Here is a 138635-nt window from a genome sequence, read left to right as displayed (position 1 = left end):
AAATTTCCTTGTCACCTCCTTGATAAACTTGGGGTATGTCGACCCGCACTCCCAGAGCATGTGCGCTAGAGTGGAGGTCTGCCCGCAGGAGGGGCAGGCGTCGTTGCGATACACGTCCGGGCAAGCCTCGTGGAGAACGGACAGACACGGATACGTGCTGGTCTGCAGAAGTCTAAGCCAAACGGCTTAGACTTCTGCAGCAAAACTGTGAATGGCGAGACTGCGCGAAACTGTGAACTCAAACACAGGCTACACTCAAAGCACAACGAAAGCGGCAAACATGGTCGGCCATCGTCGAAAATCTGACCAGGGGGTCAAGCGCGTCGGCTTTTATACATCAGTCGTCGAACGTTACAGAGTAACCGCTATGACCCGCGTGTCTTCCACAAAGTTCTACACCATTCGCGTCTGAATGAACACACCAATGAACGCGTCCGTTGAGACACTCCGTGCGCTTGTGAAGTGTTCGTGTATCTATGTGCCCACCGATATTTCGTTCTTGTTTTTTTTTAATTCTAGCCAGAGTAATGCATTTGATATTTTGAAACAGCTGGCTCTAAGAACTCGTGCCTTCTCATTTCAAGCGTCTAGTATAAAATAAAAAATAAGGATCTTTTATGAGGCCGTGACACTAGCCTGGTATAATTTCTCATAAGTGACCATGTTTATGCAGGTAAACTCACATGATATAATATCCTTTAGCAAATTATTCATATGATTCCTTCTTTTTCTCCCTTGGTAAACTTTGAAGGACGCTTAAGCTTCGCTATTAAGAGTAGAACGCGATAGCATTCAAAGATCCCTGTCTGCTTCTCACGCTTCCCCGCAACTGCAGCGTGTGTAACCGTAATTTTTACCGGCAAACGCTCGCGGTGAACGCTATGCACGAAGGCGGGCTTTCTTGTAGAAAAGCGGCCTCTTGCATGAGCCGTGATGCGCCGTTCAAGGAAGCGAGCGCGCCGTTCCGTGGACTCTGAGATTCTTGCGCGTCGGCGTGCTCAAATGGCGGACGCCGTCTCTGGTCCGTGCATTGTAGAAACGCTGAAAAAAGGAGTTTGCTTGAGTTCTCGCGTGACATAATTATGTTTTCTCGTATATTCAAATTAGAATCCGAGAGCTATCGTGTCTGTAGGTTGTGTGTGTGTCGTAGCTTACGATTTTTCTACGTATATTAGCTTGAGAAATTCAATTAGTTCAGTGAATTCTTGGCGTCTTATGAGCAGCCTGGGTATGTGTGGCTCGAATTTTTTTTTCCGTAGCGGCGAACGACGACAACAGATTTTTTTGGCCACGGACTCCTTAACGCTTTCGCGTTAAAAGGCGCGCGTCGCTGATGGGCACACTTACGGTGTGAGTGGGATTGGAGAGTCCTGGCCTGGAATTGTGCCGTCGAGTCTGCAACGCTGCTGCTGTCACCAGCGGACGCCGGCGGTGTACCCAGGGACAATGTCGGCTCGCATGCTATGGACAGCGTGCGGACATTTCTTCGGCGCGGTCACTGTTGCATGTACCATCTTGTTCGCGAAGCACGGGTTGATGTTAGACTATGCAACATGTTTCGCAGGAATATGTGGTGATATAAGGGTGGGGGGATGTGCGGATGCGCGACTGTCACGCGTTCCCTGAGATCTTGTTTTCCCGCATGGCTCCATCTCCTGCAGTGCGGCTTCGCCGCGTGGCCTGGCGCCCACGGTTGTCGGAGTGGTTGAAGCGCAGTACGAGAGATGGCGCGAGTGTTGCGCTGCGGCGGGGTTACTTGGGCGCAAGGGAGAACACGCTTGCTCTTGGGCGGCGGACCGGCGAGTGCGGCGGACGTCCCGCGCGTGCGTCGATTCATGCCTCTGCGATACCGTCTCGCGTGGCCGCCTTCGAACGCGCCACCGTTCGCGTGACAGTACGCGCGAACGACCAGGCGTTGGGATTCAGCATGGGGCGAACATATTAGCTCGTTATCCGGTCGCGGTGAGTCGGACTTCCAGATTTGTCGCGCGCCCATCGGCATGTTTTGTGGACATCAACTCGGCTAGCAGGCATTGATCTATGAAAGGTGCAATAAATGCCCTTGTGATTGTTTGCACTATACTGTGTTGTTGTTCCTTTGTCCCAAGAGTGGGTGTGAGAACCCCACAATCTTTACTGCTCGTGACTTGATATAAATGCAGGCTTATGCCTCAGTACCGAAGGCGAAAGTCAGCTGACCCGTATCGACACCGAAAAGAACCGCGAGCCGTGGCTTCGCGTACCACGACCAAGCGCCATCTTTATTTGCTTCTCATGCGGGCGGGCGCTCTCCGGGTTCTAGGCGTCGCTCAAGGGAGGGTGCTACGTATACACGTCGAACGGAAAACTAGGCCCGTACTCATTAAAGGAAGTTGTACAAGTCTGACCTGTTTCCAAGGTTGGGTAGTCGTGACGTTTGAGATATTAGCCAAGATGTCCGCAGCATTGGGAGCGTTCCGTTGGAAGTGGCGAACGAAAAGAACTCGGTGAATTCAGCCCGTCATTTTTTTCCCTGCCAGAGGCAAAGCTTTAGAGGCCGTCATCTGCGCCATTCGGAAAGTCGAAAGCGCAGTGACTGCGCTGAAAGTAGCCGTTGGCGAATATAAAGAACTGTATTCAGTCTGCAGCAATGTGTAGTGGTGTGGGAAAAAAATGAAATTTAGTCATTCTAGTTAGCTGTATACAGCAACTATGCGCTGCAGAAGGATCGCAGTTAAGAAGACCACACAAACGTCATTTGTTATATCTGACACCGCTTTATTATTCGCTGCAGGAAAAAGAAAGCAATACCTTACACAAGGATTACAGGTTATTATGAAGACGATGCGAGCGGTCCAGCCGCCAATCCCCTCTTCACTTTCAGTAGAAAAGAGCAGACACGCCATAATAGAGCAAAGCTGGCAGGGATTTAAATTTAGATTAGCATCCGCCAATTGGGAACCGGAGCAGAATTAATTAAGCATTGCTCTGGGACGACGTTACGATCATGAACGCGCGCACACACAAAAATAATGGCTGTCGTTTGGGAATACTCGTATTAGGTCATAGAAACGCTGGACCTGGCCGAAACTATATGCCATAGACTGTAGAGAATGTAATCACAGTAGGTATTCTGGGTCTGTCTAAGACAACGGGCAAAAATTCTAAAACAAACCATGAAGCTTTCAGCTTCCATTCTTTCAAAAGCCCCTCACCAGGCGCCACCGGAAATTTCGATTGTACGTTAGAAGTTGTACCACCCTATAGAGAGCGTCATGCTGCAAAAGATTTTGGAAAATGATTCATTAGTAGGCGAGATGAAAGCAAACTAAATGTAGTAAAGCAATGAGGCGAGAACGCGAATTACCCTCTCCACGATACTCTCTCCCATTGCGTTGCCCGAGAAACCGCAAGCGAAGCTGTTTTCCTATAGCTGCCTTTTCCCGCATCGCAGCCAAAAGTACACCTCAGCTTCTTTTTTTTCCTTTTTTTTACGCGGCGACCTCTGTTTCACGTAAACTCCATGGCCTCCGCTTTCTTTGTTTTCTCTCCCTTGTGTTTTCTTTTTTTCTTTTTTCACGTGGAGCATTAGCAGGAATCCCCGAGTTCGTGCTGCTGCCGCTGGTTATTTGTGCAGTGGAGACGCCGTAGATGTGGCCCGAAAGGCCACACGTACGACGTCACTTCGTAGGAAGGCCAAGTAGCCGACTCGAGAAGATGTGTTCTCTTTGGTTGAATTTGCAGTTGCTTTCGGTGGCATGCGTTGCTGTAATAAATGTGCACACACAATCTGCATCGCGTGATCTACGCCTCACGTGTATGTGCCACAATTTCCCAACCCTGTGAGAGGCCTTTTATTGAATAAATCGACGACAATAACATTCGACTGTCGATCCTGAAAGTTCAGAAGAAGCACATCGTTGGATTCAAGAGAAAGCAACAGCTAGGGGTCGAAATCACATTCGACGTCTTCATTTCAAATTCAGAAATTCTATCTTGTGCAGCCGCTGAGCAGATGTTTTCAATTATTTTGGAGATAAAGCTAAACTAACCGACTGTCGGAAGCATTGATTTGATTGAAGGCATCGACATTTCGCAAGAAGCTTGACAAAAATTGATAAATTAGAATTTCAGAAGCAAGTTTACAACTATAGCACTTCGCTAAGTGCGATAGGTATATAGATACTATCACATTTCTACAAGCTGCGCCTATTGACTGAACCAAGTAAATAAAATATATTAGTAAACAGCTTACATGAAATCGATATCATGCTTACATGGGCTTCGGGAAATTCGTGCCAAAAATTATTGACACGTTTCAGTGCGATCAAAGGTATATATTATCCACTTTTGAAATCCTAACTGATACTGTTCACTAATGTAGTTTTTGATTCCTCCCGAATCAATAGAATTAAAAGTTTACAGGGCATCTTTTTAGAGTTTTTTCTTTCACCACCATAAACTTTTGCAAGTTGGAAACCTAAAATTAAGCATTTGCTCCCAGCAGTCAGTCGATTCTGATTTTCTCTTTCATGTGTAACAAACATTAAAATGTGGCTTGCTTTCTTCATTTACACTTATACAGGACGAATCCCGGCCACGGCGGCCGCATTTCGATGGGGGCGAAATGCGAAAACACCCGTGTGCTTAGATTTAGGTGCACGTTAAAGAACCCCAGGTGGTCGAAATTTCCGGAGTCCTCCACTACGGCGTGCCTCATAATCAGAAAGTGGTTTTGGCACGTAAAACCCCATAATTTAATTTTAACACTTATACAGGAAGAAGCTTCTGCGCTGAAGCTCCCTCTTGTGCGCAAGTGCGAATTCCATGTCATTAAATTTGTGAGTGCTATAAGTGACACGGCTGTATGTCATATACAAGTAAAATGATATAAATACTATGTTCAGCGAAACCTTGAACGTGGGGAAAATAGCATGAAGATTAGCACTACCAAGAACACTTATAATACATAAACGAAATGTGCTTGATGACAGCAAAACATATTTTTCAAAAGAGGACACACATGATCGACGTAAAAACACGGACGGCAGCCTATAGTTCCAACAACATTGTAATGAATCGGCGAAAATTTATGCTGGCTCTCAGAGCTGGCACACAGGTGGATTTGAACAAAAGTTCGAATGCAAAAATATGATAACTAGCTATGAGAGCCGGTAATTCAGCCAAAGGCACTCGTTAAACAACAAACTCTTATCACTCCTCACTAACGCTTCGACGTTTGCAATAAAAACTGCTAGCTCTAACACGACCTCTACAGAAAGGCTTCATTAGGGACAATCGTAAACAAGCGGTAATCATATATTTCGCCACAAAGCATCAACACAACCTACCGACGAATGATGACATCGAGGATGACTAGATATTGTTTCGATTGATTCAATCATTATTCAAAGAAAGAAAGTATGACACAGAAATACAGCCAGGTAGATGACGTTACCAGCTTCTTTCAACACATCGAAAGTGTAACAACTTTTGCAACGAGGATTAGTATCCCATCCACACGACGGGAGAAGTCTTGATTTCCGTGCCGGATGGAGTACCATTTGACTACACGTCACTGATTGCTGTTGGCAGCATCTAGTCCACGACGTACGCGGACGGAAAATGCTGAGGCATGCCTGACATGCGGATATCAGCAGTCAAACTCCGCTAATTTGTCCTAGAATTCCTTGTAAGTCTGGCAACAGGTGCTGTTGCGTTGCCAGAAAGACCATTTTTGAGGAGACGAATACTCATCATCATCCAATTTGGACAAAACAACATACATCGCTGTCAACAGCCCTTTCTTAGCGACATCCATGTAGACGCTACTCTCAAACCAGTCTACCGCTAGCATTCGCGAAGAGTGTGGGGTAGGTAATAAAAATATGTGTCCAGCTCCGCTGTCTGCTCGCCAGGGCCGTCGTACGGATGCTCTTCGAAGTCGGCCGATCTACGGAACTACTGTCTGCGGAACAGTCTGTTGTGCGGGCACAGGATGATATGGGAAGACGTAAATTTATAACATGGTCGTCGGACAACGTCTACATAAAAGACTGGGTCAGGTGCAGGCCGACGAGGTGTGACGCTAACACAGCCCTTCTGCGCGATGGCGTCACGTTACGCCACTCAGGCGGGAAAAAAGTCACGCAGCAAAATTGCATGACATTTGACCGATTGGAAGTAGGGCGATCGTGGCATTAACTGTTAGCCGTCACACTTTCGACGAAGCTGGCGTGCGAGACAGATACTATTTAAAAAAATGGTAATGTTCCAGCAATCTCAAACCGGCGCCCCACAGGCGTTACGCTTATGGTCTGGGCGCCTGAGTGCCGCCTCTGAACGGCAGTGAAGTGTGCTAAGCACGACTATGAAAACAGCGTAAGTCGCTAAATGCATCGACTGTGAATAGCCAAGGCGACGGCTTTGCGAAAACGAGCTCACTTCTTCGTATGAAAAGAAAGTATGAAAGATGAGGGTGGTAAAGTAGCTGTGAGGGTAGTTGGGTGCCGACGCATTGCCTTAGTCGAGGCACTCTGGCCATTTCGTTGGAATTTCGCTCCTGCCCCACAGTATTTCATTGCACGCATGTTTCTCTTTAGTATTTCGTCGGGCAGCCACGTACGTCGGCCGGAGAACAGTGGTAACCGCGGCCCTACAATTTCACGTCCTGCGTCACAGGTCGAAACTCGACGCCCTCTCGAGAGTTGAGCTTCCTCGACCTCTGCTTCTGTCTCCGGTAGACGAAGAAAGCTGCCAGCAGCCCGACGATGATGAGCACCAGCAGCACGACGAGCGTGGTGGTTCCCCAGGTGGCCGCCTTGAAGTGGGTCGCCTCGCGCGCGTTGTGGTACGATGCCCAACTGGTGCGGTTCAGCTCCAGGTGCAGGTCGGGCACGAAGTAGTTCCAGAAGTCCATCTCCTGAGGACGGTACGGCACGCTGTCGGACAGGCCTCCAGGGTACGTCAGCGACATGTTGGTGTACTGGCGCAAAGCAGGGTTGATGGGCTGCAGAATTCCACCGGGGGCCCTGCGTGGCGGGCATTGTTCGTTAACGAAGCGCAAATCGAGCCGGCATTGAGAGCAGAGCGCGTAAATGCCGCGGCAGGGTGTACCACGATGGCGCTGCTCAGTAATTTAAATAAATTTTGGGGTTTGACGCGCGAAAACCATGATCCGATTTTGAGGCACGCCATTGTTGGGGAGCTCCGGATAAATTTTGACTATCTGGTGTTCTTTAATGGGTACCTGATGCACGGTACACGAGCGTTCTGAAGTATGAAGGTTTGCATTGCCGTAAACCTAGTGAGTTTACTGATTAGCACTATGGTGCTGACGGTGATTATACAGTAGGCGTAAAGTGAGAGCCGTGAAACATGTTTTTAGGATGTAATTAGTTCTCTGCTTCACCGGGATAACTAACACCAGGATAGCATCCTAAACCTGAAGCAGGTCAGTCGGTAAACAAAGAGTATTTCATAATGGGACATTGCGATTGCGCACGCTGCACGTTGAGCGTTGCAAACAACACGCCTGTCAAAATCATTAAGGCTAAACCACGAAATCTGATTCAATTTCTGACCCAGGATAACTGAGCGAAAGGGCAACATTTGACAAAATGAGCGGCCAGAAAATGTAGCTTCATAAATTTTTTAAACAAGGTTTTCTCAGTTAGAGTGTGTTATGTTGCCAGGTCTCGATTTAACAAAGATTTCATTATGGGCTAATAAATGCCGCACGTGTTTGTAATTATGTATTACAACATGTTAAAACAAAGCTTGTTGGCAGAGTGAATGTTAAGGATTTGTCACGAGAAAAGTTGGATGAACATCCCAATGACCAGGGTGCGCCTAGTTAATACGAATTAAAATGCTTTTATTGCAACTTTACATTGTCTTTTGTCGAAATATATTGCTAGAGCCGACTGTATGTACAGACTGTGTTTGTCATTTCTTTCGAAGCATTCCTTGAAAAAGTATTTCCAACCAAACAAGCCTCACAATTATGAATAACCCTAGTTCGGTAATATTTTAGCGAGGCTATTCATGCAACCGCGAAACAATGGTGTTAAAAATATATTTATCACCTAATAATAGAAAATAGAGTAAGGAACAAGGAAAGAAAGAAAAACAAGAAGCCTTGCTCTGTTCCTAAACGCCGTAATTATTTTCCCATCCTTTCCAGTGCCGCGTATTTTCAAGACGGATCATCGCCTAACTCGGGTTAATACGGTGGCACGTCACGTTCAAACCACTCGACCCTGCATGCGCCAAAGACACGACTGAACTCACTGTCCGTTGATGAAAGCCATGAAGAAAGTAGTCATGTAGCCAACAATGAGAGGGTCCCGCACGGTATCCGTCGTCAGCGCCAACCCTTCAGTGTTGACTGTGTAGAGCATGTCGTCCATGTATGTCGCCCCTGGGTGTGGAAATCGAGATGTCACCAGCGTTAATCACATATGTGAGCCTGGTAAGAATCTTGTCATCCACCAATACTGCAGATGAGCTGAATAATTTACGCCGCCGGAATAGTTAGGCCACACTTGTGAAGCAAACAGTATTGTAACTTTGAGTGCGATGAAATAATGAACGCAGGACCGGCGCTAAACTCTTCATACTGTGGTCTGCATACCTAACAGTCGTCTGTAATTAAGCTTCCTTGCTGAATCTTGCGTCAGAAAGCATACCCTCTTCTTGCATTAGCTAACTGCGGTAATGTAGGACTTTTTCAGCAGCCTTCATGAATACGCGCCCACATGCAGACGGAAAGTTGTCAGGGCCGGAATCATTTATCTACCACGACGCGCACACGACGTACACACAGCAACAACTTCACGGTAACGTGCGCAAATGAAATAGAAGTGTGCCTAAATGTATTATCAGGGTGAATTAAGGGTGCTTAACTGATGTTGCAGTTGTAGGTAGGCGCCGAGCCACAAGCCGCGTCAATTCCATCCTGGAATCCCCGCCCTCCTGACACTCCCCCTTTGCATCGCAGCGCGTTCTAGCTTTTCCCGGAGAAGGTGAAGCGATGTAAAACGCTCGAGAGGACTTCGACGTTACCGTAGTTTGAATGATTCATTCGTCGAGTGTGTTTACGGTTCAAACGCAACACTGCGGCCATGAGGAACACGTTTGGGGCGGCTTCAGATTAATTCCAGCAGCCTGGGGTCCTTTAACCTGCCCCTACATGTAAGCACAGCGAGCGTTTTTGCAATTCGCCTCCATCGAAATCCTGCCGCAGCAACCGGGATTTAAACCCTCGACCTCGTGCTAAGCAGCACAACACCACAGCCACTCAGCCCCCAACGGGGGTTATTTTCGTGGTGCTGATTGGGGCTGGTGCTCCTGGTAATGTATGGCGTTTCGGTGATGATTGCTGGAACGCCCTAGTCGGGTAAAGTATCTAAAGAAATGTCAACCTATAATCAAATAGATATGTTAAATAAAACGCCGCTCTTGTCCTCTAGCTTTCTAGACCACTGTCAACGTGCTTGACCATATGGCATATGCAAGCGTAAGAAAAAGGAGGAGTGAGAAAGAAGGTAGGTTGTGCCTCACCGTAAAGCTCTCTGGAGCCCATCTGGAGGTTAGCGAAAGTCCTTGGAGCATTAGGTATTCCGAATATGTACAAGAAAGCAGGGTTTGGAGACGTATACGAGGTACTCTGTAGAAGCCGCAGGTGACCCGACAGAGCCATTTCGATGGGAGCACCAACAAGAAAGTCCGTGAGCATCTGTTTGACAGAAAATAAATTGTAAAAAGAAAAGTTAATCCGATTCCGGTTGGTGAAAGGACCAGTAATTAACAAGCAGGTAGTAGTAGTCGTAGTAGTAGTATTAGTAGCAGTAGTAGTAGTAAGAGTAGCAGTATAGTAGTAGTAGTAGTAAGTGTTTTATTTGCAGTAAGCAATATACAAAGCTCACTGCAGGGGCAGGGGCCAAAGGTAATCAAGCCGGACAAATGTCTCTAAATCTATAACCTACATGAACAGAGTGAGAGAATAATGGTAAACAATGTCCATTATAGCCAGCTTCCCAATAACACCGGTACATCGTCTGATCAGATTATTTTATAACACATTACTGTGGCTTTTGTCAGCACATAATCGCCTGCTTCAACATCACCATCACCACCACCACCACCACAAGCAAAGTGGATACAATTTGTGGATTGAAAGTACAATAGGGGATTAAGAGTGGAACAAAGTGGAACAAAGTGGACAAAGTGGACAAAGTGGACGATTTCTGGTCTAAGGCACATTCTCTTTTTTCAACAAAAATGTTGCGTCACATATTACGATACGTTGCGTCCATGTTTGTGGCACAAGAAAGGCTGTTTCGGTCATAAGAAATTCATAGGAAGAGATTTGCGCGTATGTTGTTGTGTATATCATTTTTTTCTAGTCTTCTTTGAGCTGCAAGCACGAATAGACAAATACTAGTTGAACTTAAGATGGAGTTTTAGCTCAAAGACGCCTATACAAGTACATGGGAAAGGAGAAATCTTTTTTCTCGGCAGCTACTGCACTAAATTTGATGAAGTAGGCTGCATTTCAAAGAAGTTAAAATTTGGTGACTATTGCAAGCGGAATTTTTATTTAGGCTCTCAACTTTTTTATAAAGGTTGTCGAAAATTGGAAGCGTTTTTCAAAACGAGACTAACAAATTTTGAACTGTGGAACTTAGTATTGAAATATGATATCTCCCTTATATACATCGCATCTAATAGTACATCTAAAGCGGACAAAATTGATGTATTTTGCATGGCTCATAAGTACACAACTAATGTGTGCGTAGGAGTTTTGCAATACCCTTGTAAACATACTAGCAAATTCTCGTAAGAAATATATTAATGCATCAAATTTGTCTGTTCTGGATGTTATAACGGATGCACTCTACAGAACTACGATATCTCTTCCTGGTGCAGAGTTACGGATGTGTAAACTCTTTGTCTCTATTTCCTTTTTTCAAACATGAATGTTCAGCAATTTCTACAAAAACATATAAGTCCTAAATTAGAATTCCGCTTCCAAAGGTCACTCGAATTAAATTTTTAGCGAATGCAACACATTTCATTGAAATCTGGTTAGGTTGTATCTCAAGAAAAAGCATATCTGAGTTTTACGTATATATGAATAGGCGACATCAGAGTTGACAACGAGTTAAAGTTAATGCAATGCTGTGCACTAACTGAGGCACAGTATTGCAAATGCGGCGATTGTCTCCTGGTGAAATGCTATGATTACCCGGCATCCTGTCAGAATAGCAACGAAGAGAATACTTTCCGAGATGTTTCGTACAGTGAAATCTTTTGAATTCCAGGACGTTACGGTGTCTGCCGGTCAATACGTGCTGAGCCTGAATCAAATGCTTTTGTAGAAAGCACTGAGAAGAAAGAAAGCGGGACGAAACTACGTACGTTGATGGTACTGATCGCGTTCCGCGTGGCGTTGGAAAGATTGCTGCGTGGCCTGTAATACTGGAACCTCACGGCTGCCGTGACGCCAACACGTGAGTCCTCATCGTCGAAGAATTCGTTCAGGTAAGTTTGCACTATGTGGTCGACGCTTTTTGGATTCTCCACTCGGTTTATCCTCTCTGAAAGGTAAAATGCGATGCCATGTGTGCACAGATAGTAAACAAATACGTGCATTCAAAACGCTTGATTACACATTACACTGGCCAGGTTCAGTATGCCCAGACCCCGTGAAAATTCGGAGGCCGAAATTAAGCCTATCCCAAGGGTGAAATAAGTCACAATCATGATTTCATCAAATGAGAAAAACTAAACAAAACATATGTTGCTCTCACCAAAGTAGCGAAGCGATCCGGCGTTCTTCGTGTATCCGTATATCGTTGGCTTCGGCGTGAACCGACCTTGGCAGAACATCATCCGGGGGTAGTTTGGCAGGAACGCATTCTTAGTGACGTTCGCGTCCACGATAGGCCAAAATCTTATCTGGAGAGAGCAAAAAGGAGGAGGCAGGACGGTCATGATGAACGAACTTCAAGTTCCAGCAATTTTCATGAAAACAATTGGAACATGGATGAGAAGGACCTGTGCTATCCATCTTCGTAACTGTTACCCACCATCACCAGCATTTATTGTGCTCCCATTCCATCGGCTACACGAATTCACGTCAATTGCAAGGAAATGGAACAAGTAGAAAGAAAAGGTATAGAAGATCAAGCATGTTGAAAAAGTCATTCCCTAAATGCACTACGTCCATGCTGAAGACTAATATACTTTTTTAATTGGCGAATTTATTCCACAAGTGCAGAATATGCACCAAAATTTATGAGAGGGACGGCAGTTGTCGATACACAAGCATTTAAACGATGTTTAGGGCAAAACAGCCGGACCAATTTTAATGCGGTCGCGTTAGGAGAGTGAAAAGGAGAAAAAGCGCATGCGTGTGAATTGTGTGGGAAACCGCTCTCGTGATTGTGGTTTGCTTCAAACCACGAAGAAGATGGACGTGCGCCGAGTGAACTACTAAACAACACTTTGCATTGTGGCGACGGCAGTTTAAATCATGTATCCGGGACCTCAAAGATTTGCGACGTAATGCTAATACATTTCGCTCGCCTTCACCACTAAATTACCACTAAAATTTTTGTTATATCCTGTTTTTTTCTTATTTTTCTTTTTTACGGCAACAGTGTAGTTGTTTGTAGATCGTACATTGTAGGAGCTGGATCGCAGCATGGCCATAATATGTGCTGTTCCGTGTAAGAATTCGATGGTCAAAACATTTCAGGCTTGCCTCTCAGGCCTGCCTCTTGGCTCCCATGTCGGTCATTTCGAACGTTTCTCTTTGCTCACTTTTCCTTACTTCCGTCCTTTCGCGTCGCTTTTTTTACATTCTAAAGAAATGACATGCGTGTCTGGGCATGGTTTAGCGTGTGACTTTGACCCGCCGTGGTTGCTTAGTACGTGTGGTGTTGGGCTGCTATGCACGAAGTCGCGGCGGCCGCATTTCGATCGGGGCGAAATGCGTAAACACCCGTGTACTACTTAGATTTAGGTGCACGTTAAAGAACCCCACGTGGTTGAAATTTCCGTAGTCCCCCACTACGGCGTGCCTCATAATCAAAAAGTGGTTTTTGCACGTAAAACCCCATAATTTTTTTTTTAGTGTGCGTGACTTCCCCATTGTTCCCCATTGCAGGCACAGCTACACACACAACAGAGCGTTGGGCGCATAATGGTCGTCCGCACCTGTTCGTGATGCGCCTTGTCGACGAGCTTGACGGCGTCGATGGCCCTGAGACAGGCGATGAGCGATGCGCCGTCCTCCTGGCCGCAGCCCACGGCGCGTCCCAATTGACGGGTGTTCCTCCACGCGTTGGTGATCGTCGCTTCCGGGCTGGCGGCCGAGCCACCCGACATTATGGCCCGAGAAAACAGAGCTACGAAAGAAAGAAAAAGCGGGAAATTTTAGCACTGCCGGCCAGGACAAAAATCCCGCGAAGGAAGTAGGCTACAGAGAACATTTTCTTTCGTAATTTATGGCGTCTTAGTTCTGGATATAACGCAGAAATCACGTAAAACGCATAGGCAACACATTGCCCGGTGGGGAGGGTGGGGAGGGGGTGAGTGCAAGGAGAGGGTAGTGCCACCAAACTTCCCAAACTACGTCCTTCCCTCCGTGGTCCCCATGGGAAACATACAATTATGCACTGTTCGCAAGAGGGCTCCTGAGCGTTGCACATTTGTCCAAAAAACTGTGGCATCTCAGAAGCAGAAACAAACAGAACGCCGACCGAAGTTCTGTTGTCACAAGGGTTGACATTTCAATTTCCACACGGAACATTCTTCACTCTCGGTCATTGTAGAAATGAAAACGAAGTGCAAACAAAGCACATGTGACATTTCCCTAGAGGGGTGTACCAGCCTGTTCTAGGCCAATCCCACTTAGTCGGTTTGTGCCAGTCTTTGAGGCCATCGTGATCGTGATCGTCGTCACCATCGTCGTCATCTACAGTGCGGATATAGAAAAATAGCACATCGGCAGGTTGGCATGCATCTTGCACACAGCTAGTCAAAATTGTGTTCTTTGATTACTACCAACTAAAACCCAATCCATGATTGTCCCTGTATATGCGCTCATATGGGACGGCTTCAAGCCTTCTTGATTTATCGCAGGTCATTTTCATTCTTGGAATATTTGGCTGCATTAAAGAACCTCTGAACGTGATCATTGTTCCCCACGAGTAGTTTTGACGCGAAAACACGATGCTTGCCTCAATGAGAGCCATCCACTACTATATCTGCCATGCAAATTTCGCTGATGTTTCCCTCTAGAAATGTATGGTTTTGACAATGATTAATGTGCTGGCAGAAGGCGGGACCGTAAAATTCCATAAAATAATTAAACTATGCATCGCTGATGCATTCAAACGACCAATCGACCAACCACCCTAGCTCACTGACTCGGGCACTCTCTCATGCGCCATCCTATATAATGTCACGTGGTAGTGATGGTGAAGAAAGCAGCAATACGGTGGAATACAAACTAGCTTTTATTGGGCGAACCTGTGCCCACCAAAACAGGCTAGACTTATAGCGTAACGATAGCGGCGAACACGGTCGGCGATCGTCGGAAATCTGATCAGCGGGTCAAGCGCGTCGGCTTTTATACAGCAGTCGTCGAATGTTCCAGACTAATCGTCTGTTCCAGACCCGCGTGCCTTCCACAAAGTTCTACGCCATTCACGTCAGGTGATGAAATCAGATAACACAAGGTTCGGCGACAACAGACAGCGGATAAAAGCATCGATAACTTTCCAGAAACTTCGGATACATGCAGGCGTGTCCCAAGCTGTGCGATTACATTTGTTAGGCGGCGAAACGTGGTTGCCCGATAAAGATAAGTGCACGTGTCAATAAGGTTTTTCTGTCTGTCTGTCTGTCTGTCTGCCTGTTTGTTTGTTTGTTTGTTTGTTTGTTTGTTTGTTTGTTTGTTTGTTTGTTTGTTTGTTTGTTTGTTTGTTTGTTCAGCGCATCACACTAGGGCTCACTTACCCGACGACGCAGCATTGAGAATGTGGAACGACACGGACATTGCTCCGGCGCCAAAGCCCATGAGTGTCACCTTCTCCGGGATCCCTCCGAAGGCAGCGATGTTGGACTTGACAAACCGCAACGCCATTTGCTGATCCCAGAGTCCCATGTTTCCCTTCCCGTTCTCGTCTTCTGTGCTCAGGAAACCTAGAAATGACGAATAAGAAGGGCTTACTGTCTGATCTGCTCAGGCACTCACCCGCGGGTTTCCTGCGCTCAACGCTGAAGGATTGACCAACACTGGTCGAACGAGGGGTGCAGCTGGACCGAGTGTAAATCTTATTTGTTTAATCACTGTGTGATCACTTCAAGCCTTCACCTTCATGTGCACCTTTGTCTTGCTTGGAACGCGGATGAATATAGTGGCACATACAGAGTGCTGCAGATAGTTAAAAAAAAACTCTTTCGCCTCCCTTTTCATTTCTCCCTGAACAGAGCAGCAAGCTAAGAATGTCTGCCTGAAGACGTCCTAGGTCGCTATGATGCATACATTCTGTTCGGTGGATTCTATTTATTTCTCATCGTCTACCATTCAAGACATGGTTGATCCGAGTGGTGACGCGGGCGGAGCGCCTCTCGCACCCTGACGAAGCGTGAAAAGTAATATCATTGGCATAGAATCATCACGCAGGTCCCGTTCCAGATGTCGGTTTCCTAAATAAAAACTCCACTTCCTTTTTCACCGCGTAGCTATATTTTCGCCCATATTGTGGGGATAGTGAATAAAAAAAGCTTTATGACGGCACTTATCTGGCTCCCACATCGCCGCAATCTCGCTGCACCATTTCACCTGTCATGTGCGTCACTATGCTATAATATTCTAAAAAATTCCTAAAGAGCTTTCCCAAACACATTTCCCAAAGTCTTAAATTTATTCCTGCTTTGCAACACTTGCGCTCATCATAAACCTCAAAATTTCTCAGTCTCATCAGTTCGCTAGTAGCCTGCCTTTTTTAGAACGCGTCGGTCTTTGCATTGTAACCATTTTCGTGTTCTACTGAACCACTATTTTTCTGTTCTACACGTTACATAACTGTCTGACCTCAATTGTTATTCCTCGTGCCTTAAGCTAGATAAACTTTTTTTTATCACGTTCTTTCATGACCCGCACTAGTCTTTTTATTATATATTCGTACGGGTTTTACATGGAGTACCATGTGGTTATATGTTGTTTGAGAAAGTGGTCAGTCTACATTCTTTATTTACAGGACTTTTCACATATTTCACTCTCGGCGAATTTTGTCCACACATGCTTCAAACGTTGTTCTCCTTTTTCTGATACTTCCGCTTGCGGCATAAGAGAGAAAACAAATAAAGTACAATGATAGCCAAAGATAGTTCTGAATCGCCGTCTCCCAAAGGAGTCCAAAGAACTGAACTAAACAAAATTACAAGATAGTGAAGTCCTCTGCATTACGAAACGTCGCACGAATATGCCATTTCTTTCCTGCATTACTTCGGACTTCAATTCCTTCGTGACCTCTCAACGTCGCTTTTGACATCGTGTTATTGAGTGCTGTTACATTAAAATGCTACAGCGCGAAGCAACACGGGTAAGTAAATGTCAGGAATAGAATAACACAAGTTGAAACACTTTTTCTTTCTTCATCTGCGTTTCTTTCAGCTTTTCTTTTCCAGTATGAACAAGCACCAACTGACCTGCCTGTGAATTCTACAGCACCAGTCATTAAACTGGATCCCTCTATGGGTCATTTACTCAATGAGGAAAAGAAAGTGCAAAGCACGGGATAAAGCGACGAGCGGAGCAAAAACGTCAAAGAATGAACGCCACCTTCAGCACACGGAAACGCTGTGGTGGCACCTTACAGGCTTACCGAAAACACCGAGTCTGTAGTTGACGACCACGAAGATGTTTCTTGATCCAAAGTCGTAGCCTGGTTTGATTTCGTCTTTGCCACCGCTTTTGAAGTCGGGCCCCGGAAGAAAAACCACAACTGCAAGCTTTGTGGCCTGAAATTTATATTGCAGAGAAACATAAGTCACTTTGCTTGGTAGAACTGGCAAGATACCTTGATTATATGATCATCAGTGGGTTGCTGACAGTCCAGTAAGTAATATTGTTTCTCTACAGTGTCAAACAGTCCATGCAGTTCGGCACGTAGTTGATAGAGTGACAAAGAACTATGACGAAGAAGTGAAAAGAGCCCTTCCGTGGAATTGGCAATTAGCTAAGTCACTGGCAAAAGCGGCACTTTACACGGCACTAGCACCAATGAACACGCGGCGGCCGTTGAACGTGCTGAAGTGGAATAGTGTACGACTGTCTCTTGTTTCTCAGAAACCACATACAGCGCAATTGATTCTTCATGAAGTAGGCCCTCATGTTGAGTGATCCTTGTATTAAAGCTAGATTTCAAGGACTACCGAAACATTAGCGCAGCAAATGGGCCTTGGTAAAGCACCTACAAATCTTTCCTGTGCAACACATCAAGCGTGTGACGTATCTGTCTTGCTATACTGTGGCCACGACAATGGGGATATTCGTCATCTGCTCCCCGAGTGTTCTGGGCATGCCAAGCCCGTACGGCGTCTCGAGCGGCAACGTCACGAGATTGATCAAAATCGACTTTTTCTAACTTGCCAAACTGACGGTCCCATGGTCATCGAAGGTAGTACAGCGGAAAGCATTAATGTGCTTGAGCGTTTCTTTTTCTTTTTTTGAAAAGGAGGCAGGGAGGGGAGGAGGGGGGTGGAGGACAGACATACTCAAAACGTACTAGGCACTTCACTGGTGCATATTACATATCTGTTGCAGCGCCTAAATATACGCAGGCAAGAACAAGAAACAAAGCACGAGCTCTGACTCTCAAGTGAAGATTTCATTGAAAATAAAGAAAGTATAGGCTAATTGCAAAACACGAAAACAAAATATAAGGAAGCCGCGGTCAGATACATGAAGGCGAATAACTTCATCCTGCAGTTCGTCCGAAAAACGTCGCAGCGTTCGTTTCTCGCCTTCGTCTGCGTCTTTTCGCGCTGCAACAAATATGTTACCGAATCAACTCACTCAGCTTTCGAACCTGCTCAATTTTACATAATGCATTGTGCCCCTAATGAATGTGCTCTCTGGCACTGCACGCAGCGCTGAATATATCGTCGTGTACAGCAGAGCCCACTTTCACTTTCTGTACCTGTATGCACGTATTATCTCATATGTGTGTCATCCTCGCCTGTGTGTGCTCTCTACAGCACAGCCCGTTTTCACCGTTTTATCTGTCAACGCATATTATCTCACCTGCATGTTACGCTTATCTGTGCGCCTATACATATTGCACCACATCGCAGCCTCATCCCTTTGGGACTCAGCTCATCCCGTTCTTGGACATTTCACATCATCATAAGTTCCTTTATATCTCGGACTACATCGTGATTTCGTTTTCTTTAGCTGTCTTTGCGCTGATATTCTCAACCCGTAACGTTTTACTTTTTTCTTGAAGCTTACCCCAACGGCATAGTTGCTTGAGTATAAGCGTGGAGGTCCCTCTCATGTGTACCCGCCGTGGTAGCTCAGTGACTATGGTGTTGGGCTGCTGAGCACGAGGTCGCGGGATCGAATCCTGGCCGCGGCGGCCGCATTTCGATGGGGGCGAAATGCGAAAACACCCATGTACTTAGATTTAGGTGCACGTTAAAGAACCCCAGGTGGTCTAAATTTCCGGAGTCCTCCACTACGGCGTGCCTCATAATCAGAAAGTGGTTTCGGCACGTAAAACCCCATAATTAAATTTTTTGTTTCCCTCTCGTGTATCGAGTGCAGTAAAGGCTTAGCGAACATATCGCGCTAGAGAGAGTACCTATAACGATCTGTATAATCCGTTCGCAGGTTGGCAGCTTTCTCTAGTAGCACTCGTTTCTGGGCAGTGTCGTGACAGGCGGTGAACTTGCGCTGTAGAAAGCCTGAAGCAGCACACCACCTATACTGTCATTTTCTTTCTCTTCCTCGCCAATATCAAAAGAAGGCGCCGTCACCGTCGTAATGGGCCCTGAACCTCGCTCTTTTCCTTTCATTTCAATAAAAGAAAAGGGAACCCAGCGCCTTTAAAGAAAAGAAAGTCTTTCGCCGAAAGCAAACTTTTCGAGCTGGCATTTTACTTTTTGAAACGTGTTTGATGGGGGCAACTATTCGTGAACAAATCGCATGGTCGCGTGCCGCGACACAAATTTTCAGTATTGTGTGTGTGTAGGGGGGTGGGGGGGGTGTATTCTGTAAGAGTCCACCTAATGAACTGTCAATTTCGGCTGCTGCTTATTGGCTCTTTGCTCATACAGCTGCATCCAATCAGCAACGGCCGAAATGGACAGTCCACAATGCGGAATCTTACAGAATACCCCCCTGATCCCTTGGTTTCGGTAGCTTTCCGCAAGTTGTGGCGCCTTCATACCGTGGACAAGCTGAGGTCGGCGAGAAACGCCTTTGTCGGAAGCTATCGGTCACTGTTCTGCGCAACTGCCCATGCCGTGATATCCGGGCTGCCACCTCTTAAGATAAGCGCAGCAATGCAGCCCGGACAGCTCTCGCCCCGCTCTTGTCCCTCGTGTATATATATATCTATATATATATATATATAAGTGTGCCGTCAGAGAGATATTTGCATAAATGCTTTCGGACCACAAGAGGGGGGGGGGGGGGGGCATCAAAAGCAAATACAGAACAAAAGCAAACCATCGAAGGCGATATTCTCAGTAAATAGACGAGCGGAGATATATCGACAGCGCGAAATGGCTGCCACGCCAAACGTATCATCTCCTAGGCAGATAACAAAAAGGGTTCAAGCCGTTAACGATAACGAAAGAAGGATCCCCTTCGCGGAAAAGCGACTCCTGAAGGTGTGCCAAGACGACGCATACGATTCAAGCGTAAATTGACGAAAGCTGTCTCTATGTACAATCGCTGTCTCTACAGGCCAATGTCGTATGTCTAGAAGTACCAATCCAGGACATTCTTCTAGAATCTATCGGCTTCTAGAAAGTTTAAGCAAAAACGAATACTTCAACTACAACAAAAAAAGAAAGAAAAAAGTGTGTGTGTGTGTGGGGGGGGGGGTATAACAGTAACGAACTGTTCGTAAAGAGTTATCAAAGAATAAATCACAATTTTATGCATGACCGTCGCAGATGTTCTATTTCTAACAACCTGAAGAAGGACACAAATTAGGGCGGCAAATTTAACAACCTCTACGCATGATTTGTCGTAAAACATCAATGGCAAGTATAACAAATGCCGCAACAGTGAAACTTCTTGGCCTCACACAGTACCATAGAAATGGGACGTGAGCAGAATTAAAAATATTTCTGATTACACTTTGTCTTTCTTCTCATTGCTGCGTTTTCAACAGTGTCCTAAGTTACTCCCCATCGCTGACGCAACGCGCTAGCACGGGAATAGATACTTCCGGAATGTCACAAGGCGTTTAAAGACTGCCCTCCCTATTGGAGAATCCTACATGCTCTGAACCATATTGTTGCTTGTTCCAATATTGTTGACATAGGCAGCTGCATGGGCACATTGCACCTGTTTTTTTTTCGTAATTGGAACGTTCCTGTAGCTGTTTTGCGTGGAATCGTTTGGTAACATGCATGCACAGTAGTTCAGCAGAAAGCATTGTGGCTAGCAGCAACGTTATATAAATATAAATCTCCACAGGATACACAGAAAGATGACGAAATAGCATGGAAGGTATGGTCAGTTGGCTACCCTACACTTAAGAAGGAGTAACGGGGAGTGAAAGAGCGGTAAAGAGAAAATACAGGGGTTCATGTCAATTAAGTGCAGTAGACGAGGCGGAGCGCGCGTGTGCAAAGTCGGTCGCTCAAGCCAGTTTGCAAGCAGTTCGCCAGTATGTGATAGTGTGGTCTTGGGTTTTGTGAGGATGCGGTTGGAAGTATTTGTTCCCGGCTACTGGATTTCACTTCTCAAAGAACACTGCAATACGATCGAGCCGCCTACAACTCGCCTCAAAGCTGAGGAATGTAAGTGTTGAAATGAGAAAGAGCGCATGGTAAGACAGGCGCAAGATCGATTAAGAAATGCTCAAACATGTACAAGAATAAGCAGTGTTAGTAAAGCAATAGACTTTGTTAGCTGGTGGACATTCATGATTGTATTGCGCTTAGTATGTCCCTGACGGAAGAACTAAAGAACGAAGATAAAAGACTAAATAGTGGACATGCGTACGTACGCATTTTTTTTTCTTTTATCCTCGTTCTTTAGTTCTTCTATAAGTGTAACTCTAAGTGCAATACAATCATGAGTGTTAGTAAATGAGACGCGCATACACAATTGATGCTTTGAAGTTTTGTCAGAAGTAAAAAGAAGCCTCAGAATGCACATAACACATTGCTTTCGACGTGTGGGAAGGCAACGGTCAAAAACTGGCAAAAATGAATTCAGTGTGCTGCATTTTTCCAAAATATTGCCAGCGTAAAGTATGCACCTGTGTAACCAACTGGCGCGCAAGTAAACACGACTGTAACGTGGTGCCATGTTTGTCAAGAAGGAATGAAGAACGAGGATATGGCGTGCATAGCTGCGTTCTAGTACGGTATCATCTAAACAAAAGCACGCGAAACGCGGTAATAAAGGTCGTTAAAATTTCAGATTACGTTGACGAGGACTGAGGCAGATTGCTTGGCCACGCAATAGGTCTAAGCGAAAAGTACGTCGTAAAGAACGCGACGGGGAGGCAAGCTGAAGGCAATAACAGACAAGGTCGTTCATAAAAGAAAACAGTGGAAGGGATTTTGCGAAAATGGAGGATTTGGGCAAGGAATCAATAACACAAACGGTAAACTAATAACGATAGAAGGAACATATCAAGAACGACAGCTTCGAATGAAAGGTTAGGCAGAAACCATCAGCGGATGATTCTCAAATAAAGCGATAGCGTCCCGGTAAACATGCGGAGGTGCGCTTCTGGGGTCACTTATTTCTTAGCAGTGTTGATTAATACTACGAGGCATGTGGGTGTTGTGAGTTTTCAATGCCTCCAGTATCTGCTAGCGTTAATAGCCCCATTAAGAACTTTGCGAGGACACATTTAATGCTCTGGTATGAGAATCGACCCACCTCAAGTCATCACTTTTGATTGCACTGCCTCCATCACCGGCCCAGTTTGCTAGGCCAAACAGCCGTTCAAGAAAAGTGCGAGAAAGAGCCCAAGAAGTCCTCACTTAAAAGGGCACAGAGTTGACGGAACAGTTTCTTTCGTCTCAGACTGCTACATAAATTTTTTTTATTAATGTGCGTTTTGATAGTTGCGCACGGGCACAGCTCAGTATACTTACAGGAGTGGCGAAATACGTGGCGGGCACGTAGATGTCCAGGTACAGGCAGTCCTCGTCCCCGACAATACGCTCCGACGGGAAGCTCGTCCATTGCAGGCAACGTGAATTCTCGTACACTTGTAGATTCTCGTTGAACGAGGAGCGCTGGTCCAGCGGTTCGGGGCGCTGCGCAGAAGAAAAGCAGCGCGAGGTAGTGAAGGACAAGTGCGGAAGTCGAGACCTCGTGGGTACTGCGCCAACACTGTAACATGCAGGTTGTTGCTAGTTTACCCTGCATAACCTTTAATGTTATAGTGCAAAGTACAACGCTAAGAAACCGCTTGACACCTTTCACTTAACGCATTTCGTAAGTGCACGGTCAAGGGACCTTGCTATGCATGCATGGCTAAACACGATTCTTTCAGTAGAAGACATTCATCATTGTTGGACCCGTACAAACAGTTCTTTACAACTGTTTTTAAAATGAAATGGTTGGTTTGCATAGTGGCTGCCACAAGAAAGGCAAATCCCCTACGCCAATTTCATGTATTATCCGTCTACCAGCTCAAGCTGTGACATTCACCATAGTGTGTGAATATCAGGTTTGCAACAAGGTCACAAAATTAACTGGCTTCCTTCAATGGGTTAGTACTGGGTATAAACCATTGAACTGAATATCGGGCTTGCCGCTTGCCATGAGCTAGAACCTCTTGCCTAACTACATGCCGTTGAGGGCCACACATTTTCGTTCAAATTACCGAATTCAGCTTCAATGCCTGTGACAATTATTACAACCCACTTGCTTACACTCAAGAGGCGCAAAAATAAAACATAAATGTGTGGCTCGTCGTTATAAAACCACGTCGAAAAGCAACTATACCAATTGAATTTTAAAAAATTTGCGCAAACCATGTCGTCGCAGAATCTTTTCCGTCTTCATGTGTTCTTGCACAGCACGTCATTTGAGATTGACTGCGTTGATAACATGTATCATACCAGCACAAAGTTCGATGTGTAAGTACTTTTTGTAAACCTGTGCTCGACCAGTGTGTTTCCTTCATCGGTTTCAACTGGAGATGCTGCATTTCTTTCCGCACTGCGGCAGCTGAGAAAGAAATATTTTGAATCGCTCGGAAACTTCATCTAAATTACGCAGTTTTCGCATCTAGGAGTTTCGTAGAGTTGCAGCCCAAATGATACAATTTGTTCCAACTAAGAGCTATACAACAATTACTCATCCCACTTGTAAGGATATTTCTTAAATAAATGACTAGCTACCCGCGCCGTGCTTGCTTAGAGGCTTTGACGTTACGCAACCTTATCCCGGTGATGGCAGCAGCGTTTCAATGGGCGGAATGTGAAAACGCCTGTGTAGTGGGCATTGGGTGCACGTTAAAGAACCCCGCGTGGTCAAAATTAGCCCGAAGTCTCCCACTACGGCGTGCCTCATAATGTGATCGCAGTTTTGGCACGCAAAAACCAAAAATTTTATTTAATGACCAGTTTCGAATGCGAAGACTGAAAACTATTGTTCATTTTTTTTATTGCGCAAGAATGACGCAGGACGTTAAGGCTCTTGCGCGCCACAACAAACCTTGACTATGTGGTGCCTGCTGACTTGTAAAAGCACCAACGCAAACTGCGACGACCTTATTCTTTTTTACCTACTGACGGTCCAGCTATAACCTCACCAACGTTTACTTAATCCTATGGCTTGTAATGCAAAGTTCGAAGTAAGAAGTGTCAATGCACTAGCTTTGAACACCGCATCATCAACATCAACATCATCATCATCATCATCATGTTTTGTGACCACTGCAGGACGAAGGCCATCTCCAATTACCCCTGTCCTGCGCCAACCGATTCCAACTAGCACCAGCGAATTACCTAATTCCATCGCCCCACCTAGTCTTCTGCCGTCCTCGACTGCGTTTCCCTTCTCTTGGTACCCATTCTTTAACCCTAATGGTACAACCAGTTATCTAACCGGCGCATTACATTTCCTCTTGATGTCAATTAGAATATTGTCTATACCCGTTTGCTCTGTGATCGAAACCACTCTCTTTCTGTCTCTTAACGTTATGCCAATTAAGCAATCTTCGTTCCATCGCTCTTTGTGCGGTCCTTAACTTGTTCTGAAGCTTCATTGTCAGTCTCCAAGTCTCTGCCCCATATGTCAGCACTGGTAAAATGCACTGATTGTACACCTCCCTTTTCAATAATAATGGTCAGTTTCAAATCAGGAGCTGAAAATGTCTGCCGTATGCGATTCAACCCGTTCTTATTCTCCTATGAATTTTCTTCTCATGACCAGGTTTCCCTGTGATTAATTAACCTAGGTAAACGTACTCCTTCACAGGCTCTAGAGACTAACTGGCGATCTTGAACTCTTGTTCCCTTGCCCGGCTATTCATCATTATCTTTGTTCACTGCGTATTAATCTTCAACCTCACTCTTATACTCTATCTGTTAAGGTCCTCAATCATTTGTTGTAACTCGTCTGAACTTTTGCTGGATAGAATGTCAGCGGCAAACCGAAGGTTGCTGAGATATTTGTCGTCAATTCTTACTCCTAAGCCTTTCCTGTTTAATAGCTTGAATAGCATTGGAGATTAATTTTGTCTGCCTGTCTGACCCCTTTCTTTATAGGTATCTTCCTGCTTTTCTTATGTAGAATTAAGGTAGCTGAGGATCCTTTATAGATATTTTCCAAGGTATCTACATAAGCGTTCTGTACTCCTTGATTACGTAATGCATCTATGACTGCTGGTATCTCTACTGAATTAAATGCCTTTTCGTAATCTATGAAAGCCATATAGAGAAGCTTATTGTACTCCACGGATTTCTCCATAACCTGATTAATGACATGGATGTGAGCTATTATAGAGTGTCCCTTTCTAAAGTCAGCCTCTTCCCTTGGTTGACTTAAGTCCAGTGTTGCCCTTATTCTATTGGATATTATTTTGGCAAATATTTTATTTAATACTGGGAGTAAGCTAATGGGCCTGTAATTTTTCAATTCTTTAACGTCTCCCTTTTTGTGGCTTAGTATAATATCTGCATTCTTCCAGTTTTCTGGAACCATTGCAGTGGATAGACACTTCGTATAAAGAGCCACCAGTTTTCCAAGCATTATACCTGCTTCATCTTTGATTAAGTCGACTTTTATTCCATCTTCTCCTGCCGCTCTTCCTCGTTTCGTGTCTTGCAAGGCCATTCTGACCTCATCGCTAGTTATAGGAGGAGTTTCTGTATCCTGTTTATTACTGTTCCTAGGGGAGGTATCCTGACTCCTCTGGGTACTGCACAGGTAAGTATAGAATTCTTCCGCTTCTTTTACTATATCTTCGAGATTGCTGATGATACTACCCTGCTTATCTTACAGTGCATACATTTTGGTTTGTCCTATGCCAAGTTTCTTTCTCACTGATTTCAGGCTGCGTTCATTTTTTTACGGCTTCTTCAGTCTTTATCACGTTATAGTTTTGAGTATTACTTATTTTCTCCTTGTTGATCAGACCCGCCGTGGTTGCTCAGTGGCTATGGTGTTGGGCTGCTGAGCACGAGGTCGCGGGATCAAATCCCGGCCATGGCGGCCGCATTTCGATGGGGGCGAGATGCGAAAACACCCGTGTGCTTAGATTTAGGTGCACGTTAAAGAACCCCAGGTGGTCAAAATTTCCGGAGTCCTCCACTACGGCGTGCCTCATAATCAGAAAGTGGTTTTGGCACGTAAAACCCCAAATATTATTATTGTTGATCAGTTTTGACAGTTCCGCGAATTCTATCTTATCTCTTGAGTTGGACACCTTCATTCTTTGTCGTTTCTGTATTAGGTCCTTTTTTACTTGGGAGAGCTTGCCTACTGGTTGCCTAGGTGCTTACCTCCCACTTCAATTGTTGCCTCTGAAGCCAGCCCAGTTACGGTTTCATTCATTGTCTCTATGTCATCTTCATCTCTATGTTCTAAGGCTGCACATTTGTTTGAAAGTACGAGCCTGAATTTGTCTGCTTTTACCATTTCTGCCTCTAGGTTTGCCTGTTTCTTCGTGACCAATTTTACCCTTTCTCTCTTCAAATTGAGGTCAATCCTAGCCCTCACTAACCTATTATCACTGCACTTTACCCTAACTATCACTTCTACATCCTGCACTATGCTGGGATCAGCAGAAAGTATCAAATCCAATTTCATTTCTTGTTCCACCGTATCGGTTGTGTTCAAATAATCTAACTGAAATCTCCTATGGCTGCAGAAGATGGGATACGGGAAAACTGAATAGCGTATTTTTGTCAAAACAAAAAGGCTGACGCCGACAGAAAGCTGTCGTTTAATATAAGTTCAACAAGCTTTAGACTCCATATACGGGAATCTCACTCACGAAACATTGTATTATAAGAGGCTGGTTAGTATACGCTCGTCATGGCTTCGTCAAATCGATCGCTTGGTGATATGCCGTCTTTCCGGCTGTTAAATTCATTCAAGATAACGAACCATACCGCTAACCACAACAGGCGGGGTTATTATAAGTTTAAGACGCTTCGGCTTCCGTTGGTTATCGGTGCGAGCAGTTAAGTATACACACTTGCGAACGCGTATAGTTAGCTTTATGGAAGCCTTAATGGGCAAGTCTCCAACATCAAGAACTATGAGAAGTCGAAAATGAAAACAGACTACGCGCAACACTGCAAAAAAAAACGGCAGAGCTTCGACGTCACAAAAAGAAAAAAAAAAGAACTCCGAACAGGAAAGCTGTCTGCGGCGTTCCTTAATAGCAGCGTCCATTTGTGCTAATAAAAGTGCGCAACGTAACCCAGCGGAAATCGCACGGGTCATTCTCACGCTTCTTAATTGCCACAGTTCGACGGGGCACCTTTGACGCGGCTTTGGGGAGAATACCGCGCGTGCCTTTCAAGGGACCTTGCGTTGTCATAAAGGAAGCAGAGTCGCTTGCTTTACGAGCGCTGTTCACGCAGTTAGAGTGTAACTGATAACAGAGGACGAGTTAGGCAACTGCAGCTGTCGGGCTAGCTTCAACGGATAGCACGTGCTGCCTACAGGTATACACGAGTGACCACAACACAGCGCGTGCGCAAATGCGCGGGAAAAAAGGAAGCCTTTCTCTCGGTGAAATTGCAAGCAGAGTCATCTGCTCCACGTGGCCGCGTTCTATAAGAGTTGAATCATGAAGATGACAGCAAGACGCGTGCCACGTAAAATGGGCAGTAAACGAAGAATAAAGCTGAATGCGAGCTTCCCGCCTGTCCCTTATTACGAAGCCTGCCAAGGTATTGGGCCCTCGAACATGTCTTGTCACTCTCTCCTCTTCTCTGGGTCTACCCGCTGCAGAGGGGAGTGAAATGAGGGTTGTTTGGGGTTTGTACACTGCGCGGACATTAGTTTCATTCATATAACTTAAGCCTGCTTTTGCTGCAGACAGCAGTTATTACCCAACAAGTGAACAGATCGCGTATGCTTGCTCATGTGCATTATATCATTCGTTCTTTCATCTCGCTTTCAACCCGTCGCGGTTGCTTTGGCTAGAACGACAGAAAGCTGAGCTAGTTGGTAAGGATTCATTATGCAAAAAAGAAGTGAGGCGTGCAGACAGCACATAAGTGTAGAGAAGTGGACAACACGAACGCCGACTATCAACTGAAGGAAGCACTGAGGCGAAAAAAGAAAGAAGGCACAAAACTCATCTGCGCATGCTCAGGAATGATAACACCACGTGTCAGTCAGTCAGACCGGCGCGTGTACCCGACTGACACGTGGTGTTACCAATCCTGAACATGCGTAGATGAGTTTTATGTCTTCTTTCTTTTTTCGCCACAGTGCTCCCTTCAGTTGATAGTCGGCGTTCGTATTGTCCACTTCTCTACTCTTGTGTCCTGTCTGCGCGCCTCACTTCTTCTTTGCATAATGCTTTGGCTATGCTGTTGCGCTGCTCAACACGAAGTCGCGCGATCGAATCCCGGCCACAGCGGCCGCATTTCGATGGGGGTGAAATGTAAAAACACCCCGTGTACTTAGATTTAAGTGCACTTTAAAGAAACCCCAGGTGGTCCAAATTATTGCGGCGTCTCCCACTACGGCGTGCCCCATTTACGTATCGTAGTTGTGACACGTAATACCACATAATATTATTTTAAATCTCGCTTTCACTCAAGTACCGGCGACGTGACGTAAAGGAAGACTGCATATTTGTGTGACCCTGCAGAATAAAAAACCCCACTCCAGCGAAGCTGTTTCTTTCGAGCAGTTGCAAAAAATGTTTCATTTGCCTGTAATAAAATTCCACGCTTTGAAACGTTGCCCCTATATGAGTGGTCCGTTTGAGACCTTCCAGCACATGCATACGCTCTTGCTTTGCAAGAATATAATACTCTCCCTCCCCCCCGCCCCTTTATTTCCACAACATGTGATCGTGTTGCTGCATACAGTTTCCCCAGGGCTGCGCGTGAAATTCTGCTTTATTCCTCAAATGCAATGATAACGCTCCGGATAGCCTACATACGTATTTTACTGCTAAGGCCTATAATTTGCCCACACACTTTGAACTTTGTTAAAGCCTTATCTGCGCTCTGCTTCTACTTACAAATAAATATAAACAATTTGCCTTGTGTAGTTCATTGAGGACACCGTAGAACCTTACTACAAACCCCGTTATTGGAAAAATATGTGAGAATACATGAGAGTTCAGCAATTATTTGCAGCGCTCCTTATCTGTCTAGGTTTCATCACGTATCGCACTGAACTTGACACCCGTTTGCAGTTCACAAAAACTTGGTGCAAAAAGGGGTTATCTCGGGTTATTGAGAAGCACAGCTGACAACAGCAGTACGACACTGTCGAACTCTTTCTGAAATTTTTAGTTAAGGTAGTATTTATTTCACACCCATCTAACTTCGCACAAATGTTTGCCATAGCATTTCCCCCATTCTCGCTAAGTTTTACTTGGTGGCATTTGTTGTTCTGCCAGGGAAACGGGCTGAATTCTGAGCGCTCGTGAAACACTCTTAATGCTCCGGAGTGCTTGCATACGTAACTTGCTGCAAAAACCACAGTGCCCCCACCCACGTTGAAATTTGCCTACACATTATCCATCACCTGGCCCTTACTTTCAACAAACAGAAATAAGCTATCTCTGTCAGTTCACTGAGGACAGCAGGCGAACGGCACATCAGGCATGGAAATATCGCAAAAACTAATATTGATTAATTATTTGTACCGCCAATATTTGAGGCAGTAACGTTAAAATTTCGCAACTCGTTGCACAGAAGATGCCCCTCGTATCCCTTGACTTTCAAGATGGTGTAACGGAGGGTCATTTCCAGGCATTGAGAAAAGTATGTCTAATTACGGCAGCTTGACATTTGTAAGCACATATTTTAGAAATGTCTTGCAAAAGCTGTATTTGATCCACGCGCATTAAACTTGGCACATACATTTTCCATAGTAGTCCGCCTATTGTTGCTAACTTTGATTTTTCTGGCATTTGTAGTCATGCAACGACTGCTTGAGAAATTTTGTGCCGCTCGTAAGAGTCAATTATAGATGTTCTGGAGCGCTCGATTACGCCATTTATTGCAAGCGCTGCAATCAACCCACATATTTCGAACTGTGTGTACGCATTAGCCATAACCTGCCCCCTTATTTTCATAAAACTTAAACAAGTTTGTTTCTCGAATTTAACGTGGATGCCAGAGAAAAAAACTGTATGAGTGAGTGAGTGAGTGAGTGAGTGAGTGAGTGAGTGAGTGAGTGAGTGAGTGAGTGAGTGAGTGAGTGAGTGAGTGAGTGAGTGAGTGAGTGAGTGAGTGAGTGAGTGAGTGAGTGAGTGAGTGAGTGAGTGAGTGAGTGAGTGAGTGAGTGAGTGAGTGAGTGAGTGAGTGAGTGAGTGAGTGAGTGAGTGAGTGAGCGAGCGAGCGAGCGAGCTCTCATTCCCAGACACGACAAAGGAAGACGTCGCGCTCTATAATAACCTCTCTGGTAATTATATCAAATACCAGAACCAAAGTGACCCGCCGTGGCTGCTCAGTGGCTATGGTGTTGGGCTGCTGAGCACGAGGTCGCGGGATCGAATCCTGGCCACGGCGGCCGCATTTCGATGGGGGCGAAATGCGAAAACACCCGTGTACTTAGATTTAGATGCACGTTACAGAACCTCAGGTGGTCGAAATTTCCGGAGTCCTCCACTACGGCGTGCCTCATAATCAGAAAGTGGTTTTGGCACCCAAAGCCCCATAATTTTTATATTTTTATATAAAATTAACTTTATTTTTATATAATTTTATATATATATATATATATATATATATATATATATATATATATATATATATATATATATATATATATATATATATATATATATATAATTTTACATAATTTTTATATTTTTTATAGTATTCATTGTCGAAGAAAACATAATCATGAGTTTGGCGATTCCTGACTCTGAACAAATGCTTGCATGCTCCCGATGTTGAAAACAACCCCAATAATTATCACGAACATTAAAAAATTAGATCTTCCTCTCTTCGTTAACGCCAGCAAGAAAAAGACGGTGAGGCCTGAACTGCAACAAGGTTAAATCTTGGGCGAGCCTTTCTTAAACCTCCGAGTGGGAACGCTCGTCACCAAGGCATGTGAGCATGTCAGCGGTCAACCCCTTCCAGGGAAGCAAGAGATAAGGTGCGCGTGTACCTGCCGTATAAGCAACGACCCCACACGCGCCATTCTGGCACGCGACATGGACTAACGAAGCCAGGGCAGCACAGCGCTGACCACATGGGCGATAAGAGTCGAAGGAACGGAGGCTGAGCGAGAGAGAACAGGCGAGGAGAAAGAGGGCAGGAGAAGAGACCTCTTGTTCTACCGCTACGGCACTCGCGAATCAAACGAAAAAGAAAGAACGCATAAAGATAGGCCCAATCTCAGTGCAGCCACAAAATAAAAAGAAGAAGAGATAAAGATACGCCCAATCTCAGTGCGGCCACGTTCGCACGCGCGGGAACAAAGTGAGAGTGCCGTCCAGCCCTGCACAATCTCCAAAGAGCCCTGCTCTGCGGGGCGGGAGCTCAATTACGCAAACATCGGCCTCGGCTCGCATGCACGTATCGCAGACGCAGCGCCATGCGCAGCCTACAAAAGCAGCGGGGAGCCCTTCGGAGCAGTGAAGTGCCGGCGGGACCCGTACTTGGAGAGGATGCGGAGGGTCATATGCTGCATCGCTGCGTATACCAAAGCCCGCATTCACTGTGCTTCACAATTACACGACGCTGGTCTGGAATCCAAGTCATACCGAAGCAGCGGACGGCTCCCTTACACGCATGCGGCGCGGTGACCCGTGCGTTATCGCGATAGCGTTCCTGATTGGATGACGCCACCTGAAACTATTACTGCAGTACAATATTAGTGCGAAACAGAAAAGAGAACCCCATCCTTAGCGCGATGTAATGGCGTTGCAGACACGCGACAATGGGACATCACGTTTCCGTGCCAACTAGCGCAGGTTTCGAATCTACCACACCTACGTACATCGTTATATCGGGGCTCAGAATCATGCGAATGTAACCACAACGATCTTGTTACTGGGCCTTGCATTGCTGAGCAATTGTTTGTTACTTTTAAGAAAAACAATTCGCTTTTCGTGAATGAGAACACACTGAACAAAATAAGGGACGATTCCGATACATAGAGAAGCACTCGCCTTCGCCCCTTATCCTTGAATTCTGCGGGCAGGTAAGGTTAACTGGCGTCCAACTGCAGATATCAGAAAATGCATGCTTCTGGCTACTCCATTTGGTTTTGGCTACTGCATTCTCCAGCAACACCACGGTCAAGCAAGAGAAGTTGTTCTTCGTGTTCGACAGCGCAGGGCCACGTAGACTGCAGACAATGCTCGTGCGCCGTGGAGGACGAGCGGAAAACTGTGATCAAGCATTTTCTTGGACCCACAAGAGACGTGGAACAAACAAGGAAGCGCGTCTCAAGTTCAGTGGAAGTAAAAATCAACAGACTTAGGCCGTAGTCTGCCTTCATCAGTCTGCAAAAGCTTGCTGAACGCTGAAGCGTTTGTTGAAGCCGGCTTCTCCGCAACAATTGAACCTAGGTGGGGAAGCTCGTTTTCACGGTTGCGTTTAACTTGATTTAGCCACTTGTTCTTGGTTTTAAGGTCGGCACTCAACCAAATGCACCAAAGGGTAAGATGCACGTGCCATGAGGATCTAATCCCTTGTGAATTAACTTACGGTAAACGTACCGTACGCCATCTTGCCAATGATCCATGACATTTGACAGCGCGACCTTGGACAACGGATGGCGAAAGAGGCAACAAACGGAGACAAGTGTTTAATTTTCGCCTCTTTCGCCGTCTTTTGTCCAAGTTAGCACCGTCAAATGTCACAGAGCAACACCTACTAGCCCGGTCGCATACCTTATTACCGTTGATGACAGCAACGTCCAGCTACACGCTTGTCACGCGGATAGTTTCGATGCTCATGGAAGTTAACAGGCGTCGAAATTTATGAGCGCGATTTAAACAGAAAGCACGATTGCGCATATGAATACCAAAATCAGGCCTACGGGAACTAACCGAGGAGCCACTCTCTGTTTACACTGATATTGATCTGCGTTGATTCGAACAAGCTTAAAATTGCCGGTTTGTCATGGGTATAATCCATGTGAGAAATAGCTTGAGCCACCAGTCGACAAACGAAGCAGGCGGTACAGCACTGTTATAAATTACAGATTGCAGCAATGAACACGGAACTTTTTTTATAAAAATTGTGGGCGTTCTCATTGGTCATCATATCGAGGGTTAATCGCAGCAGCTTCCTTCGGAGCAGCTTTGGTCTGTCTGAGGCTTTCTTCTTCTGCTCGGCAGTTAAGGAGGATTAGTACAATAAGGACATGCCACTTGGCTTCAAGCGCAGGCGGTCGGGGCTTATTGTTACGGCTTTGCGTTTTCGGACTTTATTTTAGGCCGAATTCTGAGGGTGTTTATATTTTGAAAGAAATTCGTAGTTTTCCTGTGTGTTTCCATATATCATGTGGTTAGATTACCCAAAACTGGAGTTGTGGGGTTTTATTCATTTCTGTGTAAAATCTGGCAACTGCTCTTTAATGGAAGAGAACACTGTCAAATTGACAATACTAAAAAAGAAACATTTGTTGAGCAACTGGTAGCAGGATTATTGTCTCTGGTTTCAACTTGTAGTTATACAAGCATAGTTTTCAATGTTATCACCCGCCACTTGGCACTCTCCTTCTTGTTCCCGGTATGGACCATAGAGAACATCCTTTCGACGTTCTCACTAGATACTGGGAAGGCCAGGAGATGCAGCGCGCAACACTAAAGGAGAGGCCAGTCGTGGGCACGCACGTACCAGCACACCATTACCTCAGCAATTTCCTTCGCATCATACACGGGATACTGCAAAAAAGTTGATGGCCGGCATCCGCCAGATGATGGCCTTATCGAAATCACGCATTGAAAACCAGTAAAAAAGTGATTGGAAGATCGGTGGCGTAAAACCTGGAATGATACATACAACGAAGAAGCGTAGAAACCGAACGTACCATAGGCTGAGAGCCACAGCGAGCTCGACTTCGCTTCCACTCTCTCGCCTCATTTGGGAGCAAATGTTTTGTTTAGATAGCCACGCAGTTTGATGGATTAACACAAAAATTGAACTTGGCGGCGCAAGCCAGAACCCCGTTACAAATGAGATGCACCTAGCATTCATCCGTGTTCAAGACAAAGAAGCAAGAGCTTGCAAGAACGTATACCTCTAGAACGTAGCGCATGAGCGTAGCTCGACGAGTAGAACTCTATCTGTTTGTTATTTCTTCTTCCACATGTACGTGCGCATTTTATTAGCAAAAAGCTCCTTTTGATTGTGTTTGTGTATCTGCAGCCCCAGCTTGTTGCGCTTTTTGCGTGTGGCTTTTTCTGGAGTTGTCACGCATCGCGGGGTTCGCGGCGAAATGCATCGGCAATTACGAGAGACAAAAGGCTATAAGACAATTTTAAAGGCTACGTGCCCTCAAAATCTATGTTATTCTGATAAATCCAAATTCGCAATATATTTATCGGCGAGCGTTCTTTTGTAGCTTTTCGGATTTATCCGAAAATGGATAAGCGAAGTATCGTTGTCGCGGAAGGCCGAAACCAGGAAGCGCCATTTAGAGGGTAATGTCGAGGCACGTCGGCGAGCTTACGCTGTCACTTAGTCGGGCACTCTGAGCTAAAACATCTCCTAACTTTTTTTTTTCTTTTTCGCTTCACCCTTTCGCTTCACCCCTTCACCGTGTTCTGTTGCACGTACGCTCAAGAAAACGCTTCAGTGGCATTCTTAATTTTCCCCCGCTATACCACCAGCCCACATCACGACGCAATGACATCGGTGATCGATTGCACAGATGCACGAGAGGGTGATGACAAGTGCTGAGAGGCTACGTCAGCAAAATTAGGAAGCGTCGCTATCACCTATGTGAACTGGCGCCTCTCTTTCTCTCTTCGAGATTAGCCTATCTGAGAGGGATTTGGACGGTCATATCATTGACAGCACAGCACGTGGACAGCTGCTGGCCCTGGCAGTCGTCCAGGGGCCCACTTTTGTCATGCGAACCCTACCTCAAGGATATATAGCAGCTGGCTCTGTCCGGCAGTGGCACTTCACGCAACGCATCGTCGACTCTAGAACATTTCGAAAGTGGCTGGGTGATACAGCTGCAGTGAAACTGATAGAAAAGGCAAAATGTGCAGCCTATACGCGAGAAAAATGGCGAACGAGAATATTTGGCAGATTACACACATAAAAAAAAACGATGTGTCTCGAGAAAGTAAAGCATTGATGTACAGAACAAACTTCAGTTTTGGCAAATTGGAAAGCAATTTACACATGATCACAACCGGATCTCTACCAACTTCGTTCTTATATGTTAAGTCCACATGGTCCCGACGTAGAGTAGCAAACCGGATTTCTTGTTCTGGTTAATCCTGCGTGCCTTTCTCATTTCTTTCTTCTATTTCTCTCTCTTTCTCTCTAGGCAGTATAAGCACGTTGCTTAGTTGTCGCGACCTCACGTCGCAAGCCTACGTTTACTGGTGCGTAGACCGGACGCAGCGTTGTTAGCGCCAAAAGCTCCGCGTTCTTCGCGCTTATTTATCTATTGAGACAGTGAGAGAGATTCGCCTTTACATGCATCATGATTCAGACATACATCTCCACACCAGGAGACAGGTCAACAGATATGCCTGACTGTCATCCCATCTCATCAACTATAGCACGTATTGCCGATGGTGGCCACCACTAAGCTGCCTTTTCTTTCCTATATATTTTAGAGGGAGGGGGGGAGAAGGGGATACTGAGAGTACGGTCTTTCGTGTGTGGTAAAGCAATGAAAATAGCTACCGTCCTATGCGTCACCAACCAAAGTAACGTAATTTTAGCGTTTTGTGTTCCCGAGATGCACCAAGGTTTCGGAGCGCACATTACATACTAGTCTGATGCAGCGCTTTGGGACCGAGTGATGAGTTTCAGATGATGTACCAGGGCCGACTGCACTAGATTTCTCTTAATGTGGTAAACAAAGTTTCTCAACTATAACAGAATTTCGAGGGTCCGCACGTACTTCTAGTTTCTAGTATTCTTTTATAGAAGGTGCATTTTTTTCGCCGTATTTCCTTAGCTTTAAGGCAGGTAACTGAGTACGGTTGCGAGGAGCAACATTGCGTAGCAACTGATTCTAATCTCAAAAAGGAATACGCTGCACCAGAATCACTATCATCGGGTCGGTAATAATATCACCTTCGAAGCTTACGCGAGTGTTTGTCGCGATATCTCGTCGACTTTGAGACAAAGAACAGACTGCACTAACTCGACCAGCATGACATATAACGTACACTTCCCACGCCGTGAACAAGGGAGGACTTCAAATAAAAGGCAGAGCTTGCTAAAAGAAAAGATTGTAATTATTGAGAGCATTCCGTATCTAGAAGTTCCCCTTCACTTGGTACACCACGTTTGATTTTTCTAATCGTAGCAAATACTAGTGGGGGGATGTTCGGAGCAACGACCGGTCAACTACGGACTTTAGGGTGAATATACTCCCGGTTCATTTTAACGGGCTTCTTTTGGAAAGAAGAGAAAGTGGAGGGCTTCTTTGCCCCCCGCGATGCTCCACAGTGTCAATTAAGTGACTCAAAAATTTCCAGCGAACGTCCTAGTCATCGCAAGTCGCAATGACAGGGACTTTGTGTGGCTATACTGAAGCGACCTTGAGAAGATAGTCCGAAACTCAACTGGGTATTATTTCTTTATCTCGGTTAAATTCCATCAATGCAGTTAATCTTTTCGAGAAGGTACAAAGCCTATATCATCTGAGACAGCCGTTCAGCGATTGCACCCTGAAACTTCAGAAATGCACCGGAAAACAAACTCTGTCGCATCAGGCGAAATATTTCCGCGCCCCTGCATGTCTGACTCTACGCTTGAACATCGCTTCATGCTGCATACCACGCGTGTGCGCTTTGTCGCTACGGCTGCTGCAAGCCGTGAGAGCTGTCGGGTCAGCAGAACACCTACCTCAAACCTTCGGCGACCGACGGGTGGCTTGGCGTAGCGTATCCCCTTGAAAGCGTACACTGGCACTTGAGTCACCAAGCCCGGCGCGGGAGCCTGCATCAGACTTCCAGTGACGTCGCCATAGTTTGTGGTGACCCGCTGAGTCTGTGGCTGCTGAGCTCCGCATCGATGCACCGTGTAAAATAGCAGGAGGAGAAAAACGAGCAGTGGTAGCCCGCTTTCAAACGCCAGCGGGGACTTGGAGGAGCTGGACAGCATCGTTTCGTATTCGTGTCTTACGTTAAATTATAAGCGGTCCCGGGCGCTTTAGATGGCCGCACGCCAAGAAGAGGCAGACGACGTGGAGCAGACGACGCGTGGCTTTGAGGGGACGTTGTCTGTCGGCGACTGCCCGACAAGTACCGAAGCGTCTCGTACAAGAGGGATCGTTTTTTTTTTCTTTATCCTTTAAATACGCTCGACGACTTAGCTGGCCGGGGTAGTTATCTCGTTTACACTGTAGCGGTTTCGTCGTCCCGAGACTGCGATCGCGGCTGATAAAACGTACAGGAGGAATAGAGGGGAGCTGAATGAAAAAAAAGGGAAAAGTAAGAAAGAAGCTGAAATGGTGCTGCCCCGAAGTGTGCGATGACGTCGACTTGATAAGTGTCGCCGCTGACAACTCACTCAGATCCTATCAGGAGGCGCGTGTGTGCGCTGTGAAAAGGTGCTAAGCACTTGACTTTTGGCACTCTTAAACGTGCGTGGCCGAGAAGCCAAGAGATCGGGTGGGTTAGGCGCGCCCGCTTGAAGCTAGTTAAATTTTATATGACAAGCTTGAAACATCTTAGATTTTTTTTCTGTTCCTTGATTGTGTGGATTGATTTCAAATCAACTCCAATGATAAAGAATTTTGACGAGCGCAGTTATCATAACTTTAAGAAGCTTATATTTGACCTCTAAAGCTTTATGCCCTAATTGACAAAAATCATAAACTTCTGACTCTGCTATAACAATTGACGCATCGCGTTGGAAGCATTTTAACACTGCGACAAAACACATATCACGAGTCTCTAAAGCAGCAACTCACAACCCATAGAAGGACAAAGCCAACGTATTAATTTGCATTATGGAAGTTTTGTAGAGAATTCTTATTCACAAAGCGATAGTATTATCATTATATGGATCGATGTTGTATGCTTTAGTGGATATAGCATGTCCTTTTCAGAATAGGAGGCGCATTTCCTTTTTGTTGTGAAGAAATACAATTACAAACTGCAAACTCCAGTCTCTTGTTTTTGTTTAGTATTTTTGTCGCCCTCTTTTCACGTCTTGTAAAACAGCTGCAGTCATAAACGAAACATTTACTCCGAAGAAGCCTCCGGAACTACTGAGAACACTTATGGGTTTCACGAGTGTTTGAACAAAAAGCGTAATCAATCGAAGCAATAGCTTCGCCAAAGCAGTTTCATTTATCATGTTGCTGTTGTTTTTTTCATTTAGAGCTTTAATTATAGCGTTTCTGACCTTTCGTACTCAGAGGAAAGGAGGAGTTTTTTTTTTCTATGTCGTAACTATAAGCATCTGAGAAAGCACTCGAATTAAAGTCACCCTTACATTGAATTAAATTGCTCTATCGTCATACTGGTTTTAAAATTTATTTAATGGTGGTCCATAAAAGAGAATTGGTGCAAATTAATATTCAATTGCATTAATTTTCCCCAGAAATACTGGCATTGATTGTGGATATTAACAGCGCAACTTCATTACTCGCTCAGAAAAGGAGCCACGCTGTACGAGTTCTCCGCGTCATAAGAAAGATCGTGTTGTATGAAATTTATAGGACTCAATATAAATTAGTGCATGACGACAATACTTCTAAATGTGTTTCCTCCTACATCGCTCGTTTCTATGCTCAGAATAAAAGTTCAAACGAATGAAGATTATGTCAGCCTGACATAACTGCTGCGTACAGCCTCGTGAATGCTCGCAGAACCGTGCGAAATTTTATTCTAGAGGTATGGCAGCCTCACTAGGATATTTTTCTTCTTTTTTGCATGTTATTGTCGTTCTGTCTCTCTTTAATATATTTTCTCTGATTTGTCAGAGGTTAGAAATAACCTTCAGCAGAAATATTTATTCTTTTTCTGTCGTTTCCCTCTATGCCAGGCGGAATATTCATAAGTGATCCTGTCATATATTTTTTTTTATTTCCTTATCTTCTAGTTTGTTTGTTTGTTTTTAATGACAACCACACATGTGCATTTACGCGCTTGCCGCCAACTCGTGCGCATGCGAGGCAACATTGAGTTAGCCGATCAATTGCAACCATTCAGATATGCGAAACATTGCCTTCCCCCACAACCCCCCCCCCTCATTTTGTCGATTCGGTGTTACTGACCGAGGACAAGAACTAAAACAAAACGAACGTCTTATTGTGACGCAGTAATTAGGGAGACATCGGGGTAACGGAGTGAATGATTGCGCTAGAAAATATAACATCACATTGACATCCTAAAGGGCCCCACGCCTGGTCTGTCATTTTGAGCGCAAAAGCGCAGAGCATACATTGCGCGATAACGATCGTGTCTGCAAAGTATTGTATCGCTACGCGCCGCGGAAAGATCTGAAATTTCAAACGAAACGCCTTTTTCTCTTCTCCTCGCGGCCGCCGCGCTCCAAGCCAGAGGATGACGTACACGTGCTAGTGCGACTACGCACATGTGTTCGCGCTGTGACGTCGTTCGTGGTGACACGTGACTTCGAGAATTATTCAAGCCAACATCTGTTATCTGTGTAATATGTTGCTTGGATAGACGAATTAAAGCTTAGAGAAATAATAAAATACACAAACCGAATGTCTGCACGTTTTTGTTTTACTTCCCACCGCAGCAAGAGAGATGTACTTCCGTTTCGTCTGCTTGTTCCCACGTCGTGGAGTCGCGCGCGCAGACACCGAAACTATGTCATTTACTACCGTGTTCCGGCGCGGGATCGTGCTCCGTGATACGCTTGTGTCTGCCTGAGTATTCGTGCAGCACTGACTCATACCACTAGTCACGTGTCCTCGTGCACAGCGCGAAAGATTGCGTGCTGCGCGAAGCGAGACAATCGCAACAGCTCGCACGCGACGCCGTCAGCGGAAGTGCAGCATCGTCATCATCATCATCATCATCAGCCTGGTTACGCCCACTGCAAGGCAAAGGCCTTTCCCATATTTCTCCAACAACCCCGGTCATGTACTAATTGTGGCCATGCCGTCCCTGCAAACTTCTTGATCTCATCCGCCCACCGAACTTTCTGCCGCCCCCTGCTACGCTTCCCTTCCCTTGGAATCCAGTCCGTAACCCTTAATGACCATCGGTTATCTTCCCTCCTCATTACATGTCCTGCCCATGCCCATTTCTTTTTCTTGATTTCTACTATGATGTCATTAACTCGCGTTTGTTCCCTCACCCAGTCTGCTCTTTTCTTATCCCTCAAAGTTACACCTATCATTATTCTTTCCATAGCTCGTTTCTTTCCATAGTTCCGCTGGCCGCAACGAGCCAGCGGAAGTGCGCTGCGTCGCAAAAAAAAGCGAGGAGAAAAAAAAGATGAAGGCGGGGCCCGCGACGCATGCGTCACACGATCCTCGAGGTCCGGTATGGGAGAACGCAGGGAAGTAATTTTGTTTGCGGAGGCTAGACGGGGCAAGTGGAGGGAGCGCCTACGCTTGCGGTGAAGCTCGCCCCCTGAAATTATCGGTTCGTGACACCGAAATATTTTTATCTCAGCTATTAATGAGCCGATTTGAAAAAAAAAAATTGCGACAGAACGCTCTCTAAAGGACACGTAACCATTTCCAGCGTATAAATTTTCTGTGGGGCCTGGTGAGGGACCCTTTAAAGTGTTAGTTTCTCTGTACTGCGCCCCCTCCAACCCGCCGCTGGTGCCGAGGTAGTTTGCGTAATAGGAGCGGAATACAAAAAGAGTCACGCAGTACGAATTAATTACACGTAAAAGAACACCCGGCGCTCCAAAAGCAAACCAGAGCCCCATACCCCTTCTCTTGTACTACGACGTCTCTCCTATTGTCCAGGTGTTACACTGAGGATATTAACTACACAGCTATCAATCAATAAATTGCACAATTACGTGGCTAGGCCAGGACGGGATGGTACTCCCGTAACTAACCCAGCCTGCGTGCCGGACTTTAGCATTAAGAATAACACTTCGTTTTTGTTTGTTTGTTTGTTTGCATAAGTAAACAAAAACACATCGTCAAAACAAAAAACAAAGAATCTGTAAGCTTTTCTTTGTAGGCTATGTACTGCTGCATTTAGCTGTTGACGCGGCATGGCAAAGCATAAAGTTAGGACGTCAGTTGTCTGACTATTCGGCACTGCGAAAATCTACTCTTCTTTTTCGTGCAGGCTGTAGAACTTGTATTAGCATACGTTTTCCCGCTGATGTGTCGATGTAATCAATGCCCTTCAAAACTTTCCTTTCTAATTACGTACCCTGGGATGTGGATACAAACCAAGCTTCCACCGTTCAAGTATTGCTAACTGAACATTTGGCGGGACAAAGAGCAATATGACATTGACTTTATCGAAATTAACTAAAATTATAGCCAATTTATTCCTCGGAATCTGTAATTCACGAGGTCTGCTCCATAACCGGCTTGCTCAATGAAAGACTTTACTGAGAAACAATAGTGGGTCAATTAGAGGACCGAAGCAAAAGCAGTATGACTTTGTTATTTTTCTTTTATTGACGCGAATAAATAACGACATGTTGATCTGGCCGATGGAGCCTGCCTACTCTTTTTCACGTGAGTAACATGTATCACACAATATCGCAAATGTAAAAAAACGGCATATTATAAAATGACATATCGATAATTCCTCAAAGCACAAAATTTCACAAATAGCTTAGTATGCCACAAACACTACAGGCGCAGTACAATGGGCAAAATTTCACAAAAGAGAAAAGTGCGTACCATATAAACTCTGGGAGAATATCGCTAAGACTAGAAGGATTGGTCAGAAGATGAAGCTGATCAAATGAAGTCCAAATCGAAGATGAGCTCTTCGAATGGGATGACTCGCATAAACGCCTATCAGCACAGTAATAAACGATTGGGCAGCCAAGACAACGGCGTCGACAATAGGCCTTTCCTTCTTTTCAGTCCCTAAAATTATCCCATGGCAGTAAAATTGTTGGAGTAAGTATGAAGAACGGGAAAACATTGTACTCACACGAAAGACACAGTTTATAGCTGTATTCGAAAATTTGTTACTTTCCAATATAAGTGATGCTGAAGTTCATCCTCGCGATCACACCATCACTATCAACATCAAGGACAGAAATTCCACGGGCTTGAGGCGCGTTTCAATTCTCTCATTCTTCATTTTTTTCTTTTATTGGGGGAGGGAGGGGGGAGGGGGGTAGCGAATCACTTCATCGCTGGTTTAGTGCCTAGTGCAATTGGGGGCGAATTTGTAACAATTCTTTAGGTCCCTATTCTTTTCTCCTTGTGTCATTGGCTCGCAGGACGCACCATTGCCGCTATTGCCACGATTTACCACTCGGTTGTACGGGTGATAAAAAATTATAAGAATCAGAGGATAAGGATCCTGATACATAATGCCGCGCCTTTGTTCAACGCATTGTCGGCACATTTTACCTTAACAATTTCAGTGTGATTGCTGCGTTGTTTTTTTTTACCACCCTCAGCGCAACGAAAAAAAAAATTACTTCAAACATTCACTGAATTCTCATACTCCAACAGTGTTCAGTCCAGAAGTTCATTTCTTGCGGGAGACTTCAATGCGCCGTCTACATTTGCTGGGCCAAGAAATTCCCTACGCTACTTTCTGCTAAACTACTAACAGACACTTGCCCGAATTCGCAAAGCCTTTCGTTGGTAAGTTTTTCTTGCCATTCGCCGGTCACCTTCGCTTATATGTTCCGCACGAGAATTAGCTGAAATTTATACTTTTGCAAAATTTTAGCCCAATAGCTTTTTGTGGATTCAGGCCTTTGTCATTTGTCATAAAATTCTATATTTAGTCAAAAGAACTAAGCTGTAATTACAAAGAAGCCAAGTTTGGCGCTTGTCTCTTGCCTGAGTACCTGTAGTGAACGTTTACCTCAAGCTAAACTTGATGTGAAAGTCAAATCCGTTTTAGACATTGTTCTCGTCGATACAAACGCACTTCTAGAAACTCCTGAGCCCGTGTTTTCAAAAGCCTCTTACACTAGTTTTGTTCGTAAGCGAAAATTTTAGCCAACATTGTAAAACTCCTTACACCCGTACGGGTATAACGCCACACGAGACATCCTTGGCGCAGCCTAGTTCCGGCTGCTTTATTTAATGGGGTGAAGCTCTGGTGAAAACATCCGCGCTGCACCTTAGGGCATATTTCGGAGGTTACACATGATAAGTGTGTGAGAGTGTGGGAGTGTTTCATTTTGGCAAAGCAATAAAGCTGACGATAGCATTATAAAATTATTTGTGCAAATCTCGGATTTGAGATGATGCCTAATTAACAAATATATCTTACTCACTAACACACAAAAGCACGCACAATATTTTTTTGTTTCAAATGTTGCCGCTAACTGTTCGTAGACACGACCTCGATTGAACGGCTATAAATACCGATTGGGTAGCTCTTGCCATACAAAACACGAAATGGGCTGCATCATGTTAACGACAAATAAAGTAAGAATCAACTTGCGGTAAACGTCATCTGTTTTAAGTGATGCGAGTGTTATTCTTTCACGTGCTGTTGGTATGTGCTACTGCTATACGTGCTATTCTGGTTACAGTATTATACATTGGGGACTGTCACCACCAACCCTTATGGTGTGCTCATGATCGCGCATCGGGTCGCATAAAATTCTTGATTTCGTTTGTTCAGTAAATAGTCAGTCAGGCGATGGATAGGTTCTTCACAGAAGACAGATAGTTTATTTATAATTTTGATAATATAATTTTCATTCCTGTATGAAGAGCGTAGTTTTATATTTAGATCCGTCATGATAATTAAATTGCTAAGGGTGTCATGTCGTGAATTTCACCCTCGAAAAAGGTCGACGAGGATAGCAATAGGGGCTTGTTGGTATGGCATATCTTATTTTGTTATAGCGCAAGCTTGACAAGGACATCTGAACGTCTGATGTGCCTTCTTTTGTCCTTGTCAAGCTTGCGCTATATCGAAATAGGTGTTTCTGTGTACGAAACGGTCATATCGAGGGTTGTAAGCCAAAGTGCGAGTTATGGACATATAAAATACCTTTATGGGTGTAAATTGGATTACGGTAAATCCTGATGGGGTTTGGCATATTATTGGCGTACCCGGTCAGCAAACGGCAAAGAGCCCTTACGAACAAAAAGCATCGCGAATTTGGCCCCGGCAGTGAAGATTCTAAAGGTGTGTCTGATCGAAACGTAACTAAAAAATTTGTACGTACACTCTTAAGCAAAATTACACCCTTTGGGTCGCATCTTGCCACACAACAATACAGGTCATCTGTCCTGTCCGCATTTCCTTTCGTTTAATGCTGCGTTCCCGGTATTTCAGGGTCACGCACGACATGCGTGTAATCCGCGTTACACAGCATTGTTCACAGCAAAGTATCGAGCACAGGGGTGTAAAGAAAGGAAACGCAATCAAGACAGATGACCAATACGTTTCAGGTACGCACCAAAGGGTGTAAACGTTTTTCAGAGTAAACTTACATGCCGACTTGAATCTTGCATACGCCCCAAAATAAGTCAGATAAGCGCCAAAATTTTCTATTCTCTCTCGTGCGGATGACGTGTGGAATTTTAAACAAAAGAAAAAAAGAAAGAAAGAAAGGGGGAGTGGTGGGGGAGGGCGTAGAAGACACCAATCCCTGGATCACGAAGGAGTTACATGGTGGCAACAAAAGTGAGGTGGTTAACAAAGCAGAAATGTATTTGCTCGTCTCTGATCAACGCATTCAAACTTGGCCAAATGTACCTCTAAACTAAACACAAATTTAATATAACTACGAAGAAATTTATCTCAACTCCGGCAAATCTCTCCCAGCCACTTTACGCCTTGTTAAGAACGGCCCGCTCGAGTACAAGTTTTGCCAGCCAGTTGCGACAGCGGCGTCAACTTGTCATGGAACGCCACCGCAACCCTCTAGCCTCACGGCGTCAACAATAGCCGCGACCTCGACTCTCCGTCGCAGGAGCCAAGATTAGTTCGACGAAGAAGGCTTTGGGCCTGAACCCGCCACCGCCGACGTGGTCTGCTATGAACGTAGTTCGAGGTCCCTTTCCACGCGCCGTTCAAGACGCAAGACAATGGGCAACCGGCCGCGCTGCGGGGGTCAGCTCGGGGAATAAAAGGCACCTCTCCTGAGGTAAGCCCCGAGTTCTGCGAAGCCCGTCCGGTCTCGGTTGGGGACCGTGAACCTCGCGCAAAGAAGTGTGTGTGTGTGAGTGTGTGTGTCCCGCCCGCAGAGAGGCGACTCGTTTACGATGACTGGTTGAACGTTTCCTTCCTCTTGGGGTCGAGGGAGGACCGAGTGTTTATAAACCGCTGTTGTGCGGCTGCTCAGTGTACTTTCTCTCGCAGTCATGCTAGACTGATGAACTGCAACGTCCTTATGTCGATACTGTAAGGAAACACATTTTCATCGCTCTCAATGAGAAGCATTCCTTCCCTTCAACAACGTCCTCAGCGTGGATAAATTGGACAACGGCATGGGCCAGCTGCCATCTAATTCATGCCCGACTCCAATAAAGTTTTTTTTTTCATCCATCCAATCTTAACAACAGGTTACGAACGGTGGGATTGAGCCCCCAATCCTTACAACCTATAGCCAGTATAGTTTCAACGTAGTGTTTTCTACCCAAAGTTGAACAGTGGCCAGTGAAGGAAGCGGTTAACATATCGTTCAATCGCTATTTCTGTCTCAGTATGTGCTATATATTGCTATCAGTGGCTACGGCGTAGCACTGCTGTGCTCGAGGTCGCGCGATCGAATCCCGACCACGGTGGCCGCATTCCGATGGCAACGGAATGCAAAAAAGAAAACGCTCGTGTGCTTAGGTTAGGTGTGGATGCTGAAAAGCCCCAAGTTGTCAAAATTAATTTAGAATCCCCCTACTACGGCGTGCCTCATAAACAGATCGTGGTCTTGCCACGTTAAACCCTATTATTTGATAAGTATGCTTTCCGCATTCTACGATCCCCATTAGAGCTTCATTAAGAGATTGCGTAAGTTATTACCACGGACAGATGCCTATTGTTCTTCACGCCTTCATTTCGATAGCACATCATTGTTAATTAAATATAGCGAAAATAATGGTAAATGAATATAACATCCTAAAAGCACTGCTACCAAGACGATAACTATGGTAAGTGAAACCCAATAAAATATACATACGATATGAAGGCCTGCTGTCTGGCCCGAATTAGATAGCTATAATTGTTTCGGCTTCGTATAATTAGCTACGTTACTTAAATGCATTGTTTCGTTGTGCCACACAGAACGTTATGTAAATGTCACTACTGCTTACACCTTTCTCGAGGATAGCAGTGTTGTTCAAATACATATGCGCATAAAGTGACGCCACAGTGCCGCAGTGATGGCACTCAGTAGTGGGCACACATGAGATCCAAGTGCTCAAAACTCACTATGCCTTCATGCGTGCATGAATGACACTACTGCTAGTTTTCCCAGTGGCACAATTTGAGAAAGGTTCGGCGCAGTTCGCCCATCGAGTTTAATTGATTTTGATCATTGGGCATATACAGATGTTCTCATTTACCAGAATAACAAATGAAAGGCCCATATCTTGCAAAGAATTAGCATGTTTGTCCTTTTTTTTTGATGAATTGTAGCTGTTTGCTGTAAGGCAACATGGTTTAACACAACACATTTTCCTTATAACTAGTGGGACTGTTAATTTACAGCACTTAATCTACAGTTTGTCAAAGTGCGAGACAGACGTGCAGGACATTATCTGCACGAAGGTTTTGGAAGAATACCTGCCCTCGAACAAATGAAAAGAGCTATCATGCCGTACAGTTCTAGAAGTGACTCTACTCTTCCATATATCCCGGTGGGCGCACTATCACTGCTCACGACTCGCCATCGCTTACAATGCAGTACTACACGCGTGACACTTATTTCGTTATCTCAAGTATCAAGGGTAACAGACAAAGTTGGCCGAGAGACTGAGCCACTGAAGGAACAATGCCATCAAAACGCCAAGTCTTCTCGGCTACGTCCTTCGGATCCAGACATCAGTCAAAAATGGCTCTTATCACATTGACACCTTATCGTTTTGCATAACCACGGAGGACAGGCACTCGAGCTTCCGTGAAAAACGGCACCTGTAGAAGAAGCAACTTCAAATGTGAACGTGGATAATGGACACCCCGCTGAGAGCACAAGAGCCACGGCGAACAGAAGGAGACTCACTAAAAACGTACTTTCCCAGTACGGAGGCATCACCCACATTGCATTTCGCAACTTCAGCTCAGAGATCGAGATATAACGACATTTTGGCGGGAAGTGTGCTTCTCTTTAGTGAGACTAATCCTTCAGAAGATAGATAAATAAAAAAAGAATTATTCACGATAAAAGAAAAGAGGACAGCAAGAAGACAGGAGACTGGGCATATACACATGACGCATTGTTCTGTGTGACGTACATTCGTACTTCTTTTATTCAAGGCAGCTAACCAATTATCTCACCTGTGAAGCTTGCAAGACTCTTCTGCTTTGCGCAGATGAGACTTCCATAATTAAGTGACGACTTGCCCTCGTTAAATATTCGAGTGTTTACATTTAACGACAGCCTACACTCGTGCACATCCAATATCCAGTGATGGTAATTCCAATAAGCCAATTCGCTTACCATGTGAAATAGACCACTTGGACAAAACCATCGAATATACGAACGCAAACATTCGTTGACACATAACTCCAGCAGACACTGAAACCAAGGGAAGTATAAGGGAAATCACCTCTGGTATTACAGGGTGTGAACTTGGGCGAGTTGGTAACACATTTTAACGTGCAAAGGCGTGCTGTAGCCAAGGCGCACGTAAAAAACAAACACAGCGCCACATTTGTTCGTAGTTATGTCTTTGCCTGTACTATATCTGTAGCACACTTTTGAAAGTTTATCTGTGGTTTTAATTGAAAGGTAGAAATTATAAGGAAAGGATAAATGACAGTGGACGAAAAAACAACTTTCTGCAAGTTGTATATAGCCGAACCAACACCATCTGACAGGACAAGGCTTCCGCACTCTGTCACATGACGTCAAGGTACCAAGTCCTACAAACACCACCTGGATAGCACAAGCCCTTTTCACTTCGATCCATAACGTCGTGTTCATGTTACTGGTTCGACTGCCATAGAATCTAATGGGGATGCTCCCGAGTAGGCAACAGGGATTTTGACACCTCCGCTTTCGTCGCGCCAGCCTTGTGAATCGAAATTTCGGGCCAGTAGCGTGACCTTATGGATCGGAGGGAAAAAGCCGTGCGCTATCTAAGTGGTGTTGGCCCGACTCACATAGATTCAATGGGCACGAACGAAAAAAAGTCACGCCAGTTATTGCGTCACTGATGGGTTTCACAGTGCAAACATTGGGCCAAGTAGCCCGACGCCACAAAACAGAATGGGAAGGCCTGATATCTTGGTAGTGTTGGCCAGAGAGAGAGAGAGAGAGAGAGAAAAAACATTTATTTGGTGTTGGCCAAACTCACACCTTCCGCATCGCGCGTTGATTGAGCAACGGCAACGACTATTCTTCATCCACCTTCTTGGGTAATGGGTATGCACAAAAACTGGGCCCTGGCAATGTTAGTCAGTGCCAGACATGGCCATAGTGGCGAGAGCAGAACATCATTTTAACCACAGGCGTCACGTGGTAAGCGATTTGATTTGATTTGTAACGTCGTTATTAGAAAAACAAAGAACAGAAGCCCTGATTGCCTTAAGCATTAGAGGCGTGTGGAGATGCTCCCTACAGGGACCTTGATTGTTCATGTCTTCGTGGGCGGTTCCCGAAGACACGAACCACCAAGGCCCCTCACTATGCAGTGAACCTCGCTATGCAATGAGACCGTTGCTAGGTAATGAACGGGAAGAAAACGGAGGTGATCATCCTTTTTTTTTTTTGTATACATGCGCGATCGCATAAAGCCAACAGACAAATAAGCCATGAAAATGGATGCATTTGTTGCTGCTGTATCTGGTTGTGTCTATCAAGCATGCATAGAGCTGAGAGACTGGGATAGGTACTGGTCTTTGTTTCATTTCCCGTTTCTTTGTTTCCGCGCTCTTTTTTGCTACAGTGTAGTTGTACAACTTAGTCTAAATCTAAGATCCACCAAAACAGAATTGGCTTTTCTAAGGCTTGAACAAAACCAGTCTTGTAATTTTTACATCCAGGTTTAGGTAATAAAGTGTTACCTATGTCGTCCATTGGCATAGGCCCCACTCTCACGTGCCCCCGAATTTTCTTTAGAGAAGTGCTCCGTTACTGACTGGATCACAGCGTGACAAAAAGAAAGCTATTGAAAAAGGTTATGGGGTTTTACGTACCAGAACCACGATCTGATTATGAGGCGCACCGTAGTGGGGGACTCCGGAAATTTGGACCACCTGGGGTTCTTTAACGCGCACCTTAATCTAAGTAAACGGATGTAATCGCATTTCGTCCCCGTCGAAATGCGGTCGCCGCGTCCGGTATTCGATCGGGCATCGTGCTTCACACCATAGCCACTAAGCAACCACAGCGGGTAAGGCTATATTGAGGAGGCGTTTTATATTGAGTCGCGCATTTTGACGCTAAATATAACGGGGAAACTATGCGCGAGAAGCGATATAAGTAACATCACTATAGATTCAAATATTCCTCAATGTGGCGCTTCTCCCTAAAACTAGATATTTTTTTCTTTTTTTCTTTTTTGCAGACACATCAGTCGACAACCCCGCATGAACTTGGTTTGGACATATTATTAAATTATTTATTTATAAAATTGTTTGGTTGCTCATTTATTCGTTCGCTCCTTCGTTCGTTTTACGCTTTTAATTATTACATATATATATATATATATATATATATATATATATATATATATATATATATATATATATATATATTGTGGGTGTTTACGTGCCAAAACCACTTTCTGATTATGAGGCACGCCGTAGTGAGGGACTCCGGAAATTTCGACCACCTGGGGTTCGTTAACGTGCACCTGAATCTTAGTACACGGGTGTTTTCGCATTTCGCCCCCATCGAAATGCGGCCGCCGTGGCCGGGATTCGATCCCGCGACCTCGTGCTCAGCAGCCCAACACCATAGCCACTGAGCAACCACGGCGGGTTTAATCATTACAGAGACGACGGACAACGGTGTCAAGGGCACATGAATATTGCCCCCTCCTCTCCGCGTTACTTGGAAGTTGCTGCCTAGAACAGCCTTACAAATGGTGTACATATGGCCTCGTATAATAAATTTTATTGCGCATCTTCAGTGCGTAATATTATTGTACGTGCAGCAGCCTTTCGTGTGGGTGTTCCCTGAGAACGTAGTAATTTCCTCTTGTGTTCGGTGCAAAAGTGCGATATACATAATCAACTCAAGGTATACCACTTGGGGTGCCTTGAGGTGACCAAGTTATTTTAATGATACTCCAAAACGTAAAAAAAAATTAACAAGCTATTCCATTGATCTGCCCCATTGCGAGCGATGGGGTTCTATAGTTCAAGCCCGTATGCACGCCTGACAAGCTACGACTTGCGGAACTGAGTCACATGTTTACGGGCGCGTCCTGTCACAACGAGGACGACAACGACTCGCTTATTTCATTCCTAGCCTCTGCGAGAAGCAAACGCCTCGGAACAAAGCTAGGCGCAGTCCTCCATCATCGCCCCGTGACGCGCGAGGAGGGGGCCGGGCGCTGACGAAAATCTATAGTGACGCGAAGAGGCACAAAGTAACGTCGGATGTCGGGAGGCGCGCACATCCTTTTTCATCGCGCCGCTATCTGAAATAGGTTTGCTCGAGGTGCGCCAAAAGCATCGTGACATACCACTTACGTATAATACCTATGCACGCGGAACAACCAACGAGCAGGTGTCTGCTGTGCGAACCTTTCGCGTGCCTATGGACAGGAAATGGTTTGTTTGAGCACCACTCCGCCGGCGCGTGTTTTCACAGCGAAGTGGCCCGTTTCACGCATGTGTCAGAGGGCACGCTTTTACGTACCGTCACGTCCGCATACCGGACGTCCGAAACGGGCACATTCTAAAACTAAATTGCCAGAGACAAAAACTGTAAGCCTATTCAGTCGCGGAATCCAGTACTTGAAAAACGGCCTGTCTCTTCCGTCTTCATCTTGGCGTCTTGAGTTCCTCTGATTTCAAAGCTCATCTGATTTGCTGCTACTCACAGTTGCTAAGCAAGCAAAGAAGTGTACTATACCTACTGGTCTGACAATGGTTCGCTAAACACTTAGTTTCCTTATAAGTCAATGACAAGGAACTCTCCTTGCATTTGACTTCACACTCTAGGCCTTGTCCTTTTCCCAAAACAATATTCATTATCTGTATTGCGTTCTTTACCTTTATTCAGGTACCTTCAGGTCACCATGCAAAGGCATGCGCCTATCAGCGTGACATATAGCGTCCTTCACAAGAAATTCGCGAAAGCAGAATGTCAAAGAAAGTAAGCGCACATGCAAGATAAATTAATGTTATTTTATTGGGATAAAATGCAGGTAGTTCTACGAGAGATTTAATTTCTTTAGAGTACACTTCGGCGTGTGGTTCAATGCGCGCAATTCACGGTGCACCATTCTAAGCGTACGGCCACCTGAGACGTTAACCGACCTCCAGCGGAGTATCTGTAGATGGTGAATGCGGAAATTTGCTTGTGTTTATTTCAGTTCATGGATCCACGTGTATGCAAATTTTGGCAGACAATTCAGTAACCACCTTTCCGTTACTGAAGGGCGGGATTCGGTAAGAATCTTTATGTAGTATAGTGGATCGCTTATCACACGGTCAACAGCCTACGAGACGAGCCCCACGTGCGATGGAAAGTTATTGGCACCCAGTTTACAGATCGCCATTAGTGGCTGAAACACGTCATCGTAAATCGATGAATCAGTGTGCAGCGAATTAATTGTCGTGCAACAGACAAAACACTCCGAGGAAACGCTAACGCGATGGGCGGTTATACGACCGCGTGGCGAAGTATACTATAATAGCAGCGTGAGATATAGTTTCGGAAGTGAAAACGTAACAGGAAACGGATTGCTGGGCCATAATCGCTTGTAAGAACCCTGACACAAAGAACACGCAAAAATGAATGAGGGAAACGACATGCAACTAAAGATGAGCACTTTTCATGTCTTCTCGTTTCTGAGCACAGATGAGCCTTTTCTCCTTGTGAGCAGGCGCTAAAATGTTGTAAGGAAACATCTTTTTTTTTTTTTGTCACTACTTTCAGTTCCGGTGCACCGACGTGGATGTGTCATGACGTCATGACACACGAGGACAAATAAGCTTATAGTCAGACGTGCGCAATTAAGATACACTTTTAAAAAGAAAGGAGAATACAATCTTTATTGGACCCGGAGCTGAACTAGAACCTTTCTTCGCCTTTTTTTTTTTTTTCGACGCGCGCGCTAGCTGCTGCTTCTTTGTTCTGGCGTTTCGAGTTACGGCCACAAGTTTATATTTTCTGCAATAAAAAGCGCAATAGTTTTTACAGCCACCCTATAGTCTGCTGGCCGTACACGTTGCACCTGGTCTTTCGCAACTGTTAGCGATATTTGTGGTATTTTTCCGAAGCCTGCAGAGGAGGCGCACAGCCAAAACAACAATCGTTGGAGGAGCCTGATAGCGTTAGCCTTGCGCAACCCTATATATCGCAGTTCGTCGCTTTGGCAAAGTACGCTAGTGTGCAGTCATCTCTTGACGCTCGAGCACAGCATATGCATCTTACAGCAACGCATACACTCCCCAGAGCCGGTAGAGGTAGGGGAAGGCCGACCTCTTCTACCTACCTCCCCCATTCCCCCCCCCCTCCTCGCCTCCCCCCCCCCCTAGCAATTACCATTAACTACCATTATAGTACGCTTGGCGATGAAGTGCCTTCCTGCACCCACAAAGGAAACGGGGAATCATGCTCTGCTCCTCAACAAGGAAAATCCTTGCGCTGCCCCTTTTTGACCGAAGGCGCGGAGTTTGCTTGCTTGCTTGCTTGCTTGCTCCTCACTCGTGGCGCTTACCTACTGCGGGGTTTGGCCAAAAAGCGGGCGGTTAAATGTTAAAGGGAAGGGGAGAGAGAATAACCTAAACGGAAAAGTAAATCAGGGCGAAGTACAACGTTTATGATAATTAGGAAATAGATTTAGCTGGCGGATACAGAAATAAAGATATTTGTAATTATATATAAACCGCAAATTTTGTGGGTTCATTTTCTGTGGCGTTAGAATAATTTCGAACACACAATCGGGGATTTAATGAGTTATCCAATTATCGATTTCGACAATCAACATGATATAGCCTTCTTGTGTCGCAGAAGTAGTCGTAGATGGCCATGCATATGGACATCTACGACTATGCATGGCCATGACCATCTACTTCGGGGCCATACAGCCCCGAAGGAAAGGATATTTTGGATATTTATTCCCAATTGCGTTAAATGATGTTGTAACACGTTGTTCACGTGATGTTGTAACACGTGATGTTGTAACACAATTGCGTTAAATGATGTCGTAGTTATGTTGATCAAATTCAATCTTTACATTAGGCAAGGGCTTGCCTGGGCAAACGATCTCGCGTGCATTAACGTTTAGTGAATCTAGCTCAGCTTGCCCAAGCAAAAACTCAGAAGTGGAACAAATGCTAATCGAAAATGCCCTCGTTTCACTAATAAATACAAATTGTGATCGTCTCAAAGAAGAAGGAAAAAATCTTAAATACGTTTTTAGTGTTAGAATGCGGTATCGGCAGGAAAGGGTAGGCAGTCGTGCTTCTTGATATAAAACATTGTTAGCTACAAATTTTGGTAAACCAAGACAATTCTGAAAAGCCTCCGCTCTAGAAGAAGCACAGGTTTAATCTTGTATGCTGTCGCATCAGAGAATAGAACGCACCAAAATTCAAGTATTGGTCGAACGTACATGCCATAAGTCATTATTAGAGTTTCCCTGAGTAGCCCAGAGTGATGTCGGCCAAGTTTGCTTATCATGCCAACAGTGCGTGCTGCTCTAGATTTAACAGGATCAATGCGATTTCGCCAGTTATATTTGGAGTCGCATATTACACCTAGATATTTTATGAAGTCCAACTTGCGAAATTATTTCCTGACGCTATTGGAGAGATATATTATTCGGTACATTCAATGGAAAAACAATTAAGGAACTTTTGTAGACATTAAGTGACATTCGAATATCTGCAAACCAATCTTCAAGCGTTGCTAAATATCACTGCAGTGTTCTTTCTAATGAGTGAATATCATTCTTAGGCGCAAAGAATGTTATGTCACCTGCATATTGTACACTGCATACTTGTATGGTATAGCACAGTGTAACTGAGCTTCATAAAACATTAAACAAGACAGATAAAAGGACAGATCTATATCTAGTACACTATGGACAGATCCCTGGGGAACTCCGTTTGACTGATTATATTTTTGCGTCAACAAGCCACGTTGGGAACAATGAAATTTCCTATCTTTTAAAAATTTATGTATCCAATTTATAATATACCGAGGAAAACTCATTCCATTTAAAATGTTAAGGACTACGACATGCTCCGCACTGTCTTATGCTTCAGCTAAATCAAGGGTCACTAAACCTACATACCACCATATGTGTCGAGAAAAAAGCTTAACGCATCCCCCTAAATTCACATGCGCGCACCATATCGAGCATCCGGGTCTAAATTCAAATTGACATGGACTCAATAACGAATTATCCATTGAAAATTTCATGCGGAATTGTAGAAGTAGATGTAACCTGTTTGTGCCTCTTTCTCCTCTCGATCGAGTTTGGACACATGGGGCCTCTATTAGCATGCAAAAGCAAGATGTTTGAGGTCTCAGAATATGCAGCCAATGAACACTCAAGTCGATCCCACTATGAATGGTACAAAATAAGACCGGCTCGATTAATCGATTAAGAAAAAGAAAGAAAGCAAGAAAGAAAGGAAGAAAGAAACAGAAGAAAAGGAAATCTGGTGAACGGCACCAGTGGCTTGACCTGAAATCTACACACAAAGTAGTCAAAATAGCATGATCGTAACGCAGATGTATTCACAGAATATTTCACAATGCGGAAACTACGAAAATGTTTATGTGCAAGCAAAGCGCAAGCAAGCCGTATACGCATTTGAAAGTGGTACTATAGAGAAAGACTTAGTGGCACGGACATTGCACGCCTGTCTTAACTTTAGGCTGGATGCTTAGTGCGAAATCTGTATTATTTGCCATCTACCGCACTTCAAAAACTTTTGTGGATAACTGCACAGACAGTCCTCGCATGCAAAAACCGTAAAAGACTTGCACGCACGCCACAATATTTAAAAACAAAACCGAAACTAAGTCAAATAAAACTGCTTCGAAAGTTGACATTTCAATGAAATTTTATTTATAATGTAAAAGAATAACTTTATTCTCAAGATATTACTCAATACTAATTTTGTGCAGTCTTGCCAAAATCTTAAGGTTAGGCGTTTTTTGGTCAAAACGTTTATTGCGTTGGTAACACTGTTGTCAACAAACGGCGCGCACGGAACACATGTTCGGCGTGAGGAGTGTATCATTATAGGTAACATTTACTGTTTCCCTTTTAATTTACTTCGCTTAAGGCCACAATTTTCCTGCATTTAGCAACGTATACATCATCTTCACCTTTTGTTGTTCAGTGTAAAAGCTGTTGCTGACGTGAAGAAGTTAAAATGTAGTTGTTCTTGTAACACTACTCACTGTACCTTGTAGTGCGGTTAGCTGCTGAAAAGTGTCGTGTTTGGCCTCGATCGCTGAACGTGTAATGAAAATACCAGGGCGAGGAAAGTGTCGACCCCGTGGACACTTTTTACGACTGTGATGTAGGCAATCTTGTCGCCGTGTTGTATCAACATTTAAATCGCGTTTAACTGATGATTTGTATTGTAACGTGCTTTCCAGACAAACAGGCCTGTTATGGTATTAATCTCTTTTTCAGTGCCCTGCATACACAAGCCGCGGAACTCAAGGGCAAGAAACTGTCGGCATGGATTTGAACTTAATTGTTCAACGAGAATCGGAGAAATTGGACAAATCGAATGTGATCAAAAAGATTAAGACCGCTTTTCAGCGTAAGTATGTCATTCTTCTTTTGTAAGGGAAATTTCTGCTTTTGCATGATTTTTAAGTGACGGGACTGTACTGGTTATTTCGAACGAAAGCTTGCCTTAGGACACAGGCCCCTGTGATGCTCAATGGGGTTGATACGTGGGGTAAACATACATATCGTAAGGTGCCGTCTTCATAGTAATTCACTACAATAAGAATCTTCAGCCACTCTAACTAGAAAAGTACGCTTCATCTCACTTCATGCAGCTTGATTGTTTCATGATTGCTTATAGTTATCAAATTTTGCTCACCTCCAACCACAGTGAGGAACAAGAGCTGCAAACGGCGTCCTGATTTTAAATTATTCCAGAGATAGCATCATGAAAGCATCTTAAGGCCGTTTGTTTTGGGTAACACTACCTATGCTAATATTTGGGAAGCAATCAATAATTGTGAGATTTCGTAGTTTTTAGTGACTAAACTGCTTTGTGAGTTGGATTTACTCTGTTGAGATCAGTTTTGGATGCTTTAAACAACAAGCCAAAGTAATGCCTGAAGACTGCAGTGTATTCACCTTAAGCAAGTTGCACTGCATAACCTCACAGAAAAAGAAAAAAAAACCAACACAGTTGAATAGGAAGGCTGGATTGGATGGATGGTTGGAATAAATTTACTGAAAGGTCCTGCGAGCTACGGGGCTCAAGGCCCCCCAGAGCGGGCTACTCCCACGTTGGGACCGGGAGTTTTAACTCCCTGGCCGCATCATGGGCTCGCCTCACGGCTCAGAGCTGCTCCGCCAGGTACGTGCTGCGTAATGCTTCTTGTAGCCTGGCGGAGTCTTGATTCTTGTTTGCGTGGGTCTGACCACGTGGCCAGAGCAAGTGATGTACGTCTAGTGCGCTAAGGCAGTTTTCGCAGTATGATGTTGTGTATTGCTCAGGCATGTAGTGATGTAGTTTGTTCTGTGTGGGCTATGTGTTGGTTTGAAGCATTCTGAACGTGAGGGCTTGAGGCCTGGTAAGCTTGATGTGAGGTGTGCTGTATATTCTGCAGTCTAAATAATAACACCCAAATAATTGGCTGTCAGCATGCATCTATAGTACAAAACATGTGTAGTGTGATTTCAGAACGTGCATATATTGCTGCTAGTTAGCACAGTTGCTCATTTCCTGTAGCACATTCTTTTGGGCTAAATTGTCACATACTGTATTTACAACGCAGCCCGAATAACCGCTGTATTACTTGAGCATATATTAACAGTTGCACTTTTCTTTTTGTTTTCAGTCGGATATGACGTTGTTGCTCTCAACGTTGTCATAGGAGCTAGTGAACTTGGCTCTAAGAACAAGGCAAGTAAAGTTGGCTGTATTGCTTGTCTATTCATTTATGGGAGGAAGCTGTAATCTTCACGACGAGTTAAGCTAAAAGAAATTAAAATAAACACTTTCCATTATCCTGGACATATACCTTTTACATTGAATTAAGCCAAGAATTTTAACTCTTTATGGCCTAAAGGAATGCCACAAAATTTTCAGAATTAAATAACCCACATGTCCTTGCCAACCAGATGATACTGATGTCACATGACCACTTTTGATTGCAAACAAGCCCGATATAGATCGAAATTCACGACTGCAATTGGCTCCCTCAAGCAACTTGCACAAAGGAGCCAGTCACGACTGGGAAATTTGATCCGGATTGGGCTTGATCACAATCAGAAGTTTATCGTGTGGCACCAATATAAGACAGAGTTCAAGTGCTACAGCTTCAATAGATCTTCAGAAATGATGAAGAAGGTGATTACATAAAGACTTAAACATTAAACATAGTACAACATAGTACAATGATGAGAGCTTGCTCGTGGCCACAGGGAAAAACCTTACCAACCTGGTCACAGCTGATCAGCTGTATTGTTGAGGACAGAGGTTGGGCAGGCTCCAGGTAATGGGAAGCAGTGAGGGCCACCTCATCACAAATGAAGGCCTTGATTTGGGGCAGCAGAGACCTGTTATCAGTATGGCCAGGAGCATTTACCAGGTTTGAAAGGCATTCGACATGATGAGCTGTTTGGTAGGTGAGTGCTCGTGGTCGGGTTAATTTACCAAACTTTGACAGTAGGTGCCTACGCTGACATCGGTGAAGGGTTTCCTAGCCAGGAGCATATGAAAGGCATTGTGTTTGGTTCCCTTGTGGAATTGTCTGACGTTTTCTGCTGTCATCATTGGGCTCACATTTTTACAGTAGGAGTAGGAACGATAACGAGAACTGTCCACATATTAGTGCAGATTGGTGAGTCACAGCTACTATTGCAACAACTACTATTGTTGCAGTCTTGGTCAGACACAGATAGACTCAAAAATAGCTTTTATTTATTGCATTATGCTACGCGGTTTCTGCAATTACCCTTTAGAGACATCTTTTAAAGACGAATCCAGGCACAGCTTGCATGGCGTGTGTAGCACTCCCATCACAGTTTCAGCCCTTTGTATTTTGACTTATATTCTTATTTTCATGCCAGATCCCAGAACCTCCACAGTACTCATTGACTCATCCAGATCTTCAGCCATTGACACCACGAAATCGAAGGCTTAGAATTCTCACACGACTAACTGCTAATTTGACAGACAGTTCCGAGTCACATAGGCTGGTGAGTGTTTCCTGCTGTTGTAGATCGTAAAGTATGGTAGAGTTGTTGAATCTAACACGGCATTTACAGCTGCTGAAAGAAGCCTTTAAAAAACAAATTAAAAGAAAATAACAAAACCTTGACAGCAGCTTGAGCATTTTACTGCATATGCCTTCAAGTTATGTACTGGCATTATTTATAATTCAACCCACCTAGGCAAACCCATCTTTAACTGCACACAATCATGCATATTATTGGCCAATACGAAAATATCATAAAAAGTGTCAAGCAAATGTGTGTGATTGTTGCCCCTTGGACATCTTTGCTAGCATTGATGAAAAAGAGTCTTGTGTTGCCATGGCAGGTATCACACTACACAGTATCTTGAGCCTAATTTCTGCAAGTGTGAAACATATGTGCTGCCCCCTTTTGAGACATAAGCAGCAGCCATTAGGTCTCCAGTTTACAAATGAGCCATTCCCTGTGTAATTTAATGCATAGCGGACATAGAAAGCACTGATACGCTTTATAACTCTACTAGAAATAACTGATGGATTGTGAAAAGAGCAACCTGGGGATTTATGCATGTTGAGTGGCCATTGGACATGTCATGGTGCTCTTGTCAGCTCACCAAAGTTAAGCAGCATTGGGCTCAGTCAGTGTTTGAGATAGAGACCACTTGAAAATGCTAAGTGCTTGCGATTTCCCTGTTGGTGTAGCATAGTTTAGACCTTGATAGGGAAAGATACAGCCGCGATCAGATGCTATGGACTGTTATGTGTAGTTACAACATCAAATGCCATGTCTGCGGTTGTGAGTACCATTTACAGTACCATTTACCAAGCTTAAGAGGAAGCTTTGGCTCCGGGCCAACTCCGATTTCCTTATTTATATACATGTAAAACACAGAAATGCTCTCATGAAACAACTGTCATGTCAGTATGGAAGCCGTGATGGCCATGCTCAATGTGTAATCATGGGTGTGGTACCAAATGCATCAGCGATCACTCAGAATAGAAAAGACAAACTGGAAGTGACTTACAAGCGCCGTGACAATGCTCAAAGGAATGCATGTTGTCTTCGTGTTGGGCAGCCGCATCATTGTCTCCGTTGTTATCACAAACACTGTTGTGGTTATGCTGTCCTTGCAATTCACCCCGCTATTGTAAATCAACAAAATGATGGCCGATCATTTGCAGGCCATAATAATAAAGACTGTGCATGTAAGCATGGTACTATTTAATGACAGCTGCTAGCACTACATGCACGCCTTACCAAAGCTCTGCTTCCCATGCAACTTCAACCACACAAACCAGCACTTTTGATACCATACTTACCAGTCAAGTTTTTTTTTGTTGGGATTTGTCTATAAGTGAGTCCTGATTAGATGCAGTTGACTAGGACTGTTCTAAGAACCTGCGAAGTAATTTTTAATGGTGAAGCACAGAAACCTTGGCTTAACAAAATGCACAATTTTACGAAACATCTTTTTTTTTTTCCTGTGAATACAACTTTCCTATAGTATTGGCATTTAGACTGTGCAGTTATTACTTTCATATTCATAATTAGCAAGCGGGCCACCTGAGTGAAAGTAAGGGAACCGCTTCATTTGCTCATTGTGTGAAAACAAAAGAGTGGCCTTGTGTGGACTTTGACGATTTTGTACAGGCGTACTAAGTCGTTAGAGTAGGTTGTTCTGATCATGAATTGATGTATCTAAGTTCTCCACATAAAGTGTGTAATTTATTATAAGGTTTTAAAAATGTACATCGCTACCGATCGCAGCACTCCACTTGGCTGAGTTTTTAGACGCCCCTGACCAGTTGACGCAAGGTGACCATATGACACCTGTAGGGCGAGCTATCTTGATTGGCTGTCCAGGGCGTGTCATCGATAATTTTTCTAGCTTTACAGCAAACAAATGTTGTTTGTAATGCTTGTTAGTTAATTTGCTTCCATAAAAAAGAATGTAACTGAAAGAGAATGCACAAGGAAAATTTATCACTACATTCATGACTTCCGGCACATGACAAGTGTTGTCTGCTTGTGTTACAATGTGCTCCATGTTGACAAGAGCTTCATGGTTAGTGTTTGTCTTGATCTCTCCTTCTTTTGTTTTTTCGCGAGCACTGTGGTTCACCCTTGTTACGTTGTGGGCTGCAAACGTAGCGACTGGCAATATGTCAAGCTGTGACATTGTGTCCCTCTGCAAGGCAGCAGCGGAGTGGCTGCAGTGCACCAGACTGTTGTAATCCAATTGGAACCAGGATTTCTGCGTTTGCGGCCTTCACTTTGCACTGGAGGATTACTACCACAATAGTGTTTCACGCATCTGGTATTCGGGTAAACGCTAGCACAAGCGGACTGGGCCTGGCCATTTCACCGTGCCGTTTCATGGGATGAGCAGAGGCGCAAACATGAACAGTCTGCATGGTACAGCTGCCTGGTGGCACAGAGCTCAGCCAAACACAGTAGCAGTGACGAAGAGTATTCTACATTGCTTCGGGTGTAAATTTTTAGCAGGAGCATAATCGTGAACATGTTGTCTTTCTAAATGTTTAAAATGTTTTACACTTGGTGAGAGCAGCAGTAGCTCTTTGTTCGGCTGGTTAAGCTCTGTGCCACCAAATGACTCGACCGTGCAGAACAATCAGGCCGCTCACGTAAGTCTACGCTAAAGCTCCTTCATCGCAGCAATAGTAGTATTGAGAGTCTTTAGTTTACGCCTCCACTCACCCGTTGAAAAGCCCAGCTCGCCTCTGGTTGCCGGAATACCGGACATGCTCGGTGGTGTGACAGAATGCTCTCAATGCATACTGCTTCGATAGCTCTCGCTTGGGATCGACTACCAGGGGGCTGACAGAGAGGTTGAAGAGGCTTCACGCACGCTCTCCTAGACAACCGGAAGTAGACAACATGGTGTCCCGTCATGACACATGGCTATGGAGGAGGATAACTTGTAATTGTCCACAGCTCTCTTAACATGAGACACTTGACTTAAATTGTGGCACTAATGCTTTAATGTGGCTGTACCCTACGCGCCTACAAAATTTTTCCAAACTGTTTCAGGGACCCTTTAAATAACATGGCAGTGTCTTGTCAGAAATGTGCTAAAGTCAGGCTTAGTATGGCCACACCCGCTTCTTACAATCCCACCACATGCAGTGAATGTGCATTTACTGCAAAAACAGAACACTAGTCAAAACTTACATGCACACTATGGCACATAGTCTGAGATAAAGTGAATGTGGACAGGCTAACAACTTGGTTACATCAAACATGTTATTATTCTCCCTTATCCAGTTAGAGACACTCCCCTCCATTCACCTTGTCTTTCTTAGTTCTTAGTTCTTCAGGGATTTCTGTCACTATCTTGCTAGATTGCTTTATTTAGCATGTTATCTGTAGTGGCAAGAAACAATAGTTAAGGCATCCCATTGCACCACAATACAGGTGTCTTGAACAGATCCATCCCTGTGAGACAGTGCAAGAGGCCTGTGGCTATTTTTGCAGGAATGGTAATGTTTTTCACATGCATGAACAGAAACAGGTATCGGGTCAAGGAGGTTGGCTTGGCAGATAATGAATCTGAGAAAGCCCTGCTCACATGTACACTGCCATTGCCTAAGGCCCATTCATGCACATATGCTGCATTAAATGGTACATTCGAAGCATGAGGGTAACAACATTGTTGGTAACAACATTATTGCCACAGCAATAAAATCACGTGAGATCCGAGAAAATTCAATGCACGATAGATGTCATGATGAAGTAACATGAATATATATTTCTCAATACTCCCCCTATACTATGCAACTTTTTAAAGCACCAAAGGTTGGGGAAGTTGGTACATATTCACATTTCAATTTTTTTAATGTAGGTTGACACCTAAAAATAAGTTTTTTCATTCTCTATCACTCTGTGTGGATGATTAAGAAGAAAGTACAAAAATGTTAAGCTCATGAGGGCAGTGAACAAAATTGAGCTGGTTTAATTTGTTTCAATTTCTTAAACACTTCGTACAGGTTACCAAAAAGCCCTGTATATAACTTCTCGGTCAGCTTATTCATCCACTAGATCATCCAAAAAGATAGCAAACTTATATAATGTAGGATGATAGATGCTGCAACAATTTTTTTAAGTAGGAGGATTCCATCTCTGTTGAAAACAAATGGTTGTCACCGGATGTTTGTGTTTTCTTGAAGTTGCTTTCAAAATATCTGCCACTGTTCAGTTTCAGTCTCCTGTTGCCAAGAAGTATGACATCATTGCGGTCTCTGTTACCCAAGAAAAAATGTTTCAGGTGGGTTTTAGGCACCTTTCAGTTATATCTTGTTCAAACTTTAGCCGCGTGAATCCTAACAGACTACTGTGGCTGCACAAGCTCTCTATTAAATCATCATGTTTACCAGCATGCCCATCAGGAAAACTTCTGAAAATCAGAATGAATAATAAAAATTATATTTTACACTTTAAATGCCCTCACACATGTTTAAGTTAATCTTGATTAGAGCTCTGCTCTAAAATTTATTAATGGATGGGCCCCTATATGATTTTGATGGTTGTATATGAATGGATTAATTTGGTGAGGTGCTTGTGAACATTAAGGGGCAACTTTATAACCTTTGCACTAACCCTGCGTCACATCCCTACAGGTCAAAGCGGTGAATTTCCGTTTGTCTTCCTACCCCTGTTCATTCTATGTTGAATCGGTTTGTGGTGTCATTCGGGTGTGTGATCCCATTGATTTCCTGTCTGAAATCACCTAGAACAAGTTAGTCCTTTCACAGTTAGATTTTTTCGGAGCTGACCCACTCCCACGCCAAATTTTTTTCTCGGATAATATTGCCAAATAAACACAGTTGTTTATTTTTGGCTATATAGCGGGGGAAAAAATGACACGGATAATGGTAAATGCTTCCTTGGTATGGTCATCACATTCCTATCATCCAAAAATAATAATACATGCAGCACACTGGAGAAGAGCATCGTATTCAGTACTTTTTCATGATGTCAGGGTAAGAATGTGATGTCAGAGTTGCCTCCTCTGCCCGCGCATGACAGGCTGTCATCTCCCGAGTCCAAGCTTTTGAGTCAGAGTGCGAGCCAGGCTCGGACTCATCAGATGACAGCTTATCATCCATGCTTGGCTCACATTCGGAGTTGGAGGAGCTGCTGCTCCAATGGGCAATTAAAGGTTCTGTGCAAGCAGCCATCTCAAAGCGATTATGCAGCCACTCTTAAGGAAGGAGTACTTTTGTTTATTCAAGCTTGAGCAGATAAAGCAGAGTGAGCAGCCAATGAAAGACCTACAATAGAGGGCAGAGAGATCCTGGAGAAAGCGCACCAATGAAAGGAGCACCCTCATCGTTCGAAAGGAGGGGTGGCTTTGTGAAAGTAGTGAGGGATAGAAGGATGGCGATGGTGGAGGATGGCGAGCGAAGCTGTGCATGTGGACCCCTTAATGGTGAACTGCACCTCCACCACGGGTCGGCCCGGTATTGCACTATCTTCGGGATCAGCCCACGTATGGGGTGTGCTTAATGCCTGCTTCACTTCTGCCATGGGTCGGCCCAGCATTGCACTATCTTTCGGATCGATTCGCATATGGGGAGTGTTTAGCACCTGCTTCACTTCTGCCACGGGTCGGCCCGGTATTGTACTATCTTCAGGATCAGCCCGTATATGGGGAGTGCTTAACTTTGGTCACTCAAGTTAAAATCAGGATTTGAACCTGTATTGTTCCTTCATCGCGACGATCGGAATGCAGTAATGCAAAACTGTACTAATTTTGTGAACCTCTCCATGAGGAGCACGTTTCCCACTGGCACGTTTATGGTTATCTTTTTTTTATATATATATACTGCCAGCCTAAGGACCATTTCAGGAGTTGAAGACACTAAAATGGGTACAATATGAGGGATAACCAAAACAACAACGCAAGCATCTCAGCAAAACAGCATGTCAGTTTTAAATGCAATGTATTGTACAAACACAGGAATAAACAGCTACAGCAGTAGAAGAATGAAGCTCTGCATATCATATAATGATAAAAAGAATTTCATGTAGTAAAGGTTGCACAAATCCATCAACATGAGGCTAACATTTTGGCAACTGTTCATCATCTAGCAGAGCATCAAATTGCTGTATGGTAGTGTCAGTTATTATGGCTCTCACAATGGTTCTGACATGAAATTAGGTGTGATTTCAAAAGGTGTACGTCTGCTCTTTTGCTATTTTGCTCAACCAACTTGTTGTTCTTTCATGATGTGTCACTATTGCTGCAAGTGTAGCAAGACATTTTTACTACATTTGGCCAGTATCTATACTGTTTAATCTATGCTCTCCCTTCTTGCTCACAGCATCTCTGCAACCAGGGAGAGTTTGACATAGTCTGCCTTCCACTTGACGATCGGCTCCCATTTGTGGTGAAGCGAACACAGTATGGAGCAGTGAGTGATACATTTTGTAGGTCCCCTAAATGCATGCCACTATCACTAACATGAATTCGTTTCCTTAAACGGTATCAGTATGTAAAATTGAAATAAATAATCACAAGAGTCATTCAGGTGAAATAATTGTTTTAAGTTTTATTTTTTAACACTTTTCTCTTAGTGCCTATTCTTATCGATAACCTGCTATCGACAGTTACAAATTTGTATTTTGCCTCTTTCCGGGTGCTCACAGATAGCTAGCGCCATTTAATGGATTATTTAGAAACTATATTGGCAGTTTTGGTTTTTGGTTTTCTTTTTCTGCAGGATAGGATAGGATGGGGATAAACTTTATTTGTCCAACGGTTGTTTATGTCACTTTTTCTGCAGCACATGCATATTTAAAGTGCCTCCGGAGAAGGGGCGTGGTCGGTGCGATGGGCGTCTTAGGTTCCAAGATGGCGTCGCCACTGCGCGCCGCTCATGCATGGAAATGTCACACTTCTACTTACTTCAATGCATCTGCATGCAAGCTTTTTGACTTTGAAAGCAGCATTGATGCAGAAGACAACTTCGGTTCGTCAGATTTCACTACGGAGTTTCGCTTTCTTTGCCAAACCGTTTCAAAGCTGCCGTACATGGATACAAAGAAATCCTGAATGTTCTAAAGGTCACAGTTCTTATCTGCGTGATGTTAACAGCCTTCAGTCGGTATGATTTGACAGCAGCTGTGCCAGGAGTCGAGTTTCATGTGGAAAGACCGTCGGTAGTTGACTTCGGCATCGCGCTAGGGCTAGTTACTAGAGTTATTGTTCTTTTATATCTCAAGAGATTTTTTACATATAAGATTATATTTGCTAGATTATTACACAAATCCTTTGTATTGAAGATGTATATTTTGAATATGTTTAGGTGTCTTTCTGTACGGAGCAATAATGTCGTTCTTGTATTACTCTTGCTTCTACAAAACACTGCCTTAGATTTTTTTAAAATTATTTTTAATAAACATGTTGTTTGGGAATAATACCCGAAGATACTTTCTTCCTCTTCTATTTGATTCAATGCACTTTGGTATCAAGTGTGCCCTGTGATACAGGGTGTGTACCGAACGGGAAAACAGGGAATTCTCAGGGATTTTGAATAGTTTGGAGATACTCAGGGAAAAATCCGGGAATGTGTGCTTCTATCAGGGAAAATTAGCTGTAATTTTATTGAAAGGGAACAAAAGTCACGCTAATGCTGGCTTCAAGTAACAGAGGGGGACTGTAACGAATTAACTTTGACGCCGTGTCGTCGACTGGAGGAGTTGCCAATGTGCCGTCAATGAACGATTTTCTGGACGGCTGATTTTTGGGACATGCCCGATAATTCAGACGGCTTCGTGGCACCACCACGTAACCCATAGAGTCAAGATATAGGAACGCCTGAAATTTCGGATGCGAGAACCCTTCGCCATCCGATATTCCTGACTTTTTTCCGTGGCTGCAGGTTCGAAACGGCATTAATCAAAGCCACATTTTGATTATCTCGCCACCTCAAACCGCCGCTCTTGCATGCAGATCCGCTGGTAGCCGTAGCCACCACTGTGGCAACACTAGACCTAGCTGATTTGACGTTTAATATTAAGCTTCTTGTCGTTCGGTACCGTGTTTTTCTTTGAACGAATTCGCCACTGTCAGCAATGGCACTGACTCCGCCTTTGTAATCTTCACGATTGGCTTCGAAACCCAGAAAGCATGGCGTAATGCATAATGCTGGTTCCCGAAAATCAGCTGCGCCTCACAGCAGGGTTACATGATGAAGCATACGCTCTGTATTGCGGTGAAGCATACCAAGAGTGGGAAGGAGAAATTGTCACGGGGCATAATTCCTTAATTATACATGCGTGCACCCGCAGTCTCTTGTCACAGTATGAGAACATTGTCGGAGCATGCTATGTTTGAATTAATTGTCACAAGTGCTGGCGAGTTCGAATTACCAGGCATTTTTGCCCATTGGAATACAAAACTTTGACAGGATCACAGCATCAATTCAAATAAGCCGGAAGTTCAAATTAAGCCTGTTCGAGTTAACGAGATTCGACTGTACTAAGTAACACATGTGGCTGAAATAAATGTTCTGCATCTACTGCCATGGCCATAAGTGGCACTACCTAATACTCCCAGTGCTAAATTTAGCATACACATAGGCATACTCTAGTCTAGAAAGTTGGTGGGGCCCATTCACTGATATAGCTCAATTGGTAGAGTGTCACATGTACCATGCAGAGGTTGTGGGCTCAGCTCCCACTGGTGGCAAGCTGTCTTTTCCACTTTTTCCCTTTTGCCTAGGAACTATACATTTAATTTTTTATGAAGTTTATTTCTCCTATGCTTCCCTTAGCTTCATGTGGTTATTAAAAAAAAATTATGCAGAAACTCCACTGGAGTTGTCTAAGTATGCGTAAGTATTGTGCCACAAAGCTCGGTCTCATTATCACTGTTATCAAGCTTGATCTACCCAGTATAAATTCTTATTGATCGCTATCAACCCTTATTGGGTTGTTAGGTATCAATCTTATTGCAGTCAATTCGTGCCTTATCAACACAGAAAGTTGGGCTAGTTGGTGTTGAGGCATTTGCTGTGACATTGTTACTAGCGCTAACACGACTAACAGAAAAAAAGTTGGGACAGGACAGAGTGTTAGTGTCCTGTCGCTTTGTCTGTCCTGTCCCAACCTTTTTTACATTAGTTTTGTTAGCACTAGTAACCATGTCACAGCAAATGCCTTATCAACCCTTATTCGTCCTTATCAACCTAATTGAACTTTATCCCACTCTTATTAACCTTATCAGAATTGCTCCAACCATTTTATGCCCTTATCGCTCTTTAGCACCTTATCCATCTGTGTCGAACCATTATTGGCTGTGCGGAGACTCATATAACCCCTCATCACTCCTTATCATCCTTATGAAGTCATTGACTGCTTCATCTGTGTTGCACAATGCAAAGCCCATGAGCCCTCAGGGATTGGTGGTATTTCAGTCAATGAAGGAGCACCCAAACGGAAGGCGCATCCCACAACCATCAAACCAAATCAGAGATGTGGCCTGTTTGGCATTAATTTTTCACAATATCAGAATTTTGCAAATGTCTACAATGCTCCAAGTTGGCTCTATATGTAGTCCTAGAGATGGCTTTTATTCTACCATCACCAAATCTTTCAGCAAAGCTTTCATAGAAACTGTTCTTCTTTGAGATTTGTTTTGTAGCACTGCTACAACACATTCATATGGTTCAGATATATTACTCACCTTCTGCAAGTGTGGGTGTTTAGCCCAGTAGGTAAGACACTTGGCTTCTGAGTGTCGGGTCATACATTGGAAACTCACCACCAACGTTTTTTTCTTATACATTGATTTCTTTATAGTGATCAATCTTGCGTGAGAAACAGACTAACAGATTTCTTTGTTGGGTAGTCATAGAAATGCTTATGCATTTAAAATCAGGTCCCTTGGTTCCTCTGACCATTCATGCCCATATATATTTTAAGCCAGTAAAGTTCACTAGTTTTGGCACCTGTCTTGTTTTGATGTTGCAGTTACGTGGCGATGCATCTTTGTTAGGCTCATATAGACTAAAATTTAATACACAGCTATAAAAACTCGTAATTTTGTTGCTTAGGCTGCTTGACTTACACAACATCAGACAGAAAGCACGTTGCACAAGTTATATTTTTCTGGAAACCAGGTACATTGTTAGCGAAGCTATAGTGAGTATGCATGGAATAGACTACTTCATGGTGCTATATTAGACCATGCATCTTTCCACTTTTTATTCTGGGTTGGCACTCAGTTTTTCAGCTTGTGTGTCTGCCTCCGAAACTGTCTATTTGGTGCTGTAAGATTTGTCGGATGATCTCGCCGCTGCCACCAGTTGAAGGGGTTGTAGGTCGTAGAGAGGAACTTGGGAGGAAGTAGGCGTACAAGGTTTATTTACAGTATTTACATTTTAAACAAGAAATACATTCGACAGTCTAGCATGACTCCCAAATGGAGCCCGCAAGACGAAGCATACAAAATACAAGCACTCAACTCATGAGCACGATCACGAGCACCTTGCAGAGCACACTCTAACAGCCGACAACAGCTGCTTATAAACACTCCATTGGTCCCTAGTTCCTAGGTGAGGGAAAAATGTCAGTTCACCGCCGATTCGCAGCGTCAAACGTCAACGCAGTCGACCCACCTGTTGTCCCATATCTTGAGTCTTGAAAGGCGCGTCGGTTCCCCGAGCTGACCCCCGCAGTGCAGCCGCCGGTTGCCCATTGTCTTGCGCCTCTAAATTCCAGAGCTGCCTTTCTCCTGTAGTCGCCACGAGTGTCAGCAGACTGTGACGAATCCTGGGGCCCACGTACTGCAAAGCTCCCTTTTGTTAGGGAAGCTCTTCTTGCTGCCGAGTGAGACCATGAAGACCCGGCAAATCAACCAACAATACGTTGGGCGCCAAACGTGGCCCGCCCTGCTGGCGTCACCGATTCTCCGAACCAGGCGCATGGTGGATTAACGCTGCCGTAGTCCACAGTTCTCTGAAGGAAGTTCATGGTCGGTTAGCGCTGTCATCCTCGCTAGTTTACTGAAGGGCGCCACCACCGCGGATCGATCGAAGCACCTGCAGCGGGCTGAGATAGTTTTGCAGAGCAGTACCCCTGCAGGCCAATCGTAACAGTGATGGGGGGGGGGGGGGGGGGCTGAGAACTTCTACCTTTTCTTAGATAACATTCTGCACAGTTACCTTACCATACATTTTGTGTAATGAGTAGTATAGCTGATTCTCTATAGTATAAGATCAATTCTGTAAGGAATTGTGTTCATGATTCTTGTCTGTTTTTTGTGCAGGCTACAGGTCGGGGACTCTTCTTCGAAATTCAGTATGCTCCGTGCATCCGTGATGAGTCTTCACTGCGGAACACTATTGCTAACTGCCAGACTCTCATGCATGCAGGCAAAGGCAAGGTAAACATGTGTTCTGTTCTGCACTTGTTTTTAATAAGCTTTTTTACAGATTGGAAATCAGAGTAAATACTGAAGGATGCCAGTTTGTGTCACTCTATAAAGGCATAGTAAACTATCATAAAAACAGACACACTTTATTGTGCCCCAAGTATTTTAATCTGGGCCTTCTGGTTTTGAGCATCGGTGCCTTAGATCACCCTTTGGCAAATTCTGACGCACAAGGCCTTGTGGGTTCTTGGGAAGGTTTGGTGGAGTCTGCGGCGATTACATTGAGATTTACAATTCATGAGCATCACCTTATTATGCAAAATGACTAAATTTCTAGAAACAATTATACAGAAATTGTTTGTTGCTTTTTAACTAGGCCTAGTCATCCTTTGTAATAAGTACAACCTCATTATTTTGAATTTTGCGTGACCAAAAAAAATGGCAAAATTAACCGAATTTCGAATTATCAAGGGTATGCAAAAAACAACAAGCAAATGTTAACTACATCAACATGCTTTTATTTAGTGAATGAATGAGCAAATCTTGTTTCTGTTTTGCACAAAAGCAATATGGAAGCTGCAACTCTCTTCATGTCGGGACTCATTGGCTCTCGCAGTGGTGATCGAGGCCTTGCGACTTCTTTCTCAGTATGGCCGCAGCTCACGCCTTCATTTGCAACACATTTTGCATAATCCGCACACTCATCCACATTGTTTTCTCACCAGTGAGCTGATCGCCAACAGATCGTCCTTCCGCCGCGATGTAGCCGGTGCTCTTCGTCTTCGACAGCCTTGCACCGAGTCAAAAAGAAACTACTGCTTTACGTAACTGCTGCGGAAGAAACCATGGCCGCTATCGATGCGATTATGAATGGCAACATTGCAGTGCTGAAGGCATGCGGCCAACGCATGCACTGAGAACAAACCTACTGTTCACTACAACTGCAGACGAAACCACGGTCGCTATCGACGCAATCATGTATGGCAACTATGCCATACATGATTGCGCAACCAGCGCAAACTTTACGGTTGTCCTTGGCTGGATATCCCAGGGTGGTGCTAGTGTCTGTCGCGGAACGCATCTTAAGAGAAGCGCGATCCAGTACGCAAAAGTCAGTTGCCGATGCCCCTCCTGGCACACGCCCTAAAGTTAGTGTCATACCCTACATGCACGGGTTTTCCCACAACTTGAAAAAGATTGCCCAAAGAGCGAATGTAAGAGTTGTTTTTTCTGCTCCCGACAAGCTCGGCAGGCTTTGCAGGCTGACGGATCCAAATGCCGTCCCTTCCGATAAATGCAGAAAGCATCACCGAAAAAAGTTTGTCGAGTGTGTACACCGGGTGGTGTACAGCCTTCCGCTTTCATGTGGCAAGAAATACATAGGACAAACTGGGCGTTGCCTCAATGATCGGCTCCGTGAGCACAGCAACAATGTTAAAAACGGCTCTGGCGGTTTCTTGGCGATCCACTGTCGCGATCATGGGTGCAAACCTCTTGAGGATCAATGTACGATTGTTTCCCGTGGCAGCACGCAGCTCATCCGTGAGATATCTGAAGCACAGATGATCGCAAAATTGGGTGATGCGTGTGTCAGCTTCCCGTCTCTAGCTCTCACAGAAAAGGAATTACGTTACTTGGACGCGGCATCACACGACACGTAACCATGTTACATGATTTCGCACTTCATTTCCGTGTAAGCGCATGCGCGATCTACGTGCATGCCATGTATAAAATGACGCAGTGGCACAATAAACTTAGTTGAAAGTTTGCGCTTGGTGTGTCGTCTTCTTTCACGTCCGTGTTGTTTTTTATGTCGCGCAATATCTTTTAAGCAACTATGCCATTTTTTTTGGTACGTGGTTGACACACATAGCAAGTCAAAACGAAAGTACTGTTTTCCACAACCGCTGCAGAAGAAACCATGGCTGTTATCGATGCCATCTTGGATAGCAATTGCGCAGTTATGAAAGGATGTGGCCAACGCAGTGTTATGCGCGGCAGTAAACAGAAGAATGAAGGCATTGAAGGCACAAATAGGCACGAAGCGTTTTGGCGCTGCTACCATTAACGTACAATTTCCGCTGACTATGGCAATACGGTCTCCACTGTTTTGTTTCCGTTGGATGCTAGCGCCGTTTTCACTCTTTTGCGTCACAAATTTGCGGCGCTCCTCACTTGGTGAGCTCCGAAAGTTGTCCGAATTAATCGATGTGCGACCAAATCTAATTAACGAGAGTTTTATTGCATTTAATAATGCATGCGCCTGTCGAGACCAGAGGACAAGTCTGAATTTACGAATTAACGAGGGTCAAATTTAGGTTTTACTGTTGTATCTTTCATGCACCTCATAATGATTATGAAAACGAGGACAGAAAAGGTCCTGATCATTATTGCTAAAAGCTGGACATGTCAGCTTTTAGTTCTTTGGAATATTAGCTATCATACATTCTTGTGCAAAGGCTGTGTTTTTCTTTCCCACATTTGAGTCCGACATTCTTTGATGCATCTCACAAAGGAGTAAATTTAAATGCACACGTATGTTCTCAAAAACATAAGTGTGCTTGCCCCATATATGACAACCTTGGGAAGCATTTGTTTAGCTACAATTGCTACCTCATTCATCATAATTGCCATGCACAGTAAAACCTCGTTAAACCGCAGTTGGCCGGAGCTCGAAAAAAGTACGTACTAAACGGTAGTACTGTTTAACCGAAATAGCATGAGATCGTCCACTTACCTGTCGAAAACGGAACTCAGAGAGAGTGCGATGAAAGGGGAAAAAAACATGCAGTATGTATTCACTTTGCGCGACAAAAATGTTATTTTCATTTGATGCCGCGGTGGTCTAGCACGGCGACAGTGGCCTCAAACTTACTAAAGCTGCGTGCCAACTTTTCAGCCAGCCCCGTCTTCTCGGCAAACATTCGCATGGCAGATTCCTCGTTGGCGTTACGTATTCTCCGTGCACGCGTGCACTTGTGCTGCAGAAGTCCTGGGGCGCCTTTTTCATTGCCGGGTGCTGGAGTTTGGAATAGAGTTACGTTATCGCGCCCCTGTTCTCATCGCACCAATTGCATTCATGAGGCTGACATAACGCGCTGCTTCTGCCGCTATTGGGCATAAATCGCCCTTGCTGTCACTTTCCGAATCGTCTTCATCACTGTCGCTATCTGACACTTTGGCAACGATAGCGAAAAGTCGAACTTCGTAGCCGACATCTCTTCGCCGTCGCAGCAGCGCTGCCGAGCAACTTCTTCACATTCCAAATGCCACACACCGTAGTCAACAGCAGATCCCTGTCGCGTGCCAGCGCCGACTCCTTCGTATCACGTTTGATAGCACGGCCAATGTCTAATTTTCTTCTATGCTGAGCACCCGGCGTCTTTTTTATCCGAGCTTCGGCACGACGCAAGTCCTCGCTTGCACAGCACCACAATGCTCTCTGGCACACGATCTGGCATGGCGTTGGAATGATGTTGATGTGGCTTCAGGTGCAAACGCACAGGGCGCTTGGAGGCCGTTCCGATCTCTGAGGCTTGATGTTCTGCTGGGCCGCCCGATGGAGACAACGCACCGCCATGTTTGAGCAACGAAAAGTGGAAACGCTGTATGACGATTTGATGCTTAGTCTATGTGGTTGGCCCAGCAGTCTATCAACCGTTAAAACAACAAACAGATTGGAGAGGAGCACAGTATGCTGCGCCAGTATATACATCTTAGGTTCTGTTGTGATATCACATGGAGATAGTGCAGCCAAGGTAAGGCTGATGATGTGCGTGCTTAGGAGTTAGGGTACGCATGATGGCAAATAATTTCAAAATTATATATACAGTCTATCCCAGATATATTGAACTCGAAGGAGATAGCAAAATAGTTCTATATATAGATAATTTGAAAGACGCAATATGCCTCTCTGAAGCTTATCTAAAAACTCCTCACATCTCAGACAAGACTCCTGAAATCGTGATAAGCGGGAATTTAATGATTTGTAACTACAAGGCCACGTCGAATGCAAAAGTTTATTATTCTTTGTATTTTGCAGATGAATCTTGCAAATCATTCGCACTGCAGAACATTTGATTAACTGATCGTAGTGCTAACCCTGAAAGCTCGTGTCGCAGCAGTAAGCCTTGACGCAGTGCGCTTTGCATGCGTCAAATTGCTTGTTGCGCATTTTTATTCAGGATGAGGTAGAAATGAACGCAGAGCAGAAGCAAACCAGCCTATGCGCGCCATGCTGCCATCAACGCACCTGCACTGTGAATAGCGCATAGGCATGCTCAGCCGCATCTCTTCTACAATGCACCTTTTCAATGGCTGATCATTACACGTTAGCAACGAGTTAATCAGGCATTATGCAAAAAAGAGGTGAGGCATGCAGACAGGGCACAAGAGTAGAGAAGTGGACAACACAGGCACATGCTGTTAGATTCGCAAGTGGCTTTCAGCCTGCAGAACTGCAGGACACCCGAGTCCATTCCCACTGTGAAGACAAATGAATTGCTTTCAGCACGAACTCTGTGACCACAAAGCGCACAGCGATGAGCCTTGCGCACCGCTGCTGTGGTAGTCTTTCCATGAAGGCTGGAAGGGGCATTCAGGGCTTTTGTTAAGTGCAAACTAATGTAAAAATTTGTACAAATAGGGGTTGGTGTCAGATTCTTTCTGACCGCTTGCAGAAACCTAAAATGCCGCTCATGGAAACTTCACTAGACTAATTCAGTGGCGGTGACATCTCCAGTTCGGCATACCATACCCAGAGCCACTCCGTGAAAAGATTGGGTACCATCCACACTTTCATGTGAAGCACATGTATCAGACAGGGAGGCTTCTTTTGCGTTCTTAAAACAGTGTGGCGATCCTGTTTCCAATAACAAACAGGCTGCAGGTAGTACGCTTCACTGCACAGCGGTCCTTTCTGCTGTCAGTATGCTCCACCGTATTATGCGGCTGGGTTGCGGTTAAGCCTACTAAAGCAAATCCACCAATATGGCGCGCAAATAAGACCGTTGCTGCACGAGCCATTCACATTTTGAGACGCACCTTGCTCATTTTTGCTGTTGCCCTTTAGAATCTGGCAAAACAGTACCATTTCATCGGCATGAATATTTCTGATGATGTGAGAAGTGATTGTGATCCCATTAATGGAACCGCACTTTAGGGGCGTAATGTTCGATATATTGAATGTGGCGATTAATGGAAGTTCAATATGCACATAGTACAGTGCTTTTACAACTGTTCAACTGTTACAACTGTTCAATATAGGCAATAATTTGATATATCTGAGATTAATATATCTGGGAATGATTGTATGTTTGTTAACTTTATATACAGTAGTCTCACTATTAAAATTTGGCCCTTGGACAGCTATGGTCGACTTGAGGTGAAGCGCAAGAGAGCAAGTAGGACAACAGAAGAGGACGAAGACACACGTTGAATTACATGCGGTTGCTTGCGAATGCACGCAAGGGCTGTGTTTTCGTTTTGTTCTGTTGTCCTACATTCTCTCTTTTGTTGCACCTCAAGTCGTGCAATACCAATTAGCCCACCAGTCTGTTCTTTAGCAGCGTGTCTACCAACCGGGAAAACCAGGAATTCTCAGGGATATTGTATAGTCTGGAACTACTCAGGGAAAACTCAGGGAATTTGTACTTCTATCAGAGAAAATTAGCTGTAAATTTATTGAAAGGGAACGAAAGTCGCGGTAATGCTGGCTCGCATAAGAGAAAGGAATCGTAACAAATAGGTATTTTAATGCCTTGTCGTCGGCTGGAGGAGTTGGCAGTGTACAGTCAACGACGGACTTTCCGGGTGCCCAATAATTTGGACGGCTTCGCGGCGCCACCCTGTACCCAATAGAGTCAACGTATAAGAATGTCTGAAATTTTGAATTCACGAACCCTTCGTCGTCCAATTTTTCAGACCTTTTGCTGTGACCGCAGGTCCGAAATGGCATTAATCAAAGCCACCACTGTCGCCGTTTTGATTACCTTGCTGCTGCAGTAAATGCTAGGCCTAGCTGCTTCAACATTTGCTATTAAGCATCTTGCCGTTCGGCGCCTTGTTTTTCATTGAAAAGATTCGGCGCTGTAAGCAATGGCACCGACTCCGTCTTTGTGGTCCTCGCGATTGGCTTCGAAGCTCACGATGTGTTGCATAATGCTGGTTCTCGAAAGTCAGCTTCGGCTCAACACAAGAATGTTACGCGGTGAAGCATACGCGAAAGTACTGTGGTGAAGCATAACAAGTGTGGGAAGGGGCAATTATCATGGGACACAGTATCTATTCCTTAATTATACATGCGTCCATCCGCCATCTCCTGTCACAGTACGGGCACTGATATGCCTATTAAGTGTACTGGTAGCCCTTTTCAGGTGTGCTTGTGGCAGTTTGAGCCATGCATTCATTTTTTTGAACTGCACGATTTTACGGATGTTTTCGCTGCCCTTTTAGAGTCTGAAAAATCAGGCGTTGACTGTACAACTGATGAATAAGATGCTTCAAATGGTCTGTGGGGCAAACGTGTGGTGGAAGGAGAATGAGAACAGAAAGAACCTACGCATTGAGGAATGAACAGGAAAGGAAGCGTGCCGCTGCTTCTTTCAAGAAGCTTCAGCTCAAAAAACGAAGTGCTTGCTGATACTGAAATGCAGGTATCCCTCATCCAAACCAAGATAAACCCTTTAAAGCAGTGAAACGCAACACTGAGGCATTGTGTGCAGCCTGAGAGTATGTCAAGACGGTTGAGGTTGACACACCAGCTGTTGAGAGAGAATCTCACTTGTGACAAAGTTCAGGCATCATACCATTGAGCTTGCTATCAATCGACAAAAATAGCTCATGTTTGGAAACATCTGTTTCTGTATAAATCTCCTTTTAATTCCTATTTGAGAATGTTTGACTCGATTTGCAATTAGCTTTGCCTTTCTTTTCAAATATATTTTATTCACTGTGCATTTTACTAACCCCTCCTATCTGATTTAATTTTGAATATAACAAATGCTACTCCTTACTATTTAAACTGGATTAAGTCGCTTTTTTTTACATGTTTATTAGAGAATGGCAGCATTGGGCGACATGGTGTCAGCTCGTCTAGACATAAAGCAAAGTTTTGCATCACTCGAGGAATTTTGCATCAGGGAAAACCTAGAAAACTCAGGGAATTTGAAAATGTCAACTAGGTAGACACCCTATTTTCATCAGCTATGGTCTTTACAAAAGATATGCAGTAGCTGGTTGGAATTGCACTTTAGAAAAGGATCCAAATTAGTAAAAAAAAAGCCAACTTATTCAGGTATTATAAGCAGCAGTTGCTCAATAAAACACCACCTGCTTATACGCTGTCGTACAGGCACTGTTTATGAAGTTCAACTGTCTTGTGGTAAAACTTAACGTTGGTCAGACTGTTGCGCAAGTGTTTACGTCAAAGGACATTTTAATTCAGTGGTAGTTGCACATAGCTCCCATTTATCAAGTCAGTGTTGCTTATGCGGTCGGGCAAGAAATTTTGCCAACACATTCATTCTTATGAGGCACATAGGTCAGTGGGCTTGTAAGATAAGTGTTTTATGTCAGAAAGTGTGTGTGTCCATGTTCAATTCAGCCGTCGGTCTAACATCTGTCGATCTAACAAACGGTGAATTCGGCCATCATGATTTCACCTAAGTATGCATGTTCCGGTTTGCGTTTCAGACTTCCTGTTATCATTTTAGTTGCTTCATCGTGTTGTTCCTTATGTGCTTGACGCTGTACATAACCATCACGTTTTCAGTAGACCTTCATTTGAAGGGCAATGCTCATTCCATTCCTTCTACGAGGTCTAATGTAAACTGCTTGGTAGAGGCACCTGCAGCCTGTAAATTGCTTTGCACTGAGAACTTAGCTGCAGTGGCAAGAGAAACAGAAGTGCCTATTTACTACAGCTTTTACTTTAGTACAATGTCCTTTATTCATATACTTGTAGCTCTCCAAGAAGTTATAATACATACACTTGCGAATTGGTACAAGCAGTTGTCGTTTTACACCACCGTAATTCCAACAGCTGTGATTTATTTATTTATTTATTTATTCGTACCTCAAATACCCCATTTGGGGTTTTACATGAGGGGTGGGCATATCTCGGTTATATTTTCAATGAATGCCTTGAACGATGAATGACTGGAGTGGTGCACCGCTTCAGCAAGTAGATGATTCCAATCTTTCGCTGTTTGAACGAAGAAAGAGTTAAGATGAGCAGTGGTGCGAGCTGGAGGAGGACAAACAGCCTTTGAATGGCTATGACGAGAGTAAGTGTGATGCACAGTCGTGATGTCAGTCTGGTGAAGCAGCGAGTGATAAAACTTGTAAAAGAGATACAGTCTTGCTGTTTTACGGCTGTGCTCGAGGGTTGGAAGGTTCAGAGATTATATAAGTTTAGTGCTGATAGTGTGGTAAGAGTAGTCAGAGTGAATGAACATTGCTGTGCGATTCTATATAAATTTTAGTGCTGTTGCCAGGTTATATTGGTATGGGTCCCACACTGCGCATGCGTATCCCAGTTTGGGTCGAGCAGGTGTTAAATGTGCAAGTAGTTTTACTGAAAGGGAAACAAGACGTAGATTATGGCGCAAATAGCATAGTGCACGATTGGCATCATTGCTGATGCTGCAAATGTGTGAGGACCAACCGAGTTTACTGGACAAGTTAATACTTAAGTACTTATAAGAAGTCACAACACATATTTCAGATAATTTCATATTCTTTGTAATTGTACGTTATTGTAGTTTGCTTTCTTGGTGTTACTTTGCCGTTTGTGACATGGTGCTTCATGTGAGTTCTTACTTCTGCAGGGGATCATCATAACAAGTGGAGCATGGTTGGTAAGTGGCAAATGCCGTATTTACTCAAATCTAGTGCACACCTTTTTTCCAGTAAAATGGGTCAAAAAATTGCATCCGCGTTAAAATCGGGTACGACCCTAAATCTGCATTACCATATCGCCATCGGCATTAGAAAAATGGCCACCTCGTATGCGCTTCTATCCTAGCTGCCGTAGCTTCCTCCATATGCATACCTCCATGTTGTACGTGTAACCAGGCGCTGGTGTAACCTAGTCTACCGCCTGTCTTCTCATTTTCCGCATTTATTAAATCAGCATGGAAGCGCCGACTGCGAAGACACGCCGAGTCCACCATGATGCCTCATTTATAAAGAAAGTTATCATGTGCGCAAAGATGGACGGAAATCAGGCCGCATAACGGGCGTTTGGAGTTCCCGAAAGTTACGTGCAGGACTGGCGCAAACAGAAGGAGAATATATTTTCACCAGCAAAGCAACAAGGAAGGGTTTCAGTGGACCAAAGCAGGGCCACTTCGCCGAAACAGAAAAGCTGCTCGCGGAATACGTGCAAGAGCAGCGAGCGGCACAGTGGCCTGTGACGACCGATCTGCTCAAAGTACGGGCAATGCAGTTAGCCCTACTGAAAGGGCTAATGCGGAGTGACTTCAAAGTGAGCAGGTGGTGGCTGCCAAATTTTATTAAAAGAAAAGGCTTTTCTTTTAATAGGATATGCCAAAAATTGCCTGAAGAATATGGAGAGAAATTGCATAGTTTTCAGCGGTATGTTTTGAAGTTGCGCCATAGAAACGGTTACCAATTCAGACAGATTGGAAATGCTTATCAGACACTGCTCTGCTTTGACGTGCCTGCCACCACAACCGTTGAAACAAGAGGGCGAAGCAAGTCCGTGTTTTGTCTTACAGCCACAAAAAAACTGGAGTCATCGCAATGCTTTGTTGCCCTGCGGATGGGCACAAGCCGCCTCTGTATCTTATCTTCAGATGGAAGACGCTGCATAAAGGAATTGTGTTTCCGAGTGGTGTGATTGTGTGTGCAAATGAAAATTACCACGGACTTGGTCGCTGACTGGATTGATAACGTTTGGCAGAAGAGACCCGGTGGCAGTTTGGGTCTGCGTGGGATGCTTGTGCTCGACGTGTTCAAGTGCCACCTTGACCAGTGCATCAAGGACAAGCTGGCTGCATGCAACACTAACCTTTTAGTGATACCCGGTGGCATGACATCGCAGCTCCAGTCACTCGATGTTTGTTTGAACAAGCCAGTGAAAGATAGAATTCGGGCGCTCTACACTGAATGGCTTGTCAGTGGCTGCCACGAATTCATGCCCACCAATAAAATGAAGGGTGCCTCGCTGCAGGACTTTGCTGGATGGATGAAAGATACATGGTGCACAATCCCATTTGCCATGGTCAACAAGGCCTTTAATAAGTGCGGGATTTCGAATATGGACAGCACTGAGGATGAAATGCTTTGGTCTGTTGATAGCCATAAGGAGTTGTCTGACAGCGACGACGAGTGATATCTATTGCCTCTTACCGACGCAGTGAAAATCTTGCCTCGCGGCTCGTACTGACGCAGTGGAAATCTTGGCGGTAATGTACGCCGCTTCCATTTGTGTTTTTATTTATCGCAGCTTTAGTGTATTGGGAATAAATCTGTTTTTTCCAAATGAGAGAAAATAGTCTATATGAAAGCATGAGGTGCGCGGTATTGTACTCTTTTTCTTCTTTTTGTGTGTGTGGTCATGGAAAATGGGTGCGCGTTACAATCGAGGTTATCATTTTTTTATTTTTTGGTCACGGAAAACAGGTACACATTACAATCGAGGGCACCTTAGAATCGAGTAAGTACGGTACTGTAACATATGGGCTGTGTGCACTCCTCCAATATTTTGTACACAATTAAACTCAATATAACAAACTTCAGTCAAACCTACTTGTAACGATCCCAGATACAACAATCTATCGGTTATAATCAGCACATTTCTGTGCATTTACGATTTTCTGACCCTCCCTATAGAAACTACTTCCAGATATAATAGACGTTTTTAAGATCGCCATACTGCTACAATGAACGCTTCGAACCCTATCATAGTAAAAAGAGGGCACGTGTGAAGCGCCAAAGCATGGACAGCGCGACCAAGCTGGGTGCATTGCAGCGTGCACCCTGCTCCAGTCCAACTGTAATGATGATACAGCCATCAAGATCAGTGCGCGACCGCCTGATGCAGATTTCAGAAGCCGCGAAGAAGGTCACACATGGTTGCACATTTTCAAGGCGTGCCTCCAGGGCGGAGGCGTGCGTGTACACTATGGACAGCGTGGCGTAGAGCGTGTGCTGGCACATACGCCATTGTGATATGGGACGTCACTCGTTCTTGCACAGTTGTCCGTTACAGGCACCATGTGCATTACGCCTGTTTCAATGACTTGGAGCGATCATCTATGTCTTTCCGCCATGGGAGCAATGGCTGCTCAAGGGTTCCTGTCGACATGACCCAAGTTAGCGAGAATGCTGCACCACGCATTGCCATCCTGCAATGTTGCGAGGAGTCGGCAATTACTATGCCGTTATCAGGCGATCACAGTTGAGCGCACTTCATTTACATTTTGTGGATCGGTGACAACAGTTCACGGTGACGTTTGATCTTTTCAACTTTTCTTTTTTCCTGCCTGAAGAGACATAGATAGCATGATTTTACAGCTCTTGTGTGGCTGACGTGCAGTCGTAATGCCTCGACCATGATGTCCAAGACCTTTGCAGAATGATGACATTCCACATTAGTTTCTGAAGTTTACACTTCTGACCCACTAGAATGCTTCGCTCTCGTGTGCAGAATGCTGTCATGTCCCACTTGTAGTAAGATATGTCACAGGCTTTCAAATAAAAAAATGCCAGCTGCGCTTGCAATTTTGAAATGACAGGTAATCAGAATCGGGTGCCGTTTTGAAAGAGCTGCACAAGTCGCATTTCATTTTTTAGATGTACATGTCTAACTGAAGTTTGCAGCTAGATTTGGAAATGCACTGGGAACAAAAATTGCACTGAAAAATCTGGTTTTCGGACTGAAGTGCTGCTGAATTGCAACTGCTGACGTTATCTTCAGTGTAGTTAAATTTTGAGCATTCTTTAAGGCCAAATCCTTATATAACGAACTAGTGATATAACGATCAATTTTTTCCGAACTATCGAGTTTGTTATGAACAGGTTCGACTGTGTAGCGAAATTCTTGATATAACCAAATATTTTATTACTGCTTGTCACCTGCCGTGGTTGCTTAGTGGCTGTGGTGTTGGGCTGCTATGCACAATGTTGTGGGATCGAATCCTGGCCATGGCTGCTGCATATTGGTGTGGCCGAAATGCAAAAACACCCGTGTACTTAGTAGACTTAGGTGCACATTAAAGAACCCCAGGTGGTCCAAATTTCCGGAGTCCCCCACCACGACTTGCCTCATAATGAAATCATGGTTTTGGTGTGTAAAATTTCATAATTTAATTTTTATGACTGCTTGTCCGTGGAACATCATGTATTTTGACTCTCAATATAATGAAGTTTGCCTATGCGCGATTTGAATGTACAGTCGACTTCCATTAGTTTGATCCTGATGGGACTGACGAAGCTGGTCGAATTATCCAGCGGGACGAATTAAACCATGACCAGAAAATAATGGCAAAACATGCCGTTAATTCACTTCGCAGTATTTGCCTTTCAAGTTAGCTTCGCCGCAAGACAGCCATGTTAAACGGTGAAGCTAAAGTAATGTTTAACAGTCTCGGATGAGAACAGCAATTTACAATAGCTAGCGAGGCACAGGAAGTGGTAAGGGAATACATCTACTTAGGGCAGGTAGTGACGGCGGATCCAGATCATGAGACGGAAATAATCAGAAGAATAAGAATGGGCTGGGGTGCGTTTGGCAGGTATTCTCAGATGATGAACAGCAGGTTGCCATTATCCCTCAAGAGAAAAATGTATAATAGCTGTGTCTTACCAGCACTCACCTACGGGGCAGAAACCTGGAGGCTTATGAAAAGGGTTCTACTTAAATTGAGGGCGACGCAACAAGCTATGGAAAGAAGAATGATGGGTGTAACGTTAAGGGATAAGAAAAGAGCAGATTGGGTGAGGGTACAAACTCGAGTTAATGACATCTTAGTTGAAATCAAGAAAAAGAATTGGGCATGGGCAGGACATGTAATGAGAAGGGAAGATAACCGATGGTCATTAAGGGTTACGGACTGGATTCCAAGGGGAAGGGAAGCGTAGCAGGGGGCGGCAGAAAGTTAGGTGGGCGGATGAGATTAAGAAATTTGCAGGGACGACATGGCCACAATTAGTACATGACCGGGGTTGTTGGAGAAGTATGGGAGAGGCCTTTGCCCTGAAGGGGCGTAACCAGGCTGATGATGATGATGATGATTTAAATCGTCCAAATCATTCGCCGACAGGATTCGAACACAGGACCCCTAGCACAGAAGCCTGACATTGAAATCATAATGCCATGGACGCGTGCATCGACAAGCGACATAGAACACCTTTATGAATTTCTTGCAGGCAGGCCAGTGTCTTGAGATGCTTAGCGCATTTCAATTTGGACACCTCAACAGGTTGAGCCGCTATTGGTGGTGATTTTGCATGTTCACAGAGTATTCTACAGATGTGGAAGGGAAAAGCCCCGAAATAAGTAAACCTTTACATTCAGTGGTGTGCTTTGTCTTTTTTACAGCTCCGCTGGTAGCCCACTTTCACGGAGTGGAATGGCTGCGAAACTTTTGCTTGTTCTTGTCTGATTCTGTGTGTTATCAATTTTAAAAATACCGATTTCACTTGTGTGCTAGAGGAGCTCACAATATAAAGCTGTTATTGCATTGTAAGTGTAAGCCCATCACCATAATATATGTGCAATATCAACATAACTAGACTGCCGTAGCGGCAATACTGATGCTAATGTTGGCAAAATGAGTGATATTGCTGGCAATCTGCCCCTTATTTAAAGGGCTTCAGTGGAGATTCCGCGACCAAGTGGCAATCCTCATAATGATATAAAAACATGCAACACAATAATCAAATTGTGTAGTAAATTGGTCCCGCCAATTGTTTTCACCTTTGTTCTCACCTGCCTTCTGCCCCAACCCTTCCCCTTTTCCTTTTTGACATCTTTTTCTGCTCCAGCCTCAGGAACTGAGAGGACCGAATGATGCTGCCAACCTGTATCCTTCTATTGCTCATTAGATCACATACAACCCTGTTGCTTGGTTTTTAATTATGTGGTTAAAACCCCTGTCATACAGCAAATGAAATGTCATTTCCATTGAATGAATTTAAGTGGACTTAATGTCATTTTCCCTCTGTGGATGTCACATGGTGAAAACAAATGTTATTTGAAAATGATCATCATGATCTTGGGGGGAAAGAAGAATCTAACAAAACTTGCATTTAATATGGGTTTATCTTTGAAGTAATATTTTTTAATAATAAAAAGTTGCTCTAAAGATTTATGCTTAGGCAAGTTGGCACAGCTGCACAGCAGTAACTGAGCCAAGTCAAGCTTAGCCACGCCAAATGAAAAACATTGCCGATTACATAGGGCTCCCAAATGGTATTGCCATACTTTTATCAAAGTGTGCGTTTCTATTACGTGCAACTTTTTGGCTCTGCGCATACGATACACAACACATGTGCGCATGAAAGGACCGAAACACCGGACCAAACCAAGTACAGCTCCTGGTCATGGCAGGCATACTCTGAAGGTGTTGGAATGCAAAAACACTTGTACCATGTGTGAGCTCATTAAAAAACTCAAGGCAGTAAATATTATGGAACCTCCCACTGTGGCATTTCTCATAACTTGTACATTGCTTCGGGGAATTTAATGCAATAATTTAATTTTAATTTAAGACATTGAAAAGGGTACTTTTTCCCATTCTGCTAGGGTTATTTGGATGGCAGTTTTTTGCATATTATCACACTTTCAATTCTAAGAAACTTAGTTGTAGCACCTGTGGCTTATGGTGCTCTTGTTCATGATACATTCCATTGTTACTGCAGTAGTGGCTCATTTATTTTAGGCTTAATTCAGGTGTCTGACCTTTTGCTGGACTTTCTTGAGAGCAGTGTTCTTCGATGAGGCTTTATCTGTGCTTTCAAGAGTGGGGCCTTGACATCATTCATAGCGGTTTCCTGTATGGGCTTTCTGAGTGCACAACACGAGAGGCTGTCTTCGGCAACTGCCGAAGTGTCATTATGCATGCAGGTAAATACTGTTTTTGTCACAATGAAAATAACTTGGCTTGACCATCTTTTTAACATGAAACCCACTGTACTGGGCAACTTGGTTGTGATACAGCAGGCTTTCATTATTTTGACTTCAGTGAATAATTCGCCCCAATGGAAGGTGCGGGTTAGTTCTCTCACATTTGTATGAGCCATCAGTACTTTGATCCTGAAACTGGCCTTCGGCATATAATGCACACTTCACTGGTCGACATGCAAGTGCCTGGCCTGAATTGTAACCCCATTGATTGCAATATCTGTCTCGGCAGCAGTAGACAACAGCGAATGCATCAAAGGCACGTTGTCTCTAACTGAAACACTGATTTTGGGGGCACTTTGAAGCAGATATGGCATTTTACAATAAGTGATTGTCATATTCATCCAATGCAAATGTCCACCTTTTTTCCCTAGAAAATCTCTAGAAAAGTGGTGCAATACTTTTCTGCTAATTAAAATTGGATATGAAACTGAAACTGCATTCACAATTTTGGCAACACTTTACCATGACAGCTGGAATCATCGCCATTGCCCTCGCAAGATGGCGGTGAAACAGGTTTTTGCATTGGATGATGATGATGACATGCCACTTTCAGGCTTTGGTGACACAAGCTCATTCAAAAGACAAAAGTTACTTTACATGCTAAGCTAGCAGAAACAGAGTTGTGTCTCGTGTTCTTGGAACTCCAGAGACTTGCATGTGTCACAAGGCTAACTGGAGAACTGTCAGCCTAAAAATTGGCCACTGTCCAGTTTGCTATTATAGCATAGTGGTTTGAAAAACAGGGGCTATCAGAGTCAATAGATTGCAAGGAGGGCAACACGTTGTGGCCCACAGCGATAAACAGCTGTTAAGATTGACAATGGTGAAGATTAAGTAAAGATAAATTTATGTTCCCTGAAGGTAAACTGCAGATTTCATTGTTCATCTGATTGCCAGATTCAAAAGCCTGTTATCTTTGGTGTTGTGCTGCTGGGCTCGAAGTTGTGAGTTTGATCCCGGCCATGGTGACCACATTCTGATGGAAGCGAAATGAAAAACTACTTGTGTACAGTGCATTGCGTGAGCTTTAAAGTACCTTACATGGTCAAATATAATGCAGAGCCTCCCCCCCTATGATGTGCCTGATATACAGATCATATCATGAGAAGCCAACAAAGACACCAACGACAACATAGGGGAAATTACTTCTACTTGCGAATTGAATTAAAGAAATTATAAATTCATGGCAATGAAAGTGGATGAGGAAACAACTTGCTGCAGGTGGGGAACGATCCCACGTCTTCACATTACGCGTGCGATGCTCTAACCAATTGAGCTACTGCGGCGCCGTTTCTCCATCCACTTTCTTGGGTATTTATGTGTTTCTACTAGAAGTAACCTTGGGAGTGTTAGGCAGTGCCACCACCCACAAACCTTGGCGACGGATGTGGAATATCCTTTCTGCCACAGCCGTCATGAGTACGTGATCTTTCTGGGTGAAGGCAACTGGTCAATAAACCTGCACATGCTACCTGAAGGCATCAGTGTTGCCGGATTTGAGACCCCTGTTATGTAAGAACGAGAAGAAAGGGGGTTAAATGAGAGGCCCGATCTAGCGGCCAGGATATGTATTGTATGATCACAGTTTCACAATGTGCTGAACATTGATGCCGAAAAATCGTGTTTTCCAAAAATCTATGAACCGGTAAAATATAAGCATATCTCTGCTGGGTCATTTTTTTTATTCTCGATCACAAACGTTGGCATAGGGAAATCGTATGTGACAAGATCTTATCAACGAGGTTCTAGTCTGCATTGTTGTGCAACTCAAACAGAATTTGTATCGATACAATGTCCAATTAGGCTTGCTCATTTCTGTGACGTCATGGCAGACATTCCCTGATGGTCAAAATTAATCTGAAGTCCTCCACTGCGATGTGCTTCATAATTAAATCGTGGTTTTGGCGTGTAAAACCCCAGAATTCAACGTCATGGCAGATGTGAACTTGTGTGAATATCAGCATCTTTTGGGACCTACGCTTGGAGCACGGAGGTACAGAGGGCAGGTGCATTGCTGTTTTATAGGTGGAGCTCGAAGTGAATTTTTATGCTGTTACCAAGTGATTTGTATCACTGATCTGAATTGCTGTCTCATACAAAATATTCTGTTGTCATTGCCATCGCACATTGTCATCTGCTGCCACCTTCATGCGGCTGTCAGATGGTGTGAAGGCTGTGAAGGTTATGACAAAATTAGACCGTTGAACTTAAGCCAGCCCTATAATTTCATATACCAGACTTAACCTTTTCGGGGTTGATATTTAGAGCGCATCTCTTAGGCACCCATTTATGCTTTGAGCGTTGGCATCGTTCCTCGGCCTGACCAAGTGAAAAACAAACTTGAAATGAAACAAACGTTCGCAAACAAACAAACAAATGAAAGCAAACGTTCAGTGCAGCGCAAAACGAAAGAAGAGCATGTGAGGAGGGAAGCGGAGGAGGAGGGTACAGTGAAAGCATGAGGCGGGAAGTGAAGGAGCATCTGAAGGGTAATAGCCTAGAGGCAGGGCAGGGTGGCCTGAGGTGGCAAGGGCTATGCTCACCGACAGCGTCAATGGCTGAGGTCAGTCCACAGTACCAGCGTGTATGACGGGGACCACTGCTCCCGCAAGGGGTGATGGCGAGTAGCTATGAGCAAGGCTCGATGTGACGCTTCCTTGGGTGTTGTCATCACTGACACTGGTGGCACGATTTCCCCACAAAGAAAGGCCACTCTCATCATTGGGGGAAAAGCATAGTGCCACCAAGACGAGCTGTGCGGTGGCGATGGCTATGATATGGCGCCAGAGTAGCGAACATCATTTGTATGGAAACAAAGCACGCTACTGACAGCATTCTCTTTGTAATATAAACCGTGTACCTATATAATCACAATACAAAATATTGACACGCAAAATGAAAAATACGTATAGAGCTGTGTTCAAATTTTGCATTAGGGAGTGTCCTGATTGTAGATTTATTTTATTGCAGATTTAAAATCTTCAGAGTGACCTATTTCGAAAAAAAATTTACCACAATTCTTTTAGAGTGAGCATAAAGGGACAAAAAAATATATTTTTTGTAGGGAAACATGCATTCTTTACTAATGAATACAGATGGGCTTGCATACATACTTAGAATAAAAAGCAGATGCACTGGAATGCATATATTCTGATTCAGCACTTGGACGGTAGTAGTCCACATCGAAGGAATCATTGCTCTACTCAGTTGCACAAGAGCAACTGGCACACACGTCCATAGCACAATTGAACCGTTTAGGTGAGCACACTCGAGAAAACTCTATCATTGTGCACCCATCAGAAAAACCAAACAAGTCAGAAACTTGCTGTAATCCTTTGCCCCATTGCCATAGAGAGGCAAGCAGTTTTCAAGAGCCTCAAGAAAAGAAACGCAGGCATGACAGCATCATCCGCATACGGCAGCATCATTGGTAATACCAGGGCCTGTCTGGGAACAAATGTAATCGCATCGCTGTGAAAAATAAATGAGCGACCACCTATTGGTGACCCTTTGAAAGGTAAGAAAGCACATGGACATCAGTCATTGCGAGCATGACAAAAGGAAACAACCTGCAAGACAAAACCAAAACTAACCGCAGAGCCGGGGTAAGCAAGCCGTGGAATTAAAACCAAGAGACTACTGAGCTAAAAAATGAATGTCTTGTATCTACACAAGGTGACAACACTTGCTGGGCAACACAGCGTTGAAAAATTGTGGCATTTTTCAAACATGCAGATAGCATTGTAAATATACGGCAGCAACCATTTGGGATTTGTTTGCAGTGCCGTATATTTACGTCTTTGACCCTCGAACGGTCTAAACACTATATGCTTGTTCAGGGTTGCCCTTAAGGTGGTGGCCACTAAATTTTTATCCAGAAATAAAAACAAAGGCGCTGCACTGTAATTGAAGAGCTTTATTTATGGGCATGCCTTCTAATCACTCTGTCAAAAGACCTCTCCATCTTAAAACCAAAATTCGAATCAAGGTATTCTGTGTACATTATCATGAATTTGGATGCCACAGTGCCAAAGTTAGAGAGCTGGTCTTGTAGCTCAACATCCTCAGTAGTATTGAGAATGTGTGAGATGGCAGAACTCTTAAACGAGTGTGCAGTTGTCTCTTCTATAACAGCAGCCACAAAGTCGAGGGCTTCTTGCCAAGACAGGCTTCGGCATGCTCTTTGTACGTCCCCACACGAATCGTCTTTCTTTCACTGTTGAAATGATGGTACGTTGCATGCACATCTTTTTTTTTGTGGGCCAGCTAGTGCATTTCACAGCTTCAGTTATTTTTTACTATTGTTAGGAACACATTTCGCAACATCACCATCGTTTGCCATAAAGAGTTCTCTCTCGTGGAGAGCAGGTGATGAGTCTAGCTTAGTGAGCTAGACTCATCAAAGGTTTGCCCTCTTTATCATTACGCTTATGTGTTCATTATGCAAAAAGGTGAGGCGTGCAGACAGGACACAAGAGAAGAGAAGTGGACAACACGAACGCATGATGAATCCTTACCGACTAGCTCAGCTTTCTATCGTTCTACGCTTATGTGTCGTGAATTATACTCAAGATGACATGTGCTCTACTGCATGCAGCACTGGGGAGGTTCACTTGCAATTATGCTGTGTAAAATTGGGTGCTGTGAGGGTCTGCATCGGTCAGCTTTAATGGCCTCTTTGTGAATCCCAACAGCAGCAGTGAAGTGCACGCAAATAGAAGCTTTGAAAGTTATCATCACATCTGTTGTATGGAAAACACTTCACATTAACTCAGCTTCCTTCAGTGTGTGGGATCTGTGATGTTTTATGGTGTGTCAATCTACATTTGAGTAAGAGTAGTGTGTTTATGTCTTTTTTTACTGGTTTCCTTTTATTCATTCTACAGAAACCAGGCGAAAGGTGGATCGAGCCATTGTGTTCTCGAAGTCTGTTGATGAATTGCCTGAGAAAGACAAGTGGCTCGTGGAGGCCTGCAAAGCACCTGGAGTGGAAGAGGCAGCAGCAAAGGCTGCTGGCTTTGGTGACTCTCAGAAGTGTGGAGGGCCTCCACCAAAGAAAAAGAAAAAGAAGGGCCACTCTTGAAGGGTGTAATATTGTCTTATAAAGAAAAAGAAAAAAAGATCAGTTTTTCAGATGTGTATAATAGGCTGGATGTAATTGTTCTCTACTCTTTCAGTCTAATTGAATAAACAAAATAAAAGGTACTGGTGAAAAAGAAACTAAAGATGGACGAAGTGCCTCAGAGTAGATGTAAAGCTGTAAGGACAAAAATAAATTGCAAGCAAGACAAAAAGGAAGAAATGCAAGTACAAATATATACTACAACTTTGGTGTTCATTTAACTATACAGTATTCTACATTTGAGTTACAATCAGAAGTCGGTAAGCACTGACAAGCTATCTGTTCTTCAGGGTCGGCAGCCTCCTAAAGGGACACTAAAGGCAAATATTAAGACACGCAAAATTGACAGATTGATGCTCGAGAATGTCTAAGGCATCAATATTATTGCGAACAGAGTTTTAGTAATAAAAACTTCAGGTAAATGCAGGACACGATTTGCAACTCATCTGGGACATTCAAGTACTAGCCCAATGACGTAGCCACCTATAATAATTATGTCACTAGTACTCAACCTCTCAATAAAAAGATAATTGTATTGCATTATAAGACAGAAGAAAATGCTACTTCTCCAGTTCTGTTCTATGTTTAGAAAAAGTCGCAGTTTCGCCCGGAAGGTGAAGCATCGATTTTGATAGCAAATTATTGGACAGCTATAGACCGTTTTTTCGTAGGTGCCGCCATATTGTGAACGCAGTAGCGCCGCCTATGAGCAGCGCCATACTGGCTTGGGTGAAAGCGGTCTTATGCATGGCAGGTATACGCTCGGCGGTAGGTTACGGTGTTTGTTTTCGCGGTCGTGCGGTCTGTTTAGTATGACGTGCGTCTTCTACGTGGTAAACGGTTCTGTGAGACGTGCTGAAGTGGTTTAAGGCATCATGGCCGGAATTTCTGCTGGCGTTGAGGTAAACGGAACACGCAGCGCGATGTGTGCGCGCATACTTGAGCCTACAATCAGCCTCGGAGATCAGTTGTGTATTTCTGTATGTTCCAACCACTAGTGTGACCATATCGCAGTATTATCCTCTATTTCTAAGCTGCGGTTTACGAGCCATGAAACATACACGACGATCGTAACAGCGCCGGTACCGTTCTGCTACAATATGAGTTGTGATGTTATACTATGACATGCGTTCAAACTGTTCGCTGCAGGTTACATTGCGTGACTACTTGGTTCCATGGATGAGGTTTCCGCCCCTGAATAAAATAGTTTTGACAAGTGATAGCAGCATACCTTACAGTCTGAACTAAGCTTCTCCAGCAAAGGGACTGTATACGAATTGCGCGAGCGTCCTAAGCAGTGGTAGGTGCTGGATTACATATATCTTTGTTCTATATACCGCATGGTCCAAGCATACGGCATCAGCGGTTTCATATTTATAAACGTTGTGCGAAGTGAGTATGCGAGGTCCTATCGTGGCATTAGCCAGTTTTCTCTTGCTTCTTCGAGAAAGAGGATGATAACCGAATTTTTTTTTTCGGTTGTGTTCGTTCCGTTCTCTACGATGCACTAACACGTATTACGGAAATGTTGGCATCGCATTCTTTTTATGCGATCCCTCTCATATGTTATGGCTGTATGCAGGCCAAAAAGACAATGCCGAAGCGCACAGCTTACATATGTATCGTGCTGGTTCATCAACCGCAGTGATCGCTGTGTTGAGCAGCGCCGTCGGCCTCATGCAGGAAATGCTAGCGTAGACATGTGGTAATTTGAAGCCTACTAGACTTTAAATGCGCGAGAACGATGCCGGTGCATCACAAATGTTTGATAGCGCCTGCCGCTTAGATGTTTCGTGGTTGCCTTAGGTTGGCCGTGCATGAGCATGCGCTCTTATGCTTTAGGTTTTGCTCCCTACGCCAAGCGATCAGATAGTGAGCAGATTTACCATTTCATGCTGCTAATACAGAGACACCGGTTTTCTTTGTTGAATTAAAACCGATATAAGCAAAAGAGTTCACAGCACATACACACATCGCGACTGATATTGTGCGTACACCGCGGCTGATAAAGCGCGTCACATTTTTGCGCCCCCAAGAGATATTTCCGCCTACTGTACTTACCTATGCACCGAAAGGCTTCCTTGATGACCTTATATGAATGGACATGGCTTAAGTTTCACAAAGTACCATCTAAAACAACTCGAAATCGTTCCGCAGCACGCGACAGCAATACTTTCAAGCAGCGCCGCGCCGGATCGCCCAAGCCAGAAAGGAGGAAAGGCTCTCCGCGCGCCCTATCCTCCTCGCCCGATGAAACGGTCTATACGAAGTAGGATAGTAGCTTTATCGGCCGTATGAACTTGTAGACATTTGCTTACTCACTAAATTAACAAGCATGGTGTCATCCATTCGCAAGCAAACATGAACACACCTAACTCGATCATCGTAGAAACTCGCTGTCAGAAAGCTGAAGTGAGGAAGTGCGGCAGCAGCAGCGAGTGAATTGACCTTCGTGCTGCCTTTCGCTTCAACGCGAACTAAGCGGTGAAAACACAGCGCACCCGCAGGGTGTGTACCTACTGAGAAAACCGGGGATTCTCGGGGATTTTGAAAGTCTGGAAATACTCGGTGAAAACTTGAGGAAGTTGTGCTTCTATTGAAAGGGAACGAAAGTCGCGCTAATGCTGGCTTGAGTAACAGGGAGGAATCATAACGAATCGTCTTTGACGCCATCTCGTCGGCTGGAGGCGTTGCCATTGTTGCCATTTTCCGGACGCCCTATTTTTCGGGCATGCCCGATAATTCGGACGGCTTGGCAGCGCCACCACGTACACCATAGAGGCAATGTATAAGAACGTCGGAAATTTCTGACTCAAGAACCCTTCGCAGTCTGATTTTCCGTACTTCTTGTCTTGATCGCAGGTCCGAAACGACATTAATCAAAGCCGCCACGGTCGCCATTTTGACTATCTCGCCGCATCGAACCGGCGCTCTCGCACGCATATGGCAGCCGTAACCACCACCGCGGCAACTAAGCTTCTTGCCGTTCGGTGCTGTGTTTTTCATTGAAAGAATTCGCCGCTGTCAGCAGTGGCGCCGACTCCGCCTTTGTAATCCACGCGATTGGCTTCGAAGTTCAGAAAGCACAACGCGTTGCATACTACTGATTTCTGAAAGTCGGCTTCACCTCGATACAGCAATGTTACGCGGCGAAGCCTAACACGCGTAGTGAGGGGCAATTGTCACGGGGACACTATGTATTCCCTAATTATACACGCGTACACAACGGCCGTCTCCCGTCACAGTACAAGCACCTATATGCCTAATAAGTGCACTGGCAAACCTTCAGAGCTTTTTCGAACGTGCCTGTGGCAATTTGAGCTCCTAAGGCCACGAAAATACTTGCATTCATATTTTTCGGACGCTTTTGCCGCCCATAGGGAGACCGAAAAATCGTATGTTGACTACAACTGACCAAGAGGATGCTTCAAATAGTCCGTGGGGCAAACGCGCGGCGCAAGGAGGACAATAGCAGAAAGGACCGGCGCATTGAGGAATGAATGGGAAAGGAAGCGTGCCGGCGCTTCTTTGAAGGAGCTCGAGCTCTAAAAACAATGTTGGCTGACACCGAGATGCAGGTGTCCCCAGCCATACGAAAATAAACTAGTTAAAGCAGTGAAACGCAACACTGAGGTGTTGTGCGCAGGCTGAGAGTATGTCAGGACAGTTGAGGTTGATTTTCCAGCTGCTGAGAGAATCTCACTAAAGTTCGGACTTCATATCAATGAGCTTGCCATCAGTTGATAGAAATATTTGCTTCCGTATGCATCTTTTTATTCGTATTTGAAAATGTTCAACTTGATTTGCAATGAGCTTCACCGTTTTTTTAGAAGATATTCGCTGTGCATTTTCCTAACCCCTCAATTGTTTTCTTTTTCAATAAAGTAAGCACCAGTCTTCACTATTCAAGCTGGACTAAGTCGTTTTTTTTAACATGCTTACTAGAGAGTGACATCAGCGGGCAACATGACGTCAGCCTGTTTGGACATAAAACAAAGTTCTGTGTAACTCGGGGAATTTTGGAAAGGCACTCGGGGAAAATCCGGAAAACTCGGGAAACTTGGAAATGTCAATTCGGCAGACACCCTGACAAGAAGTTCTCAGCACTCCGCACATTGTGTCTCCATCGCAGATCGCTTTCTGGCCCGCGCGGCCGCGCCGTACGCAGCAGCCACCGGAGTGGGACCCCTCCCCCCGGTGCCTTGCGCCCGTCGGAAGACCGCACGAGATTGAGCCGCTGTCGTCGGCTCCTACACGCACGCTCTTGCTCACATATCAGCATACGGTGCGCGGTGACGATGGTACTTTATACGGAACATCACGGCGACGGCAGAAATGTGCCTGGAGTGTCCATATTTGACGTTACCCTTGACAACGATGCGGGCGCTCGAAAGGTTTCGTATTCGCTCGACTCTGCACCGCCCCCGCTTTCGCGTTTTAATTCCGTGAAATATGTGGTGCTGCGCTGGTTTTACTGTCTCGTGAAACTTTAAACTGCAAGTGGCAGAGAACTGCATGTCCATGTGATATCGCGGGGAGCCAAACGGTTCACGCCACTTGACCTAAAAAGGCTAAAGCAACTGTGAAAGCAACTTTGAAAGTTATCTCGAAGCTAGTGTAGTCCTGAGAATTCGTTCCAAATAAATACGTCTTATGAGCTCACCGGCTGCTATTCGTACATTGAAATATGTGCCGGGAAGTAATTAAGAGCTTAATTAGAGGAATTATGTTAATCGCTAAGTTAAGCATCTTTATTTTTTTAGAAGTAATGGCCGTCTCATTGGGTAATTTAGCTCAGTGGCGAGACTTGTGCTATCTGCCGTAAGGAATCTTTTAAAAATTTGGTGCAGCAAAAGAAATCTGATGTATCGCTGACACGGTGGGACTAAAAAGTTTCCAACTTTTTCACACGTACAAAATGGCGGATCCTGGCTCTGGAACGGTCGGTCGCCGCCACAGACAGCACGGCGCATCGGGATGCTGTGCTGAGGGAACATATGGGTCATTGAGTAGGTGGCAATGTGTACATATGTGCCTCTCTTTAATGAACCGCTTTCACGCCGGCATGGGTCACTGTAGATGCAGGACTGGGTACGTACTGCTGTTCGAAGAAACAATTCGACGCCGACTTGGAGCACTGGGTATATACCACTGGGTCTGTGCTGGTCTTCATTGAACCTCTTGGTGCCAACTTAATTGGGTCACTGGGTATGTGCCAGTAGGAGTGTGCCAGTCTGCAATGACAAGAATAGTCATTGAAAGGGGCCCTGAACCACTTTTTATCGAAGTGAAGGAAGGCATTTGATGTGAAAATAGGTGATTTCAGAAACATTTATGTAACCGTAACGTTTACCGGGAAACGCTGGCGGAGAGCACCATGCACGAAGACATGCTTTCTGGTGGAAACACGGCTTCTTGCGTGGGTCGGGACCTTCTGTTGTTGTTTCACACTTTTAATATTTTTGTCTGAGAAGAGCTAACATGAACGATTTGTGCTGTCGGTGTTCTTTTTTCTTCATTACATTTGTTTGTGGGCAGCCGTTGGCAAAATTCTGAGGAATAACTTTGTGAAGAATGAAAGACAAGGTATGAGCAACTTTGGTGGTAGAAGAGTGGTTGGGTATGTGTGGTTATGTCCGCCTTTTTTGTCGGAGCGACGCTTGAACGGGTCCGCCGACGCCGGATTTTCTGCGACGTGGGGCCCTTAACGCCATCGCGTTAATACCATAGAGAATGAAATGATTATAACTTGCCGCATAAGGTACTTGTATGCCTTCAGCAGAAGATGATTTATTGGCAATTAAACACGTCATCCGCGGTGCTCCCGTTCCTTGTTCAATGCCTTGCACTGCGAAGGCTATGGCGGAGTGGGGTGTGCCCACAACGCTCCGCCATGCTTCGCCTTCTAAATGTCCCCGTTGCGCGCAGTTCAAATTTAATTTTACATGTTAACGTAGACGCCACGACTTCCGATTTCGGTGCCTACGACGCGCTAAACGTAAGCCAAACACGATTGTCCTCAGCGAGCCGCAGTAAGCTTAGCCAGTTAGTGTTCCTATCAGGGGCGTAGCCAGGGGGGGGGGGGGGCTTATGGGGCTTCAGCCCCCCCCCCCCCCGAAATTTTTTCGTGCTGCCCATGCACCGTCGACCAAAGCGACTCCCGGCGCCGGAAATCATGCTGGATTTTGTCTAGAATGTCTTTTTGACGCTCGAAAAGACATTTAACCGCGAAGATTGCAAACTCGGGCTGGATTTCGTGGCAACGCCCATACACCGGGAGTCACAAAACGCCAAGCAGTCCCATCCGAGCACAAAGTTTCAAGGGCGCTTTGATGGTGAGCGGGCTCGGCGCGGCATCTCACTGAGGCCACGGAATCTATGGAGCGCATGGATATCAATTGCGAAACTTTATGGGTATAAATCTCATAAGCTCTTGATGTGAAAGGTGCATTGACATTTCCAATGTTGTGCTTTAGATTGTCAATTGCGGAACTTTGTGGGTTTAATGTTGTTATAAACATTTGACGTCAAAGGTCTATTGACTTTTCTAAAGTCTTACATCGGAACATACAACGAGACAAGCCAAATCAACACACTAGCAGACGAGTTGACAAAGCAGGCAGCGAGGTCCAATGAGACGAAGCGTTGGGGTGGTTCATTTGTGCCGTCATGTCACATAAAAAATATCAAAATTTTTTTTAACCTACGCCAGGACATCCATGTCAAGACACTAAAGCCAGCCAAAGTAACTACGTTTTTATTTATTTTTTCTACTTTGACTTTTATTCGCGAGGACACATTGAGCCTCTTCAATGTGTTTTTTTTTTTGTTCTCGCTACCCTACCCGCGGGCTGCCAGAGCAAGCCAGAGCGCATACGTTCTTCTCGTATGGCCCCGGCCACCGTGCGGTGCACTTCGGTGCGCGTTCGGTTTGCTCTGGCCGAGTGGATTTTCACCGGACAGAGTTTTGGACGCTTTCTGGCTAGCAGTCGAGAAAAAAAATAGTCGCTCACCGCCATCACTGTGGGGACTCGAAGGATTGCACCGCATTCCTTGAGCGGAACCTTTCCGGAAAGTCTTGTTTCGCCGCTGTAGGATACTGAGCAGTATGCGCATGGTTCTCAGAGGACCAAGCGTCTCATGTTTTCTTCGGTATTCCTTCCGTAGCCCCATTAGGTGCCCGAAGTAGGCATTAGATTCTGGCCAACATACTTGCCTATGCGTTTTTTTTTTCATTTCGGTGCCTCCGCCTCACAGAAAAAAAAAATACATTGTTGCGGCGCAGCGAATTGTCGCATGGTGAAAGTTCGATTTTGATACTTCTTTTGCGGAAAGTAATGGGCGACGGGACGCTTCAGTTGCCGGATACGTTTATGATATTATTGCGAAAGCAATTATATGGACACTCCAGGCGCATTCCTGCGATCGCCCTCATGTTTCGTATAAAGTCCAAGGGCGATAACATCGTGACCACGCGTTGCATGCTGTATGTACGAGTGAAAGCGTAGGAAGGGAGGTGGAATGGGTGAGCCGACGATGGTGGCTCAGTCTTGTGTGCGCAAAGGAGAAAAGCGGGGAGCAAGCGCGCCGCCTTCCGTCGCGCGCAATACATCGGGGGGAGTGGATGGAATGGGGGCGGAGTCTAGAATTCTGTGAATCTATGATTGTGCAACATGTTTATTTGCCTTATTTGACGCATTATATACAGTTACTTCTTACATACATAGACTCATTGGAGACTTATACGTATACTTAAATATCTTGTTGCGAGGTTTTGTGTATACATGCAGTGAACTTTGTTTCCAGTGACACTTTTTTGTCCTTTAGGAAGCCGTATTTTCGCATTTGCGTATCCCATTGTATCTTTGCATTTCTAATGTACGAGGGCGAGTCAAATGAAAGTGAGCCTACCCTAATTAACCGCGCAATAGTGGTTCGGTTCATTATCTGCGAGGCATGCGCGTAGGAGAACGGCATGTCTCATTTAAAAAAGTGACACGCAGGTGTGAAGATAAATGTTCTTTAATGCTCTCATACACTGGGTTGAATGTGGTTGCGTCACATAATGGACACTTCAAAAGTTGAACAGCTCGGTGTCGCGAAGTTTTTGACAGCTGAAGGTGTTTCCAAAACAGAAATTAATAACCAAATGACTGCTGTGTACGTTGAACACTGCATTTCATTGACCACTCTGAAGCGTTGGAGCAAACGGTTCAAAGGACGTTGCAAAGACATTCCAAGACCGGGCCAAAACCATCGTGCAATCACCTCCCACACAATTTCAAAGGTTCATGAGCTGCTGAAACAAGAACGGAGGATAAGCATCGATCAGACCGTCTGAACATCAGTCACGGTTCGGTTCACGCCATAATTCATGAGCTTCTCGGTTATCGGCTCTTTGGTGCGCAATGGATCCCCAAGATTTTTATCCATCGCGAGAAGACCGAGAAGTTTCGCTCTACCTTGACTCATCTGATCGGGTATCACAATGAGCATGACGACTTCTTGTTTGCAACTGTGATCGGGGACGAACCTTGGTGCCACTACTACGAGCCTGAAACACGACGGCAAAGCTTACAGTGGAAACATTCGAATTTACCACGCCCAAAGAACGTAAAGGCCATCATTTCCGCTGGAAAAGTGTTGTTGACTTTTTTTTTCGATCGACAGGGTCCATTACTGACAGAATTTGCTAAATCTTGAGAGGCTATCAATTGTTTCCGATATTGTGAAACGCCAGAACGGCAGCGTGTCGCAATCAAGGACGAACAACGTGGAAAATTGACGAATGGGGTCATCTTGTTCCACGACAATGCCTGTCCCCACGTCGCTTATGTGGTTAATACAAAACTGGCAAAGTTCAAGTGGGAAACGCTGCAACATCCGCCATACAGCTCAGACCTGTCACCTTGCGACTTCTACATTTTGGGGCAGCCGAAAAAACTGCTCAAGGGAACCAGATACAAACTTTTTGAAGCAGCAACCCAAGGAGATTTATAAGACGGGAATCACGCAACTCGTTAGTCAATAGGACAAATGTCTAAATTCTCATGAAGACTACTTTTAAATAAAGTACCCCGTTGTTGGCTCATTCATTTGACTTGCCCTCATATATCTTGCAGAACTCCTGCTTTTTATACGTGCTCTCTGTGGCGACTATAACTTCGGGGCAATTACTCACGATACATGACAAGGGACAGCTACTCCTGCGTAATACATTGGAACAAACGACAGCGTCATTGAGATTTTTCACTGGCCATTGCATATATACTAGAATGTAAGCACGGTTCTTGAATGACAAAGTTTCATTAACATATTTGTCCTCAACTTAATTGTTCAGATCATTGCCTTTTAATTTTTCATATCAGTGACATGCACTGCTTTCCTGGTTTCGAACTGATATAGTTCTAAAGTTCGTGTGGTATTTTCTTTACTTAATAAATATACAAAAAAACATGGAAGAATTGACGTCAGTTATGTTGGGCACAATTTTTGGCACATACGAGTACAATATTTTATGAAAAATACATATTTTACTTGTATTTACAGTGCGTAACTTTCAAGAATTCGTTTGCAGCAGCTTTGGCAATGACAATGCAGTTATTATTCATGTATTTGATCCGTCGATAAATTGTTTAAGAGGAAGCTTTAGCTCGGGCCCAATCCGACGCGGCTTATATATTCGAATACTTGTAAAACGCAGAAACGCTTTTCTGAGATAATCCTGCTGATCGCTTTTATTGAAATTGGTTGCATTTGAGAGAGAAAGTTAAATCCTAGTGTCTGTTGGAAACAGAACTTCGATTTAGGGCCTGCATTTTGTTTAAAAAATTTTGGAAAATTCGAAAGCTTAAAAAAATAGAAGCACGACGTTTACGAACTAATAGCTATGCATGAAGAACAGATATTGTGGTTCTGTAAACGGCATTTATTATAACAGTCAAAGCGGACAAGTTTGCTGTGTCAATTTGTATCTTACGTGAATTGGTTACGTTGTGTACAAGGGTTCTGCAAAAGCCGTATTTCCACAATACTAAATTTTTTTGAGATTCATGTGTAACATATCTATTTTGTCCGCTGTAGATGTACAATTAGATGCAATCCACAGAATTGTGATATCATTTTTCATTGTTGAGTCACGGAGTTTTAAACTTGATAGTCTCGTTTTCTGAAAATTTTCAATTTTGGCCAATTTTTAATAAATAACTGACCACCTAAATGAAAAATTCGAAGCCATTAGTCACTAGAAATAAACCTTTTCTTTTAAATGCAACAAACCTCCTCAAATTTGGTGAAGTGGTTGCAGGGAAAAACGAATTCCCCTTCTACATGTACTTAAATAGGAGCACCCGAGCTAAAGCTTCCTCTTAAGGAGGAGGCTGAGCTGCAACGTGCAGCTACACACACACACACACGCATGTATATATATATATATATATATATATATATATATATATATATATATATATATATATATATATATATATATATATATATATATATATATATATATATATATATATATATATATATATATATATATATATATATATATATATATTGGGCCAGTGGCGTAGCCCCCCCCGAACAAAATTTCTGGCTACGCCACTGGTTCCTATATATGCTACCAAAGGTAGCATATACAGGCTTTGCTAGCATATACAGTAACTCTATAGCCAGTGGACTCGTGGCGGTACCCCGCGGCGGCCGCGGTATTTACGCTAGTAGCCGACCACAGCTACCAATAGCGGCCGCATATGAGAATCCGCTTCACTAAGAAATAAAGCGTCCAGAAGAGAATGCGTTGAAAAGAGAGCCTTTGATGCAAAAGTGACTTCGTGCTCTTGCGAGCACCGCGTACGACAGCAAAACTTGGCTGAGATGTTCACAGCCGCGCATGCTACCCGCGGACTACGTTATTTCACTAAAGCCCGAATGGCGGTTCAGGGCCCCTTCAAATTTCACCTGCGCTGGGCGGAATCGCAACCACGTCGTACGCGTTCCTGAAGAACAGCAACCCGACGTTAAAAAGGCAGTGTCACAAATTCACTCGGTATATGTGTCGCTCTTCAATGAACCTCTCGTGAACGTGGGTCACAGTGTGTATGCCACTGGGTGTGCGGAAAGCGAGGGAAAAATTCTCAGTGTTCGCACGCATGGAGCCTTGCCACGCATCTTGTCTCAGTGGTCACGCGCGGACACCTCGGCAGTGCCACTAGAAGACGCAGCTGTTGAAATCCCAATACAGCTAATAAAAAAACCTCGTTCCAACGAGCAAAGGTACTGCTAATGCAATTGAGCTGGTGATTGAAATGAAGAAAATTCCGGTTGGATGGCGTGGAAGCATGATGAACCTCATCTACAAAGGCAAAAGTGCTAAGGGTAGGACCAGCTGGTATAAGCCAGTTACAGCAACGTCGGTGATAAATAGAATGACAATGCAAGCCATAAAATTTGAACTGTCGAAGTGGGTGGGAAAAAATGATGTACTGAGGGAACTACAGAATGTGTTCAGACCAGGCAGACGCTTAGAGGATAAGACGTTTGTACAAACTCGGTGCACAAAGATTTCAGGAGCTCCAAACAGACCTGTATGGATAGAATTTCTAGATATTGAGGGAGCCCATACGACAACGTGGACAGGGAATTGTTATGGGATATTCTCAAGCACGAAGGCGTAGATGACGATTTCGTGGAGCTGCTGAGAGAAATATATACAGACAACGAAACTTGTATAGGAAGGCCGAATATGTGATGAAGTGGCGGAAGTTCACTAAGGACTGAAGCAAGGATGTCTTCTGTCTCTATTGTTAACGTTTTATGACACGGTCATGGAATGCCAACTGGAAAACAGTTGATTAGGGTTTAGTTTCTCATGCATGGGTAATGGACAAATGGGGAAGCAGAAGGTCCCCGGACTGATGTATGCGGATGACATAGTGCTACTAGCGGACAATGCAAGAGATTCACAAACACTTGCCAATATTTGTGACAATGCAGCGACAATTCTAGGCCGTGAGTTTAGTACAATGAAATCGCGAATTACGTTCTTCAATGAAGAGACGAGTAATTACTTGGTGTCAATTCAACAGCAAGTCATAACCATAACCAAGCAATATAGATACCTCGGCGTATACATGGACGAAGGAAAGACTTAATCAAGCACCCACCAAGATAATTTGAAAATAAGGGGGAAGCGGAATGCGGCAATAGTGAAAATAGAGCGTGGAATGCGTGAAAAAAGTGCGTGGAATGCTGGAAAGGAGGAATGGTGGTAATGGTACCAGCGCTAACGTTCGCAAATGCCATCCTCTTCTTAAAATCTAATCTTGTAGCGGCTCGAAGTTAGCCAAAGATCGGTAGGCCGGTTGGCTATGGCAGCCCACGGCAAATCCTCAAATGAGGCAGTACGTGCAGGGTGACACAGGTTGGGAGTCGTTAAAAACAAGTCAGAGAAGCGCATAGCAAAATTAGTGTTGAAGATTCAGAAACATGGATCGAAGTAAATGGGCGGCTAAAGTGCGCAAGTATCTTTACCTGAAAAACGTGGACACATAAGGGATGAAAAGGTCAAGAAAGTTGCCAACCAAGTAAAGGGTAACTGAAAGTGTAAATAGAGAACCAGGAGCCAGTTAATTGGATGCAAAGAACGGAAACAAAAATGCCATGTAGATTTACAAGAATTAGGAAATAAATTAGAAGGGAAAATCGGTACCATAACACGAAGGGAAGTGCCTCAACTGCTCTCTGAGGCTCGATCTGGTTGCCTAAGGAAAAACCGGAGCAGATATTCGCAAATATATGAGACATGTGTATGTTGCAGCAAAAATCCGGAGACCACTCGGCACATTCTAATAGAATGCGAAGGGATTCACCCAGTGAGACCCATATAGGTAGCGCACACCTCCAAGAAGCGCTTGGACTTAAAGTGGACGGAAGCATCAACCGGTCAGCAGTCGAGATAAGCAAGAGACGTCTAGAGTATTCGTGGAAAAAAGCAGGGACGAGATTGATATGACCGGACCCGTTACAGGCATAGGCAGTGGTACTAAAGTCCCTAGCGGTAGAAGGTAGATTGATACGTTTTGAGGAAGAAAAAAAAAAGCTCATAAAAGACGTGCAGAAAAAACTGGCTGTGGCTTAGCTAAGGTTAAGCCCAGGATGCGAAGCATATTAGCCTTTATTTTAACGCGACAGCGTTAAGGAGCTCGTGTCGCAGAAAAGCCGGTGTCGTCGGCGTCGGCTCAGGCGTGCGGCGCTTGCTCAGGCGCACATTCCGTTGTCGCGCCGAACGCTGCGTTGCTCGACGCTCACCGCGTCCGATGCGGGGCGCGTAGTCACTGCGCCGTAGCAAAGCCACCTCGAAACAGTCTCTGTAGCACGCCGCAGCCTTCGCTTCTCATTCCAAGGAGCAGCTCTGTCTCCAGGAGGCATCTCACCTCGTGAGTGTCTAGCAGAGGCAATCGCAGCTGCTTATATACCGCCGCGACGCCGCGAGTTGGAGCCCCGTTTCTCCTCTGTCGTGACGTCACGGTGTCACGTGGTCAGCCTTGAAGGCGACGGCGCGAGTTGGAGCCCCGTTTCTCCTCTGTCATGACGTCATGGTGTCACGTGGTATTGAAGGCGACACCGCCGCGCCTGATGAGCTGGGTTGAACTCTGGTAATATGCTTCGCATAAAATGCTAGAATGAAAAGCATGCATAGCATACCTGATTAACTCAAGCAATCTAGGTGACCATTTGTCACCGCTCCTTTCAAAGGGGATGCGGCTGGCAATTAATCGTCATCATGAGCGCGACGGAGGAGCTCGGCGGCCGCATGGCGCGTTTCTCAGCGTTCGTGCGCGCAGGCGTGCCATGCATTTCGGAGGCCACGCGCAGCCTTCGCGGCGGCGCCGCTATGTGGCGCCGAGTGTTCTTAAGGAAGCGCGAAATAGGAGCCCCGCTGCAGTACACGCCTCATGCATAACCGATTTCGACGTCAGCAATACGTCGTGTCGCTGTGTTGATTCAACGCTAAGCGCATTAGCGTGCACAGTCATCGTGAGATGCGGACTGCCAATTTTTTTTTTTTGCAAGGCTGACTACTGTAGTATGCACTACTTAATTTATATTCCGTTTCTTTCCAATTTTCGTGATATCTTTTTGTTAGCGTAATACAACCCATTTGGCGGCCTATTCTGCAAAATACGTTCGTGTCATTTTAGAAGAGGATCGTCGTCATCGTCAAGGAAAGGATGCCTCCACGTGGGGGCTTGCCGGTTCACTCAAAGAAGCAGAAGAAGATCGAGGTGGTCGCGTGCCTTCCAGCCTCCGCGTGGCAGCACAGCGTCGTAGCACCGCTTCTGAAACGACGGCGACTTCCCTGCGACCTGGCCGGAGTGAGTGCTGTCCCCCGAGTCCTGGACGCCAGCATCGCACACGCTTCCACCACGTATTCAAGAGCCGAGCGCACGCAGAACAAGCGACATGGCCGTTGCTGCTGCTTCGTCGACCGAGAAGCCCGGTACGTCCAGTGACCTTATTAGCGGCGCTGACACAGGTATACAGCGGCACTGATTCCATGCTTAATGGCAAACGTTAGTCTTTGTCCAAACCAGTACAATTTCTTAGCAGACGAAATTAATGCGGAACTGAGGAACGCCGTGTACTCTCTAGGGCCCATCACCATATTTGGGCATTGCAAACAGGCAAACGTGACCCGCATAGATCACGTTGTGCCAATTGGGTCTACATCTCAAGCAGCTGTACTGTGCGAACGGCTGAAATTTCTTAAAGGATCCCAATGGCCCTCCCTCTCGAGCGAAATTCGCTTCCTGCCAGAGAGTCAAAGTTTACACACCAGAGTTATAAACCATCCAGAATTTTGCGGGACAGTCCTGGCTTTTCAGTAAAAGCTCTGACTTCCGACTTGAACCAGTCGGGACGGCCACACGTCCTGACTTTTGTCTATGTTCTACTGGATGACAATGAATAGACCAGATTTCCTTTTTATAGTGCTTGACAGCTGGTCTGCACATTCTTCTCATTTGTCTTCTGTTGTATTGCCATAAGCACATGAAGGCAGTGTAGTTTTGGCTGTGGTTCTATGCTGTTGCGGGCCCCTAGTCGTTCACAGTGTCACAATCTGTATTGGTAGTCGTGTCTGCCAGGCTACTGAACCGCACATTTCTTGTTGTGAATTGCGACATAGTGGGACTAAAAAAATTGTTACATTTTCTCACACCCTTGGAATGGCGGCTCCTCACACTGACAGGCTCGGTCGTCGCCAGCCGCGCCCGCTCCCGCTCCAACCACTCGAGGGTTGGCATCCCTAGGTTACACGCACAAATGCCTTTAGCTGCGTAAGACGCACTGCCTGCAACGTCGCCGCTTATGACACGTAAGCTCAGTAAATCGCCCTATGCAGCACTCGCGACATTATACTGCCACTAAAAGTGTGCCGCGCAAAAATATTTAAATATAGTGTGGGCGTTGCGATTTCAAGGTAACGTGGTCCATTGGCTATCTTCAGCACTGGTACGGGAGAGGGCAAGAAATCAATATCGCTTGTGGGCGCTAGTCGAGGCAAAAACAGAGTTGGCAGCCACGTTTACCTGCTGGAGGCAGTGTCAACGCGACATGTCCGTTTTCTCCAATCTCCTCTAATATTGAACCAATTAAAAAAAAAACTCGAGGTAAGATGCTCCCCACACGGCTTCCTACAACTTTCAGTGTCTAAACAATATTCGAAGCGCCTGGTGAGGAGAACGTTGCCCAGGGAACAGTGTTCCCATCTTCATTGCAAAGCTGCACAGAAGTAATCGCTCATGATATTTTTTTAGGACGGTTTGTACTGCCGCACTTCTTCCTCCTGGTAATCTTAGATCAACTTAACATGAAATAGTTGAATTGCACATAAAAAGGCATACTTGTTTATTCTTACATCGAGATAATTTGTGAAGTAATATAATCTGCCCGTATTGATTTCCTTATATATTGCAGGCGGGGACAAGCGAAAAGTGTCGGCGAAGTTGCTCGTCTCGCTTTACCCCAGGGTGAGGAACTTGGATTTGCAGCAATATACTTTTGCCTTTCTCACACTTGTGTACTTCATGTCTTAATACAACCATGACGGGCTGAGTATAGGTAGAACATCTTACTGCATGTTATAGAGGGCGTAGTTATTCATTGCGCGACAGTTCTGCCGCAAAACCAATTGCGTGAACTCGATCGTATCTGCTTGACGAAAAGGGCAGACTCATGTTGACAACATGGGTTTAACGTATTTTTTTCAAGATAACTTCACAAGCGTGTCACCACTAATTACTAATAATTTTAGCTATGCCCCACCACCTCGACCCTCAGCTCTAGCAATACTGCAGCCGGTTTATTCACACATTACACCTTTATAAGAGTGTTAAGAGAAGACACTGGTTGCGCTTCATTTCGCAGCCGTGGAGTACGTTAATGGAACCACACGAGAAGTTCGATGTTGCGTCCGATTTTGTGCTGGCACGTGCAAGGAGCGTAATGTCCAAGTGAAACGAATCTGTAGATGGCAGGCCATTACTGGTTTCCCGTCTAGTAAAGTGGGCTTATGCCTACATTACTATAGATGGAATTCAGAGAGAATCTGTCTGTCGATTGTCCTTTCTCGGGCAAAAGCCGGTACTACGTGCGCTTGCTACACGAAAAGGTCCATAAGGTCGCCGGTAACGTTAATCGTCATGTCATCGTGACATTAGGTATCGCAATAAACAAATACATTTAAGTTCTGCGAGAAAAGGATGCTATTCAGCCGCCGTGATGGCTTAGCGGCTACGGTGTTGCGCTGCTAAGCACGAGGTTGCGGGATCAAATCCAGGCCGCGATGATCTCATTTCGATGGGGGCGAACAGCAAACGCGCCCGTGTCCCGTGCTTTGGGGTTAAAGATCCCAAAGTGGTCAACATTAATCCGTGAGTCCTCAACTACGGCGCGCCTCGTAATCAAATCGTGGTTTAGTCACGTAATACCTCAGAATTCGATTCAAAGCCGATTGCTATCCTGCGGTTTATCGCCTCGAGAAGGGATATGCTGTCGCACCATCGCCACCTCGGCGAGCTGTGGTATCTAAGATGCTCATATGTAGCCTCGAGATAAGAGTCCATTGCGGCGCGTGCTTCGGTGTGGGAGACCGGCGTAACGAGCACGCAGAGCAAATTAAGAAGCATGCATAAGCGAATCCAGTGGCTTGAATTTAAACACTTCAACACGGGAACAGAGACAGCTACAGAAATTCTGAGAATGGTCTGCTGATGCGTAAGCATTTTGGTTGGCTCGGCTGAGACTTCGCTTTGGCTTACTTTTGCTCACTTGCTTTTCGTAGCTTATGCGCGTCTAACCACGGCCTTTGCGGTGGCAAAGAATGCTTAGGCTTTGGTAGACAATTGTCAGATGTTCTCGCCGCATCCGGCCCCTTCAAAGCGATCCTCCCAATTGAGCCTGAACGCCGGGCTCAAGCGTGCCTCGACGCAGCCGAGCGGGACAAAGGGAACGCCAGCTGCCGCTGTAGCGCGTGAGAAGTTGCGTGAGGGGAGAGGACATCGCTACGCTGCCATGCAACGCGCGCTGTCACTCTCGCAAGCCTGTGCTTTGCGCGCGTGCCTTGTCCGCGCAAGCTCTCGCCTGCACTCTAACTGCGCCACGGTGAGGCCCAATGAAAACGCGCCAAGCGTCTCAACGCGCTCGCTTGCCTGCGAGGAGTTCATAACTCGAAGGACGCTCAGCAGCGTTCAATGGACCATTGGGCCGCCCCAAATCTCAATTTAACCGACATCCTAATTTCAAGTTGGCCCACCTCCAAATTTCCAAATGTCATTTTATCCACCCCAACCCCGAACTTCAAGTTGACAGACCCACATATTCAAGTTACCTTACATGCAAATTTAAAGTTGGTCCACCCTCGAAGTTCAAGTTGGCTCACCCCCTAATTTTAGTCTGCCCGCCCCCGAATTTCTATTTGGCCCACCCCGATATGTAGTTTGCCCATGTCAAAATTTCAAGTTGGCCCACAAGCAAATTTAAAAGTTGGCGCAACCCAAATTTGAAAGTTGGACCACCCCCACATTAAAATTGGCCCACTCCTCTTTTTTCAGTTGGCCCACCCCCATATTTCCGGCTGTCCCACCCTCAAATTTCTGTTGGCCGAACTCCAAATTTCAAGTAGACCAAACCCCAAATTTCAAGTTGGGCCACCCCCATCATATAAGTTGGCCCGCCCCTAAATTTCAGTTAGCCCACCCGTAAATTTCAGGTTATCCCACTTGCAAATTTCAAGTTGGCCTACCCCAATTTAAGTTGGGCTATCCCAAATTTCAAGTTGCCCAACCCCAAATTTACATTGGCCCACCCCTACTATAAGGCCTTCCCACGCATTTTCTATGGAGCCCTATGTGTCTCTATAGACATATTCTGAATTTGGCGGGTTCAAAATTTTCCTTATCGCTTATAATGCTACCAATCATCTACATTTACACTGTTATAACGATTAACTGCCTTAAGTTTCTAAATTACGAATTTTTGTGCAAATATGAGGCATTGCAAGTTTCGCGTGACAGGGCTGGGGAGCTCGTCAAAGCATGCTGAGGCATTTAAAGGGGAACAAGATCGCAAGCATTCGTAACACTGAGTTGCTAAAGAAGAACTGTTGCTGTGGAGAAACAACGCAAAAGCACAAACATTATAGCGATTGAAGGTGGCATTAGTTCACAGCTGTTGGCTTGTAGTAGCGTCTATGAGGCTACATAAGCACGCACATAGCCCTTAGTGCAATGTTTGACTGACCGTATACTCTGAAATGTTACCGCCCTGCAAGCGACACTATAGGGATGCATCTTGTCGTCGGGTGGTCTCAGCTAAAAAAAACAGCAATATATAGCAAAGCGCTATGTGCACCTGCTCGTTTCCAGATTCCAAAGACTGCCTCTGTGCTGCTGGACTTCTTCATCAAGCGCGAGAGCAAGGTGTCTCTGATGCGCGAGCCGCTGTCGCACTTCTGCCAGGAGGAGGTGGTTCTCCACGCGCAAGAGTGCCTCCTCAAGCTCAACAAGCAGGTCATCACGTACCAGGACATCCGCGATATGGTCGAGAATTTGGTCGGCCTCCACAACATGGTAACGACACGTACCGCATCTCCTCCGATGTGCCGCGTCTAAAACTTTTTTACCTATAGCGATGAACGACGAGCATAACTTCGTGATTTTATTTCATTTGTGAAGTGCGTTGCAAGTTATCTCCAAAGATTTTCCAAGGAAGCCTGCAGCTGATGCACATAACAAGATTACACAGGCTGTCTTGTTTGGCAAGGTGTGCGCACTTTACGTATATATTTCATGAAGTTGCAATTTGGGCAAATTTCATGCAATTCAAAAACATCAAATGAATCTGTTAATTGACGCTTTCTTTAAGTAAGTCTTATATGTGTAACGAAGAACTCAACGCGATTGTGGGTCTTCGCAAATAAAGAGATATTTTAGTCAACTACGCAGCTGCCTTCAATATGCAATGCGGGGCGCCATACTTTCTGAGGTGTTCTTTATTGTCACGTGAGTAAGCAGGGTAGATTTTCTGTACGAATGCTATCTGCTATCTTCAACATCGTTGATGACGCAGTGTATAAAGAAAAACACGGAAGTTGCGAAAGAACTCGGTGTCACCGTACGCAAGCTGACTATCATCGTGGGCGAGGTTGCAACATCCTTGGAGAAGATCGCCGAAGTGCCCGTCACGGACTGGATGGCCATCGGTGACGCTATTGTCAACAAGCTTGAACGGGTGGGCATTTTAGGCGTTTTACTCAAAACGATGACCGTGTTGTTTTACGCGTGGTTTGAAAAAGGTTTTGCATAGAAACATGCGCAAGTGTTGCTTAGAAGAATCCGCTGAGAACCTTATAAGGAAGATTAGACCTCACGCAAATTCCATATGAAGACTGGATCGTTTAAGGCAGAGTTCCTCGGTTTTAGTCAGATTAGCGGCACTAATTGTGCTTGACCAGTACATGAAAGAAAGGCTTCATATTATTTCGAACAATGTTGAACAAGTTGCCGTGGAATGGTTCAAGTGTTCGCCTCGCCGCCTTGAGCGAAAAAGCTTCGGCGTCGTCGGTACTGTAGGAGTACCCCTCCCTTCTCTTAACGATAACATTTATTATCGAGCAAACGCGAACAATATTCCCAGTCTGATCTGCGTCACCATCATCAGCTGACTGAGTCGGCAATCCGTGCCGTAGCGTGAATCCCACTTAAGTAGATGGGAATAATATTCGGATATGAACGATCATTGAACATAGCAACCGCGAGATGGAAACAGTCGGCAAAACGCCGTTTTTACATTGCGTGATGAAGGTAAGCATTCACTCAAAACTGAGGCATCGCACATAAATGGGAAAGATTTTTCGCGTTGCTGTGCAACGTGGGAGTAGTCTGTATTAGTAAACAATCAAGATTAAGACGCGGGGGTTTATATATCGTTCAGTGTTTATACCACGGGCGTGCAGTCACAGTCGATATCGTGATCTGTCGATTAATAATGTTCGGCTATAACGCTCGCAGAACACTGTTATGCCCAAAAAGAAAAAAGGAAGGACCACGGCCTTCTAGCAGTAAGACCGGACATTCCGCAACAGCAATCCATGAAATCGGTCTTAGTGGTGCCCAACGAAAACGACACAATTCTTTTCCTTTGATTATATGCGCTTCTTGTCATCCGTTTCAACGACATGCTGATACCGGTGATAATCAAGGTATTCAGTTATGCTAGTCAATGTTGACAGGCAAATATAATGAAGAATAAGAATTTTTACTCAACATGACTCGTGGGCCCGTTTAACGTAACGTCCCCTAAATCACATTGAACATCGCCAGGCTTGTACAATATTAGGTCCATTCTTAAATAGAAGAGTAATGTTGTTTGTGAATGTGATTCAATGATTCCTAATAACCTCTTAGCCTTATTCTGCTGGCTCTTCCTAATGTTAAACTGTACACGGACTCCATCAAAGATCTTCGTGTTCCCACAACACGGGCTGGAGAAATTGAGAGCAAACAGATTAAGTGGTGCCTTTAGACTTCAGAATATCGAATATGCTAAACACCGCCGACTTGTTTTGATAATGATTATACTTTGTCCGGCATGAGATGTTAAATTTGAATGGAAAAGAAAGGCATAGACATGAACAAGAAAGCCGATACGACTGGGGAGCAGTTACGATGCCGCCGTTATCTTTTAACGCGAGGCTGATTTTTATTGCAATTCTCAAGGAGCACGTATACGAACGTCACAGAACCTCGTAGCAGGTGATCTCTATCGCTCTGTTCATCTTAGCCTTTCTGTCATAACCCTGCGCATGTTGTTTGCTTCGCAGATGAATCCACCTAAACCACCTCCATTCGCTACGTTTATTCCACGGATGCGTGACTTCAAGAACATGAAGATGCTCGGGGCCGGCGGCTTTGGGTAGGTTTGCATACAACACTGTTGCGCTTTTATCCTTGGCTTAATTCCCGTGAACACTGTGGGGGCATGTCCGAGACGCGATTTTGAGAGCAAGAGAACCACGCATGCGCGAGCACGCATGGGCGCACGTGCATAATGGCGACAGTCTGCGACATGCAAATGTGCTCGTGCGCTAACGATATGTCACTAATGAGACGTGTTTTGTCACAGCAGTTTCTGTTGTTAAAAGGGAGGAGAATCACCGGGGCAGGCGAGGGGATTACTGTTGTGCTGGAAAATTAACAATGAAGCCAAGCAAATGTAGGGGTAAGTTAACTCTGCTTTATCAATGAATTATCTACAATTTAGTGATTCTGTTTAGGACATAGGTTCTATTGGTAAATGTTGCCACGCGTTCTTGGAATTGCCAGATGCAGTTTCCGTGCAGTTCTCTTTGCATTATTCTCTTTGAAATAGGAGTGTGCGAAAATTCGAAACTTTCTAATTACGAATCGAATAGTCACTATTCGTAAATATGAATACTTTTCGAATACTTTTCGAATATTTGAAAATTTCAACTGCGCCCTAAGAAACATTCAATTTGAGTCAAAATACGGTAAACTATCATGTGCACCCCAGGGGCATAGTATAGACATAAAAGAGCGGAACTTGCGCCGTAGAGCAGGCTACGTCACTTCAATAGCCACACTTTAAAAGCTTACAGCAATCATTCGCGCTCACTGAAAGTCTTTTTCATGCGAAGAAACTATGCTTGATCGCTTCTAATGCTTCGCTTGTGATTTTAATAAACAACGCTTCATAACGTACTATGCAATGAGAGAAACTTGCTACTGGGATGTCAACTTGTTTTAGATTAATTGTGGTAACGGCTGTTCATTATTTGATAACTATTCGAGAAGTACTAGGTTTGATTCGCTTCTGGCACTATTCAATGCGTATTCTAATTTGTCTTAAAAGTCACTGTTCGCACACCCCTACTTTAAAATGTTTGGTTTTAGAAATTCTTGGCATTTTTGGAATTTTGGGAACCAACAATGCAGGTATGCGAGACAACCAATGGAGTGCTCCGGATTAATCTTGACAACCCAGAGTTGTCTAATTCATTCACATATTGCTATAAGTACACGGGTGCTTTCGTTTCGCCTACGTAAAGATTAGGCCTTTCCAGCCGGGAATCGAATCAAAGGTCATGCGTGATCTCTCTTGATTTTCAAGAGTGCCCGGCACTTGAAATTGCGAAAAGATTTTAGTAAACTCACTTCGCCTTTGGTATAGCCCGACTCATGGCATTCTGCGTAAACCACACATCTAATCAGTATCGTTCTGAATATTAACAGTTGCAACTGATATGTTCAAGTTTGTTGTGGTTTATCACACGTACATAAACGATGAAGCGCGGCAGCAGCAGCAGCGAGTGAAGTGACCTTCGTGTTGTCTTTCACTTCAACGCAAACTGAGCGCCGAGAACACAGCACGCGCAGAGTTACGAACCGTCGACGCAGCACTCTGCCCCCAACGCAGATCGCTTTCAAGACACGGCCGCACGACCTCGCGCAGCCGCCACATACGCATTTGCAGCCGGAGTAAAACGCCGCCCTCCCTCCCTCCTCTACCCCCGGTGCCTCGCGCGCGACGGAAGACGGCGCGCTTCCTTCCCGCTTTCCTTCCTTTCGCGTGGGCGATATGGAGCTACAATCGTCGTCTCCACTCGCAAGCTTTCCCTCGCACATAAGAGCCTAGGGAGAGCAGCGACGGTGTTATCGCCCTTCGACGTTATACGGAATGTCATGGCGATGCCGACGGCAGAAATGCGTCTGGGGTGTCCATGCACTTGCTGTCGCAATAAAAAGTTAATACGTTTTATTTTATACTACACACATGCACAATAGATATGCATATGAACAGCTCGACACATTTGAGGGAGGTACGAAGATCGATGCTCCGCAGATGTAATTACATTTACAATATATACATGTATTGATAAAGCAGTGTATCGGTTTATAAGCGAAAGCTCGGGGTTATCACTCCTCCTCGTCAAGCGAAGTTAAATGAATAACCCAGTCTTTTTAGTTTCTGCTTGACAGCGGGCTAGGAACTCGCATTCCGATCTGCTGTTCACGTGAAAACAAACAGCGTTCGAAGGGGGACGGGGAAAAGCTGTGCGCGGAACATCGTGGTACTCGCAGCAGAATGATTATTATGCGCACAAGCTTATTCAAGGCAGTGCCGCTTTATCATACAGCTCTAAATGGTGTGCTTATGGACTCACGTCCGGTAATTCAAGGCAGAGGTAACTAGCGGAGAGAGAGTAAAGGCGAGCAATGGATAGGTGCACATATTTAGTGCACGAAGTCTGCTCCAGATTTAAAAGGTTCGATGACAGACGCATGCCTTACTGATCACCTCAAAGGTCAAAAGTGGCAGTTCGCTCAGCAGTGCTGGTGACAATTTCTTTGATATCTTCTAAGTTCAGCGTGGCGGTCCTTTCCTTGTGAATGTGCAGAGTGAAAAGATGTTTTAGCCTCCTCCGCGTTTCCGCAAATAACTTTTAATTCGGCGTAAAGCGCTAAATGAGCGTTCTGCCGAAGCTACAGGTGCAGCTCGAGAAAGAAGTTGCGTGTATTCGACGGCTTGCGTCCAGCAGTTTATGGAATTGTTCAGATTTTGCCTGCAGAATCTTGGAAATGCTTTTTGTTGATAAAGACTCGGCGTTGGACAATATAGAAGGAACATGTAAGAACTGCGCCGAAAGACCGGCATAGGTCAAAATCAGCTGCGTGCACGTCTAAGGTCCCGTTTCGGTCGTCAGCCGAGAATCGTCTTCCTCTGGCGGCGTCAGTCAACGTGCCCTCTAATTTCACTAGCTGCTCAATGCCAGGCTGACCAAAGCGCCGCCGCATTTCGATTGTAATGCGGTTGATCACCTCAAAGTGTTCTTTGTGCAATGCTGCTTTGGGATTGAGCGCAACTGGCTGGAGAGTCGTGCTGGACGTCTCAAACCTCCTCGGCGGCTTTGTTAGCCTTCCACTGCGAGGCTCCTTAAGACTTAGCTGAGTTGCAACTGGGACAACTGATGAAACGTGGTTTCGTGTACCAGGTGGGACATTGCCTCGCACAGAGTCTCTGCAGCTCCTTTCACACCTGCAGCAGGAATCGTTGAGCGATTGAGGACTCTTGCTAGTTTTGGTGCTGGCAGATAGAAACTGCCTATTTTCTCTTTAGACGCCGGCATCATGGCGGACATACGACTCGCGTGCGCCGCAATCCCTCTGAGACTTAGGCGGAGCAGCATGGATTGATACAAACTAGGCGCTGTACTGAAGCCCTGACAGAACTTTACACGATTGTCGCTGCCAATAAATTATGTAAAGATGATTGTTTAACAAAAGTTTGTAGTCTTAATAGCGTTTACGTAATTTTAATACCTCACAAATTAATCCTTTCGATAGTTACTTTTAAAATTTTATTGGAGCAAAGGTAACGCGACGTGAAGTGTGCGACGCCGACCTGTCCGTGTAGCGGCGTTGAGTGCGCCCAATGAAAGTGGCCGGGTGATGCAAGATTGCGCAAGGCTCTTGTCGCCGACGTACCTTAACCGCTTGACCTTTAGGCGTGCGACGAATGCGCCGGTAAACCCGTTGACATACACGTGACGCGATTGGCGTATATAGGCACGGTGTTTCACGGAGCACATCTTGCGCACACATGTATAGTACGCGATCGCAGTCACGAAAGAGTGCGAATAAAATGCGAGAAGGAAGGTAATCGTCGTGATATCACATTTCTTACAGTAATTAAGGTTGCTCGTTCCAGTGGAGGTCTGATCAGCTAGACCGTCGTGTCGACGCCGCTGTCTGGTGTTAGATATTGCGCCGAGCAAATGAATTCTTTCATTCTACATGTCCACTCCAGTTATTTGCACGATTTGTCGGCGGTGCATGCCAGATACTAGGCGTTAAAATAATTTTCATACCAGTATTTACTCCAGCGAGCTTTGTGGAGTTGGCTGCGGTGCGGTGGTCGCACATTACTCGGCTTGTTACTTGTTTGCGTCGCAGTTAGTACTATCCTGTAACCGCATCGCACGTGTTCTCGACAGCACAGATACACCGAGAAGAAAGGTGCTCGAAGTTTCAGGAACCAACCGATACTGCTCACTGAAAACTTGGGTTGGGCAGCTCAACAGATGTGGTCTTTGCCAAGATTTTTCCCCGACATGTCCACAATTTATTGCTCATACATTTGACCCGCCGGCATCATCAGAGCGGAGGGGCAGATAACAAGAGAGATACGGAGCGGGATAAATTGATGACCAGCATTTTGTTTATTCGACATGCAGGCAACAAGCAGTAGACGGGGCCATAACAGTCTAGGGGAAACAGGGCTGAAAGAAAAAGGCGGGAGGGGGGAGGGCTCCTTGCCCCCCGGTTCCAGAGTCCCTGGTTATGACATTAATGGCAACTCACTTTTCCTTTAAAGTAACAGTTTTTTTTTGTATATTACAAACTTAGTAAGCAGCTTTCAGAATGTGGAGCCAGCAATGTCTCCAAGCCGGACTCTTACGACGCAGGGCCGTGTACCTGGTCACCTACCGTCCTGCCAACTTCGTGGTGACGGTGAAGCTTGTGAACATGGACCGCTTCAGCCGACACAAGCAGGCCGCCATGGACAAAGTTGTCGCGTCCGTCATCAGGAACCCCTTCCTTGTCAAGTACTACTGCTGTTTCTGCGTCAAGGTGAATCCAGACGGCCGCATTACTCTTCGGTAGATCGCTGGAAACGAAAATAGAAGAAATAATAAAAGAACTCTGCCTCCTCAAGCTGCTCTGCAAACGATCACTGGTGGAATCTCTGCACAAACGCGCCACATGCCTCTCTGGTAACAGTAATCTCGGGGTATCGCTGCATGGTCAAATACAAGCTCTTTCACTAGCACATGCACGCGACTAATACACGCACGTGCCCACTAAATCAATATTGCGGCGCTCTCAGATATGCCTGCATGAGAACTAATCCTCAACAGTTTGGCTCATCGAATTGGCCTCTGAGCCGCATTGCGTGGATACACAGGTCTGCAGTCGACCACAAACGCTCCTTTCATCGCCTATACTTTTCCAATGCGCCTCTTCGGCTCACTGGTCATCCTTAGTACCCACTCTTTCCACTCGTCTTATGGGATCCGCTTGTTCACGTGCTGCTCCACGTTGTGTGGCCGACGCACCAGCTGAGTAGCTGGCAGCTTTTGTCTTGTACACTTCTCACGTGGACGTAGTTCTACTAATCTCAGCGTATAATCTCGGCGTGCTACCGTTTACCAGTAACTTATCATTGGGCACGTAGCCCAAGCATTCGTATCTTACGTGTAACAAGGACTGCTTTATCAGAACGAGACCCTTTACTGAATACACGTCTTCCAAGACGGGAAGCGTTCATTGGTTTTGTTGTCGTCATTCTGATCACCTTCGTAAGCATGCGTGCGCACTCCACGTAATTAGTACACCTTCCTGTATACCTTATGCTGCTACGATAGCACCTATGCTCGCCTTCCTTGAGGATTTTGGCGCGTTACCGTGGCATCGTGCACAGTGAGCTGTTTAACTAGCCATCAACAAATGTAGTTGTTAAGGAACACTTCTGAGCACGTTTTAAACCAAATTAGGATGTTTTGATCGCTGTACAGAATTGCGGTAGCTCAGCGTTTCTTTTACTTGCGTTAGCTGCATGGCGTCATGGTGATGTCGCAGACGTTTGGTATACTTGTGCTTCCCGGACTACTTGTATATTCGCTCTAGTTCAACAACGGTACACAGGCACTCGGGTGTGTGGTTTTAAAGCTATGAGGCAATATTATTCAGTAAGAATAACTTACTCACCAGTTTATGTATACATAATACGGTATTGTAATACACTTTCTACGATTTTTTTTTGAAATTAGAACGCAAGAGCATTTCATATTGGTTAACTTTGCATGAAGCGCAACTAATCAACGTCTGAGGTAGGTTACTCATTTAAAAGAAACTATCTTCTGTAGATGCTGTTCTACAAACTCGTTTTATTTTCTCCAGGTCGCTCTAATTAGAAACTTCTTTCTTGCCAGAGGTCGTTTATTTGCTTGATTTTCTTTTTAAAGTAAATGTTGCTGGCAAGCAAATTGTACAATAATTAGAAGGCAGCCATCAAAAAAGGAGCAGTGACTCACGCGACCGTGACGCACTGTTGCCATGCTAACGCTCGAGCGTGCATCGTGGCAGGAAGCGTACGTGACCGTCATGGAGTACATCGCCGGCCTGGACCTGATGCGCGTTGTGACCAAGGAGGAGTACTTGGAGATCGAGGCTGTGCGCATCATCATGGCGCAATTGATCCTCGCGCTTGAGCACATGCACTTGCGCGGATTTCTCCACCGGGATATCAAGGTGTCCAAGTGAGTGGCTGCTCGTTATTGCAGGTCAGTGTGTCGTACTGCGAAATCGTAGGCGCACCTACGATTTCGCGAGCACAGTATAAAATTGTCTCTACCTGGCCATATATAGAATTCGGATGCTTACTACGTATCCGCACGGGTGTGTTGTGCTTTCAACGTGACACTTGCGTGTGACACCCACAATTAAACGAACGTGGAGGTCGTGAACCCACGTTGTAATGACAATTTGCGGCAAATGCTTGGAAACATTCAGACTACTGTGATGGTGCAGCACTTCTTACATCTTTTCGTAATTTTTCGGGCTGTGAGTGACAGTGCTGCTTTAAAACGAGGCATACTGCAAACAGTATCATCATGTAATGATAGTATCATAACGGTAATGTTCTCTTGGCCGTTTTGATTTTCGAAACATATTTTATTTCGTGCAACTGCATATAAAGACTTAGTAAACGCATACACTAAACTGCCTTTTCCAGCATGCTCATTTTGCCGGGCGGGCGAGTGAAGGTCATCGACTTCGACACAACTAAAGTGTGCAACGGTCACTGTGAGTGCAGCCTGTTTTCTTTTGACTTACGTAAATGCTTTAAAAAAACGTTGGAGTTCTCGCGTTTGCTGGCCTTCTGTACTATTAGAAAAAAGAAACACTACCAAAGTTTGCTTTCAGATGGCCAGATAATTGGGTCTACTACTTAGTAGGCCTTGTAACATGCCATAACGAGTACCCCGACCATTATCTCTCTTTAAATCTCACAGGTCTTATGTTATGCTTTACCGACTGTAATTGTGTAAGGTAATGATGGGACCTTTTGGTCCTATCATTCGTTCGATATAATAACTTTCGATTATCTGTCAATGTCCACATGAACGTTCTCCCTCTCTCGTAGTAATAACCTGTAATAACAGGACCTTATTATATGATATTGCTATCAAACCCTTATGACATTGATCTGATGACGCCGACTTTTTGTTTTTGTTTAATGAAGAAAGGATGACATTGGCGTAAGACGCCGCGAAAACTATCAATTATTTCTTTCATCCATCCATCTCTCTAAACCACGGAAAAGCATTACAGTATTCTCACATCTCCTAATTGTAGCCAATGGAACGGTGCGTAAGTTCCACCGTTGATAAGTTTTCTGCACTCAAGCAGCAGTCACATGAACGGTGTTGCGGATAAACGGTTCTGGGCATTTACGTCTGTAGTGTCAGGTTTTGCGTATTAACTTTACACGCACGATCCCGATATCTGCATGGCTGATTCCCCTGCAATGATGAATGCATGCGCAATCACGCAGTCACCAAGCGTTTCCTGAGGGGCTACTTTCGGAGAACTCCTTTCGAGTTCCACGACGGTGAGTCGGCCGGCACCATACCGTACATGGCTCCGGAAATTCTCAAAAGGAGACCGTACGGTACGTCCTACGCTCTGCAGCGAAACACGAAGCAGGAATTGGCCTCCCTGGTGCAGTATTCGGCCATTACCTCCCTCATGATTCCTACAATTAAGCCATGGCCCTCAGTACCCAGCAGCTGCGGAGCATCTGGCCAAGGCGGCGGTCAGACCTGTAACGCAGCGCAAAGGGTGATAAAAATGTCTGGACCCGGGCAGGCTGCCAACGGGAACTGACCCTGGCAACCTTTAACACCCGAACTCTGTCGAGAGAGGCTAGCTTAGCAGGACTCTTTGAGGAATTATCAGGCATTGTTTGGGATATCATTGGCCTTAATGAGGCTAGAAGAACTGGTGAGGCTTATACATTGCTGAATAACGGACATGTCCTCTGCTATAGAGGTCTCCTAGATAAGAAGCAATACGGGGTAGGATTCCTAATACATAAGGACATAGCTAGCAACACTGACGAGTTCTACAGCAAAAATGAGAGAGTAGCAGCAGTCTTAATCAAATTTACTAAGAGGTATAGATTAAAGGTAATACAAGCTCACGCTCCAACATCCAGTCACGATGATGATGAATTAGATCAGTTTTATGAAGATGTTGAATTAGCGATGAGAAAAGTGCGAACTTAGAATACTGTAATAATGGGCGACTTCAATGCAAAAGTGGGGAAAAAGCAGGCTGGTGAACAAGCAGTTGGCAACTGCGGCGTCGATTCTAAGAACGCTAGAGGTGAGATGCTGGTAGAACTCGCAGAAAAGAATAAGCTGCGAATAATGAACATCTTTTTCAGGAAGCGTGGCAACAGAAAGTGGACCTGCAAAAGCCCTAATGGTGAAACAACAAATGAAATTGACTTCATATTTTCTGCTTATCCCAGCATAGTGCAGGATGTAGAAGTGATAGGTAGGGTAAAGTGCAGTGATCATAGGTTAGTGAGGTCTAGGATTCACCTCAAGTTGAAGAGAGAAGGAGCTAAATTGGTCAAGAAGAAAAAGGCCAACCTAGAGGCAGTAAGGGTATAAGCAAACAAATATGAGGCCTTAGAACAGAGAGGTGAAGATGACATAGAGCTAATGTATGAAACCATAACTAGGTTGGCTTCAGAGGCAGCAATTGAAGTGGGAGGCAAGGCGCCAAGGCAACCAGTAGACAAGCTCTCCCAAGTAACAAAGGACCTAATAAAAAAATGACAACGAATGAAAGTCATAAGATAGAGATTAAGATAGATAGATAGACATAAGAGATAAGATAGAATTTGCGGAACTGTCAAAACTGATTAACAAGGCGAAAATATGTGCTATTCGAAATTGTGAGAATGAGTGAAGGGGTCGTAAAAAATGAACGCAGCCTGAAATAAGTGAGAAGGAAACTTGACATAGCGCAAACCAAAATGTATGCACTGAAAGATAAGCAAGGTAATATCATCAGCAATCTCTAGGTTTTGTAAAAGCAGCGGAAGAATTCCAGAGGGAGCCACGATACCTCCATTCAAAGCAGTAATGAACAGGTTGTTGAGACTCCTCTTATAACTAAGATGAGTTGAGAAGGGCCTTGCAAGACATGAAATGAGGAAGAGCATCAGGAGAAGATGGAATAACAGTCGATTTAATCAAAGATGGAGGAGACATAATGCTTGAAAAACTGACGGCTCTTTATACGAAGTGTCTATCGACTTCGATGGTCGCAGAAAACTGGAAGAATGCAAACGTTATACTAATCCACAAAAAGGGAGACGTTAAATAATTGAAAAAATAGGCCCATTAGCGTGCTCCCAGTATTATATAAAATATTCACCAAGATAATTTGCAATAGAATAAGGGCAACACTGAACTTTGGTCAACCAAGGTAACAGGCTGGCTTCATGAAGGGAGACTATAATTCGCCACATCCATGTCGTTAATCAGGTTATTGAGAAATCCGCAGAGTACAATCAGCCTCTCTATATGGTTTTCATAGATTACGAAAATGCATTTGATTCAGTAGAGATACCAACAGTCATAGAGGCATTACATTACGAAGGAGTACAGACCGCTTACATAAATATCTTGGAAATATCTACGGAGATTCTACAGCTACCTTAATTCCACGCAAGAAAAGTAGGAAGATACCTATAAAGGAAGGGGCCAGAGAAGGAGACACAATCTCTCCAATTGTATTCACTGCGTACTTGGAAGAAGTATTCCAGCTATTAAACTGGGAAGGCCTAGGAGTAAGGATTGACGGCGAATATCTTACAACCTTCGGTTCGCCGATGACATTGTTCTATTCAGCAACAATGCAGACGAGTTACAACAAATGATTGAGGACCTTAAAAGAGAGAGCATACGAGTGGGGTTGAAGATAAATATGCAGAAGACAAAGATAACGATCAAATAGCCTGGCAAGGGAACAAATGTTCAGGATCGCCACTCAGCCTCTAGAGTCTTTGAAGAAATACATTTACCTAGGTCAATTAATCACAGGGAACCCTGATCATGAGAAGGAAATTCACAGAACAAAATTGGGTTGGAGTGCATACGGCAGGCATTGTCAGCTCCTGAATGGAAGTTTACTATTATCATTGAAAAGGAAAGCGTACAATCAGTGCATTTTACCGGTGCCGACATAAGGGGCGGAAACTGGGAGACTGATAAAGAAGCTTGAGAACAAGCTAAGGACCGCGCAAAGAGCGATGGAATGAAGAATGCTAGGCATAACCTTAAGAGACGGAAACAGAGAGGTTTGGATCGGAGAGCAAACGGGTATAGCCGATATTCTAATTGACATGAAGATAAAAAATTACAAGGTCTCTTAGGACTTCTTAACAGGTTAACGGCGAAAGCCTACTCTTCCTCCTCTTATCATTCGCCTCATTAGTAAGCATTTTTAGTCATTTGCAATCAATTGTAGTCGTTACAATTCGTCGTAAGACATATTTGTCATTAGTAGTCGTTACTAGTAATTACAAGTCATTTCAGTCATTATTAGGCTTGCTGGTCATTATTAAGCACTTTTAGTCATTTCTAATCAATTGTTGGCGTCACAATTCGTCGTTAGACATGTTGGTCATATCAATGTCCTCAGTAGTCATTACAAGTAATTTCAGTCATTATTAGTGATTACTACTCATTACTAGAGATCTATAGTTATTTCTAATCAATTGTGGTCATTACAAGCAGTCGTTAGACATATTTGTCATTCCGGGGTCATTAGTAGTCATTTGTTGAAACAGAACAGCGCGGTTTTCACGGGGACAGCAGGGAGAAACGACACGCATGAGCGCTATTAGTCATTATTACCCTCTACCAATCTCTATTAGAACGTTATCATTCACTAAGTGTCACTATCAATAATTTGTTATTCTTTAATTTGTCTAATCTGTATTGACATGGCGTGATGACGCTTCGGCGGGCACTCGGCTCCACAGAAACCGTAGTCCTCCATAAAGAAAGCAACAAAATCCCAATAAAGAAAGGCGTCAGGCAGGGAGATACGATCTCTCCAATGCTATTCACAGCGTGTTTACAGGAGGTATTCAGATACCTGGATTGGGAAGAATTGGGGATAAGAGTTAATGGAGAATACCTTAGTAACTTGCGATTCGCTGATGATATTGCCTTGCTTAGTAACTCAGGGGACCAATTGCAATGCATGCTCACTGACCTGGAGAGGCAAAGTAGAAGTTTGGGTCTAAAAATTCATCTGCAGAAAACTAAAGTAATGTTTAACAGTCTCGGAAGAGAACAGCAATTTACGATAGGCAGCGAGGCACTGGAAGTCGTAAGGGAATACATCTACTTAGGGCAGGTAGTGACTGCGGATCCGGATCATGAGACGGAAATAATAAGAAGAATAAGAATGGGCTGGGGTGCGTTTGGCAGGCATTCTCAGATCATGAACAGCAGATTGCCATTATCCCTCAAGAGAAAAGTGTATAACAGCTGTGTGTTACCATTACTGACGTATGGGGCAGAAACCTGGAGGCTTACAAAAAGGGTTCTACTTAAATTGAGGACGACGCAACGAGCTATGGAAAGAAGAATGATGGGTGTAACGTTAATGGATAAGAAAAGAGCAGATTGGGTGAGTGAAGAAACGCGAGTTAATGACATCTTAGTTGAAATCAGGAAAAAGAAATGGGCATGGGCAGGACATGTAATGAGGAGGGAAGATAATCGATGGTCATTAAGGGTTACAGACTGGATTCCGAGGTAAGGTATGCGTAGCAGGGGGCGGCAGAAAGTTAGGTGGGCGGATGAGATTAAGAAGTTTGCAGAGAAGACATGGCCACACATAGTACATGACCGGAGTAGCTGGAGAAGTATGGGAGAGGCCTTTGCCCTGCAGTGGGCGTAACCAGGTTGATGATGATGATGATGATGAGAGGCAAGACTTACGGGTTCGGTGGAAAATGTTCTTGTGGGGGTTATTCGCGCAACGTGCGCAGTCCGTGGTCCTTCATTTCCGCGCAGGTCGCGCTGCCGACTGGTGGTCGACGGGCGTCGTCATGTACAAGCTGATGACCGGCCGGGTGCCGTTCCGAGGAAAGACCAAGCAGCTGCTTCGCGAGCGCATCATCACGTCGCCGCTGAAGTGGCCGCGTGCCGATGAGCATCCACACTCGGCCACGACGCCGGCCAAGGACATGACGTACCGACTGCTCAAGAAGAGCCCCGTGGAACGGCTCGGCTCGCGCAACTACAGCGACTTGAAGACGCACCCGTTCTTCGACAAGTTCAACTGGCAGGTGCTTTACAACAAGACGAACTTGTGCGACATAGCGAGCATCGCCGAAATCATGAGCAACGACGCCGAAAAAGACCGCAAGAGTGGGGACCCCGAGGACAAGCGCAAGCACCAGCAGATCGAGGAGATGACCGACGTCAGCGCCGAAAGCCAGAAGCCATTGCTGTGCTACGCTTCGCCTAGCTTCAAGAAACTCATGATCAAGGTACGCATACATATCAATTGTCAATCGAAAGTAAGCCATGTTCAATATAATATCCTCTTAAGCATAATGTAACCGCTGTGTATACGCTATGTATGTATATATTTAATGGCGTGCGCGGTAATTTGCTGTTTGCTCCCTCGTGCAAACACATGTATTCTTCCATGCCTGCAATAATACCTTCGGGCGCTGCAGATTTCAAATAAATAAAATAAATAAACTATAATTCTGGACAGCATGCATTTGTGTATGCGAAAATGCTTTTCGCATGCGTGGCTCTCGTGAAGTCGGCCCTCCTCAGTTTTGTAGTTATAGCGCTTTGTTACACTGGTCACAATTCGAAGAATAGCTTTTTATTAGACGTTTTCTAAAATGCATGAGGTTGTATAAGGAAGATGTAGTCGTTCTCAGCGTGTGCTGCCTGACTTATAACGTCGGTAACCATGACCAGAATGGGAAATCGCCGACAAAATAGACACTGTTCGTCGAACCGAGAAGGGACAGCGAATTCCTGTTCCCACCCAGGTAAAGTCAAGCAAGAGCCTTATCAAGTTATCTGATTCCTTCATGGAGACCAGCGACGAGAGCTCCGAAGCCATCGACTATCAGGCGAACTCCCCCGTGTCCTTGAGCCGAACCGCAGCTCTGAGCGGTAAGTGCGCTCACGAAACATCTTCAACAAGAGAAGCCGATTTGAGGAGCTGTGGATATGTTGAGAGTGATCATCCTTTTTTATCCATAGTTGCCTGGCGTGCGAATAACTTTACTTTTGGAACGTCGCAATGTGCTACGGGATTGCCTCAGGGTTACTGACGAAAATAAGTAGTAACTGCCAGACACCAACGGATAAGCAGCACCACTTTTATAACCGCGCGCATGTCGCTGATGCACGCCACATAGTATGGAGATCACGGGCGAAATGTATAGCATGACGACTTTGCCGACTGGACTGGACATGGCGAAGATCTCGAACAGCAGCGCTCGTGTGTCGCAGGCGTGGACGGCAAAGACGGCACGTCCACCGAGAAGGTGGATCTCATGCTCTACCGGAAGAAGAAGTACACGAAGTTCTGGGGCTTCGGTTTCTCGCTGCGTCGGGTCGAGGGAGAGGAAGCGAGCTTCACCTACGTGGACGTGAGTCTCAGTGTACCTGTTAATCTGAGATTTAATCTGACCAGTGGCGTAGCTAGGTCGTCTGGCACCCGGGGCCCTTAGCTCTTGTCACCCCCCCCCCCCTCCCCGGGTGTAGTCGAGGAAGGCAAGGATATCGACAATTTTTGGGTGTCTTCAGACGTATATGACACCCCCCCCCCCCCTACTGGCCCCGTGCACCCGGGGCCCACGGCCCCCCGGCCCCCCCTGTTGGTACGCCACTGAATCTGACACGGTAGTTCGTATAGACGGCCACGACAACACGGGTGCAGGCGTTTTGCGCCTGAACACGTGCGCTGGTGGTTCTTAAACGACGACAGGTATGCCACGTGCTCCATTCGTCAAAAATCAAAACGAAACTAATGTTGCGACGGGAAAGTTGCAAAACCATTCTATGGTGTCGCCGTTGTTCCATAGCTCTAGACAGTAGAGAGACCTGTCCTTCATTTTTGTACGAGTGCGCTCCGACATGTTGATCGATCATGCAGAGTGACTTTGCTGCCCCACGTGCTCAAGCATAAAATATCGCTTTCTTTCTTTCTTGTGTATTTTTGTGTTTGCGTTTTCTCTTTAACAAAGAATAAAATGTAACATTACTTTAGCCAGAAAGTAAGAGTCAATTTACGGTTTTCTTAGGATGAATAATTCTACAAAAGTCCTTGCTCTCTTGACGGCCATTATGACGTAATGAATTCGTAGACCCTTTCGTCTCTGCTGTGGCGGCTCTTCCGGCGATCCAGGAAAAATTATCGTCGCATTTCTGACAGCGAGTCCTGCCGCAAGAATGAAGTTATTTTTTTTTTGTCTCGCCCACTCAGTTATAGACATGTGTTTTTCGTATGTCCTGCTATAAGCAACACACCTCGTGAGTGCCGCTCATTCGTTAGGTATTTCGGAAAATGTATTAAAAAATCTCGACGAATAAGGACGACGAGGCGGTTTCGTTCAATAGTGCCCTCGAGGTTGCTTTTATCATCGCGGTATGCTTTGTAAGATGGCTCGAAGTAGTAATTAGACAAACGTTAATAAAGATAACTAACAAACCGGAACTTATTACTCCAGACGAAATAACAACGTCAGCTTTTCATAGTTTGGGCTTATAATTAAGCCTTCCGAATGACGAGAGGTTCAACTCTCGCATTAGGATCGATGCATGGTCTGACTCTTTAAGTTAAACTTTTGTTAGTCTATTATATTTACCTGTCGAACTACATGAGACCATTTCATTGTGATTGCTGCTCTATTAAATTAATCTTAGAAAATCGCTTAGGTATATGACGTTTCCTGTACAGTTTCTTTTAATTGGAACAGGCAAACAAAGCACGCAAGCTTTATAATAAATTATCTTACCAGGTGGACGTTATCATCCAAAGTAATCGATTCAGTAAGTAAACTGCAATGAATAACTTCATAGCTGCACAATTTGAAGAGAATCGCAAAAATTAGTTGTAGGGAAATCAGAATCCTCTTGCGCTAGGATTGTTCGCACGAAAGGAATCCACCGAATCCTGATTCTGGACATAATATTAAAGAAAGCGAGCGACCAAATGCGGAGAGCACTCGTGAACGAAAAGTTTGCTGAACACGACCCCAATGCCTTACGCTAGAATTGTCCGTGAGAGTGCATTCCAGCCAATCATATACTGGACATATTTTTAGCGAAGACAGCCGGCCAATACCGGACAGCACTTGCGAATGAGAAGCTTTGTGAATTCGGCACCAGGTGTACGTGTTCCGGGCGTTATATACTACAGCAGGAAAAATGAGCAGGCACCGAAGGCCTGCGCGAAATCTTCCCGTGTGCACTGCTGTACTTTTGCGCGTGTGATTCTTGATTACGTGCTATGCCCATCCCTTGTCTGCTTTTTCAATGGTGTGAGCAATGAGAGCTCGTTCTGAGGCAATATTCCGGGCAAGATACTGCATTGCGCACATTTTTACAGCGAACCTGTATATGGCTAGCCGATTCGTCCGTCCGTCCGTCTGTTCGTCGCCTGTACGCCGAAAACTCCTCCTTCGCAACCTCATGCGCATGCGCGGAAAAAAAGAGAGAAAAAGAGATGCGCGCGATTAGCCAACACTATATACATAGATAGCACAAGGTCTGTTGACTCCGATCCATGACGTCACGCTACCTTGCCCGAAATTTCCATTGACAAGGTTGGAATGATGAAAGTGGTGGCGTCAAAATCACTGTTACTTACTTGGGAGCATCCCCATTAGATTCTAGGGCAGTTGGGCCAGGTAACATGGCGGCACGGATCGGAGTGGAAAATCCTTACGCAATCTTGGGGGTGTTGGATTAGCTGCACCAGTAGTGACGTCGTTGCTCTCCGTTTCAGCTGAGCGCGCGCGCAGCAGTTTCTCTCCGACTCCGAAATGAGTTGGCCACGCGTCATAAGTGCTCCTTAGGAGCAAGCAGCTTTCGATCAGCAACGCCGCGAGCAGAACCAGAAACGAACTCATCTACGCCGTGCCAATGCTGCGCCCCGGGCACAAGAACAGGCTCGTGCAGCCGAGCGCAAGCAGCAACTGCGTATACCGAGGATCCGGCAGCCTACCAAGCCGTCGTTTAATGAACCGTCGGGATTGACCCAGTGACAAACACCGGGGCCGCGCTTTTCAGGTTCGCTGGTTAACCATCTGCACGGAGTGCTTGGGCGATGATTTTTCTGTAAATTATCGGTTATCACAGCAGTGACACTTTTGCCAGGCCCGTGCCAATGCGCTGCAAGTTTAGCACATGCAAGATCTACCTGCAGGGGAAATATATGCGCCTTAAAGGGCGGGTTGACTCATATCCAGACCGTTAAGAGTTGTGTGATTTTCATTGATGAGGCGTTGGGTCCTTTGAGGACAGCAATGCAAGCGACAGCAAACAAGGAGTATACGAACAGCAATGGCTGAAAGTAAATAATATTGAAGCAACTTCTAGTTCCTCTACCACTGAGTACAGACCGGCAGTCAGACGAAATTAGTAATCGGCATTCAATCGCGCAACAACAATTTCGCCGGTGCCGATAAGTGCACTTGGAGGTGTAAAACACTGCACATCTGCGCGGATGGGCTTTATGAGTTTTACTTATGTAAACGAACATACGAGCGTTCGGGCGGAAAGCTTGTACTTTAGCAATCTGTGGCTGTGAAGGCGTGCCTTTCGTGAGCCGACTCAAACACTAGAAAACCGAGGAAGGTACTCGATATGATATGGTACTGTTTAACGATAGTGCTTCGTCTATCCCTAGCCGTAGCTCCTATATCTTCGGAATGGGGGCGCCGATTTGACCATACTAGCAGCTTTCTGGGCTAGTGTCCCATCTGAACTCCCGATGCGTAAAAGGACTCTGTAGAAACGGCCTTCTGGATGCCACGTCGCTGTTCCACGCTTTGGGCCGCGCGAAGGCTGACGAGTGCCGCTGTCTCTATCTGCATACCGGTGGCTAGACGGTGACCAAGGGCTCGCCTGCCGACATGTCCAAGGTGCTGCCGCTGGACTTCATTCTTCACGTGAACGGTATCGCGGTGGCGGATGTGCCGCTGTCCCGGATAAAGAAGATCATCAGCGATACCGGCGACCAGATGGTGCTGTCGGTGATGTCTTCGAGTCCCTACCGGCTGCTCACGAGCCGTAGAGACATGCTGGGCGTCATGCGCAGCATACCCCGGGAATCCGCCATCGTTAAGGCCGCGACGCCCGGCTGCTTCGGTGGGAGGCCGTACGGCATCGACATCCTCGACGTCGACGTCGCAGACGACAAGCTGAAGCAGTCGGCCAAGTGCTTCGTGCTACTGGTGAGGCTGGAAGGGTGCGTCCGGCATCTAATAGCTGTGGAGCATTGCACAGCGCACTTAGTGTGTAGGCGCTGAAGCGACGTTGAGTTGAAGTACATGTTGTAGTTGCAAGTGGCGTGGTTGCTGTGTTACTTTATCGGTATATACGGCGTGTTTTCATGCAGTACACCAATGCCGTAGCCAGAAATTTCGTTCGGGGGGGGGGGGGAGGTGAGGGGGGGATTACGTTGCAGCTCGGCATCTTAGGTGGGCAAGTTAGGTGGGCGGATGAGATTAAGAAATTTGCAGGGACAACATGGCCACAATTAGTACATGACCGGGGTAGTTGCAGTAGTATGGGAGGGGCCTTTGCCCTGCAGTGGGTGTAACCAGGCTGATGATGATGATATGATGATGATGATAATGATGATCTTCCTTAAGAGGAATCTTTAGCTCGGGTGCTCCTTTCTAAATACATGTAGAACGGGAATTCCTTTTTCTCGACAACCACTGCACCAAATTTGACGAAGTTTGTTGCATTTAAAAGAAAAACTTGGTGGAGGGGGGGGATTTCTGGTGACTGCTGATTTCGAATTTTTCATTTAGGTCGTCAATGTTTTATTAAAAATTGGCCAAAATCGCCAATTTTCAGAAAACGAAACTATCAACTTTAAAACTCTGTAGCTCAACAATGAAAAATGATATCACAATTCTGTGAATTTCATCTAATAGCACATATACAGAGGACAAAACTGATATGTTACACATGAATCTAAAAAAATTAGTATTATGAAACACGGCTTTTGCAGAACCATTGTACACAACGTAACCAATTCACATAAGACACAAATTGACATACCAAATTTTTCCACTTTGACTGTTATAATAGATGCCGTTCACAGATCCGCGATATCTGTTCTTGATGCAGAGCTGTTAGTTTGTAAACGTCGTGCGCCTATTTCTTTCGAACTTTCAAAGTTTTCGAAATATTTTAACAAAATTCAGGCCCTAAATCAATATTCCGCTTCCAACAGACACTACAATTTAAACTTTCTCTCTCAAATGCAACAAATTTTATTAAAAGCGATCCAGAGGTTATCTCAGAAAAGCGTTTTTGCGTTTTACATGTATTTGAATAGGCCGCGTCGGAGTGGGGCCCGAGCTAAAGATTCCTCTTAAAGAATTTGTTGAGGGATCAAATACATGAATAATAATTACATTGCCATTGCAAAGATGCTGCAAACGAATTCTTGAACGCTACGTACCGTAAAAAACAAGTAAGCTGTATCATTCTTCATAAAAGAATATACTCGAATGTGCCAAAAATTGTGTTCAAAATAACTGATATCAATGCTTACATGTTTTTTGTCTGTTTAATAACTACAGAAAATATCACACGAACTTTAGAACTATATCAGTTCAAAACCACAAAGCAGTGCATGCCGCTGATATGAACAATGTAAAGGCCATGAAATGAACAAGTTGAGGACAAATATGTTAATGAAACTTTGTCATTCAAAACCCGTGTTTACATTCGTGTACGTATGCAACAACCAGTCCAAAATATCAATGACGCTGGCATTTGTTCCAATATATTACGCAGGAGCAGCTGTCACTGGTCGGGTATCGTGAGTAATTGCATCAAATTTATGGTCGCAACAGAGAGCACCTATAGAAAGCAGGAGTTCTGCAAAATATACGAGGGCGAGTCAAATGAAAGTGAGCCAATGCAAATATATGACAAACGGGGTACTTTATTTAACAGTAATCTCCATGAGCATTTAGCCATTATCCCATTGACTAAGGAGTCGCGTGATTCCAGTCTCATAAAATTCCTTGGGTTGCTGCTTCAGAAAGTCTGCAACTGACTCTTTCACGTCGTCGTCTGACACGAATGCGGTTCCCTTGAGCTGTTTTTTGTTTTCGGTTGCCCCAAAATGTGATATCGCAAGGCGACAGGTCTGGGCTGTGTGGCGGATGTTGCAGCCTTTCCCATTTGAACGTTGCCAGTTTTGTATTAAATGCATCAGCGATTTGGGGACGGGCGTTGTCGTGTAACAAGATGACCCCATTCGTCGATTTTCCACATTGTTTCTTCTTGATTGCAACACGCAGCCGTTCCGGCGTTTCATAGTATGGGAAACAATTGATAGTCTCTCAAGACTTAGCAAATTCTATCCGTAATGGCCCCTGACGATCGAAAAAAAAAAGGTCAACAACACCTTTCCGGCGGAAATGATGGCCTCTGCTTTCTTTGGGCGTGGTGAATTTGAATGTTTCCACTGTAAGCTTTGCCGTCGTGTTTCAGGCTCGTAGTAGTGGCACCATGGTTCGTCCCCGATCACAATTGCAGACAAGAAGTCGTCACCCTCATTGTGATACCGGATCAGATCAGTCAAGGCAGCGCCGAACTTCGTTGTCTTCTGGCGGTGGTTCAAAATCTTGGGCATCCATTGCGCACACAAAAGCTGATGACAGAGATGTTCAAGAATTATGGCGTGAACCGAATCGTGACTGATGTTCAGACGCTCTGCCAGTTCATCGATGCTTATCCTCCGTTCTTGTCTCATCACGTCATCAACTTTTGCAATTTTGTGAAGGGTGATTTCACGACGGCTTTAGTCCCATCTTGGATCGTCTTTGCAACTTTCACGTCCTACTTTGAACCGTTTGCTCCAACGCTTCACAGTGGCCAATGAAATGCGATGTTCGTACATGGCAGCCATACGGCGATTAATTTCTTTTTACGAAAGACCTTCAACAGTCAAAAACATCACAGCACCACGCTGTTCAACTTTTGAAGTTTCCAATATGTCACCCAACCATGTTCAACCGAATGTATGAGAGCATTACAGAACCTTTATCCTCACACCTGCGTGTCACTTTTGTAAATGAGACAACCCTCTCTTCTACGGTCATGCCTCGCAGATAATGAACGGAACCATTATTGCGCGCGGTGGGTAGGCTCACTTTCATTTGACTCGCCCTCGTACATTAGAAATGCGAAGATACAATGGGATACACAAATGCGAAGATAGAGCTTGATAAGGAACAAAAAAGTGTCACTGGAAACAAATTTCACTGCACGTATACACAAAATCGCCCAACAAGATATTTAAATATACGTATAAGTATTCAATAAATGTACGTATCTAAGAAAAAGTCACGGTGCATAATGCGTCAAATGAAGCAAATAAACATGTTGCGCAATCACAGATTCACAGAATCCTAAATATCGCCCCCATTCCATCTACTCCCCCAGATGTATCGCGCGCGACGGAAGATGACTATCTTGCTCTCCGCTTTTATCCTTTGCGCACACAAGACTGAGTCACCATCGTCGGCTCACCCATTCCAGCCCCCCCCCCCCCCTTCCCGTACGCTTTCACTCGCACATACAGCATGCGGCGCTCGGTAACGATGTTATCGCCCTTGAACTTTATACGGAGAAGGCGACGGTGACGGCAGGAATGCGCTTGGAGTGTCCATATAATTGCTATCGCAATAATTTAATAAGAGTATCCGGCAACTGAAGCATCCCGTGGCCCATTACTTTCCGCAAAGGAAGAAGTAACAAAATCGAACTTTCACCATGCAACAATTCGCTGCGCCGCAACAATGTATTTTTTTCCTTTTGTGTCGCGAGGGCACCGAAATTTTTAAAAACTCAAGGAAAATATGTTGGCCACCATTGCATGCCTACTTTGCGCACCTAATGTGGCTACCGAAGGAATATCAAAAAAAAAGAAAAACGTGAGACGCTTGGTCCACAGAGAACTATACGCATACTGCTCCGTATTCTACACCGGCTAGCCAGGACTTTCCGGAGAGGTTGCCCTCAGGTGAACGCGGTGCAATCCGTTGTGTCCCCACAGTGATGGCGGCGAGCGACCATTGTATCGTTTTCTCGTCTGCTAGCCAGAAAGCGTCTAAATCTCTGCCACGTGAAAATCCACTCGGCCACAGCAAACCGAACATGCACCGAAGTGCGGCGCGCGGTGGTCAGGGCAACACGAGAAAAACGTATGCACTCTGGCTGGCTCTGGTAGCCCGCGGGTAGGGTTAAAAATTAAATTAAATTATGGGGTTTTACGTGCCAGAACCACTTTCTGATTATGAGGCACGCCGTAGTGGGGGACTCCGGAAATTTCGACCACCTGGGGTTCTTTAACGTGCACCTAAATCTAAGTACACGGGTGTTTTCGCATTTCGCCCCCATCGAAATGCGGCCGCCGTGGCCGGGATTCGATCCCGCGACCTCTCAGCAGCCTAACACCATAGCCACTGAGCAACCACGGCGGGTCGGGTAGGGTAGCAAGCCAAAAAAAAAAAAAAATTGAAGACGCTCAATATGTCCTCGCGAATAAAAGTCAAAGTAGGAAAAATAAATAAGAACGTAGTTACTTTGGCTGGCTTTAGTGTCTTAACATGGATGCTTTGGCGTAGGTGAAAAAATATTTAATATTTTTCTATGTGACATGACGGCACAAATGAACCACCACAATGCTTCGTCTCATTGGACCTCGCTGCTTCCTTTGTCAACTTGTCTAATAGTGTGTTGATTTGGCTTGTCCCGTTGTATGTTCCAATGCAAGACTTTAGAAAAGTCAGTGCACCTCTGGCGTCAAGTGTTTATAACATTAGACCCACAAGGTTCCGCCATTGAAAATCTAAAGCACTACTTTGGAAATGTCAGTGCACCTTTCACATCAAAAGTTTATTAGATTTATACCCATGAAGTTTCGGAATTCATATCCATGCGCTCCATAGATTCCGCAGCCTCCGCGAGATGCCGCGGTGAGCCCGTCTGTCATCAAAACGCCATTGAAACTTTGTGCTCGGATGGGGCTGCTTACGTTATGTGACTCCCGGTGCATGGGCGTTGCCACAAAATCCAGCCCGAGTTTCCAATTTTCGCGGTGAAATGTCTTTTTGAGCATGAAAAAGACATTCTAGACAAAATCCAGAATGATTTCCGGCGCCGGGGGTTGCTTTGGTCGGCAGTGCATTGACAGCACGAAAAAATTTCGGCGGGGGCTGAAGCCCCATAAGCCCCGCCCCCCACCCCTGGCTACGCTCCTGCAGTACACGAAACGCAATGTAAACTTGTAAGCGAAAGCATTGGGAGGAAGTAATTTAACGGTCTGTTATGCTTGACGCGAAACTCGCCACCGCTGAGTTCACTGCAAGGCTACGATGTCATGTGGCTGAGCACAAGATTGCGGATTTGATTCATCGGCTGCGACGACAGCATTTTGATTGCAGCGGAATGCAAAAACGCGCGTGCCCGAAAAAAAAAAAGAATGCGTGCAGGTTAAAGAACCCCCGGTAGACAAGTTACCTGGAGCATTCAATTGAGGTGCCAGTTACGGCCTTGGCGTCCGTTTTATGATTTTAATTAAACCTCACCAATCAATCAACATCTCGCCTGCTGCGTATAAGAAGCCCCAAAAGGTGCTATTTTCTTTTGGCGGTGTTTTCCAGCGGTCTCTTCAACGCTTGTGCACTTCTTACGCAAGTACCGAGTGTTTCTGCGAACACTTCCAAATTTTTATGAATTGTCTGCGTCAGATAGCACAATTCTAGTCCATGAGCTGGTCTAATCAGAGATGCAGACATTACTTGCACAAAATATTGGAATGCGTAATCTACTAAGTAACAGAAATTCATTAAGTTTAAGTAGTTACCTTATGGCACATATTGCAATTTACGAATTCTAGGGGAATGTCGCAAGTCGCATCCAATTGAAAGAATTCTCACGATGACACCAGTTTCGAGATACTAAATCCCGAACTTTGCGGAGAAATGCATTCGCGTCGCAATTACTTTAGTGCTTCAATGTATGAAACGACGTTTCTTTTAAAGAAAGTAATAGGAACGACAGCGCCTATTTACCGCAAGTTCGACAGCGCGTATCTCGTAAATGGTGTCGTCCACACAATTCTTTTCGAGTCACATACGCCTTGCAATCTCACCCACAAAAATTTTAAAATTTCTTTAGCTAGTCCATTAAGCATTTCAATTTTTCTGTGAAAGCAATGCCGACCTCTTCGAGTAGACCAGCTCATGGACTAGAATTGTGCTATCGGGCACAGGCAACTAAAAAAAAAAGCTTTTTGAGAGTGTTTGTAGAAACGCCTTGTATATATGTCTGATTCGTCATCTAGTATGCAGACGTGGTCAGTTGCAACAACAAGGCGGTCTTCCCGGGTGATGTGCTGTCCGAAATCGATGGCACATCGGTGGACGGCATGTCGCGGCCACAGGTTTATCACCTCCTGAGCGTCAGCAAACCCGAAGTCACGCTGTCGGTGGTTCCTCTGTCACCAATGCGCAAGCAGCGGTGCCTGATCTCGAAGATGAACGAGACAGGCATGTCCGACACCAACGTTCTGTCCAAGTCTACGGCTGCCGATATAGACTGATTGCTCCACTACTGCCCCTGCCGTCCGGCAGTTGCGTTCCCGTAACGCTTTGACGCCTGCAACGTTGTGCTTGCCAGAAAGCGCACATATGGGCTGCGAGAACTCGTTTTACGCCGTTTTACACGAACTTACATCCATAACGTGTTTGTTATTTTTGCAAGATCTAGCCATCGCACTTTTGTGTTATGTGAATGTATACGTTTAGAATGCCTGCCGTAATTAAGTTGCATTTGAACGGAACGTTTTTTCAATGGACTATACCAGGATAGTTGTCGACATCGCGAATTTAGCGTGTATTCAAATATTGTTCTGCAATGTCGCAGTGCAGAACATCGTTTGCGTTCAACGTTATTGAGAAAAAAAGCTGCGTATACGTGTGCGAAGTTTGAACTGGCTGTTACGCAAGAGGGCAACTTTGTGTGATGAAATGCTTGCTGGAGACGACTGTGGTAACGACAACGCTCTTCAATGATTATTGTGAAGCTGTGTCATCGGCGGAATTTCATAGCCTGGCAGTAACACTGCGAATCCTGCGGCACTGATTTCCGTCTTTGCCACGTGTCTTGTTTTCCTATGCTGAAGAGTGAAATTATAGCAACTGCGCCCATTAACGAGCACCTGAGACACATTGGCGTCATGTTTAGTAGGAGAGTGTACCAAATGCGTTTCTGTGTAGGGTTTTCTCACCGATATCTTGTTCAGAGAGTGAATGACTCTTGTGTGCGCATCTACCAATTGTACACGCTGATATATTGGCCTATTGCTTCCTATTGCTTTGCAGACCTTTTTTCTTAGTTTCAAGGACGCTCTCGTCTGAGGCAACTTACCGAGTTAGTGGTGACGTAGTCCGTGTTACAATGAACGTGTGCGTGTTGTGAACATGTTTGTTCTACGAAATAGAAGGCATAAACGTGCTTTCCTGATGAAGCGCCAGCAAGCGCCTATAGGCACATTTCGTACTTCATTTGTATTTGAACGATGAAGGTTGCTGCCATTTGTTGGCAAATTGTCATATGCAGAGAAGCTCACTTTCAGCGCATGAAAAGAATGTGGCGAGGTTCCACCCACACCAAAACGAATTTCTTGACAAGTGCATGCCATGTGATTACTCTATAAAATTTTGGAACCGCATACTCATGGTTTCTCCTTATGGGTTACTACTAGGTGCAAGCACGTATGTTTAAACTGGCCTGTGGCTCTCAGACAGTCGGAAGAAAAATTGAAATAAAAGCGACGTCGTGTAATTTGGTGACAGTGGTACACGGGTTGCGTAATTCCGCGCTGCTGTATGAAAGCATTTGTCGCAGTGTTACAAGTACGCCCGTTCCGAGAAAAGCACACGGTACAGTGTCCGGGCTTGAGAATATATAGCATTTAGGAAAGGGTGCGAGTGAAAGCGGGCGAGGGTGACCCGGTGATTATGGCTCACATTTGTCGCAGTGTTACAAGTACGCCCGTTCCGAGAAAAGCACAGGGTACAGTGTCCGGGCTTGAGAATATATAGCATTTAGGAAAGCCAGTAGGCTGAATGATAAGCAAAGTAAAGGTGTATTGAAATATCATCTCGCGCACACAAGGCAGGAAAGTGGGGACCAATCACGCCGTGTTCCGTCGCGCGCAAGGCTACAGGGGTATAGGGTAGGGGGAGAGGGGGTGTTCTACTCCGGACAGCGCCCCTCCCCCCCCCCCCCCTCCCCTCCGGGCCGCTGTATATTGAAAGCCACGTGCGACTGGGATAGGGTGCGCCGTGTGCTGCGTTTTCGCGGCTTAGTTCGCGTTGATGCGATAGGCAGCACGAAGGTCAATTCGCTCGTTCATTGCTACTGCCATGCTTCCTCACTCCAACGTTTTACAGCGAGTTTCTGCGGTCATCGAGTGAGATGTCTTCATGTTTGGTTGTGCGCGCGTTGCACCATGATTTGTTAATTTAGCTAGTTTGCCTACGTTTACAAGCATATACGGCCGATATAAGTACTATCCTTACTTCGTGTAGCTGTCTATTATTTTGCTATCGCAATCTATGCTCCGTCTTTCAGGCGCAACTGCGTCTCCTTTTCTTTTCCATCGGGGAAGCATTGGACCCGCAACCCCTCGACTTAGCGGGCGTTTTATCGCGTGGCCTCCAACATTGGACATTCGGGCGAACGGCACTCATCAAGCCACCATACTTCTCGGCTCACCCTCGCAGGCTTTCTTCCGCACACACAAAAAGCGGTACGCGAGGCGCGATGTTGTCGCACTTGGACTTTATACGGAACCTCGCGGCTGACGCCGATGTCGAGAACGCGCTCCCAGTGTCCATATAATCGCTATGCCAATAAAAATTATTATCACGTTTACAGCTCTGTCGCCTTACACACAGACTTCACACAAACATGTTGCATGATCTGAAGAACCCCAAACTGTGCTGGAAGCCACATCTGCATAATTATAGAGTGAAACTCTATATGGCTAGTTTCCGTGCATGTTTGTTCTCCGCGAACAAA

At 45.0% G+C, this 138635-nt stretch overlaps 3 protein-coding genes across 7 annotated transcripts; 2 read left to right on the top strand and 1 right to left on the bottom strand.

The window, feature by feature from the left end:
- Positions 1 to 2736: 2736 nt before the first annotated feature.
- LOC135903564 (venom carboxylesterase-6-like) lies at positions 2737 to 37397 on the bottom strand. The gene is made up of 10 exons (XM_065433880.2): positions 36928 to 37397; positions 22357 to 22521; positions 16887 to 17022; positions 15013 to 15198; positions 13207 to 13397; positions 11796 to 11943; positions 11404 to 11582; positions 9544 to 9718; positions 8272 to 8401; positions 2737 to 7010 (listed from the first exon to the last, which is right to left on the bottom strand). The coding sequence occupies exons 1-10, from the start codon at positions 37183 to 37185 to the stop codon at positions 6635 to 6637; spliced, it is 1944 nt and encodes a 647-aa protein (XP_065289952.1). The 5' UTR covers positions 37186 to 37397; the 3' UTR covers positions 2737 to 6634.
- Positions 37398 to 55672: 18275 nt separating this feature from the next.
- On the top strand, positions 55673 to 90586 carry Rpp30 (ribonuclease P protein subunit Rpp30). 2 transcript variants are annotated; one of them, XM_065433920.2, is made up of 11 exons: positions 55673 to 55744; positions 56141 to 56273; positions 57535 to 57599; positions 58769 to 58897; positions 63111 to 63179; positions 65239 to 65328; positions 70188 to 70304; positions 79121 to 79150; positions 84306 to 84343; positions 85307 to 85386; positions 90333 to 90586. In XM_065433920.2, exons 2-11 carry the CDS (start codon positions 56189 to 56191, stop codon positions 90527 to 90529), a joined length of 900 nt encoding a protein of 299 aa, XP_065289992.1. In that variant the 5' UTR covers positions 55673 to 55744; positions 56141 to 56188; the 3' UTR covers positions 90530 to 90586. The 2 variants fall into 2 exon arrangements, with proteins under 2 accessions (XP_065289992.1, XP_065289994.1); XM_065433922.2 differs by lacking the exon at positions 55673 to 55744 and adding an exon at positions 55884 to 56024.
- A 14233-nt stretch (positions 90587 to 104819) lies between these two features.
- Positions 104820 to 137739, top strand: LOC135903566 (microtubule-associated serine/threonine-protein kinase 3-like). Of its 4 annotated transcripts, none has more exons than XM_065433890.2 (14): positions 104820 to 105074; positions 106553 to 106605; positions 109501 to 109704; positions 110204 to 110365; positions 111957 to 112048; positions 116619 to 116784; positions 118300 to 118472; positions 118949 to 119019; positions 119771 to 119887; positions 124326 to 124804; positions 125327 to 125453; positions 125796 to 125935; positions 129398 to 129759; positions 135892 to 136154. In XM_065433890.2, the coding sequence occupies exons 1-14, from the start codon at positions 105038 to 105040 to the stop codon at positions 136004 to 136006; spliced, it is 2298 nt and encodes a 765-aa protein (XP_065289962.1). In that variant the 5' UTR covers positions 104820 to 105037; the 3' UTR covers positions 136007 to 136154. The 4 variants fall into 4 exon arrangements, with proteins under 4 accessions (XP_065289962.1, XP_065289960.1, XP_065289959.1 ...); XM_065433888.2 differs by having other exon boundaries at positions 104821 to 105074; positions 119771 to 119827; positions 129398 to 129745; positions 135892 to 137739; XM_065433887.2 differs by having other exon boundaries at positions 104822 to 105074; positions 129398 to 129745; positions 135892 to 137739.
- Positions 137740 to 138635: the final 896 nt, after the last annotated feature.

This window comes from Dermacentor albipictus, chromosome 1 (assembly GCF_038994185.2).
Source record: "Dermacentor albipictus isolate Rhodes 1998 colony chromosome 1, USDA_Dalb.pri_finalv2, whole genome shotgun sequence".
In the NCBI taxonomy this organism is placed as follows: domain Eukaryota; kingdom Metazoa; phylum Arthropoda; class Arachnida; order Ixodida; family Ixodidae; genus Dermacentor; species Dermacentor albipictus.
The sequence above is the reverse complement of the archived record's forward strand: the minus strand, read 5'-3'. Positions and strand labels throughout refer to the sequence as shown.

What these genes read in the sequence shown, in the direction of transcription:
- LOC135903564 (XM_065433880.2), bottom strand. Translation starts at nt 37,185, where the DNA reads ATGCTGTCCAGCTCCTCCAAGTCCCCGCTGGCGTTTGAAAGCGGGCTA. An exon ending in CTACAGACTCGGTGTTTTCG is followed by an intron (nt 15,199 to 16,886) that starts GTAAGCCTGTAA and finishes CGTCATTTCTAG; the next exon opens with GTTTCCTGAGCACAGAAGAC. An exon ending in GGGCTCCAGAGAGCTTTACG is followed by an intron (nt 8,402 to 9,543) that starts GTGAGGCACAAC and finishes TTCCACACCCAG; the next exon opens with GGGCGACATACATGGACGAC.
- Rpp30 (XM_065433920.2), top strand. Translation starts at nt 56,189, where the DNA reads ATGGATTTGAACTTAATTGTTCAACGAGAATCGGAGAAATTGGACAAA. An exon ending in AGCGAACACAGTATGGAGCA is followed by an intron (nt 65,329 to 70,187) that starts GTGAGTGATACA and finishes TTTTTTGTGCAG; the next exon opens with GCTACAGGTCGGGGACTCTT. An exon ending in TAACAAGTGGAGCATGGTTG is followed by an intron (nt 79,151 to 84,305) that starts GTAAGTGGCAAA and finishes TTTCTGCTCCAG; the next exon opens with CCTCAGGAACTGAGAGGACC.
- LOC135903566 (XM_065433887.2), top strand. Translation starts at nt 105,038, where the DNA reads ATGGCCGTTGCTGCTGCTTCGTCGACCGAGAAGCCCG. An exon ending in TCGTCTCGCTTTACCCCAGG is followed by an intron (nt 106,606 to 109,500) that starts GTGAGGAACTTG and finishes GCTCGTTTCCAG; the next exon opens with ATTCCAAAGACTGCCTCTGT. An exon ending in TTGTCAACAAGCTTGAACGG is followed by an intron (nt 110,366 to 111,956) that starts GTGGGCATTTTA and finishes TTTGCTTCGCAG; the next exon opens with ATGAATCCACCTAAACCACC.